The sequence below is a fragment of the Oncorhynchus mykiss genome, chromosome 22, assembly GCF_057628025.1.
Source record: "Oncorhynchus mykiss isolate SJ-2025 chromosome 22, ASM5762802v1, whole genome shotgun sequence".
Lineage (NCBI taxonomy): Eukaryota > Metazoa > Chordata > Actinopteri > Salmoniformes > Salmonidae > Oncorhynchus > Oncorhynchus mykiss.
Genome location: NC_143043.1, coordinates 30674835 through 30815604, shown reverse-complemented (window position 1 = coordinate 30815604; position 140770 = coordinate 30674835). Strand labels below are relative to the sequence as shown.

The 140770-nt window shown below is 42.8% G+C and overlaps 2 protein-coding genes across 2 annotated transcripts; both read left to right on the top strand.

The window, feature by feature from the left end:
- The first annotated feature begins 60744 nt into the window (after positions 1-60744).
- On the top strand, positions 60745-119717 carry LOC110501623 (follistatin-related protein 1). Its single transcript, XM_021579317.3, has 11 exons — positions 60745-61144; positions 61266-61322; positions 90235-90336; positions 99535-99664; positions 103030-103062; positions 103326-103456; positions 111800-111918; positions 113862-113974; positions 116945-117055; positions 117212-117306; positions 118169-119717. Exons 1-11 carry the CDS (start codon positions 61142-61144, stop codon positions 118208-118210), a joined length of 936 nt encoding a protein of 311 aa, XP_021434992.2. The 5' UTR covers positions 60745-61141; the 3' UTR covers positions 118211-119717.
- Positions 119718-120866: 1149 nt separating this feature from the next.
- Positions 120867-139972, top strand: LOC110501622 (leucine-rich repeat-containing protein 58). The gene is made up of 4 exons (XM_021579316.3): positions 120867-121479; positions 136150-136278; positions 137171-137448; positions 137603-139972. The coding sequence occupies exons 1-4, from the start codon at positions 120893-120895 to the stop codon at positions 137794-137796; spliced, it is 1188 nt and encodes a 395-aa protein (XP_021434991.2). The 5' UTR covers positions 120867-120892; the 3' UTR covers positions 137797-139972.
- Positions 139973-140770: the final 798 nt, after the last annotated feature.

The following is a 140770-nucleotide window of genomic DNA, read 5'->3' as shown; positions in this document are numbered from 1 at the left end:
AGGAATGACCATTTCTTTCAATTTCTGGTTATTTTGTTAGTGTATGACATATGCAAATACCCTGTGTGTGGACACCTGTTCGTCGAACATCTCATTCCAAAATCATGGGCATTAATATAGAGTTGGTCCCCCCTTTGCTGTTATAACAACCTCCAATCTTTTGGGAAGGCTTTCCACTAGATGTTGGAACATTGCTGCGGGGCCATTCAGCAGAAAGATGATGACTTGCAACTCGACTTTGACTTTAACACCAATGACTTGACTTGGACTTGAGCCTTATGACTCGACCTGACTTGATACCCTCCCCAAGCCCAAATATTTAAAAAGATGCTATTAAAAAAAGTGTGCAGCACATCAACTCTTCATTTAATGGATTACAGTTTGAATCGGACAGCAGCCAATAAAATTGTGCCAGCTGAGAAAAAGTTGTGGGTGGCAGTGCAGAGGAACATCGGCGGGTGAATTCAGAAGGAGCACTTGGAAAGATGATACCCCAAATTATTATTTTCGGATATAAAGACAACGCTGTATAAACAAAAAATGGATTGCAACTTGCAAAACATGCGGGAAGAAAATTAGACGGAGGCGCAACAATTTTCAACTTTGTTCGACATTTGAAGCTGCACAAAGAATGGTAGGTCGTGGCTAATAAGGCGGAAGGTATGTATTTTATTACTTTACTAGTGTATCATGTAGGCTAGCGTAACGTTAAATCAATGAGCCTCCACAGAGTCATCATTGCACCCAAGATCGTGATCATTAATCCCAAGATTGAGCTACAACTGGATAGGCAGTTGGTAGCCTAAATCCTGCCTGATGTTCCTAAAACAAGTTTGGCCGATTGTGTACAAGCCTACATCACCCGATTGCACCCCACTATCGATGTATTTCCATGGAAATATAACGTTTATTTGGAAAGTAATATATATATATAGATATTTTTAAAAGCATTCATGATTTGCGTAAATGTAATATACTAACTATTACTCTTGTTAAAAATATGAAATGGAATTACATTTGGTGAATAGCACGCATAGCACATTCATCTCCTGCACATCTATCACTCCAGTGTTTTATTGGTATATTGTATTTACTTCGCCACCATGGCCTATTTATTGCCTTACCTCCCCTATCTTACCTCATTTGCACACACTGTATATAGATAGACCTTCTCTACTGTATTATTGACTGTATGTTTGTTTATTCCATGTGTAACTCTGTGTTGTTGTATGTGTCGAACTGCTTTGCTTTATCCTAGCCAGGTCGCAGTTGTAAATGAGAACTTGTTCTCAACTGGCCTACCTGGTTAAATAAAGATGAAATAAAAATATATATAATAAAGTTACACCAGCTCTGTCAGGGGGGATGGGCCAAAATTCACCCAACTTGTGGGAAGCTTGTGGGAGGCTACCCAAAATGTTTTACCCAAGTTAAACAATTTAAAGGCAATGTTACCAAATGCTAATTGAGTGTATGTAAACTTCTGACCCACTGGGAATGTGATGAAATAAATAAAAGCTGACATAAATCACTCTATCTACTATTATTCTGACATTTCACATTCTTAAAATAAAGTGGTGATCCTAACTAACCTAAAACAGGGATTTTTAAATGTCAGGAATTGTGAAAAACTGAGTTTAAATGTATTTGGCTAAGGTGTATGTAAACTTCAACTGTATGATTCAGATAGTGAGAGACAGCCATGCAAAAGAGTGGGAGGCTTGAGTGTGGGTGTCAAACTGATACAGGATGTGTTTGGTCTTGAAAAGAGCGAGAGGTATCGAAAGAGGAAATACCACAGGCTGTAACTGTGAGGTGTTATTTTGAACATACACTCATAAATTCCATTATATTTATTAATGGAGAGTTCAGAGAGTTCAGCTCATGCTGGTAAGATCTGTTCATCTCCTGCTGTTATGTGGATTGGGTCTGATACTGTTTGTAATTTTGGAAAGTCTTCTTTGGGAAAGGCTGCTACAGCTCTCTATGTCCTTCCTTTCTAGCATTGACCACTGTAAAGGTCATTATTTTGATTTCCTTGATACAACCCCCGAAGTCGATCTAAGTTGCATGATAAATAAAATTGCAGTCAGGGACTGCGTTTTTTGCATGGGTTAGGTCTCAATTTTCCACATCCGCCGATGTCTGCCTTTCGCAAATGCGGTGTAAGGTGGTGGGGCTACAGTTGTGTGTGTCAGACCAATGGCGTCATTTATAACCTTTGCGTAAATTATGCTTACTACATTTCTGAATAGTCTGCGCAAATACAGAACTATAGAGATTTATAAATTTAGCACACGTCATACATACACGTTTCCCGTTATAAATCAGACCTGTTGTAAAACTCCAGGCTACAAAAAACAAAATGCAATCACAGTACTTGTAGATCAACTTTAATATTGCAGATAGATTGTCGGTTCTATCAATATAAATGTCCACAAAATTTCCAATCCCCCTAATTTTTTCTCCCTTTTCTCTATACATCCTACCTTACTGTACCTACCATCTCAACCCTTCTTGCAGCCTGATCTCATAGGCTAGACATAACATAGTAAACGTAAAACCGAGATCCTCAAATTAGTATGATATGCCCCATCTGTTTTGAGCCCCACCTGTTCAGCTAAAAAAATGTATAAAATAAAAAAATATTGCCTGTTTGGCATGTTATTTGGGCATTAATACGTGTCACATATCAGTTTGCAAACAATGTCAAAAAAAGAAGAAGATTGAGTTAATGAACAAACATGGTCTCTTTTTTGCTTTCTTGAGTAAGGCATCTCCAAAATGTTGTTTCAGCCTAGTTCAGTGCCTTCTGTGGTGGAGGTGCAGCCAGTGGAAAATACAGAGTGTAGGCATGGGTAATCTTCTCTAGTTGTGCGGTGATTGGCTCAGTGTTCTGTCACTCACGGGGACACTTCGTCACCGCAGAATCTACAGCGAGAGCTAGGCAGAAATGCCCATTCAAGAAGGCTCAAGGTCAAGGCCTCAGATAAAATGCCATCAAATCACGTTATATTAACAATAGTTTTGATGGGACTGATCATGTCAACATCATACTTTCAAAATCTTAGCTAGCAAGCTAGACAAGCAGTCATCGTCATGAATCACATTGACAATCTAATCACATTGACAATCTATTGGTAAATCCTTTTCAAATCTTGTCATATGAAGAGAGATTATAGGTAAAACGTATCGGTACTCATCTGCAATTGGAGATAAACATTGCACAACAATGAGTGGTTTGGATATCACAAATTCAACAATGAGTGGTTTGGAAGGAATCGGTGGCTAACTGCAAGCGTTGCAAAGCTATTACTATTTTGCTTCCCCTGCCTGCTATTTGGTGGAGTGGGTGTGTGGTCCAAGTCTGGGTTTAAGGGTCTCTTCTCAAAACTTAAAATGATAGTCACACGCAACATCATGGGCCAGAAAAGGTTGAGTACATTGGCCATGCTGTCAACCCAGCATGACTTCTGCCATGCTCAAAACAACTGGAAACTCAGAACTGGGAAATCTCAGACTTCAGTGAGTTCAAGACAACTGGGAAAAAAACGAGCTCCGAACCCAGAGAAAGCACCATGAACCCAGAGAATGCCAGACTTTGATGATAAAGTTTCTAGTCAAAATTTGCCCGCAAGAACGACCGCCACGCCACCTTCCTGTTAAAGTGAGCAGAGTACAACAATGGTGAGTCCAAAAATGTCTTGTATGCTGCTGCATAAATTATGTGATATTCCACGGAGATATGTATACTGTATCTAAGAAAGTTATAATAAGTGTATGTTGTGTAGTAAGCTGTTAGTAGCCCATGTGCCTCACCTTAATAACTTGGTCCCTTTCCCCCTCATAACTTAGCCTACTGTTCTGACTTGGTGGTGCACATGTTTTAGATAAATAACATCATTGAATATTTTAAGAGCTTTCATTGTCTGCTTAAATGGACCCTTTATTTATCCTACATTTCTGACTTGGTGTACAGGGAGAATTCCAGTAAGAACAGCCCATGTTCGGAATTCTGTCGCTGTACATTTCAAAAGTGCTGAACAAATAGTTATATTGTTTACGTCCATTTTAGCTCGCTAATTAATTAACATCTTAATCAAAATTTCAGGTTGCCTCCTGTCCTCTCATCGTTCCCTTATGCCATAGTTTGTACATCTCAATTGTCAGTAGAAACCACATTTGTTTAAGTAAGTCAGCCATTTTAACTTTGTTTTTTTTAAAGGCAGTAAATGAGGCTGAATAAACTGTTTAGCTGCCAGAGAAGGCTCCACTGAGGTGTATCAGTGGTAAGGATTCACTCCATGGTGCTGAAAAGAAAGCTCTTATTTTGGGACAGCTTTATGTAGGCCCTAACAGTTTGTGGGCACCGCTTGTCACCGTTATTGTGCAATTAACGTATTGTTCAGTGTTGTGCTGTGTAGTGGCTTTGTTGGCATGCATCTAAAAAAAAAAATTTGAGTTTGCCCACCAAGATTTCTTTCACATATTTGATGCATTTGAACCAATCAGTGACAAGGTACGGGTGGTATACAGAAAATAGCCCTATTTGGTAAAATACCAAGTCCATATTATGGCAAGAACAGCTCAAATAAGCGAGGAGAAATGACAGTCCATCACTATCTTAAGACATGAAAGTCTGTCAATCTGGAACTTTGAAAGTTTCTATAAGTGCAGCCGCAGAACCCATCAAGTGCTATGATGAAACTGTCTCTCATGAGGATCGCCACAGGAGCGGTAGACCCAGAGTTACCTCTGCCGCAGAGGATAAGTTAATTCGAGTTACTAGTCTAAGAAATTGCAGCTCAAATAAATGCTTCACCTAGTTCAAGTAACAGACATCAACTGTTCAGAGGAGACTACGTGAAACTGGCGTTCATGGTCGAATTACTGCAAAGAAACCACAACTAAGGACACCAATAAGAAGAGACTTGCTTGGGCCAAAAAACTGTAGAAATGGACATTAGACCGGTGGAAATCTGTCCTTTGGTCTGATGAGTCCAAATTTGAGGTTTTTGGTTCCAACCGCCGTGTCTTTGTGAGACGCAGAGTAGGTGATCTCCGCATGTGTGGTTCCCACCGTGAAGCATGGAGGAGGAGGTGTGATGTTGTGGGGATGCTTTGCTGGTGAAACAGTCAGTGATTTATTTAGAATTCAAAGCACCTTTAACCAGCATGGCTACCACAGAATTCTGCAACGATATGCCATCCCATCTGGTTTGCGCTAAGTGGGACTAACATTTGTTTTTCAACAGGGCAATGACCCAACACACCTCCAGGCTGTTAAATGGCTATTTGACCAAGAAGTAGAGTGATGTAGTGCTGCATTAGATGACCTGGCCTCCACAATCACCTGACCTCAAGCCAATTGAGATGGTTTGGGATGAATTGGACCGCAGTGTGAAGGAATAGCAGATATTCTCATATATATAGCAGTGCATTCAGAAAGTATTCAGAACCCTTGACTTTTTCCACATTTTGTTAATTTACAGCCTTTTTCTAAAATGGCTTAAATAGTTTCCTCCCCATTAATCTACACAAAGCTGAAATAGTTTTTTTTTAGAAAATTTAGCAAATGTATAAAATAAATCAAACTGAAATATCATGTTTACATAAGTATTCAGAACCTTTACTCAGTTATTTTTTGAAGCACTTTTGGCAGCGTTTACAGCCTCGCGTCTTCTTGGGTATGACACTACAAGCTTGGCACACATCTATTTGTGGAGTTACTCCCTTTATTTTCTGCAGATCCTCTCAAGCTCTGTCAGGTTGGATGGGGAGCGTTGCTGCACAGCTATTTTCAGGAATCGTCAGAGATGTTCAATCGGGTTCAAGTCCGGGCTCTGGCTGGGCCACTCAAAGCCACTCCTGCTTTGTCTTGGTTGTGTTCTTAGGGACGTTGTGCTGTTGGAAGGTGAACCTTCGTCCCAGTCTGAGGTCCTGAGCACTCATCAAGGATCCCTCTGTACTTTGCTCCGTTCATCTTTCCCTCAATCCTGACGAGTCTCCCAGTCCCTGCCACTGAAAAACATCCCCACAGCATGATTCTGTCCCTTACCATGCTTCACCGTAGGGATGGTGCCAGGTTTCCTGGAATGCTTGGCATTCAGGCCAATGATTTCAATCTTGGTTTCATCAGACCAGAGAATCCTGTTTCTCATAGTCTGAGAGTCTTTAGGTGCCTTTTGGCAAACTCCAAGTGGGCTGTCATGTGCCTTTTACTGAGGAGTGGCTTCTGTCTGGCCAATTTACCATAAGGCCTGATTGGTGGAGTGCTGTAGGGATGTTTGCCATTCTGCAAGGTTCTTGCAGAGGAACTGTAGAGGTTTGTAAGAGTGACCATCGGGTTCTTGGTCACCTCCCTGATGTAGGCCCTTCTCCTCCCATTGCTCAGTTTGGCCAGGCAGCCAGCTCTAGGAAGAGTCTTGGTAGTCTTGGCCACTGTGTTATTTGGGGACATTCAATGCTGCAGACATTTTTTTGGTTCCCTTCCCTAGATCTGTGCCTCGACACAATCCTGTCTCGGATCTCTAAGGACAATTAATTTGACTTCATGGCTTGGTTTTTGCTCTAACATGCACTGTAAACTGTGGGACCTAATATTTACAGGTGTGTGCCTTTCAAAATGATGTCCAATCAATTGAATTTAGCAGAGGTGGACTCCAATCAAGTTGTAGAAACATCTAAATTATGATCAATGGAAAAAGGATGCACCTGAGCTCAATTTCGAGTCATGTAACAAAGGGTCTGAAATCTTATGTACTCTGTTTTGTTTTTGTAATATATTAGCAAAAATGTCAACCTGTTTTTGCTTTGTCATTATGGCTTATTGTGTGCAGATTGCTACGGATTTTTTTTATTTCATCCATTTTAGAATAAGGCTGTAATGTAACAAAATGTGGAAAAAGTCAAGGGGTCTGAATACTTTCCGAAGGCACTGTACACACATATTTATATATATATATATATATATATATATATATATATATATATATATATATATATATATCATGTATTGTGTTCAGAGGAAATACCACAGTGTTAATGGTGTGACTCTGAGGTGCTATTTTGGAACATGCACTCATCAATTCCATTCCATTACTTAATCAAGAGTAAAGATAGTTCAGCTCATGCTGATAAGATCTGTTTGTCTCCTGCTCTTTATGTAATGTGGAATGGGTCAGATACTGTTTGTAATTTGGGAAAGTCGACTTTGGTAAAGGCTGCGACAGCTCTATATGTAAACTTCATATTATTTTAATTTCCATGATACATAAAAATATGGTCACTCTTCATCTCCATCCCTGTCTTTCTCCCTGTATCTTTTCCTCTTTCACTTGCTATCTCGCGTTGGGTACTTTTCAGGTGCTGCCCTGGATTGGAAACAGAGATAGACATTAAATACATTTTGTAGAAAGGCCTTGAGTTCAGGTCAGAGGAAGTAACTGCCACTTCCTTCGCTGGCCATGGCAGAACACTGACATTCCTGTCGTTCAGGAAATCACGCACAGAACAAGCAGTATGGCTGGTGGCATTGTCATGCTGGATGGTCATGTCAGGATGAGCCTGCAGGAAGAGTACCACATGACGTAGGAGTATGTCTTCAGATCAAATAAAATACAATTTATTTATATAGCCCTTCGTACATCAGCTGATATCTCAAAGTGCTGTACAGAAACCCAGCCTAAAACCCCAAACAGCAAGCAATGCAGGTGTAGAAGCACGGTGGCTAGGAAAAACTCCCTAGATAGGCCAAAACCTAGGAAGAAACCTAGAGAGGAACCAGGCTATGTGGGGTGGCCAGTCCTCTTCTGGCTGTGCCGGGTGGAGATTATAACAGAACATGGCCAAGATGTTCAAATGTTCATAAATGACCAGCATGGTCGAATAATAATAAGGCAGAACAGTTGAAAATACAGTCTTCCCTGTAACGCACAGTGTTGAGATTGCCCGCAATGACAACAAGCTTAGTCCGATGATGCTGTGACACCCGGCCCCAGACCATGACAGACCCTCCACCTCAAATCGATTTCGTTCCAGAGTACAGGCCTCAGTGTAACACTCATTCCTTCGACAATAGACGCGAATCCGACCATCACCCCTGGTGAAACAAATCCGTGACTCATCAGTGAAGAGCACTTATTGCCAGTCCTGTCTGTTCCAGTGACGGTGGGTTTGTGCCCATAGGCAACGTTGTTGCCGGTGATGTCTGGTGAAGACCTGCCTTACACTGGCCTACAAGCCCTCAGACCAGCCTCTCTCAGCCTATTGCGGATAGTCTGAGCACTGATGTAGGGATTGTGCTTTCCTGGTGTAACTCGGGCAGTTGTTGTTGCTATCCTGTACCTGTCTCGAAGGTATGATTTTAAGATGTACCAATCCTGTGCAGGTGTTGTTACACGTGGTCTGCCACTGCGAGGACGGTCATCTGTCCGTCCTGCCTCCCTGTAGCGCTGTCTTAGGCGTGTCACAGTACGGACATTGCAATTTATTGCCCTGGCCACATCTGCAGCCCTCATGCCTCCTTGCAGCATGCCTAAGCCATGTTCACGCAGATGAGCAGGGACCCTGGGCATATTTTTTTGTGTGTTTTTCAGAGTCAGTAGAAAGGCCTCTTTAGTGTCCTAAGTTTTCATAACTGTGATCTTAATTGCCTACCGTCTGTAAGCTGTTTGTGTCTTAACGACAATTCCACAGTTGCATGTTCATTCATTGTTTATGGTTCATTGAACAAGCATGGGAAACAGTGTTTAAACCCTTTACAATAAATATCTGTGAAGTTATTTGGATTTTTACGAATTAATTGAAAGACAGGGTCCTGAAAAAGGGACGTTTCTTTTTTTGCTGAGTGTACATTATTCTACAGTACACTGCAATATTCTATAGTATTTACGAAACATGCTCAAGGGATATTACAATTTGTAGTATAATATTCTACTGTATACTACGGTCTACTACAGAATTATATTTGAAGTACTTTAGCATTTTGTCATGCAGGTGGGGTAGAAAGAAAGGTAGGATGGAGAAAGATATGAGGGGGAGCGAGAGGGGGAGACAAATATAAGCATGGAGGTGTGACAATGCCACAAGGGAGGTAATAGGCACATACACACATGTGCCTATTCACATACACACCTTTCTATAAGTCTATAAATGATTTGCACATTATTTGCACTGGCAATCACTGGCAATCATGACTCCTGAAAAAAATACAATCAGATGGTGCCGGAAAAGGCAGACATTAAACCGATTGAGTTTTTTTGTTTGTATATTTGCGTTGTTTGTAACTTATTTTTAGACTTATTTTGTACATAATGTTGCCGCTACAATTTCTTATGACCGAAAATAACTTCTGGACATCAAGACTGCGACTACTCACTATGGACTGGCAGAATCCTTTTTTCCCCTTTAACAAGCCTGACAAGGCTGACGTGAACGATACACTGCTTTCTAGGGAACAGGCCCAGATCCCTGTGATTTGCGTGAAGAGGAGGTGTAGAAAAAGGGTCCGGAGGTAGGGGCTGCCTTCTGAGAATTCCTAATCGATCAAATAAACCCCCACATCCTTCCATACATAAGGGAACATTTTGACATTTGCCATATGGTTAGTGAGAAAGTCCACATTGCAAATGTACAGTCCCTTACTAGACGTCCGAAAACGTTTGTAAAATTCGCAGAAGGCGTCGGGCCGTGCGGCAGGGCCGGATCTTCCAGGAAGTCATCAAAGGAACTCTCTCGGACATTCGGTTTCCGTTTGATAAAATAATCAAATTTTGGTCATTTTTCCGCTGTCCCGGTAAATCCCGCAAGAGGGCGAATGGAATCATATTGCAAATGTACAAAACATCACGAATCACGACGTGGCCTTATCTCCTAAACTGAAAATATTTCGAAGCCGAAACTTGGTGAGCATAGGTTTGGCATAATGGGCAGTTGGCCCCGAAAAAGATGGTGTCTAGGCCTCAACGGTTTTTGAGTTATGGCCATTTTTCTGGGATTAAAGGTCCAAAATGAAAATAGAGCAATAATTTAGAGCAAACATCAAACAGTGTTCTATGACTTCTCTCCCCATAGGAATACATTGCCTGCACCCTTAAATTCAACCTGAAGCCTATGTGGGTTATGAATGTCTTATGAACCTGTCTTCGATGACAGTCCATCAGGCCACTATGAGGTCTTACATACCACCACAGTCAGAGCCTGGCACTAAGACAGGATTGAATGAGTTGTATTCTGCCATAAGCAAACAAGAAAACGCTCACCCAGAGGCAGTGCTCCTAGTAGCCGGGGACATTAATGCAGGGAAACTTAAATCCATTTCCATCAGCATGTTAAAACCTCTTAAGGCTCCCCTGCATTTTTTCAACATTTTGTTAAAAATCGCGCAACATTTCAACGTCCTGCTACTCATGCCAGGAATATAGTATATGCATATGTTAGTATGTGTGGATAGACAACACTCTGAAGTTTCTAAAACTGGTTAAATCATGTCTGTGACTATAACAGAACGTGAACAGCAAGCGAAATCCCAAGAAAAACCTGGTCACAAAAAAAAGTATTCATCCGCCAGTCTCCGAATTGTCTATGGCAAGAGAAAATAGATGGCGATCAGTTGACAGTTCCTACAGCTTCCACACGATGTCGCCAGTACTGTCATTTTCATGGGATTTAATCCTTGGTGGAATGAGAAATAGACCCTTCCTCTCATCCAGTATACAGGAAGAGGCTTATGGGGGAGAGACAATGGACGATGATTTCAAGAGTAGCTGCTATTGAATACAGATCGCCCCGTGATCAATTTGATCGATTATTAACGTTTACAAATACCTAAAGTTGGGTTACAAAAGTAGTTTGAAGTGTTTTGTCAAAATTTATAGGCAACTTTTTTAATTTTAAAAAATGAAGTTGCGTTTTGGAATGGTGCTTTTCCATGGATCAGACGGGCTATATAAATGGACATTTTGGGTATACATGGACGGATTTAATCGGAAAAAATACCCAATTGTGATGTTTATGGGACATATAGGAGTGCCAACAAAGAATCTCGTCAAATGTAATGAATGTTTTATATTTTATTTCTGTGTTTTGTGTAGCGCCGGCTACGCTAATTCTTTTGTTTACTTCCCCTTCAGGTATTTCGGGGTGTTGCATGCTATCAGATAATAGCTTCTCATGCTTTCGCCGAAAAGCATTTTAAAAATCTGACATGTTGGCTAGATTCACAACGAGTGTAGCTTTAATTCAGTACCCTGCATGTGTGTTTTAATGAAAGTTTGAGTTGTATCGAGTACTATTAGCATTTGGCATTGCGCACTTCCATTTCCTGTTGACTAGGTGGGACGCTAGCGTCTCACATGGCTCTAAGAGGATGTGCAACCAGAAGAAAACAACTCTGGACCACATTTACTCCACACACAGAGACGCATACAAAGCTCTCCCTTGACCTCCATTTGGCAAATCTGACCATACTTCCATACTCCTGATTCCCGATTACATGCAAAAATTAAAGCAGGAAGCACCAGTGACTAGATCAATAAAAAAGTGTTCAGATGAAACGAATGCTAAGCTACAGGACTGTTTTGCTAGCACAGACTGGAATATGTTCCGGAAGTCCTCCGATGGCAATGAGGAGTATGCCACATTAGTCATGGGCTTCATCAATAAGTGCATTGATGGCGTTGTCCCAACAGTGACCGTATGTACATACCCCAACCAGAAGCCATAGATTACAGGCAACATCCGCACTAAAATAAAGGCTAGAGCTGCCACTTTCAAGGAGCGGGACTCGGAAGCTTATAAGAAATCCCGCTATGCCCTCCGATGAACCATCAAACAGGCAAAGCATCAATACAGGATTAAGATTGAATCGTACTACACCAGCTCTGATACTCATTGGATGTGGCAGAGCTTGCAACCCATTACAGACTACAAAGGGAAGCACAGCCGAGAGCTGCCAAGTGACATGAGCCTACCAGATGAGCTGAACTACTTCTATATTCGCTTCGAGGAAAATTACACTGAAACATGCATGAGAGCACCAGCTGTTCTGGAAGACTGTGTGATCACAATCTGCAGCCGATGTGAATAAGACCTTTAAACAGGTCAACATTCACAAGGCCGCAGGGCCAGACGGATTACCAGGACGTGTACTGCGAGCATGCACTGACCAACTGGCAAGTGTCTTCACTGATATTTTCAACCTCTTCCTGTCCAGGTCTGTAATACCAACATGTTTTAAGCAGACTACCATAGTGCCTGTGCCCAAGAACACTAAGGTAACCTGCCCAAATGACTACAGACCCGTTGCACTCACGTCTGTAGCCATGAAGTGCTTCGAAAGGCTGATCATGGCTCACATCAACACCATTATCCCAGAAACCCTAGACCCACTCCAATTTGCATACCGCCCTAACAGATCCACAGATGATGCAATCTCCATTGCACTCCACACTCCCCGTTCCCACCTGGACAAAAGGAACACCTATGTGAGAATGCTATTCATTGACTACAGCTCAGCATTTAACACCATAGTGCCTTCAAAGCTTGTCAATAAGCTAAGGACCCTGGGACTGAACACCTCCCTCTGCAACTGGATCCTGGACTTCCTGATGAGCCGCCTCCAGGTGGTAAGGGTAGGTAACAACACATCCGCCATGCTGATCCTCAACACAGGGAACCATCAGGGGTGCGATGACCCAACAGTGGTATGCTGATCACTGACAACGACGAGACAGCCTATAGGGAGGAGGTCAGAGACCTGTCCATGTGCTGCCAGGACAACAACCTCTCCCTCAACGTGATCAAGACAAAGGAGACGATTGTGGACTACAGGAAAAAGAGGACAGAGCATGCCTCCATTCTCATCGACGGAATTGCAGTGGAGCAGGTTGAGAGCTTCAAGTTCCTTGGCATCCACATCACCAACAAACTAACATGGTCCAAGCACACCATGACAGTCGTGAAGAGGGCACGACAAAACCTATTCCCCCTCAGGAGACTGAAAAGATTTGGCATGGGTCCTCAGATCCTCAAAAGGTTCTACAGCTGCACTATCGAGAGCATATCTGCCTGGTATGGCAACTGCTCGGCCTCCCACTACAAGGCACTACAGAGGGTAGTGCGAACAGCCCAGTACATCACTGGGGCCAAGCTACCTTCCATCCAGGACTGCGTTGTCAGAGGAAGGCCCTAAAAATTGTCAAAGACTCCAGCCACCCTAGTCATAGACTTTTTTCTCTGCTACCACATGGCAAGCGATGCCGGAGCGCCGAGTCTACATCCAAGAGGCTTCTAAACAGCTTCTACCCCCAAGCCTTAACTTCTTAAGGTATAGGGGGCAGCATTTTCAGTTTTGGATAAATAGCGTGCCCAATTTCAACTTCCTGCTACTCATGCCAAGAATATAAGATATGCATATTATTATTAGATTTGGATGGAAGACACTCTGAAGTTTCTAAAACTGTTTGAATCATGTCTGTGAGTATAACAGAACTTATGTAGCAGGCAAAACCCCGAGGACTAACCGTTCATATTTTTGTTTTAGGTCTCTGTCTGTTCACTGAGTTCTCATTGGCAAACAATATTTCTTAGGAACTTGTCTTCAGTTCCTACCGCTACCACTGGATGTCACCAGTCTTTGGAATTTGGTTGAGGTTATTCATTTGTGCAATGAAGAAGTAGGGCCAACTAGGACCTGCGTAACACTGTTGAGAGTTGCGCAAGACTTGAAAAGTAGCTTGGTTTGTTGTGTTCCTGTATTGAATCCAGATAGACCCGTCTTCAATTTGATTGATTATTAATGTTTAAAAATACCTAAAGTTGTATTACAAAAGTAGTTTTGGCAAAGTTTATAGGCAACTTTTGAAATATTTTGTAGTGATGTTGCGCATTTTGGAAGCTGTTTTTTTTCTGGTTCAAATGGGCCAAATAAATTGACATTTTGTATATATATGGACAGAATTAATCGAACAAAAGGACCAATTGTGATGTTTATGGGATATATTGGAGTGCCAACAAAAGAAGCTCGTCAAAGGTAAAGCATGTTTTATATTTTATTTCTGCGTTTTGTGTAGCGCTTGCAGGGTTGAAATATGCTACCCTCTTTGTTTACTGCTGTGCTATCATCAGATAATAGCTTCTTATGCTATCGCCGAAAAACCTTTTTCAAATCTGACATGTTGGCTGGATTCACAACGAGTGTAGCTTTAATTGAGTATCTTACATGTGTGACTTAATGGAAGTTTGATTTTTATATCAATTTATTTGAATTTGCCGCTCTGCATTTTCCCTGGTTTTTGGCCAAGTGGGACGCAAGCATCCCCTATACCATAAGAAGTTAAGACTCCTGAACATCTAGTCAAATGGCTACCCAGACTATTCACATTGCACCCCTCACCTCTCCACACCACTCTCTGTTGTCATCTATGCATAGTAATTTCAATTAACTCTACCTACATGTACATACTACCTCAACTAACCGGTGCCCCCACACATTGACTCTATACAGGCATTATTGTATTATTAATTTTTACTGCTCCTCTTTAATTACTTGTTACTTTTATCTCTTGTTCTTATCCATATTTTTTGAAACTACACTGTTGGTAAGTGGCTCATAAGTAAGCATTTCACTGTAATACCTGTTGTATTCGGCGTGTGTGACTAGTAACATTTGATTTGATTTGAGGAGTGTTAATTCACCTGTTTCCATACATGTTTCACTTCAAAACATGTATCTTACAAAGGAGTAGTTTAATCTATCTGTTTAACTATTTATTTGTACATGGAATTGTATTTGTTGTTGTTTTACTCCTTTATTTCTATTCCTTACAGGAAAATGCCACGGGCACTATCTGATGTGTGGAGACATTTCACTGCAGCTAATGTAGGAGGAAAAGCTGTGTATATTTACAACTAATGCGCCGAATCATATGTGAAGAATGCAACAAAGATGCAGAATCATCTGGCCAAGTGCATAAAGTTCCCTCAGCACTCTGAACAAGCAACCTCAGACAAAAGTCCCTCTACTTCTATTCAAGGTGAAAATGATGAATCAGACACCTTATCGATAGCAACAGCACATGGTCCTCCTGGTATCAGAAGTTTTTTGAACTCAATGGAGGAGAAATGCTGATGAATGTCTTGCTCGAGCTGTGTATGCAAGTGGTTCAACTCTGATGCTCACAGACAATGTGTATTGCAGAGATTTCTGAATGTTCTTCACCCCGCATACACCCCTCTAACCAGACATGCTTTATCTATTAATTTGCTGGATGCAGAGTTCAACAGAGTTCAAGTGAAGGGCAAGCAAATCAGAGAAAGCAGACTGTATTGCAATCATCTCTGATGGGTGGTCGAATGTTTGTGGGTAAGGAATTATTTAACGACATCATCTCCACCCCTCAACCAGTATTCTACAAGAGCACAGACACAAGGGACAACACACACACTGGTCTTTACGTTGCAGATGAGCTGAATGCAGTCATCAATGAACTTGGACCACAAAAGGTATTTGCACTGGTGATAGACAATGCTGCAAACATGAAGGCTGCTTGATCTAAAGCTGGCTGTGCTGCTCATGCATTGAATCTGCTCCTCAAGGACATCATGGCACTGAAAATAATGTATACACTCTACAAGAGAGCCAAGGAAATTGTTAGTTATGTAAAGGTTCATCAAGATATAGCAGCAATCTACCTCTCCAAGCAAAGTGAGAAGAAAAGAGCACCACATTGAAGCTGCCCAGCAACACCCACTGGGGTGGTGTTGTCATCATGTTTGACAGTCTCCTGGAGGGGAAGGAGTCTCTCGAATAAATGGCCATATCAGAGTCTGCCAATATGGACAGCCCCATTAAGAAGATCCTCCTGGATGATGTAATTTGGGAGAGAGTTTTTATTTTTTATTTTATTTCACCTTTATTTAACCAGGTAGGCTAGTTGAGAACAAGTTCTCATTTGCAACTGCGACCTGGCCAAGATAAGGCATAGCAGTGTGAACAGACAACACAGAGTTACACATGGAGTAAACAATTAACAAGTCAATAACACAGTAGAAAAAAGGGGAGTCTATATATACATTGTGTGCAAAAGGCATGAGAAGGTAGGCAAATAATTACAATTATGCAGATTAACACTGGAGTGATAAATGATCAGATGGTTATGTACAGGTAGAGATATTGGTGTGCAAAAGAGCAGAAAAATAAATAAATAAAAACAGTATGGGGATGAGGTAGGTGAAAATGGGTGGGCTATTTACCAATAGACTATGTACAGCTGCAGCGATCGGTTAGCTGCTCAGATAGCAGATGTTTGAAGTTGGTGAGGGAGATAAAAGTCTCCAACTTCAGCGATTTTTGCAATTCGTTCCAGTCACAGGCAGCAGAGAAGTGGAACGAAAGGCGGCCAAATGAGGTGTTGGCTTTAGGGATGATCAGTGAGATACACCTGCTGGAGCGCGTGCTACGGATGGGTGTTGCCATCGTAACCAGTGAACTGAGATAAGGCGGAGCTTTACCTAGCATGGACTTGTAGATGACCTGGAGCCAGTGGGTCTGGCGACGAATATGTAGCGAGGGCCAGCCGACTAGAGCATACAAGTCGCAGTGGTGGGTGGTATAAGGTGCTTTAGTGACAAAACGGATGGCACTGTGATAAACTGCATCCAGTTTGCTGAGTAGAGTGTTGGAAGCAATTTTGTAGATGACATCGCCGAAGTCGAGGATCGGTAGGATAGTCAGTTTTACTAGGGTAAGTTTGGCGGCGTGAGTGAAGGAGGCTTTGTTGCGGAATAGAAAGCCGACTCTTGATTTGATTTTCGATTGGAGATGTTTGATATGGGTCTGGAAGGAGAGTTTAGAGTCTAGCCAGACACCTAGGTACTTATAGATGTCCACATATTCAAGGTCGGAACCATCCAGGGTGGTGATGCTGGTCAGGCGTGCGGGTGCAGGCAGCGAACGGTTGAAAAGCATGCATTTGGTTTTACTAGCGTTTAAGAGCAGTTGGAGGCCACGGAAGGAGTGCTGTATGGCATTGAAGCTCGTTTGGAGGTTAGATAGCACAGTGTCCAAGGACGGGCCGGAAGTATATAGAATGGTGTCGTCTGCGTAGAGGTGGATCAGGGAATCGCCCGCAGCATGAGAAACATCATTGATATATACAGAGAAAAGAGTCGGCCCGAGAATTGAACCCTGTGGCACCCCCATAGAGACTGCCAGAGGACCGGACAGCATGCCAGAGGACCGGACAGCATGCCCTCCGATTTGACACACTGAACTCTGTCTGCAAAGTAATTGGTGAACCAGGCAAGGCAGTCATCCGAAAAACCGAGGCTACTGAGTCTGCCGATAAGAATACGGTGATTGACAGAGTCGAAAGCCTTGGCAAGGTCTATGAAGACGGCTGCACAGTACTGTCTTTTATCGATGGCGGTTATGATATCGTTTAGTACCTTGAGCGTGGCTGAGGTACACCCGTGACCGGCTCGGAAACTAGATTGCACAGCGGAGAAGGTACGGTGGGATTCAAGATGGTCAGTGACCTGTTTGTTGACTTGGCTTTCGAAGACCTTAGATAGGCAGGGCAGGATGGATATAGGTCTGTAACAGTTTGGGTCCAGGGTGTCGCCCCCTTTGAAGAGGGGGATGACTGCGGCAGCTTTCCAATCCTTGGGGATCTCAGACGATATGAAAGAGAGGTTGAACAGGCTGGTAATAGGGGTTGCGACAATGGCGGCGGATAGTTTCAGGAATAGAGGGTCCAGATTGTCAAGCCCAGCTGATTTGTACGGGTCCAGGTTTTGCAGCTCTTTCAGAACATCTGCTATCTGGATTTGGGTAAAGGAGAACCTGGAGAGGCTTGGGCGAGTAGCTGCGGGGGGGGGGGGAGCTGTTGGCCGAGGTTGGAGTAGCCAGGCGGAAGGCATGGCCAGCCGTTGAGAAATGCTCATTGAAGTTTTCGATAATCATGGATTTATCGGTGGTGACCGTGTTACCTAGCCTCAGTGCAGTGGGCAGCTGGGAGGAGGTGCTCTTGTTCTCCATGGACTTCACAGTGTCCCAGAACTTTTTGGAGTTGGAGCTACAGGATGCAAACTTCTGCCTGAAGAAGTTGGCTTTAGCTTTCCTGACTGACTGTATGTATTGGTTCCTGACTTCCCTGAACAGTTGCATATCGCGGGGACTATTCGATGTTAGTGCAGTCCGCCACAGGATGTTTTTGTGCTGGTCGAGGGCAGTCAGGTCTGGAGTGAACCAGGGGCTATATCTGTTCTTAGTTCTGCAGTTTTTGAACGGAGCATGCTTATCTAAAATGGTGAGGAAGTTACTTTTAAAGAAAGACCAGGCATCCTCAACTGACGGGATGAGGTCAATGTCCTTCCAGGATACCCGGGCCAGGTCGATTAGAAAGGCCTGCTCACAGAAGTGTTTTAGGGAGCGTTTGACAGTGATGAGGGGTGGTCGTTTGACTGCGGCTCCGTAGCGGATACAGGCAATGAGGCAGTGATCGCTGAGATCCTGGTTGTAGACAGCGGAAGTGTATTTGGAGGGCCAGTTGGTCAGGATGACGTCAATGAGGGTGCCCTTGTTTACAGAGTTAGGGTTGTACCTGGTGGGTTCCTTGATGATTTGAGTGAGATTGAGGGCATCTAGCTTAGATTGTAGGACTGCCGGGGTGTTAAGCATATCCCAGTTTAGGTCACCTAACAGAACAAACTCTGAAGCTAGATGGGGGGCGATCAATTCACAAATGGTGTCCAGGGCACAGCTGGGAGCTGAGGGGGGTCGGTAGCAGGCGGCAACAGTGAGAGACTTATTTCTGGAGAGAGTAATTTTCAAAATTAGTAGTTTGAACTGTTTGGGTATGGACCTGGAAAGTATGACATTACTTTGCAGGCTATCGCTGCAGTAGACTGCAACTCCTCCCCCTTTGGCAGTTCTATCTTGACGGAAGATGTTATAGTTGGGTATGGAAATCTCAGAATTTTTGGTGGCCTTCCTGAGCCAGGATTCAGACACGGCAAGGACATCAGGGTTAGCAGAGTGTGCTAGAGCAGTGAGTAAGACACACTTAGGGAGGAGGCTTCTGATGTTGACATGCATGAAACCAAGGCTTTTTCGATCACAGAAGTCAACAAATGAGGGTGCCTGGGGACATGCAGGGCCTGGGTTTACCTCCACATCACCCGCGGAACAGAGAAGGAGTAGTATGAGGGTGCGGCTGAAGGCTATCAAAACTGGTCGCCTAGGGCGTTGGGGACAGAGAATAAGAGGAGCAGGTTTCTGGGCATGGTAGAATATATTCAGGGCATAATGCGCAAACAGGGGTATGGTGGGGTGCGGGTACAGCGGAGGTAAGCCCAGGCACTGGGTGATGATGAGAGAGGTTGTATCTCTGGACATGCTGGTTGTAATGGGTGAGGTCACCGCATGTGTGGGGGGTGGGACAAAGGAGGTATCAGGGGTATAAAGAGTGGAACTAGGGGCTCCATTGTAAACTAAAACAATGATAACTAACCTACACAACAGTATACAAGGCATATTGACATTTGAGAGAGACATACAGCGAGGCATACAGTAATCACAGGTGTTGAATTGGGAGAGCTAGCTAAAACAGTAGGTGAGACAACAACAGCTAATCAGCTAGCACAACAACAGCAGGTAGAATGGCGATTGATTAGGCAGAGAGGGTCGGATTAACTACACACAGAGCCTAAGTGCGGCTGGGGCCGACAGATAAAACATAAACAAGCAGAATGGATTACCGTGATTAATGGACAGTCCAGCATGCATCAGCTATGTAGCCAAGTGATCAGTGTCCAAGGGGCAGCGGTGGATGGGGCAGGGAAGCTGGACTGGCGAGTGTTATCCAGGTTAGAAAACTAACAATGACTAAATAGCTTGTAGCCAGTTAGCTGGTTAGCTTCTGGAGGTTCTTGAGTGTGTTCTAAAAATGTAAAGATAATAGCGGTTCCGTATCACATTGGGTGAGGCAGGTTACCGGAAGGTATAAACAAATTAAAAATCGAAAAGGGATAGAAAGTAAATATGGGTTCAGTGAGTGTTTGGGACGCGGCGATTCAGACGGTTAGCAGGCCTGTGCTAACAAGCTAACAGTTAGTAGACGGTGCTAAACACGGTAGCAGTTAGCGGACCGGGCTAAACAAGCTAGCAGTTAGCAGGCCGAATTTGCAAGCAAGGAGATAGCAAGGGCTAGAGAGTTAGCCTTTGGGGACGTCGCGATGGGGGGAGTCTGTTTATTCCTCTTCATGCGGTGACATCGATGGACCGGTCGTGGGTCTGGATATTGTAGCCCAGGAGCTCAAAATGTTCCGTTTGCGATGGGAATCCGGGGATGAAAAATAAAAATAAAATAATAAATAGGTCCGTTATGCTCTGGTTAGAGTCGCGTTGTTCGAACTGGCGAGAGCTTTCCGAGCTAAAGGTTAGCTGATGACCGGTTAGCTGAAGACCGCTAGCAATGTTTTGCTGAAGCTGGTAGTTAGTTGGCTAGTTGGCTAGCTTCAGTTGAGGGGTTCCAGATCCGAAGTAAATATAAATACTTTAGGAAAAATAGCTACGTTGGGTGAGGCGGGTTGCAGGAGAGTATTTAGAAGAAGTTGAGGTTCAGCAAAAGGTTTTAAAGATATGTGAAGAAAGAAAAAAAAAAAAAACGAAAACAAGCGATATATACAAGGGACACGACACGACAACACGTCCTACTGCTACGCCATCTTGGATCTTGAGTGATAAGAGTGGTAAGCAGCCTGAAACTACTGAAACCTATAGCACTGCTGCTCCAAGCAGAGGAAACTGCAGTTCTGAAATGCATCAAAAAGCGTGAAGACTTCTGCCTGAAGCCCATACACGCCACAGCGTACATGTTGAACCCAAAGTATGCTACAAAGAGCATCCTGTCTGATGCAGAGATCAACAATGCCTATTGTGTAATCATTACCGTGTTTCGCCACCTTGGCCTGGATGAGAGCAAGGTTCTTGGCAGTCTGGTGAAGGACACTTCCAAGCAAGGGCTTTGGGATGGAGATGCAATATGGCAGTCGTGCCAACATATCTCATCAGCCATCTGGTGGAAGGGACTTGTTGGATCTGAGGCTCTTTCCCCTGTTGCCTCCATCATCCTCCAAATCCCACCAACATCAGCCGCCTCAGAGCGCAACTGGTCCTTGTTTGGGAATACACACATTAAAGGACGCAACAGGCTGACCAATACAAGGGTTGAACAATTGGTGGCCATCCGGGCAAATTTGAGGATTTTTGAGCCTGACAATGAGCCATCCTCAAAAAGGTTGGAAAGTGACAATGAAGACGAGGGATCAGAGTCTGATGTTCAAGAGGTGGACATTGAGGAAGTCCAGGGAGAAGACATGGAAGCCTGAGAGGAAGACAAACAAAGCTTTAGTTTCAAGATTATCATTTTACAGATGTACTGTATGTTGAAAACGTTTTTGGGAGATGTGATGGATCATTGGGAATCATTCAATATTCCCTTTCTTTTGTTGTTCAGTGAAATCATCCCACGAGAAGAGTCAACTCATTTAATGAAAGTTCAATTTGTAACAATAAAAAAAAACATTTGCAATTATGTCTACTTATGATAAGGTTAATGTTTCTGTCTCCATATGATATGGTAAATGTATCCAATGCAAAAAACATCTACATTTTAAATGGTATTAATATTAATTAGCATATATTTTCATTAATTCCCATATATTCCTGTTAATTCCCACGGAACGTTTCCACCTCTGAATATTCCCCAAAATGTGCAACCCTAGACATGACTCCAACAGGGTCACCAGGAAGGATAAGCCAAAGAAGTTGGAAGTCCCACCCAGTGACTACACTAAAATGGTGGAAGCCCTCAATGGTGCTGCCCATGCTAAATACACTTTTGGCCACTAGAGGGGTCTATCATTCTCTATGGTGTGTCTACTGTGTGCGTGTGTCTGTGTGGGGGGGGGTGTCTAATGGAATTATTTGGATTGGGAGGGGGGGGGTGTCTAATGGAATTATTTGGATTGGGAAGCGTTCAGCTTTGACATGCAGGGAATAAAGTTAATTAGCAAAGCGTCAGTCTTTTCTCCCCTAGAGGAAATGTCGCCTGGGTGTACCGTTGCCAAGTTGTGTCTCCATGGTGATGTGGTGTAGGTCTGTGGTGTAGGTCTGTCTGTCTCTCTTATTGTAATTATCTTTCTCTCATTCTGATTCTCTTTTTGACATTCTTTTTGGATGTGCTTAATGTGCTGCCAAGGATATTATGGTGTTGGGATAGGTGTGTGATTGTGCATGCATGCATGCGTGATTGAGCCAGCTTTGTAGATATCAGGCCTCTGATGTATGTCTTACAGTAATACATGACCTTGATTATGGTCACTATAATCATGCTCTCCCTAACTCTCTCTATCCCCCTCTCTCTCTCATGTTAAATGAATGAATGTGTGCTACAGTCACAGACTCCTTTGGCATGTACACCAGCACACACACCTAGAGAAGAGAGAGGAGAATTCCAGCTACATTAAACACATAGTAGAGCCGGATGGCAAGCAAACCTGGTTTTGCCTGGCCCAGCGTGTCCTCCCTCTGTATGGAGTGCTGGAGTACGGGTTAAATGCTGAAGATACATTTTGGTTGAATTAATTCAGTTGTGCAACTGATTAGGCATCCCCTTTCCCACACACACATACTCATTTACAAATAGGACTCCATAATACTTTAAAGTTCTGTGATCACTGAGAACATAGATATGAGTACACACACAAACACACACAAACACAAACAAAGCATGCAGTGAGACCCAGTTGGTAAACGCTACACACATCTGACAGATGTTGGTGTGAGCCTGTGGTGCAGACCCAGACTGACTGCTCTGCTCAGTTTCTTTATCTCTGAATCTGCCTCTCACTCCTCTAATGGAGACCTGCAAAGAAAAAAGAGATTAAACAAAACATTGATCATAGAGAACAACACGGCAATTACATAAAATGATATAAGTTGTATTGATATGTGTGTGTATGGCGATAGGATGTTGAGTGTGTGTCAGCCTGACGGAACCACATCTTTTGAACAAACTGTATATAATGATGGGTTAAGAATTAACATACCAGACCAGAGAGACGTTGAGCTGCAGCTTTGCGTTTAAAGTGGTTTGAACTCTGAATCTCAACACGAGGTAGAGATGATAAACTCACCCCCTACAAACTCACCTCCTGAACAATCACTGGTACAATCACTGGTACGGCTGATTAGCTGTCCTAAGTATCTAGAAAAGGGAATTGAAGTGGGACCATTCTACTACTCTGCTCAAATCATTGTATTACGCTACTCTCATCACACTACTGGGAACCATCGACACGGCTGGCTAGCATATCTTCAAAGAGGCAGCTTCAAGAGCGAATGGAAGGAAAGTCAACTCTGTAGTTCTGTTCAGGACTACACGACAAGTCACCGGATACCAGACAACTACAGAGAAGAACAACTGTAGAAGACTTGTTGGAACCATTTTGGGACAATTAGAGCCTTACAAGCTTGCCGCAAAAAGGCCAAACCCACTTTCCACTGAGAAAAACCAAGGCATTTCACGTAAATACATTCATGATTTCCTACTTCAAGTGGGCGGCGATTCATGTGCAAAGTATAAGAGTACTATAAGTGAGAGTAGTTTCTACATGTGCCAGTGTTAATTGTCTCTGTCCCTCTCTCTCTATCTCCATGTCTTTTGTAACATGCAGCCGTATTGTTGTCAGTCCGCTAGGGACTGTGTATGTTTATCCTGTGTTACCATTTAATTAGCAAGTAAATAAATAATTAAACTAATTTGTGTCATACTGAATCATAAGTAAGGCTTGGGTTTTTGCAGATGCAAGTAGGTTATGACTGTTCAGAATCATGATATGATACGAGGTTATGAAAAATAAATTGACTGTTTATAGATGTGATAAGTAAAGACCTTTAGAGTTTAATTCGGGAGATGGTAACTCTTTAAAGAACCGCTCTCGTGGTGCCCCAGATCCCAATGAGTTAATTGTTACATGATTAATTTAATCGGGTAACAATTAAACATATTTAGGTAATTAGATAAATCTTCAGATTAATGTTAAAGTCAAATCACGACATATTGGTGCCCTATGCAAGGCATCTAAAACATAATTAGGCCTTAATGCTGAATTAGTCCTCTACATGAATGGTGGAGCAAATTACATTATACCCAGAAAGAGCAATAGGCAGGATTGTCGTTGAGTGTGTGTGTGTGTTTCCTTTCAACCAGATAGCAGGGAGAAATTGACTCTGTTGTTGAATACCTGACAAAAGGGCAGAGTGTGTAGGTCAGCTGATTTAAAGAAATTTAAAGAAATTTGAGAAGATATATTTGTTTGGCCGAAGCAAAGTATTACCTCTCTCTTGCGCGCTTCAGGAGCGTGAATAGACACGGCGAGTATATATTTATGTTACCGTGTATTCCTGTAACATTATAGCAAGAAAGACTGATTGGGTTGAACGTGAGACCTTGTTAGTAAACCACCGTTCCCCAATTGAAGAGGACCGTTTTGTGCTTGAAGCGAACATTCTTGTACAGGAACAACTTGCTTTGCATTAGCTAAGCTAGCAAACCGAGAGAAGCCGCCTTTGCTCGAATCCCATATGATTTGTATTTGTATTTATTATGGATCCCAATTAGCTGCTGCCAAAGCAAAAATAAGGCAGTTTATACAATTTTAAAACATTACAATACATTCACAGATATCGCAACACACTGTGTGCCTTCAGGCCCCTACTCCACCACTACGAACATATCTACAGTACTAAATCCATGTGTATGTATAGTGCGTATGTTATAGTGTGGGTGTGCGTGTGTATGCATGTGTCTCTGCCAATGTTTGTGTCTAATCTAATTTTACTGCTTGTGTCAGTTACTTGATGTGCAATAGAGTTCCATTTAGTCATGGCTTTATGTAAAAGAAACATCCCTTTTTCGGGACCCTGTCTTTTAAAGATAATTCGTAAAAATCCAAATAACTTCAACAGATCTTCATTGTAAAGGGTTTAAACACTGTTTCCCATGCTTCAATTAACCGTAAACAATTAACCTCTAGCGTCGAGCAATCCGGTATCCGGGAGCGTAATCAAATGACAAACAAAGCGACAAACAAACGGAGGTATTTGGATATAAAAATAATCTTTATGGAACAAAAGGAACATTTGTTGTGTAACTGGGAGTCTCGTGAGTGAAAACATCCAAAGATCATCAAAGGTAAACGATTCATTTGATTGCTTTTTTGATTTTCGTGACCTAGCTACTTAATGCTTAGTGTACATAATGTTTTGTTATGCTGTCGATAAACTTACACAAACGCTTGGATTGCTTTCGCTGTATAGCATAATTTCAAAATCTGAGACGACAGGTGGATTAACAAAAGGCTAAACTGTGTTTTGCAATACTGCACTTGTGATTTCATGAATATGAATATTTTTTAGTAAAATTATTTGACTGTGGCGCTATGCTATTCAACGGTTGCTGATGACAATTATCCCGCTTAAAACCTCTTGGGGCTAGGGGGCAGAATTTTCACTTTTGGATAAATAGCGTGCCCAATTTCAACTTCCTGCTACTCATGCCAAGAATATAAGATATGCATATTATTCCTAGATTTGGATAGAAAACACTCTGAAGTTTCTAAAACTGTCTGTGAGTATAACAGAACTTATGTAGCAGGCAAAACAGAGAGAGGCAAAAAAAGACAATTCTGAACAGTTAGTCCTCGGGGAAGCGGTAGGATGATGGTCGGATTTGCGTTTATCATCGAAGGAATGAGTGTTACACCGAGGCCTGTACTCTGGAGCGGGATCGATTTGGAGGTGGAGGGTCCGTCATGGTCTGGGGTGGTGTGTCACAGCATCATTGGACTGAGTTTGTTGTCATTGCAGGCAATCTCAATGCTGTGCGTTACAGGGAAAACATCCTCCTCCCTCATGTGGTACCCTTCCTGCAGGCTCATCCTGACATGACCCTCCAGCATGACAATGCCACCGGCCATTCTGCTCGTTCTGTGCTGCAAGACAGGAATGTCAGTGTTCTGCCATGGTCAGCGAAGAGCCCGGATCTCAATCCCATTGAGCACGTCTGGGAACTGTTGGATCGGAGGGTGAGGGCTAAGGCCATTCCCTCCAGAAATGTCCGGCAACTTGCAGGAGCCTTGGTAGAAGAGTGGGGTAACATCTCACAGAAAGAAATGGCAAATCTGGTGCAGTCCATGAGGAGGAGATGCACTGCAGTACTTAATGCAGCTGGTGGCCACACCAGATACTGACTGTTACTTGTGATTTTGACCCCCCTTTTGTTCAGAGACACATTATTCAATATCTGTTAGTCACATGTCTGTAGAACTTGTTCAGTTTATGTCTCAATTATTGAATCTTGTTATGGTCATACAAATATTTACACATGTTAAGTTTGCTGAATATAAACGCAGTTGACAGTGAGAGAGTTTAGTACTGTGTGCCTCCCATAGTCTTTTCTGGACTTGGGGACTGTGAAGAGACCTCTTGTGGCATGTCTTATGGAGTATGCATGTGTATCCAAGCTGTGTGCCAGTAGTTGAGACAGGCAGTTCGGTGCATTCAACCTCTCATAAATAAAGTAGTGATGAAGTCAATCTCTCCACTTTCAGCCAGTAGAGATTGACATGCATATTATTATAATTAGCTCACTGTGTACATCCAAGGTCCAGCCGTGCTGCCCTGTTCTTAGCCAATTGCAAGTCCTTTCTTGTGGCACCTGACCACACGACTGAACAGTAGTCAAGGTGCGACAAAACTAGGGCCCGTAGGATAACATGATCAAGGTTACAGGCACTGGTTACAGTTAGAAGTATTTTCCTGAGTGGGCAGAATGATGATAGCCAGTCAATATTTAAATCACCAAGAAAATATACTTCTCTGTTAGTATCACATACATTATCAAGCATTTCACACACATTATCCAGATACTTAGCACTTGGTGGTCTATAGCAGCTTCCCACAAGAATGGACTTTAGGTGAGGCAGATAAACCTGTAGCCATATTACTTCAACAGTATTTAACATTAGATCGTCTCTAAGCTTTACAGGAATGTGGTTCTGAATATAGACCGCAACACCGCCTCCGTTGGCATTTTTGTATTTTTGGTAGATGCTATAACCATGTATTGCTACCACTGTATTTTTTTATTTACCTTTATTTAACTAGGCAAGTCAGTTCAAGAACAAATTCTTATTTTCAATGACAGCCTAGGAACAGTGGGTTTACCTGCCTGTTCAGGGGCATCACGACAGATTTGTACCTTGTCTGCTTGGGGATTTGAACTTCCGGTTACAGGTCCAATGCTTTAACCACTAGGCTACCCTGCTGCCCCATATCATCAAAGGTGTTATCTAAGTGAGTTTCAGAGATTTCAGAATATGAGTGTCATCTGTTACTAGCAAGTTATTGACTTCATGGACCTTGTTTTTTAGGCTCCATATGTTAATATGGGCTATTTTTAGCACTTTTCTGGGTTGCTTGAATGTTTTTAATGCTTTACCGGGAAGCGTATTAGAGGTAGACTTACTCGTGTTATTTACATTGGAGCTGATAATGCAGGGTGAGCGGCTTAAAGTGGTCTTCCTACTATTGCACACCGCCTCAGTGCTAACAGTGCAACTCTGGTTTATAGGCTCATGATTACTGCTTACAATAGCTGTAGGATAAACAGATCTATTCAGTGCAATTAGGGGTACATAAATTAAAGTACTTACATTGTGTTTGCCAATGTCCCTAAGCTCATGTACATCTGATGCAGCATTATGACGACTCATTGTCACAATGGTAGGGATTAACTGAGCTGGTCTTGGATCATTTACCAGTCATTGTTTCAACGCAGCCTTGAAGTGTGTTGAGAGAGTCCAGAAGCCAAGATGATTTGGATGGACTCCGTCATTCCTGTAGAGTATCTTCTGTTTCCAGAAGGTGTCAAAGTTATCAATAAAAGTGAATCCAGCAGAGCTAGAGTAGTCTTTTAGCCAGATGTGTAATGCCAGCAGTCTGTTCAATCTTTCACACCCGCGGCCCTGGACCTGAAATTATTGGCCGTTTTTTTGGAGTCTTTTAATGCTAAATGCTTCTTTAAAATTAATTTTCAAATGTTCCGAGCTAGCCCTCCTGATGTCATTGACCCCACATGGACTAAGACAGTGTTAGTTCCCGGTATCTGGGTAGCACAGGGTTTTTGCCTTGGGGACCGAGATGTTTCTCACCATAGAGCTGCCTATGATGACAGCTAGTGATGATGAATGGGCCGGTCTTTCAGGCAGCCTCACAGTCTGGTTAGGCTGGGAGCTCCAAGGATCTGGACCCTAGGTAGAAGCCACCGGAGAGGGAGACAGAGACGAGGAGGAAGACACAGGTACCTCCAGATACGATTTTGATTGGGAAGCCACCACGGACGAAGGCGCCGGAACCTCTAGATCCAAGGCGGCAAAGCTGTTTCTGATCTTTGTCAGATCTGGGCTCAACATCTCCTTGGAGACTCCATTGCCAGAGGATGCCTTCTTCGACTTCCATGGCGAGTGACGTACTTCCATGGCTGTTTGCTTGGGTCGTGATCAGCTCCGTTCTCCAGGGAAGGAGACCCCTTCGGGGATGGAACCCTGCCTAGCACCGGCCAATCGGCTGTGGAGAGCAGGCATGGTGGCGACACTTCCACCAGACCAGAGCGCCGTCCGGCTACAGGGGTGGAAGAAAATTAAAAAGTAGGTGGGTGTGTGTTCCCCAGTAGCTTATGTAGGTTTGCTACTTGCTTGCTAAGAGTAGCTACTTCGCTCCTGTACTCCCCCGCAAGCAAACAGTTGCTATATTGAAAGTCAACGTGGTCCACATTGTTCCAGAACAAATCAAAATAAATGCAGCTCCTGCAACATTGGAAACGTTCAATAGTGGCCTCCAATTGAGACCGCTGAGCCAGCTAGGCTAGCTGGTCTTTCGCGTCTCTCCCCTTATATTTGGAATCTGGCAGGATCCCGGGACAGATGGCAGCGCTCACAGCAATTTAGCCCAATAGAGCCGCAGGATTCAAAATAAAATAAAAGTACATGAAAACACTGTCAGCTTTTAAACCAAGGTCTTTAGTTTGGGTTTCAAAGTTCAACAGATTTCAGTTTCGGCGTTCGACAGCGTTCAACAACAACAAACATACATTGCGCTCTAATGCCGTCGAAATCGCTACAGAATGTTTCAACTTTCAGGGTAAGTGACCCCTTGTGGTGAAGAATCACCCCTGAAATGTTTTTGAAAAACATCATGTCCAATGTGAGGGCAAAACGTCTTCTCACATCTGTAACAACTGGTTACACTTCTAATATCCAACCAAAATCATCTGATTGGATATCTTTAATCATTCGATTTAACAAGGAAGTTAAATTGCCTAACAAACATCTTTACCAGGTTGATAATTCAGATAAGGACCAAATTAATTTGTTCCAACCAATGAGACATTTTAAACTTTTCCATGCAGCGACGCTTTCAGATTATTTGAAGTTTATTTCCCAGATAGCCTACACAGGTATGATTAATCATTAACATTGCTAAATCAGTTAATAAACTTGCTTTTGCAAGTTCATTGAAGTCCAACTCCAACATTACTGATCCAGGATTGATGATTCATTAATGCCTATACATTTATTCAAATCTTTTTTCAGCTCCCAATGAGTCAAAACCCAAAATTAAATAATAAATATAATAATGAGCAAGCTATCAGAGGGGGTGGCCATCATTCCCCCGCTAATAAGTGAACCCTCACCGACAGACAGATTGATCGTTGACCTCAGCAGCGATATAAACCTAAACTATGCCAAAGGGCTGAGAATGTTAGATCACAATGCCATAAGCAAAAAAACTGCAGAAACGGTGAAAAACACCCTCCAAAATAAAACATCAGGCCCAGGCATTGTAAAGGTTCTCTTAAGTTTAGCCCAGAAGTACGGCAGCCAGCAAAGATTGGTCCAGTAGCACAGTGCCCAGCTGAAGCACGATCAAGAAATGGAAACGGAGGAAATCTCATCACTGAATCTCTCGCTCCGCACTCAAGACCTCTGCCTGCAAACCATGACAGATAAGGATGAGGCCAAACAGAGCAAGTGCCACACTCATGTGTCTAAAATAAGTACTCTAAGCTCCCAAGTAGACTTTGTTATGCAGCAGAAAACCACCCTTAGGTACCATCTGGAGGAACTCCAGAAAAGTCACAAGCTACAGCGTGACTACCCAACAAAGCAACCAAGCTCGCAACCGTAGCTCGGTACACAAATGAGTGAAGATGACAGAAGGTTTCAGACGTTGCCTCTCTCTGTGTCCCTCGGTCTTTTCCTCTTGGCCATTCAGGACAGAGTTATATCTTCTTTGTATACATCAATGATGTTGCTCTTGCTGCTGGTGATTCTCTGGTACACCTCTACACAGACGACACCATTCTGTATACTTCTGGCCCCTCTTTGGACACTGTGTTAACTAACCTCCAGACGAGCTTCAATGCCATACAACTCTCCTTCCGTGGCCTCCAACTGCTCTTAAACGCAGGGAAAACTAAATATATGCTCTTCAACCGATCCCTGCCCGCACCTGCTCGCCCATCCAGCATCACTATTCTGGACGGCTCTGACTTAGAATACGTGGACAACTACAAATACCTAGGTGTCTGGTTAGACTGTAAACTCTCCTTCCAGACTCACATTAAGCATCTCCAATCCAAAATTAAATCTAGAATTGGCTTCTTATATCGCAACAAAGCATACTTCACTCATACTGCCAAACATACCCTCGTAAAACTGACCATCCTACCGATCCTCGACTTCGGTGATGTCATCTATAAAATAGCCTCCAACATCTACTCAACAAACTGGATGCAGTCTATCACAGTGCCATCCGTTTTAGTCACCAAAGCCCCATACACTACCCACCATTGCGACCTGTACGCTCTCGTTGGTTGGCCCTCGCTTCATACTCGTCGCCAAACCCACTGGCTACAGGTTATCTACAAGTCTCTGCTAGGTAAAGCCTCGCCTTATCTCAGCTCACTGGTCACCATAGCAGCACCCACTCGTAGCACGCGCTCCATCAGGTGTATCTCACGGGTCACCCCCAAAGCCAATTCCTCTTTTGGTCGTCTTTCCTTCCAGTTCTCTGCTGCCAATGACTGGAACGAACTGCAAAAATCTCTGAAGCTGGAGACTCATATCTCCCTCACTAGCTTTAAGCACCAGCTGTCAGAGCAGCTCACAGATCACTGCACCTGTACATAGCCCATCTGTAAACAGCCCATCTATCTACCTACCTCATCCCCATACAGTATTTATTTATTTATCTTGACCCTTTGCACCCCAGTATCTCTACTTGAACATTCATCTTCTGCACATCTACCATTCCAGTGTTTAAATTGCTATATTGTAATTACTTCGCCACCATGGCCTATTTATTGCCTTAACTCCCTTATCTTACCTTATTTGCACTCACTGTACATATACTTTTTGTTTTCTTTTGTTCTACTGTATTATGTACTGCTGTATGTTTTGTTTATTCCACGTGTAACTCTGTGTTGTTGTACGTGCCGAATTGCTATGCTTTATCTTGGCCAGGTCGCAGTTGCAAATGAGAACATGTTCTCAACTAGCCTACCTGGTTAAATAAAGGTGAAAGAAAATGTAAAAAAAATAATATGGCCTCTCCTCGCCGCCAAAGCTTGGCTTCTCCTCTTTGTATTTTGGCCCAAAATTCCCCACAGGATGAAGCCAACCTTCTCCGCACACTTGGCACAGAACGCCTTGACAAAATGATCAAGAACTTCCGGACATTTGACCCCATTCCAGGGAAGACAAACGACACTGAGACGTTCTTAGCAGACATCGAGGACACCTTGGATGGCTACCTGAACGCTACGGGTACTGACAGGCTTTACCTGTTGAAGCGAACGTCGAATAGACACGTGACAAGGTTCATCCATCTACAACAGCAACACATGCAAAACGACTACGCAAAACTCGCCACGGCTTTGAAAATGGAATTCAGTCGTTCTGCAACTCGCAAACACAACAGCTCGCTGGCTAACACTGTCAAACAAGTACAGAATGAACACCCACAAGCATACTTTTATAGGCTTCGTTTAGCTTACTTTGGCCTACTCACTGAAACAGGAATGGAATTACCATTCAAACAAATGTTTCTGGCGAACGTGTATCCCAACTTCATTATCTACTTGGGCCCTACAGCCCACATTGGTTTGTCAATCTCAGAACTCAGAGAGCTTGCGTGCACAGCTTCTGAGGCATCAAGAGTGAGCCACGCAAAGAGCCCTGACATCTCGGTTTTCAATACTTAACAGGACCCACTCCAGTTAGAGGGAGCATAATCAGGGATAGTAGCGGTGAGAGATGATGCTCAACAGCCGCATCTACCACAAAACCACGATACAAATAACCACCGCGGTCAAAATAACTATAAAGAACGTTGCCGGCAAAAACAACTACCGCTACAATCAATCTGATCGCTACGTTCCTGCACCCAACCCACACAAAGGGTCAGGGCACTAGAGAGACAAAGGGTTCAATGACGACCAAAGCATAGACCGATGCTCTCTAGAAGTTCTGCTAAGAGAAGTACAAAAGCGCCATAAATTTGACAAAGAGGAAAAATATGATTTTCCATGACTAGGCGTGGATTTTCCGGAGAACAAGTCTGCCGAACGTAAACATTCAAATTACCCCCGCTCTCACTCAAAACCCTATGCTGGTCTGCTCGATCAAGAAACAAGCCCACAGGCTTCGACTATAGACTCAGATACAAATGTTGCGACGCTGAAGGTAAACCACATCACAATAGCCAATTCCACTCAAACTCCAATAAGTTGATCTGTTTTCACCATGAACACAAATGACGCATCACATTATTGCGAACAACCACTCCACTTTGTGGGGAATATGACCACAAAACGTAACTCTGAAAGTCGCTACCTGGAAACAATCCTGGAGGACTGCTTAAACCGTGATGCGCTAATTGATTCAGGCTCGACAATATCGCTCATCTCTCAAACATTGTTCAATGATCTCTAAAGGGCTGTGAACCCAGCTTAACATTGGATAAAAACAGAACGATGCAACACTAAACTGAGATTTCACTCAGACTACCTCGCCTCTCACATTGAGACTCATGCTGAAACTACACCTCCAAAACGTATTGCTTGTTCACCCTGTGTATGGTTACGAGCCTCAAAACTTCATACCCGCTACTCTGAGCAGACTTGATGGATCGTTTGGTCCCACTGATGGATTGGATAAACAACCCATTTTTGTCACAAGTAACCGTGCTGTCTCCACCGACCACACTGTCTTCTCCTAACGCTGGCTGCAACAAAGTCATCCACAAGGCGTATCTGTCGACAGGACCCCTTGGGACAAATACTTTTCGATACCTCTTCGTGCAGAATCTGACTCAAGCAGATATTACGATATCTCGGCACATACAATCAACAAACATGGTAGATTATTATTTTCATGATTTTGAGTCCACAGTCTCTGTGAGTGAGCAACTTCCTCCTCCTTGGAGTCATGCAATACTGTAGCTAAGATTAACTTATCTTGTCCTTCAGACACTTCCACTAGCACCGCGGCCGTATCAGGAAACAAAGCATCAACGTTCAGAGTGGACTCTGCCTCTGATGATACATTTTCCGCTTTGAGGGGGACTGAAACACCTTGAAATGGAACTAACGGAGTCAGTCCCACCACTGACCCGGTGACTCCAACTGGTGAAACACTGTGCGATATCGCCGAAACATATCCTTGTCTCAGTTTGCAAGTACAGGAACGGTTGCCACACGCGCACGCTGTGGTGTATGGCAGGCCACAACAGCCACTGAGCGTTTTGAAGCACGTACAGCTTTAGATTTGTTTGAAAGGTTACAACCAATCTACTAACAACACGGCTGCTGATAACTCGTACAAAGGGCACAATCTTTTAGTTTGTGCCTTGGACACAAACATCAACCGCGCTGGGAGGGGGGTCCTGAGACAAAAAGGGGGGGAATCCTAGCCGAGACCCATGACAGCCTCGTCGAGGCCAGTGCGGGGGTCAAGGCTACGTGCAACACTGTATGAGGCCGCCCGATCAGGAAACAAATACATTTGTAAACCTCCCCACGAAAACAGAGAGGAGCAGACAAGCCCCTCGATGGGGATAACCTTAGAATACACCTTGAGGTGTCCCACACTGGTCGTAAAAGACGTCCAGTGGACTTTCCACCTACCCCCCCAGAAATAGTAACAATAATTATTTATTGCCATGTGTAGTCTCAACTACACTGCAACTAGTAAAATGCTCTAATCACGTGTTCCAGTAGGATAACATTTCGGCATAAATTGGTAGGGTAGCTGGTCCCCTTGGGTAACAGTACCAATGCCAGCAACTGTCAGTCCAGCGACAGTCAGCAAGAAGGTTAGAGACCTAACAAGTCAAATTGCCCTTGATAACAGCGACAGAGGAGATGGTAGTCACTCAGATTGCAACAAGTGGAAGGGAATCGCCAAAACACTCTTCTGATGGTTAAATCACATGCCGCTAATAAATTGAACCCTCCATTAAGTTTTTAGAAGTCATGAACCATGATCTCACCGCATACGACTGGTTCAGTGGTTATAGAGTACTTCTGTCGTGAGGTTAGCTTCTCCGTGGATAACATAGCTATGAAATAGACTTCTTCATACCTATTGCCACTACAATGGTGTAAGACACATTGACTTGTAGTAAAACCACTACAGGTTCCCTTGGCATATGGCTTGTGGTCGGCACCCATTCTTACTGACACACGGTCATTGACATGGAAATTATCTGATGATGTCAGACTCATTCTTCCCAGGTTGCAGCCTACCAGGATACTTGATTTTCTTGCCCTTGGCATGTACGCTTGTGCAAGCATAAACACACGTGCACAATGGAACCTTTAATGAGGATTTGTACTAGGATCAGAGCAAAATACAAAGGGTCAGAGCAAAATACCAGTCTTGGTAAAGTTGAAAATAGACCCAGAAGCCCCTTTGACTCTACAGCTACATGAATCAGCCGTTTCTAACAAGAGGTCCATAGGTCATCCCTGTAGACTGTTCGAAGCTCGTGCCTTACAGCTGTAGACTCATCATATAGTTATCAACTTAGGCCCTTAGCAACACACCGCTACAACCACCAGTTAGTACCACAACGCCGCTAATTTGGGGAAGAAATGTAATGATGTATTGCATGAGTGTTGTCCGTTATTAACGTCAGTCTAAGTTACTGCATAGATCCACCAGCCTGGACAACCGGACGACGGGTCTGGATCGACAATGCACAACCATGTCCATTCTTGTGGGGGTCTGCAGCTTGCAGAAATCCTACCAGGTTTAACCATCATGTCATGATGATTCACAAACCAGGACACCCTGTGGTCATTCATGTGGTGGGTTGCAACTTGCAGACTCCTTCCAAGATTGAACCCACCAGAGGGGGATTGTCGTGAGGGTCCTGTGAGGATCCAAATAAGTCAGATCAGATTTGCAATGAATGACTTCAACCAGACCCCCTCTCACCTGTGTGTTATTTTGTCATGTCATGAAAGAGTTAATTGTTACCAGATGAATTTAATCGGGTAACAATTTAACGTATTTAGGTAATTAGATAAATAACAGTCTTCAGATTAATGTTAAAGTCAAGTCACAACAATGATCTAAATTGATATTCTTTCATGATGAAACCATCTCTCTTTCCATATTTGTGCAAATCTTTCTAAAACAGAAAATAGATACAATTCAATGGCTATCAATCAACAAAGAGGTAAGAATATGTAGGCTAAGATGTGTTGAAAGCTTTGGTGCAGAAGACTGAGCTGCTCACGTGTGTGTCTGTGTCTGCCGATATACAGGCAAGGAGCCATTCAAAGATATGTAAATTGGTATTGGTGTGCAGATCACATTTACCTCTTTCCTCATCAATGAATATGCCATAGGCCTCTACATTATGGACAATATATGTGTATGAAAACCATTATCAGCAGTTTTTTATATATATCGACCGGCTGGGATGTTCTTGTCCCATTTTGCTCTAGCGACTGTTTTCCCTCCTTAGTTTCACTCCGGTGTTTTGCAGACAGTGCTCATATTAAATTCACAGTGACACTCCAAGGGTCGTCTCCAGGCATAAGAACCATAAGCGGGCACTTAGGGCCCCCGGCTGCTTAATAATAATAATAATATATTTTAAGGAACTCAGTCAGAGTCTCAACTTACTGTTGAGTGTTAGAATAGCGCTACGCGAGTGGCGCAGCGGTCTAAGACACTGCATTGCAGTGGGGAGCAAAAGGGGAGAATAAAAAAATTGTGGGGAGAAAAAAAGAAAGAATAGTAGATTGGTACTAAAATAATTTTTAGATTGGTACTGTTAGTTAGCCTAGTCAGTTATCTAAACTTGTAGTAATCATGGCCGAATACTGGCCCAGGGGCCCTGACTTCCAGGGGGCCCCCATTGATTTTGTTAGTCACTCTCAATCAGACACAGTGTCATAAAAATTGCATAAGTCATAGCCAAATGTGTAGAATTGCAGTAAATGGGCTTTAAAATGGCAAAAATGTCTCTCTGTCCAATGGCAGAATGAGTAGAATCGCATGTAATTTGTTATAAAATTGCACATTTCTCTCTCTACCCCATTGCAAAATGTGTAGAACTGCAGAAAACATATTTTAAAACTGCATGCTCAAAATACACATACTGTATGCAAAAAAAATGAGTGAGCCTTTTCCTGGTTGTGCTGTTACTTTATATCCTCTAGTGTGCATGCATGTGTGCAATTCAATGTTGCTCAGATCAAGGCACGTCTATGGTCCTGTCAGACACTGATGGTTGTTTGTGAATATTTGAGATGTTTTCCTAGGGAACCACTGGCTCAACAACAGGAAAGAGGAAAGTAATACCGCTGCTGCTCTCTTCTACAATCTGAACACTGCATGAGGAGCTCTCAGGAATAATAAAAGCGGTAAAAGCATCTGCAAAAGGAACTAAATATAAATGCAAATGTACATCTTAACAATTGCAAAGTATGCTGAGTATTATTCTAATGAGCTCCACCCCGAAACAATACCCAGTGTGCAGTTCATTTTGGCATGTTCATTTTCAAATATTCATTTACGTTTTGATAATTTATCAGACACACTTATCCAGAGTGACTTGCTCAACTAAGGAAGTTAAATAACATATCACACTCAATTAAATACATTACAAAATACACTTTTGTCATTTATTTTGATACATTGATCTTTATGGTATTTTGTATCTGTATTTTGTCATTGTGGTTTGTCATTTTTGCCCATCCCTGCCTGATGTGCAGTTTTCAATCAATATAAGAACAGATTGCTTGACATTGACAGCTTGGAGATAAACAGTATTCCAAATGTTCACATATATCAAGCCAAGCAGAGAGTGTCTTTATGTAGCACGAACCTCAAAGAGAGAATACACACAGATCTGAAAACGTATCTTGCTCCTGTTAGCATGTATTTTCATGCTTGAATAGAATGTGGTGTAATTTTTTTTACAATATCTTTGTTTTCTTCCATTAGTTAACACACATAACACATACAGTATATAAACATAATATCATATTTTCACATTGGAGACATGTTTCTTATTTCTCTCCAGTATTGTCACGGTCGTCGTAGTGAGGAGACCAAAGTGTAGCGTGATGTGAATACATCTTTTTAATGAAAGACGAAAAACACGAAGTACACTAAACAAACAAACAAAATAACAAGACGACCATGACCGCTATAAAAACTGAGTGCAAACATGCAACATCACATAGACAATAACCCACCAAATACCCAAAGAGGATGGCTGCCTAAATATGGTTCCCAATCAGAGACAACGATAAACAGCTGCCTCTAATTGAGAACCAATCTAGGCAACCATAGACATACATAAACACCTAGATGGTAAACAACCCCATAAACCTACAAAATCCCTAGACAATGAGAAAACACATACATCACCCATGTCACACCCTGACCTAAACAAAATATATAAAGAAAACAAAGAATACTCAGGTCATGGCGTGACAGTACCCTCCCACAAAGGTGCGGACTCCGGCCGCAAAAACCTAACCTAAAGGGGAGGGTCCGGGTGGGCCTCTTTCACGGCGGCGGCTCGGGTGCGGGACGTGGACCCCGCTCTACCTCAGTCTTGGCCCACTTACGTGGCGCCTCAGGAGCGGGGACCCTCGCAGCGGGCTCCGGACTGAAGATCATCGTAGAGAGCGCCACTCGACGGAAAGGCGCCTCTGGATTGAGGAGCGACTCTGGCAGCTCCGGACAGGAGGGAGACTCTGGCGACTCCGGCATCGCCGGCGTGACAGGCGGCTCTGGCAGCTCCTGGCTGATGACTCTGGCAGCTCCTGGCTGACTGATGGCTCTGGCAGCTCCTGGCTGGCTGACGGCTCTGGCAGCTCCTGGCTGACAGACGGCTCTGGCAGGTCCTGGCTGACAGACGGCTCTGGCAGGTCCTGGCTGACAGACGGCTCTGGCGGATCCTGGCTGACAGACGGCTCTGGCGGCTCCTGGCTGGCTGACGGCTCTGGCGGCTCCTGGCTGGCTGACGGCTCTGGCGGCTCCTGGCTGGCTGACGGCTCTGGCAGGTCCTGGCTGACAGACGGCTCTGGTGGATCCTGGCTGACAGACGGCTCTGGCGGCTTCTGGCTGGCTGACGGCTCTGGCGGCTCCTGGCTGGCTGACGGCTCTGGCGGCTCCTGGCTGGCTGACGGCTCTGGCGGCTCCTGGCTGGCTGACGGCTCTGGCGGCTCCTGGCTGGCTGACGGCTCTGGCAGCTCCTGGCTGACGGCTCTGGCAGCTCCTAGCTGACGGCTCTGGCAGCTCCTGGCTGGCTGATGGCTTTGGCAGCTCCTGGCTGAATGGCGGCTCTGGCGGCTCCTGGCTGACTGGCTGCTCCTGGCTGACTGCCAGCTCTGGCAGCTCCTGGCTGGCTGACGGCTCTGGCAGCTCCTGGCTGACGGCTCTGGCAGCTCCTGGCTGGCTGACGGCTCTGGCAGCTCCTGGCTGACGGCTCTGGCAGCTCCTGGCTGGCTGACGGCTCTGGCAGCTCCTGGCTGGCTTTCGGCTCTGGCAGCTCCTGGCTGGCTGACAGCTCTGGCAGGTCCTGGCTGACAGACAGCTCTGGCGGCTCCTGGCTGGCTGACGGCTCTGGCGGCTCCTAGCTGTATGGCAGCTCTGGCGGCTCCTGGCTGACTGGCGGCTCCTGGCTGACTGGCAGCTCCTGGCTGACTGGCAGCTCTGGCAGCTCCTGGCTGACTGCCGGCTCTGGCAGCTCCTGGCTGGCTGACGGCTCTGGCAGCTCCTGGCTGACTGACGGCTCTGGCAGCTCCTGGCTGGCTGGCGGCTCCTGGCTGGCTGACGGCTCTGGCGGCTCCTGGCTGTATGGTGGCTCTGGCGGCTCCTGGCTGACTGGCGGCTCCTGGCTGACTGGCAGCTCTGGCAGCTCCTGGCTGACTGGCGGCTCTGGCAGCTCCTGGCTGGCTGACGGCTCTGGCAGATCCTGGCTGACTGACGGCTCTGGACAGGCTGGCGGCTCAGGACAGACGGGAGACTCTGGCAGCTCAGGACAGACGGGAGACTCTGACAGCTCAGGACAGACGGGAGACGCTGACAGCTCAGGACAGACGGGAGACTCTAGCAGCTCAGGACAGACGGGAGACTCTAGCAGCGCTGGGCAGGAGGAAGGCTCTGGCAGAGCTGGACATGCTTGAGCAAGTGTAGGGATGAGACGGAGAGACGGCCTGGTGCGGGGGGCTGCCACCGGAGGGCTGGTGCGTGGAGGTGGCACTGGATAGACCGGACCGTGCAGGCGCAGTGGAGCTCTTGAGCACCGAGCCTGCCCAACCTTACCTGGTTGAATGCCCCCGGTAGGAGCTGGAATGTACCGCACCGGGCTATGCACACGCACAGGGGAGACTGTGTCCTCCACCGCATAACAAGGTGCCTGCCCGGTCCCTCTCTCTCTCCGGTAAGCACAGGAAGATGGCGCAGGTCTCCTACCTGGCTTTGCCATACCCCCCGAAGTTTACATACACTAAGTTGACTGTGCCTTTAAACAGCTTGGAAAATTCCAGAAAATTATGTCATTGCTTTAGAAGCTTCTGATAGGCTAATTGACATCATTTGAGTCAATTGGAGGTGTACCTGTGGATGTATTTCAAGGCCTAACTTCAAATGCAGTGTCTCTTCGTTTGACATCATGGGAAAATCAAAAGAAATCAGCCAAGACCTCAGAAAAAAAATTGTAGACCTCCACAAGTCTGGTTCATCATTGGGAGCAATTTCTAAACGTCTGAAGGTACCACGTTCATCTGTACAAACAATAGTACGCAAGTATATATACCATGGGACCATGCAGCCATCATACCACTCAGGAAGGAGATGCGTTCTGTCTCCTAGAGATGAACGTACTTTGGTGCGAAAAGTGCAAATCAATCCCAGAACAACAGCAAAAGACCTTGTGAAGATGCTGGAGGAAACGGGTACAAAAGTATCTATATCCACAGTAAAAAGAGTCCTATATTGACATAACCTGAAAGGTTGCTCAGCAAGGAAGAAGCCACTGCTCCAAAACCACCATAAAACAGCCAGACTACGGTTTGTAACTGCACATGGGGACATGGGGACATACCTTTTGGAGAAATGTCCTCTGGTCTGATGAAACAAAAATAGAACTGTTTGGCCATAATGACCATTGTTATGTTTGGAGGGAAAAGGGGGAGGCTTGTAACCGGAATAACACCATCCCAACCATGAAGCACAGGGGTGGCAACATCATGCGCTTCACAAAATAGATGGCATCATGACGATGGAAAATTATGTGGATATATTGAAGCAACATCTCAAGACATCCGTCAGGAAGTTAAAGCTTGGTCACAAATGGGTCTTCCAAATGGACAATGACCCCAAACATACTTCCAAAGTTGTGGCAAAATTACTTAAGGGCAACAAGGTAAAGGTATTGGACTGGCCATCACAAAGCCCTGACCTTAATCCAATAGAAATTTGTGGGCAGAACCTAAAAGCGTGTGCGAGCAAGGAGGCCTACAAACCTGACTCAGTTACACCAGCTCTGTCAGGAGGAATGGACCAAAGTTCACCCAACTTATTGTGGGAAGCTTGTGGAAGGCTACCAGAAACATTTGACCCAAGTTAAACAATTTAAAGGCAATGCTACCAAATACTAATTGAGTGTATGTAAACTTCTGACCCACTAGGAATGTGATGAATGAAATAAAATCTGAAATAAATTGTTCTCTCTACTATTATTCTGACATTTCACATTCTTAAAATAAAGTGGTGATCCTAACTGACTTAAGTCAGGGAATTTTTACTCTGATTAAATGTCAGGAATTGTGAAAAACTGAGTTTAAATGTAGTTGACTAAAGTGTATGTAAACGTCCAACTACAACTGAATGTAGCATCACCCTTTTTCAGGAGAACGTTCCTGCAGTGTTTGACATTTTAAACTTGTGTATTTGAGGTTTAAAAAGGCTTCTGAAATGTGCAATTTCCACTTAGAAATTTCAGACTTCATTTTCCCTAATGAAAAATGTTTCAAGCCCTAAAAAAAATCTCCATTCATTAAAATCTAGATAGTAATTTACATTTCCTGTTGCTGCAGGATTATTTTCCTGCTGTAGCAAACTGTCTTAAATTAAGATCCTACATCTGTATATTTAATCAGATATCCTCTGCTGCCACTGTCAACCTGGCAGGTTATATCTGCCAGACTGTCACCCACTCTGATAGAGCAGATCGGAAATGTGTTGATGATGATTCTGTATCATAGCCTTATAGAGATATGGTCTTCCTACACAGACCTCACAAGAGAAAAGCAGACACCCTTTAAAACAAGCTCTCTTTGTTACGGTTTTCTTCCGATGAAAGAGAGGCGGACCAAAATGCAGCGTGGTTATTTTGATTCATTGATTCATTTAATAAAGAAACTACACATGAACAAACTAACAAAACAAGAAACGTGAAAACCTAAACAGCCTTATGTGGTGCAAAACAAACACAGAGACAGGAACAATCACCCACGAAACACTCAAAGAATATGGCTGCCTAAATATGGTTCCCAATCAGAGACAACGATAAACACCTGCCTCTGAATGAGAACCACTTCAGGCAACCATAGACTTTCCTAGATAACCCCACTATACCACATTCCCAATACCTACAAAAAAAACAAGACAAAACACACCACATAATTAACCCATGTCGATATAAACGATATCTTAACCGCCATCGATAAGAAACATTACTGTGCAGCCATATTCATTGATCTGGCCTAGGCTTTCGACTCTGTCAATCACCACATCCTCATTGGCAGACTCGACAGCCTTGGTTTCTCAAATGATTGCCTCGCCTGGTTCACCAACTACTTCTCTGATAGAGTTCAGTGTGTCAAATCGGAGGGTCTGCTGTCCGGACCTCTGGCATGGGGGTGCCACAGGGTTCAATTCTTGGACCGACTCTCTTCTCTGTATACATCAATGAGGTCGCTCTTGCTGCTGGTGAGTCTCTGATCCACCTCTACGCAGACGACACCATTCTGTATACTTCTGGCCCTTCTTTGGACACTGTGTTAACAACCCTCCAGGCAAGCTTCAATGCCATACAACTCTCCTTCCGTGGCCTCCAATTGCTCTTAAATACAAGTAAAACTAAATGCATGCTCTTCAACCGATCGCTACCTGCACCTACCCGCCTGTCCAACATCACTACTCTGGACGGCTCTGACTTAGAATACGTGGACAACTACAAATACTTAGGTGTCTGGTTAGACTGTAAACTCTCCTTCCAGACTCACATCAAACATCTCCAATCCAAAGTTAAATCTAGAATTGGCTTCCTATTTCGCAACAAAGTATCCTTCACTCATGCTGCCAAACATACCCTTGTAAAACTGACCATCCTACCAATCCTTGACTTTGGCGATGTCATTTACAAAATAGCCTCCAATACCCTACTCAACAAATTGGATGCAGTCTATCACAGTGCAATCCGTTTTGTCACCAAAGCCCCATATACTACCCACCATTGCGACCTGTACGCTCTCGTTGGCTGGCCCTCGCTTCATACTCGTCGCCAAACCCACTGTCTCCATGTCATCTACAAGACCCTGCTTGGTAAAGTCCCCCCTTATCTCAGCTCGCTGGTCACCATAGCATCTCCCACCTGCAGCACACGCTCCAGCAGGTATATCTCTCTAGTCACCCCCAAAACCAATTCTTTCTTTGGCCGCCTCTCCTTCCAGTTCTCTGCTGCCAATGACTGGAACGAACTACAAAAATCTCTGAAACTGGAAACACTTATCTCCCTCACTAGCTTTAAGCACCAACTGTCAGAGTAGCTCACAGATTACTGCACCTGTACATAGCCCACCTATAATTTAGCCCAAACAACTACCTCTTTCCCTACTGTATTTAATTGATTTATTTATTTTGCTCCTTTGCACCCCATTATTTTTATTTCTACTTTGCACATTCTTCCATTGCAAATCTACCATTCCAGTGTTTTACTTGCTATATTGTATTTACTTTTCCACCATGGCCTTTTTTTTGCCTTTACCTCCCTTCTCACCTCATTTGCTCACATCGTATATAGACTTGTTTATACTGTATTATTGACTGTATGTTTGTTTTACTCCATGTGTAACTGTGTCGTTGTATCTGTCGAACTGCTTTGCTTTATCTTGGCCAGGTCGCAGTTGTAAATGAGAACTTGTTCTCAACTTGCCTACCTGGTTAAATAAAGGTGAAATAAAAATACAAAATAAATAAATAAATGTCACACCCTGGCCTGAACAAAATAATAAAGAAAACACAAAATACTAAGACCAGGGCATGACACTCTTCCTCTGTCTCCCCACCTTTCTCTCTTCTCTCACAAACACACATACACACTCTCACTTTTGCTCTCTCTATCTTTCTTTCTTAATTTCTCAATGGAATAAAAACATACAAACAGGCATGCTTGTTTAACATTTCTGTCCCTGGGTGTTAGGTGAGTGGTGCAGGTACTGTTTAAACAATGATGAAGGGGAAGGAGATAACTTCTGCCCATCTGTCCTGCTCCTCTACCCCAGGTCCCTCACCTCATACTGGGTAGAGAGAGGACCCCATCCCCTTATGGTGAATACAAATGTAGGTTCCTTTTTCTGTGTGTGTGTGTGTGTGTGTGTGTGTGTGTGTGTGTGTGTGTGTGTGTGTGTGTGTGTGTGTGTGTGTGTGTGTTCGTGTGTGTGTGTGTTCGTGTTTGTGTGTGTGTGTACGGCCGGCTCAAGTCTTTTGGAGGCTCTAAGTGAGATTTGGTTGGGGGGCCCCCTATCTCGTGGCAAAACATTCTATTGCACAGCAACATTTTTCAGTGTTGCATTTCCAGTGCTGATTTAGGAGTTAAATTCACCCTGTAAGAATAAAACGAACACTCAGTGGTGTAAAATAAACAGTCCCATCAAACAGTCCCATCAAAACCACGCCCATCATTATCATGTTTCCCAGCTCTACTGAAGGTGAATTTTTTAGAATTGTTTTTAAAATCTGTGTTTTTGCATGTACATTTGCCATGGTGCTGGAATGTTGCATGATAACTTTGACCTTTTCTTATGTTTGCTGTGGACTGTTTGCTGATCATTTAATTTTTGCATGAAGACATTATGATTTGCAGTGGAATTGAAAGACTGACCTTTTAAAGGGTATTTATTCCTTACATTTGTTTTAGACAATTTGAGTATTCTATCACGTTTGTATTTTTGCATGCTTCTGTTGTTGGGATACACCCATGCAGATGACGACCTCTGAATTTACTTCCTGGGCTTCCCACTGGATTATCGACTCTGATGAACTAGACCCTGCCTGAATCTGAACTGTGGGTGCTGCCTGCATGTTTCCCACAGGATACATTGCATTCGCGAAGTATTGCAGGTTACAGTCTTATTCTAAAATATATTTAAAGTTTTTTTTTACCCACATCAATCTAAACACAATAACCCATAATGACAAAGCAAAAACAAGTTTTAAACATTTTTGTAAATTTATTCAGACCCTTTACTCAGTACTTTACTCACTTATTATCCTTCTCACTTATTATGGCGTAGCTGTCGGACGTGTGTTTTGTCTTGTCCCGTAATGTCCCGTGTAAATATAGTTTTCCTCATTTTTTCCGTATATATTTATATGTTTTTTAATCTCACTTTCCATCTATGGACTGAATATACTCTCCTGCATCCCGCCTCACCCAATGTGGTACGGATCTGCTATTTTTATACTTTACAACCGGATCCCCCCTCAGAAGCTAGCCTGCTAACTAGCTACTAGCTAGTAGTCAGTTAGCCACTGCTAGCGGCCTTCACCGTTAACTCGGACACCAGCCAGCCTCAGCTCGGTGAATACCTGCCAGTCTACACAGCGTGATATCAACCCAGAGCATATCGGACTGCTGTTTCTCTATCACATCTCCGGATTTCTACAGCAAGCTCTGAACCTTTACACCGGAGCATTACAGCTAGCTGCAATTCTAGTGGCTACTCCTGGCTAACATCTCTGGCCTGAAGCAAGCACCAGTTAGCCTTGAGCTAGCCTCGAGCTAGGCCTATCTCCTGGCTAGCCGAAGAGGTCCACCAGCTAATTTCTTGGGCTACAATACCTCTTTTGCAAATTGGCCTGGACCCTTTATTGCCGATTCGGAGCCCCGCCGATCCATCACGACTGGTCTGCCGACGTAATTGTCCGAGGTGGTTTCAACAGGCTTTTCCATTGCGAAGTCGCCGAAGACCCATCTGCTAGCCCCGGCCCGGTCCAAGTAAATACACCTCTGCTGTCTTCAACCAGGATATAAGTGATCACTGCCTCATAGCCTGCGTCCGTAATGGGTCCGCAGTCAAATGATCACTGTCAAACGCTCCCTAAAACACTTCAGCGAGCAGGCTTTTCTAATCAATCTGGCCCGCGTATCCTGGAAGGATATCCTGTCAGTAGAGGATGCTTGGTTGCTCTTTAAAGATGCTTTCCTCACCATCTTAAATAAGCATGTAGAACTAAGAACAGGTATAGCCCTTGGTTCACCCCAGACTTGACTGCCCTTGACCAGCCCAAAAACATAATGTGGCGTTCTGCATTAGCATCGTATAGCCCCCCCGATATGCAACTTTTCAGGGAAGTTAGGAACCAATATACAAAGTCAGTTAGGAAAGCTAAGGCAAATTTTTTCAAACTGAAATTAGCATCCTGTAGCACTAATTCCAAAAAGTTTTGGGACACTACAAAGTCCATGGAGAATAAGAGCACCTCCTCCCAGTTGCCCACTGCACTGAGGCTAGGAAACACTGCCACCACCGATAAATCTACGATAATCAATCATTTCAATAAGCATTTTTCTATGGCTGGCCATGATTTCCACCTGGCTACCCCTACCCCTGCCAACAGCTCTGCACCCCCTGCAGCAACTTTCACAAGCCCCCTGCCGCTTCTCCTTCACCCAAATCCAGATGCTGATGTTCTGAAAAAGCTGCAAAATCTGGATCCCTGCAAATCAGCTGGGCTAGACAATCTGTACCCTCTCTTTCTAAAATTGTCAGCTAAAATTGTTGCAACCCCCTCTCTTTCATATCGTCTGAGATCCCCAAAGATTGGAAGGCTGCTTCGGTCATCCCCCTCTTCAAAGGGGGAGACACTCTAGACCCAAACTGTTATAGACATATCCATCCTGCCCTGCCTTTCTAAAATCTTTCAACGACAAGTTAACAAACAGATCACCGACCATTTTGAATCCGACCGTACTTTCTCCACTGTGCAATCTGGTTTCTGAGCTGGTCACCTCAGCCATGCTCAAGGTCCTAAACGATATCACAACCGCCATCGATAAAAGACAGTACTGTGCAGCCGTCTTCATCGACCTGGCCAAGGTTTTCGACTCTGTCATCCACCGCATTCTTATCGGCAGACTCAATAGCTTTGGTTTCTCAAATGACTGCCTCGCCTGGTTCACCAACTCGCCTGGTTCACCAAGATAGAGTTCAGTGTGTCAAATCTGAGGGTCTGTTGTCCGGACCTCTGGCAGTCTCTATGGGGGTGCCACAGGGTTAAATTCTTGTCCGACTCTTTTCTCTGTATATATCAATGATATCGCTCTTGCTGCTGGTGATTCTCTGATCCGCCTCTACGCAGACAACACCATTCTGCATACACCTGGCCCTTCTTTGGACAACAAACCTCCAAACAAGCTTCAATGCCGTACAACACTCCTTCCGTGGCCTCCAACTGCTTTTAAAGGCTAGTAAAACTAAATGCATGCTCTTCAACCGATTGCTGCCCGCACCTGCCCGCCTGACTAGCATCACTATGCTGGACGGTTCTGTTTTGGAATACGTGGACAACTACAAATACCTAAGTGTCTGGTTAGACTGTAAACTCTCCTTCCAGACTCACATTAAGCATCTATTTCGCAACAAAGCCTCCTTCACTCATGCTGCCAAACATACCCTCGTAAAACTGACTATCCTACCGATCCTTGACTTCGACGATGTCGTTTACAAAATAGCCTCCAACAGTCTACTCAGCAAATTGGATGCAGTCTATCACAGTGCCATTTGTTTGTCACCAAAGCCCCATATACTACCCACCACTGTGAACTGTATGCTCTCTTTGGCTGGCCCTCGCTACCTATTCGTCGCCAAACCCACTGGCTCCAGGTCATCTATAAGTCTCTGCTAGGTAAAGCCATGCCTTATCTCAGCTCACTGGTCACCTTTGCAACACCGCCCTGTAGCAGGTATGTTTCACTGGTCATCCCCAAAGCCAACATTTCCTTTGGCCGCTGCAACTGCTGGAACGATCCAGAATTCGGAGAGCCTGAAGTGCAACAGCATTGTGTATCTGAAGGTGACTCACATCAAATCAAATCAATCAAATCAAATCAAATTTTATTTGTCACATACACATGGTTAGCAGATGTTAGTGCGAGTGTAGCGAAATGCTTGTGCTTCTAGTTCCGACAATGCAGTAATAACAAGTAATCTAACTAACAATTCCAAAACTACTGTCTTGTACACAGTGTAAGGGGATAAAGAATATGTACATAAGGATATATGAATGAGTGATGGTACAGAGCAGCATAGGCAAGATACAGTAGATGGTATCGAGTACAGTATGTACAAATGAGATGAGTATGTAAACAAAGTGGCATAGTATAGTATAAAGTGGCTAGTGATACATGTATTACATAAGGATACCGTCGATGATATAGAGTACAGTATATACGTATGCATATGAGATGAATAATGTAGGGTAAGTAACATTTATATAAGGTAGCATTGTTTAAAGTGGCTAGTGATATATTTACGTCATTTCCCATCAATTCCCATTATTAAAGTGGCTGGAGTTGAGTCAGTGTCAGTGTTAGTGGTGGCTGTTTAACAGTCTGATGGCCTTGAGATAGAAGCTGTTTTTCAGTCTCTCGGTCCCAGCTTTGATGCACCTGTACTGACCTCGCCTTCTGGATGATAGCGGGGTGAACAGGCAGTGGCTCGGGTGGTTGATGTCCTTGATGATCTTTATGGCCTTCCTGTGACATCGGGTGGTGTAGGTGTCCTGGAGGGCAGGTAGTTTGCCCCCGGTGATGCGTTGTGCAGACCTCACTACCCTCTGGAGAGCCTTACGGTTGAGGGCAGTGCAGTTGCCATACCAGGCGGTGATACAGCCCGCCAGGATGCTCTCGATTGTGCATCTGTAGAAGTTTGTGAGTGCTTTTGGTGACAAGCCGAATTTCTTCAGCCTCCTGAGGTTGAAGAGGCGCTGCTGCGCCTTCTTCACGATGCTGTCTGTGTGAGTGGACCAATTCAGTTTGTCTGTGATGTGTATGCCGAGGAACTTAAAACTTGCTACCCTCTCCACTACTGTTCCATCGATGTGGATAGGGGGGTGTTCCCCCATCACACACTGGTCCAGTAGGCTGTAGACTGTGACCTGGGAAAATCGTATGTAACCTGGTCTGATTTGTTTGTATGGTGGAGGTCCACATGAGGCCGGCTGTGGGTCCATGTGGACTACTTACTCGGTAGCAAGTTAGGGACGCACAAAGAGTTATGTGGAGTGTTTTGTTTAGCATTGTTTGCACAGTTAACCTTTTCAACATTTGTGATCATTTTTAGTCCAGCTGTAGTTTTCAAACATGGCCAAGCTATAGAGAGAACGTTTTCTGAGTGTACTTTTGGAGTGCTGTGCGGAACGAGGCACTGACTCTATATTCTCTTGTGTTTAGATCGCTAATCCGGCTCTGTGAAATTGGACTCGACTGTGGCACCATCTGGTGGAGTAAAACTGTCTTTTGAAAGTTACTATTTTTCTTGTGGAATTGTTTTTCTAAATGTTCTATATTTTTTTCTGTAGACAGTGTTTTTAAGGGCACATACATTTTTTTGAATAAAAGTTATAATTGTGTACTCTACTTCAGCCTCTGCCTCCTTCTAGGTAATTGTTACACTGCCCCATCCCAAACCAATAACCTGTTATTTTATAGTTATTCCATTGAGAATAACTATATAAAAAAAGATACATCTCTCAGATATAACACAAACTTCCTTTTGATAAAACATTTTAGTATCTGTTTTCCATGTATGAATCTCTTATTCAATGCGTTTCTTTGGGCTAATAGCTGTCACTTTACTCCCTCTCTGTCGCTCAAGTTCGTCAGGCTGCTCATTATTACGCACACCCCTCATCATTGTTACGCGCATCAGCGCCTCATCAGACTCACCTGGACTCAATCACCTGCCTGATTACCTTCCCTATAAATGTCACTCCCTTTGGTTCTTTCGCTAGGTGTTATTGACTCAGTTTGTGTTCCATGTCTGTACGCTACCCGTGTTTTGTTCTATGTTCATTTATTTATTCTACACATTTTGCCATGATTTACACCATCTTCATATAATATCTGAGTGAGAATGACTAACAAAATCAATGTTGGCCCCTTGGAGATCAGGGCCCCTGGGCACGTGCCATATGTGCCCGGTCGGTATTCGGCCATGATTAATTTAAGTTTAGATAGCTGGCTAGACTAACTACTACTCTAAAAATGTACATGGCTAATTGTCAGCTAATTGAGTGACTGACATAACAAGGGAAAAACTGATGATGCACAACAACATTTCTAAATTGCACCTGGTATGTTCTACTATTCTTACTCTCAATAGTAAGTATAAAAAAAAATGTTACCCGACCGCTTATGTTGCTTATGCCTGGAGACGGCCATGTGTGAATGTGTGTGCATATTTACTTTTCTCTTCCCCACTGTAGCTGGAGGGAGGTCCTCACCTTGTGGCAGGCTCAGTGGAGTGGAGCATTAATTAATTGCTGAACTGCATGCTGGATCTGTTCCGCTTGCCTACATTTTACAGTTGTTCCTTTTCAAGCTGCTCATTAAAATTGTATCTCACCACCAGCCCCTGGTGAGTAAAAGGCTTAAAGTAAGGGAAAATCAATGTTGTGACGAAAAGCCAGCCATCTCTCAGTCATTAGACCTATCCAACAAAACAAGCCTTGTTGTGTACTAGCTAGCAGGGTACATTGTTGATTCATTTCACAGTTGCATTTTCCAATGGTTTGTCACTGTTTGTGTATCCCTCTTGGATACCAAGACATTCTAAGCCGTTATGTGCTGTATGTCTACATCTGATTTTAGTCTCACATCCATTTGGAGGGAAAAGCTCTCCCTTGTTTTGGTTTCATATCCCTGCATGCCAGTGAAAGGTCACTCTCTGAGTACAGGAGATGGGGGGGGGAATGAAAAACAAATACACACATCCCGTTGGGGGAAGTGTGATTTAGTAACGGTGAAAAATGGAAATGGTACAATGAAAAGGTGAAAATGCTTGGATTTTGTCTGATAATACGGTGCTTGTCGTGATGAAGATGTGCAAGAGGGGCTTCTTTGCACTTCAATGAGCAAGCCACGCTTCAAGAATGAAAATCACTCAAAATACATGTGTAGATCCATGGGGGTGGGCACTGTGTGGTCTTTGCATCTATTTAAACAGGTATAGCTATCCATAGAGCGATAGGATCATCTAAAATGTCAAACATACACTGGAAAGATTCATCTTTCATCGAATTGAAATTCAGATTTTAAGGGTGTGCAATCTTTTGTTGCTAAGCCAGGCAGAGAAGACCATCCTTATCACTATTTAACCCAATGAGTACCGTTAGTAGCAGGTGCGATTTGGACCTCTAACTCCCTTCAAACATTGACTTCTGGGTTGTACCATTGGATTTGTCTATTTCATCTGCAGCCGTAGATACCATACATTAGTCTGTGTGATTAACGGGGGCTAAGCTAGAGCGGTCTTTGTGAGACAAAGACGGATCCCAAAAGGTATTTTTACAAAAATGTGACAGACCACCTAGATTCGGTCTGTAGCAAAATTTGAAATTGTGTTTTTTTTTTACATTGGATAAAAGCAGAGACACAGAGCTACAAAATGGTATATCACTTTTGAGAAAATGGCCTTTGAATGTTTTGGTACCTACTTAGGTGAGAATTGTCTGTCATTTGAATGATTAGAATATTCCTCCCTGAAACATATAATTGTATGGAATTTATTAGAATGTATAAAATCATAATCAATAAATGTGTAGTCCTAGTCAGAATTAGGGTAAAACAATATGTCTTCATGGTATTTTAAACACAGACTGTCTGAGCTTGGTGCCGACCTGACTAGAGATTTGGGAGAGAACGTGGAGTACGTCTCAAGGACAAGGTCACTATCTCTGTCGGCTGGGTAGTGAGACAGACAGTGTGTGCGTTGCAGGACATGTGTGTGCTTCTGTTTGTGTGCATGTGTGTGTGGGTATGTGTGTATGTGCGTCTGTTTGTGTGTGTGTGTGTGTATGGCTGTGTGAATGTGTGGGCGTGAGAAGTCAGTATAAAATGAATTGTTTTGTATTCTTGATTTTAGAATGTTCCATGAATAAACCTTTTTGTCTATTTAGCTGGGCCTCCGTCTGTTTTATTCGACCAGGATCTTACAAATTCTGGTTGGCAGACAGAGTAATATAAATTCAATTGGGTGATGTACCTGGAGAACATAATTCTCTTATCACTACTGAAGAGTTCTTCTTTGTCTACACCCATTCAGCATCGTTCACACACTCTTAAGCTTTAGCCCCATCCATCTCTTTTTGTTGTTCCAAACGTTCTGCCCTAACAACTGCAGTCAAGCACCAAAGCTAACTGGCTAACGTTGGCTACCTTGCTAGCTACTACCAGACACAAATGAGAGAACAGCTCACTGACCATCTTACTCGCCCTAGCAGAGCTGGTTAGGCTGTTTTATGTTTTCCAGAGTGTTGGTGACTGCAACTGTGCTGCTGGCAACAATTTACACTTTTTTTGGCAAAGTTTACAGATTGGTGACTGCAACTGTGCTGCTGGCAACAATTTACACTTTTTTGGCAAAGTTTACAGATTAAAGTTGACACTTGACATATTCAATGGGTGTTGAGTGCTCGTAAATTCGTCAGTTATTCTGCGCTCTGGCACACACAGATTAAAGTGTTCTGAAATTGGAGTAGATAGCCAGAGCGAATTTACCAGCTACGTCTATCAACAGTTGTCGCAGTGACATTCTATTGAAATGGATACTACCATAGTGGAGTCTTTTGTTAAGACATGTAGCTAGCTAGCTAAACAATTAACCATAATCCCAACTCATGACATTACTACCCTGCATGAATCTGCAGGTAGCTAACCAACCTGGTTCAATGTTAGCTAGCTAACATTAGGCTATAACTAGCAAAGCAAATGGCTCTATGATACGAATAATAAGATTGTTATTAAGGCACGTGAAAGTTCACATGTTCCAGAAGGCATTTCTGCCCAAAAACACATTTTTATTAAAATTGCTCTCCTGTGAAGTAGTGACCCGCGACTTACGCCTAGTTTCCTTAAACGAGTCACAAATGTCTGTAGAGTCTGAATAGTTTGAGCTATTTATGAAAAGCTGAGATTCTCACGAATATGTACATGTTTTGCTCTATGATGCCCACAAGCGTCGTTAAAACGTAAGGAGTTCTTCTACATAGATCATAGGAAATCCTATGATACTGTAATAAGCTCACATAGTTTCTGTCACAAACTCCATACAGTTGTCACTGACTAGTTTGATATTAATTTCCCAGTGAGCAAACCATTTCTGTACTTCCAGCATTCATATAAATTCATTTTTAACATTTGTCAATAAAACTCATGAATGCAACTATTTATGTCAAGTTGTGTGTTCTACTTTTAGCCCTGGTTGTCCTGAAAAGAAAATGGGGAAACACTTTATTGGGAACCTAAATATAAGGGCTTGACATGCAGATTAATGAAAGTCAGATAAATGAATAGCCAATTATTGCTGGGGTTTCAGGACTGATAGGGTTAATTAGTTTAAGGGTGTAGGACACATTGAGGCTTAGTTATCTTGGAATATTTGAAAAACATGTGGGCTAACTAGCTAGCTCACAACTCTAACTAGCTAATGTTAGCTAGCTAACTTGAATAGCTAATTCTGTGAGACACAATAATAGCTAGCTAGCTACATCCAAATCAAATAACATTTTGTCACGTGATTGATACAACAGACTTTACTGTGAAATGCTTACTTATGAGCACTTACCCAACAATGCAGAGTTAAAAACTAAAAATAAAAAAGGAAAGTGTAACACAAAATAACAATAACGAGACTACATATACTGAACAAAAATATAAATGCAACAATTTAAACAGAGTTACGGTTCATGTATGGAAATCAGTCCATTGAAATACATTCATTAGGCCCTAATCTTTGGATTTCACATGACTGGGCAGGTGCACAGTCATGGGGGAGCCTGGGAGGGCACCCATGGGAGACTGGCCCACCCACTGGTGAGCAAAGCCCAGCCAAACATAATTAGTTTTCCCCACAAAAGGGCTTTATTACACACAGAAATACTCTTCAGCTTAAAACTTCTTATGGATAGGTGGGATTGTAGCGTCCCACCTGGCCAACATCCGGTGAAATTGCAGAGCGCCAAATTCAAATTAAATTACTATAAATATTCAACTTTCATGAAATCACAAGTGCAATACCTCAAAATAAAGCTTAACTTGTTGTAAATCCAGCCAAGGTGTCAGATTTCAAAAAGGCTTTACGGCGAAAGCAAACCATGCGATTATCTGAGGACAGCGTCCAGCACACAAATGCATAACAAATCATTTTCAACCAGAGAGTTGCGACACGAAAGTCAGAAATAGCAATATATTATATGCCTTACCTTTGAAGATCTTCTTCTGTTGGCACTCCAAAATGTCCCAGTTACATTACAAATGGTCCTTTTGTTCGATAATGTTCTTCTTATTCTTATTCTTATTATTCTTATTCTTATTTTTTTAATGTTATACCCATAAATACTCAGTTTAGCTGGCGCGCTTCTGTCAATAATCCACTTGTTTTCCCTCCGTCAAAATGCATACAAAATGAATCCCAAACGTTACCAATAAACTTATCCAAACAAGTCAATCAACGTTTATAATCAAACATTAGGTACCCTAATATGTAAATAAAAAAATAACATTTAAGATGACGAATCGTTATTGTCTTTACCAGAGATAAACAAAAAGAATGCGCTCTCGGCCATGCGCTTGGAAACACTACAGCCAAAATTGGAGCCCTTAGAAAAACAACTTCTTCTCCCTCATTTATCCAAAAACCATCCTGAAACCCTTTCTAAAGACTGTTCACATCTAGTGGAAGCCCTAGGAACTGCAATTGAGGACAATTTCGCCCTATTATAAAAGTGCCAGCCATTGAAATCAGTGGTATGCTGAATTATCTTTTTTTATGGTTTGTCCTCGGAGTTTCGCGTGCCATTTCAGTTCTGTAATACTCACAGACATTATTGTAACAGTTTTAGAAACTTTAGAGTGTTTTCTACCAATTATGTGCATATCCTAGCTTCTGGGCCTGAGTAGCAGGCAGTTTACTATGCGTCAATATGTGTGTGTGTGTGTGTGTGTGTGTGTGTGTGTGTGTGTTTTGTGTGTGTGAGCATATGTATTGTGTATGTTGGAGTGTCAGTGTAGTATGTGTGAGTGTGTGTGTTTTGTGTGTGTGAGCATATGTATTGTGTGTGTTGGAGTGTCAGTGTAGTATGTGTGAGTGTGTGTGTTTTGTGTGTGTGAGCATATGTATTGTGTGTGTTGGAGTGTCAGTGTAGTATGTGTGAGTGTGTGGGTTTTGTGTGTGTGAGCATATGTATTGTGTGTGTTGGAGTGTCAGTGTAGTATGTGTGAGTGTGTGTGTTTTGTATGTGTGAGCATATGTATCGTGTGTGTTGGAGTGTCAGTGTAGTATGTGTGAGTGTGTGGGTAGTATCCAGTGAGTGTGCATTGAAATGGTGCAAGTAAAAAAGGGGTCAATGCAAATAACCAGGGTAGACATTTGATTAACTTTTCAGCAGTCTTATGGTTTGTGGGTAGAAGCTGTTCAAGCGCCTTTTGGGTCCAGAGTTGGCGCCTTGTCGTGCAGTAGCAGAGAGAACAGTCTATGATGTGGGTGGCTGGAGTCTTTTAACATTTTTAGGGCCTTCCTCTGACCCCATTTGGTATAGAGGCCCTAGGTGGCAGGGAGCTTTGCCCCAGTGATGTACTGGACCATGCACACTACTTTCTGTCGCATCTTACGGTCGGTCGCATGCCATGCAATTGCCATACCAAGCAATTGCCATACCAAGGGGTTATGCAGCCAGTCAAGATGCTCTCAAAGGTGTAGCTGTAGAACTTTTTGAGGATCTGAGGGCCAATGCAAAATGTTTCAAGCTCCTGAAACACCAATGCCAGCTTTCTCTTTCATGTTGTCTAAACGGTCTATGATTTTGTCATGATACAATACGTGCTTTCAGTTTTTGTTGTCCTAGGCTAATGGCTAAAATTAACATTAGACTACTACATCTAGCCTACATCTAGTCCAACAACAACATTGACGAATACGCTGATTTGGTGAGCGAGTTCATTAGAAAGTGCATCAGCGATGTTATACCCACAGCAATGATTAAAACATTCCCAAAATAGAAACCGTGGATTGATGGCAGCATTAGTGTGAAACTGAAAGCTGCAAACTGCTGCTTTTAACCAGGGCAAGGTGACCGGAAACATGACCGAATACAAACAGTGTAGCTATTCCCTCAGCAAGGCAATCAAACAAGCTAAGCTGTAACGGGATTCTTCTGTTGAAGGAGAGGCGGACCAAAACGCAGCGTGGTTATTGTGATACACCTTTAATAAAGATGAAAATAGAACAATATACAAAAAACAAGAAACCGAAAAAAACCGAAAACAGCCCTATCTGGTGTAACAAACACAAAGACAGGAAGAATCACCCACAAACCCCAACACCAATTAGCCTACCTAAATATGGTTCCCAATCAGAGACAATGACTAACACCTGCCTCTGATTGAGAACCATGTCAGGCCAAACACAGAAACAGACAAACTAGACACTCAACATAGAATGCCCACTCAGATCACACCCTGACCAAACAAAACATAGAAACATACAAAGCAAACTATGGTCAGGGTGTGACATAAGCGTCAGTATAGAGACAAAGTAGTCGCTATTCAAAGGCTCAGACACAAGAGGTATGTGGCATATTTTAGAGTCAATCCCGGATTACAAAAAGAAAACCAACCCCATCGCGGACCAGGATGTCTTGCTCCCAGACAGACTAAATAACTTTTTTGCCCGCTTTGAGGACAATACAGTGCCACTGACACAGCCCACAACCAAAAGCTGCGGACTCTCCTTCACTGCAGCAGATGTCAGTAAAACATTTAAACGTGTTAACCCTCGCAAGGCTGCAGGCCCAGACGGCATCCTCAGCCGCGTCCTCAGAGCATGCGCAGACCAGCTGGCTGGTGTGTTTAGGGACATATTCTTTTTAAAATGTTATTATTGATGTTGTTAATGTTGTTATTATTTCGTGGTATCCAATTGTTAGTAGCATGCGCAGACCATGCATATCTTGTCTCATCGCTGCAACTCCCAAACGGGCTCGGGAGAGACGAAGGTTGAAAGTCATGCGCCCTCCGATACACAACCCAACCAAGCCGCACTGCTTCTTAACACAGCGCGTATCCAACCCGGGAGCCAGCCACACCAATGTGTCGGAGGAAACACCGTGCACCTGGCAACCTTGGTTGGCGCGCACTGCGCCTGGCCTGCCACGGGAGTCGCTGGTGCGCGATGAGACAAGGATATCCCTACCGGCCAAGCCCTCCCTAACCCGGACGACGCTAGGCCAATTGCGCGTCGCCCCACGGACCTCCCGGTCGCGGCCGGTTACGACAGCGCTGCAGTACAGCGCCCTTAACCTCTGTGCCATCCGGGAGGCCGTTTACGGACATATTCAATCAATCTTTATCCCAGTCTGCTGTTCCCACATGCTTCAAGAGGGCCACCATTGTTCCTGTTCCCAAGAAAGCTAAGGTAACTGAGATAAACGACTACGTAGCACTCACTTCTGTCATCATGAAGTGCTTTGAGAGACAAGTCAAAGACCATATCACCTCCACCCTACCTGACACCCTAGACCCACTCCAATTTGCTTACCGCCCCAATAGGTCCACAGACAACGCAATCGCAACCACACTGCACACTGCCCTAACTAATCTGGACAAGAGGAATACCTATGTGAGAATGCTGTTCATCGACTACAGCTCAGCATTTAACACCATTGTACCCTCCAAACTTGTCATCAAGCTCAAAACTCTGGGTCTCGACCCCGCCCTGTGCAACTGGGTACTGGACTTCCTGACAGGCCGTCCCCAGGTGGTGAGGGTAGGTAACAACATCTCCACCCCGCTGATCCTCAACACTGGGGCCCCACAAGGGTGCGTTCTGAGTCCTCTCCTGTACTCCCTGTTCACCCACGACTGTGTGGCCATGCACGCCTCCAACTCAATCATCAGGACGACACTACAGTGGTAGGCTTGATTACCAACAACGACAAGACGGCCTACAGGCAGGAGGTGAGGGCCCTCGGAGTGTGGTGTCAGGAAAATAACCTCACACTCAACGTCAACAAAACAAATGATTGTGGACTTCAGGAAACAGCAGAGGGAGCACCCCCCTATCCACATCGACGAGACAGTAGTGGAGAGGGTAGTAAGTTTTAAGTTCCTCGGCGTACACATCACGGTCAAGTATTTCGCTACACTCGCATTAACATCTGCTAACCATGTGTATGTGACAAATTAAATTTTATTTGATTTGATCTTGAACGTCCATACTTTCAGGCCAGGGGCACAATGCATGAATTTATGGTTGGATCCGAATCACTGTTCTAATCATTGGCCAGTACGGAGAATTACTTAAAAGGAAAGGGACAAATAATCGAAGTGAAATGTGTCCCATGAACATTGTGCTGATATTTTTCAACAAATGCCTGTGCAGGGAAGTCTAATGTATTATCCTTATTTTCCAGACAATAAAGCTTGATGGCAGACATATTTTTCCTGAAGTATACTACATGTGGAGCCCTCTTGTGTTGTAAGGGCTGTCTATCCCTCTCTCAATGATCAATATGCTGTATAAAAACGTTGACTCCAAAGAGGAATTTCACATTTACTGAAATATCATATTTACACTACCAGTCAAAGGTTTGGACACACCTACTCAGTCAAGAGTTTTTCTTTATTTTTTACTATTTTCAACATTGTAGAATAATAGTGAAGGCATGAAAACAATGAAATAACACATATGGAATCATGTAGTAACCAAAAAAGTGTTAAACAAGTCAAACTATATTTTATAGTTTAGATTCTTCAAAGTATTCACCCGTTGTCTTGATATGTCCTTCTATATATACCTTAGTTTAGTGAACTGACTGTATGTCACTCTGGATAAGATTGTCTGCTAAATAACCATGTCATATCAGGTAAAACGTTTCTGTAACTGTTCCTGAGCATGTTGTTGTAGTTAAAGATACACTGGTCTTCAAGGTATATTGTATTTGTTAGGAGATACCTTTTGCTGTATCTTTGCCCATCTCTGGTTGGTGCCAAGTACGTTACTGTAATATTCAGTAAATTGCTACCAGTTTCCTGTGACTGTAATATCAGAGCAATGATACAGCACAATACTGTAAAATGTACCTACTATACTGTGAGAAAGTAAATGCTACTGTCATTTAAATAATGGCATTTCACTGTACGTACATGTGATTGGTGCAAGCAGGTTGGCTGCTAGTTATTTGTATGTTGCAGTACTACAAATACTGTATTTGGTGTTTATTTAATGTAGGAAATATAGTCACAATAAAGGCACACCTCTAAATATATTAATGAGCCAGCGATTATTTCCCAGCCCACAACATTTGACCGTAATTTATAGAACACTGCACTAAATAAACAGAAAAACAGTAATACAGTACTTTATTGTTAAATTGTATGGTAATAAAATTACAGCAATTGCTAACAGTGAGTATGTAATTATATATTACATTATACCAATGAATATTTGGGGTTTTATATCACTTGCAGTTGTAGAGGCCTTAACAAAGGCTTCTCAACTGGCAGTGGCTAGAGGGCAAAACAGTTCAAAAGGTTCAAAACATGGCTGAACACTCAACCATTAAAAGTTTGAGGCTAGCTGCCACTCTGATCAGTCCCCTAAACACATTCAATTGTTTGGGAACTACTTCCACATTTCAGTTACCGATGCAACAAATATAACCTCTTACAAGGCAAGCCTCAAAATATATAAATGAGACAGAAACAACACTACCATGTACCCATTAGTGTTCAAAAGTTTTTTGGCACTCCAAAAAAACAGTATGTTACTGTATTCTGTGGGGTTGGTATGGAATTACAGTGAAGTACTGGCAGCACAGTAGCTAGTAAATTACTTTAGATTTACAGGAAAATGTTTTTAGATTCCAAAAATGCAGTATGTTATTGCATTACAGTAAATTACTGGCTGCACAGTAGTCAGTAAGTTACTTTAGTTTTACAGGACAAGGTTTTTAGATTCCAAACTTACGGTATGGTACTATTTTCTTTGGGGTGCAGCATTCTAACTAACGGATGCAACAAATAGTGCCTCTTACACTGCATGCCTCAAAATGTGTTAATGAGCTACAGATTTGTTCCTCGCCCACAACATTTCCCACAATGCAACCTAATTCATAGTATGCTGCCATAAATATACATCAAAACAGGCAATACAATGTTTTATTTTAAATTTACATGGTAAAATTACAGAAATTGCAATTTTACAGCATTGTAGAGGAATTGTAGTGGAATACCATTTAGCCCTGATAATGCACTCCTCTTCACAGTACTGTACTGTAATATAGAATTATAATAGCAAAGGTAAGTGTTTTGCTGTAAATGTACAGCAATGTGTTTCAGTGGGGGTACAGTAAGCCATGAGACCATAACCTGCTTTGGTGCGCTCTGCCAGCGGTTGTTTGTCAAGTATGCTGAGCTGTATCACGCAAACCCTGCTAAAAAATAACATTACTCCAATTTGTATAATGATTATATAGATTTACGTCTATTAATTGAGTAGCATTTAGATAACTGCTCAGTAACAACTAGATATCAGCCGAAATAAGACAGGGGAAATAAAAATCATGAAAAATACATCTTAATCTGCTTGTGATCTGGTTATAAGAAGTCCCGACCATATTTCAACCAATAAAATACGTCTTCATCACGTTGTATGTCCACTGGGTACAACCATTTTGCAAGTAGGACATTTCTGAGTTTCGTAGTTCCGACTAGCACGTGAACGCTCCATAACGTTCCTGCGCTCCGGAGATTTTCATTGGTCACGCCATATCGGGGGCAAGACTCGAGACCAGGAATTCCTCAGCGCTCCTCAAATTTCCTGAAATCACAGACCTCTCGCTCGCCTCGGTTACCGATACATTCTGCGCCCACCTCCTCCTCGCAACAGACGTCTGAACAGAGCCGCTTTTCAAAATGGTAATTTTCTAATATTGCTCTTTATTTATTTGACTATTTTACTTGACATTAACCAATAACATGCGTTTTTCAACTTTCGTATATTTTCATATTTTTCTCTTCCTTGCCTCTGTCTTCCCAGATGTTGCAAAGTGTCCCCTTCCTCCTATTGCTGGCCATAGCGCTCTGTCAAACCGAGGTAAGTTGGACTTCAGATTGTTTTGTTAAATGGTAATCAATGCAAAGCCAAACAACATATTATGATTGACATAGGTTACTTCTATATTAAACGTGAAAGGCTCTGCTCTCTTTACTGGCTTTATGGTTTTTTGGTGCTTTTAGGCAGGACCTGATTATTGCAGGGGCTTACAGGGGCTGAAGCCCCAGGGACTAAACCAGTAAGGGGGCCCTTGAAGCAGAGAAAACATTTTCACAGTTAAATTACGTGTTTAATATTAGGCTCATCAAAAAATATCTAAGCCCCTATAAAATATCTAAGCCCCAGGGACTATGATTTTTTAATGCAGCCCTGCTTTTCGTGGCACAGCTGGAGCACTTACAATGTAGACTAGTCTAGTTATATTTGTGACAAACATTGGACCTAATAATTAAAAGCCTGGTTTTCTTTTCAAGGGAGAAACGATTAACATGGCATTATCCAAGGGACATTGCACACTAGACTTCATTATGGAGACAATTAGAAAATTGCATTTTAATTGGAAGATCTTCTTCCAAATCTGTTTGTAGATTATGATGGCCACACAGCATATTATTTTATCATCATGGTTTGTAGGACTATCCTAAAACAGCACAGACATTTATCTTTGATAATTTAGTTTAGCTATGTTCACAGATGTGAATGTGTCCTCTATATCTCTGATGGAAATAGGGCAAGGATTGGTATTTTTGACAGTGTTTTGGACCACACAGATGGAACAGAAAAAAAAAAACACACACACACACACACACACACACACACACACACACACACACACACACACACACACACACACACACACACACACACATACACATACACATACACACACACACGAAGACACACACACACGCACACTCAAACACACACACACACACACACACACACACACACACAAACACACACTATCCTGTGAATTTCCTCTTTCAGTGTTTGTTAAGTTGATGAAGTGATATTGTTGCAAGCAAACGAGGATACTCTTTATTATCTTTGGCTCCATGGGTATCAAACAGAGTTAACTCTTTACACTCGTGGGAATTGGCCTAAATGGATAGGGCTACATTTAAATGTATTTTGCAGAAGAAATATGGAAATGCATAACAATGGTAGCAATTACACTGAACAAAAATATAAACGCAACATGCAACAATTTCAAATATTTTACTGAGTTACAGTTCATATAAGGGAATCAGTCAATTGAAATACATTCATTAGACCCTAATCTATTGATTTCACATGACTGGGAATACAGATATGCGTCGGTTTGTCAAAGATACCTTAAAAAAAAACGATAGGGGGCATCGATCAGCTGGATGTGGAGGTCCTGGGCTGGCGTGGTTACATGTGGTCTACGATTGTGAGGCCGGTTGGACGTACTTCCAAATTCTCTAAAACAACATTGGAGGTGGCTTATGGTAGAGAAATTAACATTCAATTCTCTGGCAACAGCTTTGGTGGACAGTCCTGGAGTCTGCATGCCAAATGCACGCTCCTCAAAACATCTGTGGCATTATGTTGTGTGACAATACTGCACATTTTAGAGTGGCCCAGCACTCAAGGTGCACCTGTGTAATGATCATGCTGTTTAATCAGCTTCTTGATGTGCCACACCTGTCAGGTGGATGGATTATCTTTTCAAAGGAGAAATGCTTACTAACAGGGATATTCTATATTCCATAGAATATGAGAGAAATATGCTTTTTGTGCATATGAAACATTTCTGGGATCTTTTATTTCAGCTCATGAAACATGGGACCAACAATTTACACGTTGTGTTTATATTTTTATTCAGTGTAAAGGGGAACAGTTTGGAGAAAAGTTATGTGCATTTACATTGACTATACATTCAGTAACATGATACGAATATTCACAAGGCAATTTGGAGAAGCAGATGGTAATTTTGGTGCGCATAGAGTGGAGTCATGAGTGCATTCAGATGCGTGGTCCGTGGCAAATTTTCTTCATAATACAGGACAAGCGAGGGTATGACACCATGTCGTCTTGTAACTGGACATCCAGCATAGTGATCATAAACGTTGACACGGTATATTACATGAGTTTGATGATATGGAAATGTGCGGTGCACTTTTGGACTCACGGGTGTTTGACTTGCTTGTATGACATCAAAGCGGTATTTATTATAATCCTCAATGTCTCATCTTTCAAAATATATCTAGTCCTCGTCATTTACAGCAATTCCCTAACTCAGAAAACAAAAAAGTTGCGCAATTATCGGGAGGGATGGTGCAACTTCTTGTCACGTGAGGGGCTCAAGTTCAGAATGTCTATCAGTCAAAACTCATGCAGACCTGTGAAGCGGACACCCTTAGCATGTTACTATACAGCCACCTCATTCCAATTTAGGCACTTATCAGTGTCCAAATCTGCAACTTTCAACCGTATATGGGTATGCGTGTAGAGGGTTAATAGACAGCTGAGCTAACTATACAGGGATCAGGAAGACTTTTTGCTGTGCTGGGGTTGTGTTTGGGTGGTCAGTGTGTGTGTGTGTGTGTGTCTCTCTGTGTGTGTGTGTGTGTGTGTGTGTGTGTGTCACTCACCCGGGTGGGTCTCACACACTGTGGTGCTAAGTAATGCCTGAGTAAACACTGAACCTAAAGTGGTTGGAGGTGAGGTCTCTTGAAACCACACAGTTAGAATTGTCACACACACATACACACATGTTGTCTATTTTCAATTACTTCTCAATAAATTCAAAATATGTTTATTTATGTAAAAAATAACAACACACACTTGTGGGCTTCGGGGTTAGATTGTGGAAAACACTTTGGAATTTCCAAATATGTTCAGGAATTACTGTGGAATTCCAAGGATTTTCAGGAATTATGCTACTTTGGAATTACTTTGCTTTTCAGGATTACCCTCATTTCTAGATTAAGATTATAGGTCAAGGTTTGGGAGAGGTTAGCTTTTGGGTTGAGGTTTAGCATGGTTGTAGTTCTGTCTCTAGACTTGCGGGAGATTGCAGGGTGAACTAAGTCAGCCTCTACTCATTGGCATTACATGTCCAGACAGTCATCACTATCAGTACCAGCGCTACTACCTCCAGGCCCTCTGCTGACCTCCGAGTGCTGCCCCTGTCATTGCCTGCTGAAAAAAGGCCCTTTGTGTGGGTCTTTATTGGATCTGTGACCTCTCTCATTGGTGACATCTGGCACTGAGAAGACTGAGTACAGGCCAGAGTTTGTGGAATGTGGCTGTGGAATATGTGGGAGAGGCATTATAAAGACATATATAATTTAAGGGTAATTACCCTGCTAATATACAGCCTATTGACAGACCCAGTAGGAATGTTAAAGTGGCCTGCTAGTACACTGTCTTAAGGCGGTCTTGGGGATTGTTTAGTTATACAATGTGTTGGTATACAGTTTAAAGTTTACTACAGACCAATTTATGCTTGATCCGAAAATGTGATCGGAGGCTCTGTATAGAGGGTGTGACACAATTGAAGCGCCTCCGGGGGCATGCAGAGGCCAAATTGAGCTCTGTACCCGCATTGCCTTGCGCCTCCCAAATGTTTTAACAATGCAGAGGGCTCCGCATAGCTCCGCATTGACATGATTGGTTGTTGGTACGTGGGGGCGGTTTGTATAAACACATTCATTTCCTTGACAACTTCCTTCACAACAGCTCTCCTCAACAGCTATACGCTGCTCCGTGAAGCGCAATTAGTATGAATGCAGATGTCAGATTGACCATGCAGTGCCTTTAAGGCAGACTAAAATGTTGCACTGCATGGCGGTCTTCAGTGATTATTTCAAGTCTCAATCCCTGTTGTTTAGTTAGTTTAGCTGCGGATACTGTACCTCAGGTTTATGTGTTTTGTGTGTGCGAGTGTGAGTGTGTGTGTGTGTGTGTGTTGCTGTTTGATGGCTCTTTATATTGCTGACATATGAATGCTAAGATATTAAAATGTGAAAGCTGGCTCCAGATTTATTATGAAGGAGAGAATGCCTGGGTACTTCCTGAGGCAAGAAACGGCTGTGTTTGCATATAGTACGGCTGGGCTCACGGCTATTCTCTCTGGCTGTGTAAAGACTGAGGAGAAAGATGCATCTGGTGAATATGATGTGGACGTTTCCCACACACACACACACTGTGAGAGTGAGATGCGAAGGCTGTGTGTGGGGGGGGCACACACACACTGTGAGAGTGAGATGCGAAGGCTGTGTGTGGGGGGGCACACACACACACACTGTGAGAGTGAGATGCGAAGGCTGTGTGTGTGGGGGGGCACACACACACTGTGAGAGTGAGATGCGAAGGCTGTGGGGGGGGGGGCACACACACACACTGTGAGAGTGAGATGCGAAGGCTGTGTGTGGTGGGGGGCACACACACACACTGTGAGAGTGAGATGCGAAGGCTGTGTGTGGGGGGGGCACACACACACACACTGTGAGAGTGAGATGCGAAGGCTGTGTGTGGGGGGGGCACACACACACACTGTGAGAGTGAGATGCGAAGGCCGTGTGTGGGGGGGGCACACACACACACTGTGAGAGTGAGATGTGAAGGCTGTGTGTGGGGGGGGCACACACACACACTGTGAGAGTGAGATGCGAAGGCTGTGTGTGGGGGGGGCACACACACACACTGTGAGAATGAGATGTGAAGGCTGTGTGTGGGGGGGGCACACACACACACTGTGAGAGTGAGATGCGAAGGCTGTGTGTGGGGGGGCACACACACACACACTGTGAGAGTGAGATGCGAAGGCTGTGTGTGTGGGGGGGCACACACACACACTGTGAGAGTGCGATGTGAAGGCTGTGTGTGGTGGGGGGCACACACACACACTGTGAGAGTGGGCACACACACACACTGTGAGAGTGAGATGCGAAGGCTGTGTGGGGGGGGGCACACACACACACTGTGAGAGTGAGATGCGAAGGCTGTGTGTGGGGGGGCACACACACACACTGTGAGAGTGAGATGCGAAGGCTGTGTGTGGGGGGGGGGGGCACACACACACACTGTGAGAGTGAGATGCGAAGGCTGTGTGTGGGGGGGGCACACACACACACTGTGAGAGTGAGATGCGAAGGCCGTGTGTGGGGGGGGCACACACACACACTGTGAGAGTGAGATGTGAAGGCCGTGTGTGGGGGGGGCACACACACACACTGTGAGAGTGAGATGTGAAGAAGGCTGTGTGTGGGGGGGGCACACACACACACTGTGAGAGTGAGATGCGAAGGCTGTGTGTGGGGGGGGCACACACACACACTGTGAGAGTGAGATGCGAAGGCTGTGTGTGGTGGGGGGCACACACACACACTGTGAGAGTGAGATGCGAAGGCTGTGTGTGGGGGGGGGGCACACACACTGTGAGAGTGAGATGCGAAGGCTGTGTGTGGGGGGGCACACACACACACTGTGAGAGTGAGATGCGAAGGCTGTGTGTAGGGGGGGGCACACACACACACTGTGAGAGTGAGATGCGAAGGCTGTGTGTGGGGGGGGCACACACACACACGCTCACACTTTTCTGTTCTCCAGGCATCCTGTGTTATTGCATTACCCATGGTGGCCGGTGTAATAACACAGTAGATCATTCAGTTATTAGAAACACGGCTGGATCTGGCTTTGGAAATACAGGAAAGAAACTGACCAATGGCCCTCAATGCCACACACAGTATACAACCTCTCTACTCACACACAGTGGATATACTACCTCTCTACTCACACACCGTGGATATACTACCTCCCTATACACACACAGTGGATAGACAACCTCTCTACTCACACACAGTGGATATACTACCTCCCTATACCCACACAGTGGATATACTACCTCCCTATACACATACATTGTGGATATACTACATCCCTATACCCACACAGTGGATATACTACCTCCCTATACACACACCGTGGATAGAAGACCTCTCTACTCACACACAGTGGATAGACAACCTCTCTACTCACACACAGTGGATAGACAACCTCTCTATACACACACAGTGGATAGACAACCTCTCTATACACACACAGTGGATAGACTACCTCTCTACTCACACACAGTGGATAGACAACCTCTCTACTCACACACAATGCATATACAACCTCTCTACTCACACACAGTGGATAGACAACCTCTCTACTCACACACAGTGGATATACAACCTCTCTACTCACACACAGTGGATATACTACCTCCCTATATACACACAATGGATATAGTACCTCTCTATACACACACAGTGGATAGACAACCTCTCTATACACACACAGTGGATAGACAACCTCTCTATACACACACAGTGGATAGACTACCTCTCTACTCACACACAGTGGATAGACAACCTCTGTACTCACACACAATAGATATACAACCTCTCTACTCACACACAGTGGATATACTACCTCCCTATACACACACAGTGGATAGACAACCTCTCTATACACACACAGTGGATAGACAACCTATCTACACACACACAGTGGATAGACAACCTATCTACTCACACACAGTGGATAGACAACCTCTCTATACACACACAGTGGATAGACAACCTCTGTACTCACACACAATGGATAGACAACCTCTGTATTCACACACAGTGGATAGACAACCTCTGTACTCACACACAGTCGATATACAGTGCATTCGGAAAGTATTCAGACCCCTTGACTTTTTCCACATTACAGGCTTTATCTAAAATGTATGAAATAAAAGTTTTCCTCATCAATCTACACACAATAACCCATTATGACAAAGCGAAAACAAGTGTTTAGAAATGTTTGCAAATGTATTTCTAAAAATAACAAACAGATATAACTTATTTACATACGTATTCAGACCCTTTGCTATAAGACTCGAAATTGAGCTCAAGTGCATCCTGTTTCCATTGATCATCCTTGAGATGTTTCTACAACTTGATTGGATTTACCTGTGGTAAATTCAATTGATTGGACATGATTTGGAAAGGCACACATGTCCATATAAGGTCTCACAGTTGACAGTGCTGTCAGAGCAAAAACCAAGCCATGAGGTCAAAGGAATTGTCCGTAGAGCTCAGAGACCGGATTGTGTTGAGGCACAGATCTGGGGAAGGATACTATAATACATTCTGCAGCATTGAATGTCCCCAAGAACATAGTGGCCTCCATCATTCTTAAATGGAAAGAAGTTTAGAACCACCAAGACTCTTCCTAGAGCTGGCCGACCGGCCAAACTGAGCAATCGGGGGAGAATGGCCTTGGTCAGGTAGGTGACCAAGAACCTGATGTACACTGACAGAGCTCGATTTCAGATTTCCTCTGTGGAGAAGGACACCCATCTTTGCAGCACTCCACCAATCAGGCCTTTATGGCAGAGTGGCCAGACGGAAGCCACTCCTCAGTAAAAGGCACATTTGCCAAAAGGCACCTAAGGACTCTCAGAGCATGAGAAAAAAGGTTCTCTGGTCTGATGAAACCAAGATTGAAATCTTTGGCCTTAATGCCAAGCGTCACGTCTGGAATAAACCTGGCACCATCCCTGTGGTGAAGCATGGTGGTGGTAGCATCAGACTGGGGCGAAGATTCACCTTCCAACAGGACAACGACCCTAAGCACACAGACAAGACAATGCAGGTGTGGCTTTGGGACAAGTTTCTGGATGTCCTTGAGTGGCCCAGCCAGAGCCCGGACTTGAACCTGATCGAACATCTCTGTAGAGACCTGAAAACAGTTGTGCAACAATGCTTCCCACCCAACCTGACAGAGCTTGAAAGGATCTGCAGAGAAGAATGGAAGAAACTCCCCAAATACTGGTGCGCCAAGCTTGTAGCGATATACCCAAAAATACTCGAAGCTGCCAAAGGTGCTCCAACAACTGAGGAAATGGTCTGAATAATTATGTAAATGTGATATTTCAGTATTTTTCTTTTTTTTACATTTGCAAACATTTCAAACAGTTTTTGCTTTGTCATTATGGGGTATTGTGTGTAGATTGATGAGGGGAAAAACAATTTAATCCATTTTTAGAATAAGGCTGTAACGCAACAAAGTGGAAAAATAAATGGTTCTGTATAATGCCAAATAAGGGCTATTTGACTGGTAACCACAGTGAATCCCTTTTTTCAGCAAACTTAGCATGTGTAAATATTTGTATGAACATAACAAGATTCAACAACTGAGACATAAACTGAACAAGTTCCACAGACATGTGACTAACATAAATTGAATAATGTGTCCCTGAACAAATGGGGGGTCAAAATCAAAAGTAACAGTCAGTATCTGGTGTGGCCACCAGCTGCATTAAGTACTGCAGTGCATCTCCTCCTCATGGACTGCACCAGATTTTCCATTTCTTTCTGTGAGATGTTACCACACTCTTCCACCAAGGCACCTGCAAGTTCCCGGACATTTCTGAATGGCCCTAGCTCTCACCCTTCAATTCAGCAGGTCCCAGACGTGCTCAATGGGATTGAGATCCGGGCTCTTCGCTGGCCATGGCAGAACACTGACATTCCTGTCTTGCAGGAAATCACACACAGAACGAGCAGTATTGCTGGGGGCATTGTCATGCTGGAGTGTCATGTCAGGATGAGCCTGCAGGAAGGGTACTACATGAGGGAGGAGGATATTTTCCCTGTAACGCACAGCGTTTAGATTGCCTGCAATGACAACAAGCTCAGTCCGATGATGCTGTGACACACCTCCCCAGACCATGATGGGCCCTCCAGCTCCAAATAGATCCTGCTCTCGAGTACAGGCCTCGGTGTAACGCTCATTCCTTCGACAATAAACGCGAAATCGACCATCACCCCTGGTGAGACAAAGCCGCGACTCGTCAGCGAAGAGCACTTTTTGGCAATCCTGTCTGGTCCAGCGACGGTTGGTTTGTGCCCATAGGCAACGTTTTTGCCAGTGATGACTGGTGAGGACCTAATTGCCTACCATTTGACCGTTCCACAGGTGCATGTTCATTAATTGTTTATGGTTCATTGAACAAGCATGGGAAACAGTATTTAAACCCTTTACAATGAAGAGCTGTGAAGTTATTTGGATTTTTATGAATTATCTTTGAAAGACAGGGCCTGAAAAAGGGACGTTTCTTTATTTGCTGAGTTTAAATAGCACCAATAAGGGTTCCGCCATGGTTACAACCCCTTTTGGGTTCTTTAGCAAGAAAAGTTATTTATAGAACCATTCTCAATATCAAAGGTTCTTTATAGATCCTTTTGAAGATCCCACATTTTTTTGGGCTGGTTATCCATATTAGGTTGTTAAAATTCCATAGGTATTGTTATGGCAATGTACAAGTTCAATCAGGTGTGCTAAATCTTGAACTGCTGGAGAACCCCGAGGAGAGAATTGAGAACCATTGATATTGTCAACCATTCTCAATTAACACAAGGCCATACATGAGTATTACCTAAGACACCATCACTATATATTGTCATATATAGCATGCAATCACATAACATAACAGATTAGATAAACTGGAATGACACTCGCAATCACGGTTGCACAAAAATATTTTTTAGCTTTGTGCTAAACACGGCCCAAATTATTCCAAGGAGCAGCCGTCCCTATATTTTAATTATCACTAAAAGAGCAAAGAACCCTTTTGTGAACTGCAAAGAACCATTGAAGGGCTCAAATTCCCAAAGAACCCTTGAGGAATCCTCTTTTCTTAGTGTGTACTCTCAAAGTTGAAGGACATGATGTAGGACATAGGATCAAAATGTTAGAATACTGATGGTTTGCAATTCGTTTTTCACTTGATCTACTGTATAAACAAATACATGTTCTTGTGTGTATTGGTCATAGAATCACTTAACTAATGTTAGCGACTAGCAATGTGCAAAACCACATTTAGCAGGCTACTTTATAGTCGAAGTAGAGGAACTGCCTCCCAAGCTGTAATATCCTTACTAGAGCTGACAGTGACAGGGTCGCTGCCTCCATGTCACCATGCTGTGTAGCTGTTGATGACTGTTCTCTCATTGGAAGGTGCTGCCTGGGCTATAAATACCATGCCAAGGAGGAGTGAACAGAGCTGGAACATGGGGTACAGTACAGCCTGTCCTCTGTCATTTTTACTCAGGAATGCTCTAATTGTTCTAGTTCTACATTCACACACACACCCACACACACACAAACACACGCAGGAAGGCATGCACGCAAAGACACACACATGGAGAGAGAGAGAGAGCTGCACTTCCTAACCTCCTGCCAAATCAAATGTATTGGTCACATACACATGTTTAGCAGATGTTATTGCGGGTGTAGCGAAATGCTTGTGCTTCAAGCTCTGACAGTGCAGTAATATCTAAAAAGTAATATCTAACAGTTTCACAACATATACCCAAAATACACGTAAATCTAAGTAAGGAATGGATTAAGAATATACAGTGGGGCAAAAAAGTATTTAGTCAGCCACCAATTGTGCAAGTTCTCCCACTTAAAAGATGAGAGAGGCCTGTAATTTTCATCATAGGTACACTTCAACTATGACAGACAAAATGAGAAAAAAAATCACATTGTAGGATTTTTAATGAATTTATTTGCAAATTATGGTGGAAAATAAGTATTTGGTCACCTACAAACAAGCAAGATTTCTGGCTCTCACAGACCTGTAACTTATTCTTTAAGAGGCTTCTCTGTCCTCCACTCGTTACCTGTATTAATGGCACCTGTTTGAACTTGTTATCAGTATAAAAGACACCTGTCCACAACCTCAAACAGTCACACTCCAAACTCCACTATGGCCAAGACCAAAGAGCTGTCAAAGGACACCAGAAACAAAATTGTAGACCTGTACCAGGCTGGGAAGACTGAATCTGCAATAGGTAAGCAGCTTGGTTTGAATAAATCAACCGTGGGAGCAATTATTAGGAAATGGAAGACATACAAGACCACTGATAATCTCCCTCGATCTGGGGCTCCACGCAAGATCTCACCCCGTGGGGTCAAAATTATCACAAGAACGGTGAGCAAAAATCCCAGAACCACACGGGGGGACCTAGTGAATGACCTGCAGAGAGCTGGGACCATAGTAACAAAGCCTACCATCAGTAACACACTACGCCGCCAGGGACTCAAATCCTGCAGTGCCAGACGTGTCCCCCTGCTTAAGCCAGTACATGTCCAGGCCTGTCTGAAGTTTGCTAGAGAGCATTCGGATGATCCAGAAGAAGATTGGGAGAATGTCATATGGTCAGATGAAACCAAAATATTACTTTTTGGTAAAAACTCAACTCGTCGTGTTTGGAGGACAAAGAATGCTGAGTTGCATCCAAAGAACACCATACCTACTGTGAAACATGGGGGTGGAAACATCATGCTTTGGGGCTGTTTTTCTGCAAAGGGACCAGGACGACTGATCCGTGTAAAGGAAAGAATGATGGGGCCATGTATCGTGAGATTTTGAGTGAAAACCTCCTTCCATCAGCAAGGGCATTGAAGATGAAACGTGGCTGGGTCTTTCAGCATGACAATGATCCCAAACACACCGCCCGGGCAACGAAGGAGTGGCTTCGTAAGAAGCATTTCAAGGTCCTGGAGTGGCCTAGCCAGTCTCCAGATCTCAACCCCATAGAAAATCTTTGGAGGGAGTTGAAAGTCCGTGATGCCCAGCAACAGCCCCAAAACATCACTGCTCTAAAGGAGATCTGCATGGAGGAATGGGCCAAAATACCAGCAACAGTGTGTGAAAACCTTGTGAAGACTTACAGAAAACGTTTGACCTCTGTCATTGCCAACAAAGGGTATATAACAAAGTATTGAGATAAACTTTTGTTATTGACCAAATACTTATTTTCCACCATAATTTGCAAATAAATAAATAAAAAATCCTACAATGTGATTTTCTGGATTTCTTTTCTCATTTTGTCTGTCATAGTTGAAGTGTACCTATGATGAAAATTACAGGCCTCTCTCATCGTTTTAAGTGGAAGAACTTGCACAATTGGTGGCTGACTAAATACTTTTTTGCCCAACTGTATACATATGTCAGAGCGGCATTGGGCTAAGATACAGTGGCATAGTATAGAGTACAGTATATTCAGTTGAAGTCGAAAGTTTACATACACCTTAGCCAAATTCATTTAAACTCAGTTTTTCACAATTCCTGAAATGTAATACTAAAATTCCCTGTCTTAGGTCAGTTAGGATCACCACTTTATTTTAAGCATGTGAAATGTCAGAATAATAGTAGAGAATGATTTATTTCAGCTTTTGTTTCTTTCATCACATTCCCAGTGGTTCAGAAGTTTACATACACTCAATTAGTATTTGGTGTCATTTGGAAGTATGCTTGGAGTCATTGTCCATTTGGAAGACCCATTTGCGACCAAGCTTTAACTTCCTGACTGATGTCTTGAGATGTTTCTTCAATATATCCACATAATTTTCCTGCCTCATTATACCATCTATTTTGTGAAGTGCACCAGTCCCTCTTGCAGCAAAGCACCCCCACAACATGATGCTGCCACCCCCGTGCTTCACGGTTGGGATGGTGTTCTTCAGCTTGCAAGCCTCCCCCTTTTTCCTCCAAACAAAACGATGGTCATTATGGCCAAACAGTTCTAATTTTGTTTCATCAGACCAGAGGACATTTCTCCAAAAAGTACGATCTTTGTCCCCATGTGCAGTTACAAACCGTAGTCTGGCTTTTATATGGTGGTTTTGGAGCAGGGGCTTCTTTCTTGCTTAGTGGTCGATGTAGGACTTGTTTTACTCTGGATATAGATAATTTTGTACCTGTTTCCTCCAGCATCTTCACACGGTCTTTTGCTGTTGTTCTGGGATTGATTTGCACTTCTCCTACCAAAGTACATTCATCTCTAGGAGACAGAACGCATCTTCTTCCTGAGCGGTATGACAGCTGCGTGGTCTCATGGTGTTTATACTTGCATACTACTGTTTGTAAAGATGATCGTGGTACCTTCAGGCATTTTGAAATTGCACCCAAGGATGAACCAGACTTGTGGAGGTCTACAATTTTTGTTGATAGAATTTCAGGAGCCAATTTGCTTTGTTTAAATCCCCAGGTACAGTAAATGCAGCCTCAGGATATGTGATTTCCAATTTGCAAAAAGTCCAGTGAAGATCTTTGAGGGCCGTTGTGGTATTGGCTTGAGGGGGGATATAGACCACTGTGGCTATTATTAACAAATGTAGGCTGTTACGGTATGTTATCCAGAGCATAGTTACCTGCAACTGTGCTGTCAGATTGTCCGTTTGTAAATTCAGAGCTTTTCACGTTCAGAGCCCACGTTGGACGCTCTGGCCAATAAGTAAGGTTGTTTCCCGAAAGCTCTGACCTCACAACCACAGTCAATGAACCAAGCTAACTGGCTAACATTGGCTAGCTACATCCAGACACATAATGAGTGAACACCCCACTCTGACCATTTTAGTCACCCTAGCAGAGCTGGTTAAGCAGTTTTCATGTTATCCAGAGCATTGGTGACTGTAACAGTGCCCTGCAGTGCCTAGTTCCACTCCGATTCCCCAGGCGCTCTCTTTTGATGACTTCTGTAACCGTAATAGCCTTGGTTGCATGCATGTTAACATTAGAAGCCTCCTCCCTACGTGTGTTTTATTCACTGCTTTAGCACACTCTGCCAACCCAGATGTTCTAGCCGTGTCTGAATCCTGGCTCTGAAATGTTCATCCCTAACTACAACATTTTCAGACAAGATAGAACGGCCAAAGGGGGTGGTGTTGCAATCTACTGCAAAGATAGCCTGCAGAGTTCTGTCCTACTATCCAGGTCTGTACCCAAACAATTTGAACTTCTGCTTTTAAAAATCCACCTCTCTAAAAACACGTCTCTCACCGTTGCCGCCTGCTATAGACCACCCTCTGCCCCCAGCTGTGCTCTGGACACCATATGTGAACTGATTGCCCCCCATCTATCTTCAGAGCTCATGCTGCTAGGCGACCTAAACTGGAACATGCTTAAAACCTCTTAGAACTACCCATCCCGGATCCGGGAGAATTGTCATCAACTACACTAATTAGCATAGCGCAACGGTCAAAAAATATTACTAGAAAATATTGATATTCATGAAATCACAAGTTAAATATAGTGAAACACAGTTTAGCCTTTTGTTAAATAAGCATGCCCCATTCAAGAAATTTAGAACCAGGAACAGATATAGCCCTTGGTTCTCTCTTTCGTGTCATCTGAGATTTTCAAAGATTGGAAAGCAGCTGCGGTCATCCACCTCTTCAAGGTTGGGGACACTCTTGAGCCAAACTGCTACAGACCTATATCTATCCTACCCTGCCTTTCTAAGTTCCTCAAAAGCCAAGTCAACAAACAGATTACCGACCATTTCGAATCCCACCATACCTTCTCCGCTATGCAATCTGCTTTCAGAGCTGGTCATGGGTGCACCTCAGCCACGCTCAAGGTCCTAAACGATATCTTAACCTCCATCGATAAGAAACAGTACTGTGCAGCCGTATTCATTGACCTGGCCAATACTTTCGACTCTGTCAATCACCACATCTTCATCGGCAGACTCGACAGCCTTGGTTTCTCAAATGATTTCCTCGCCTGGTTCACCAACTACTTCTCTGATAGAGTTCAGTGTGTCAAATCGGAGGGTCTGTTGTCCGGGCCTCTGGCAGTCTCTATGGGTGTGCCACAGGGTTCAATTCTTGGACCGACTCTCTTCTCGGTATACATTAATGACGTTGCTCTTGCTGCTGGTGAGTCTCTGATCCACCTCTACGCAGACGACACTATTCTGTATACATCTGGCCCTTCTTTGGACACTGTGTTAAAAACCCTCCAGGCGAGCTTCAATGCCATACAACTCTCCTTCCGTGGCCTCCAATTGCTTTTGAATACAAGTAAAACTAAATGCAAGCCCTTCAATTGATCAATGCCTGCACCTGCCCGCCTGTCCAACATCACTACTCTGGATGGCTCTGACTTAGAATATGTGGACAACTACAAATACCTAGGTGTCTGGTTAGACTGTAAACTCTCCTTCCAGACTCACATCAAACATCTCCAATCCAAAGTTAAATCTAGAATTGGCTTCCTATGTCGCAACAAAGCATCCTTCACTCATGCTGCCAATCATACCCTTGTAAAACTGACCATCCTACCAATCCTCGACTTCGGCGATGTCATTTACAAAATAACCTCCAATACCCTACTCAATAAATTGGATACAGTCTATCACAGTGCCATCCGTTTTGTCACCAAAGCCCCATATACTACCCACCACTGTGACCTGTACGTTCTCGTTGGCTGGCCCTCGCTTCATACTCGTCGCCAAACCCACTGGCTCCAGCTCATCTACAAGACCCTGCTTGGTAAAGTCCCCCCTTATCTCAGCTCGCTGGTCCCCATAGCAGCACCCACCTGTAGCACACGCTCCAGCAGGTATATCTCTCTGGTCACCCCCAAAACCAATTCTTCCTTTTGCCGCCTCTCCTTCCAGTTCTCTGCTGCCAATGACTGGAACGAACTACAAAAATCTCTGAAACTGGAAACACTTATCTCCCTCACTAGCTTTAAGCACCAGCTGTCAGTGCAGCTGACAGATTACTGCACCTGTACATAGGTGCATAGTTAAATAAAGGTGAAATAGGCCTCCCGGGTGGCGCAGTGGTTAAGGGCGCTGTACTGCAGCGCCAGCTGTGCCATCAGAGTCCCTGGGTTCGCGCCCAGGCTCTGTTGTAACCGGCCGCGACCGGGAGGTCCGTGGGGCGACGCACAATTGGCCTAGTGTCGCCCGGGTTAGGGAGGGCTTGGTCGGTAGGGGTGTCCTTGTCTCATCACGCACCAGCGACTCCTGTGGCAGTGTGCGCTAACCAAGGTGGCCAGGTGCACGGTGTTTCCTCCGGCGCATTGGTGCGGCTGGCTTCCGGGTTGGATGCGTGCTGTGTTAAGAAGCAGTGCGGCTTAGTTGGGTTGTGTATCGGAGGACGCATGACTTCGTCTCTCCCGAGCCCGTACGGGAGTTGTAGCGATGAGACAAGATAGTAGCTACTACAACAATTGGATACCACGAAATTGGGAAGAAAAAGGGGTTAAAAAAATACAAAATAATAATAATTAATAAAGGTGAAATAAATAAGTACAAATAAATATTAAACTGGTGTTGAGCGTTCATGTCTTTTGTTAAGACATGTAGCTAGCTAGCTAAACAATGGACCATGATCACAACTCTTGACGTTACTACCCTTTGATGTTACTACCCTACCTGAATCTGCAGGTAGGTTCTATGGCTATAACTAGTCAAGCAAATGTGTCTGAGATACGAAGAATAAGATCATACACAACGTTACCTAGTGACCCAGCCAGCTAACGTTAGCTAGCTAACAGTACACTTGAAATTAAGCAACGTTCTGTCAAAATTAGAAATGTGTAACATCTGAAACTAAACAAACTAGGCTCGTAATTTAACAATTGTATTTGTATTTACAGATGGAATACAAGTTTGATATTAAGGCACATGAACTTCACATGTTCGAGAAGGCATTTCTGCCAAGAAACACATTTTGATAAAAATAAATGTTTTATGTTCAAATAGCTCTCCTGTGAAGTCATGACTTGGAACATATGCCTAGTTTCCTGAATCGGGTCACGTTAGCACATCGTTACAACACTGTACATAGACATAATATGACATTTGAAATGTCTCTATTCCTTTGAAACTTTTGTTAGTGTAATGTTTACAGTTCATTTTTTTATTGTTTATTTCTCTTTCATTTGATATCTATTTCACTTGCTTTGGCAATGTAAACGTATGTTTCCCATGCCAATAAAGCCCTTTGAATTGAATTGAGAGAGACAGAGTGTGTGCCAGTGTTTTATGGCCATGTTGTGTGATCTCCTCACTCTTGTCTAGTCATGAAAGGAATCCTCATTAACCAGCTGTACTGCTCTCTTATCCTCATCAGAGACACAGAAACACACGCACACGCGGTACAAAGACGTCATGCCTCACTGCCTCCTATGGTTGCTTTATAACACCATCCTCTCTCTCTCTCTCTAGCCTCTCTTTTCTGTAGCTAGCTCCATCTCGTGTGTGTGTGTCGTGGGATAGGACCAGGCACAAAGATAGCACTTGGCAGCATGCCCAAACATCGGGCCCAAATTGGCGGGCAATTAATACCAAGCAGAGCCCTGGGAGACACACACAGCCTAATTTCAGTGCAGCTTCAAAATGAAATGGTTTATGACACAATACTTCAATGTAGAAAATGAACATGGACCTATCCGACTCGGCGAAACACTTGAATTGACACAGTGTATTGAACTTTGATGATAACCGTGGTCTCCAACATGCATCTGAACATTCCAGTCCCCAAAATGGCTGTCCATTCTACATATTCCAACCTATACTGTAGAGGTCTGCAAACAGGCCCACTTCCTTTGCCAAACACACTTTCAGCCATTAGCCCTGACTGTGGCCCCATGGAGGGAGTAGTGTCTGGGGCAGGGAAACTACCAATTCCTCTGGTCTGGGCCTGGGTCTGAGCCCTCCCACCCAGACAGACTGGAGGGCTGCCAAGAACAGGCAGTGAGAGAAGTGGGGTGGAGAGAGGGGGAGAGAGAGAGGGATTGAGAAGGGAGGATAAGGGAGAGAGGGGCAAGGTGGGGAGCTGGTAAGGAGAGAAAGGATAATTTCCAACAAAAATAAGAGATTTTCACATAAAGAGGGAGACAGGAAAGAAGGAAAGGTGAGGGTATGGATAATAAAAGTTCGACACAAAATCAGCACAAGAGAGATGGACAGAGAAAGAAAGAGAAGCCTCCTCCTTGGATTTAGCAATGGAAATGGAGGCAACAGGACAGAGGTGTCATTGTCCTGACTGTGCCATATGCCCACTGGGTTAGGTTGGGCAGTGGTGGCACTCTGATTTTGTTTTTCTGCTCAATTTCATGGCATCCAATTGGTAATTACAGTCTTGTCTCATCGCTGCAACTCCCGTACGGACTCGGGAGAGGTGAAGGTCGAGAGCTTTGCGTCCTCCGAAACACAACCCAACCAAGCCACACTGCTTCTTGACACAATGCCCACTTAACCCGGAAGCCAGCCGCACCAATGTGTCGGAGGAAACAACATACAGCTGGCAACTGTGTCAGCATGCACTGCGCCTGGTCTGCCACAGGAGTCGCTGGTGCGAGATGGGACAAGGACATCCCTGCCGGCCAAACCCGGACGACGATGGGCCAATTGGTGGCACTCTGTTTTAGGGACTTTATTTTCTTGGTGACATTGTAACAGCAAGCAGATGTGCCTATAAGCTCAGGCCATGACAACTTCCTGACTAACAGCTTTCATTATTTTTTTTCTTTCACTCTTTCTTCTCAGTATTTCGTTTGCTATTTCTTTTTCTCTATTCCTTCCTACAGCTCTCTCTCCCTGCTTTCATCTCTCTCGCATTCTCTCTCCCTCCCTCTTTCTCTCTAACCCCCCATCTTTCTCTCTCTCGCTCTCTCACCCTACCTCTCTCACCGTTTCTCTCTTTCACCCTTGCTCTGTTTATCTCTCTCAACCTATTTCTTTCCCTCTTTCCCCCTTCTCACCCTCTCTCTCCATTTGTCTTTGTTTTCTGTTCCTTTTTGACACGATCTTGAATCTCATGGACTTAAGGGATATGGAATGTGCAGCTTTATAATGACATCACACATGATTCCATTCCAGATACGTGCATAAGAAAACAACATCTCCAAGAAACAAATACAGATCAATACACAATGGTATTTTCTCTCGCTCCATTTGGCCAGAGAACCAGACACAAACACTGGTCTGTGGCCATGTCCGAAGTCTGTCTCGCCTACTACTTCCTAAAATGACATACTATGTACTAATCGTACTGCATACTATTTAGAATGTATTGTTTAGTAAAAACGAATGCAGTAAGCAACAAAATTTCAACATACTGTCTCATACATACTGAGATGTGTAGTCAATTGTGCAATTGCGTTGATTCCTGGCATTCTGTTTTTTAAAAAGATAATCAGATAATCAGCTGTTGTAAAACATGTGGGTCTGGAAAGACAATTCCCTTCCTCAAAAATGTCCAGTGAATTCTACTAGCTGAAAAGCCTAAATGAGTATGACATCCTGGTATTTAAAGCGTATTGTAAAGAAGACGCTAAGAGTCGAGAAGCAGGTGGCACGTTTAATAAACCAACAAACATGGACCAAAACAACATCGGAGTGGCGTCTTAACCTAGACACAGACACAATACTGAATGGGGAGAGAACCTAAGGGTGTGCCAGATATAGGGAAGTTAATAAGTGAGGTAATGGAGTCCAGGTGTGCCTCATGATGACGTGCAGGTGCGCGTAATGATGGATGCCAGTACCGATGGAGATCGACTACCAGAGGGGAGGAGCGGGAGTAGATGTGACACATACTGAAAATATATGCATTTCATTTCAAATCTTTTATTTCAGATACCCAAAATGCCTGCTATTTAGAACGCAAGTACAAGTATTCAGACACGGCCAATGTGTATGGAACAAAGACTACCAGAGAGCCTGTGTGTATGGATGTCATTTCTCTCTGTAACTGTTTCCTATATTACCCTGTTTCCTCATCACAGCTACATACTGGTCACTCCTCTCTCACTCCAATATAAATGCATGGAATAGGAACCAGGCGTTTCATCTCAGAAGAGGATGAGAAATCCCTGTCATGCTGTAGTGTGGTGTCTAATGCACTGCAAGTCATTTCAGTTCACTACTGGTCGCTCAGCAGGGGTTCCCTCCATAACTCCTTTAAATTGAACGCAGTGGAGTAAAGGTATGATGAAAGCCTGATTAGTTGGAACTTAGGCTCAAAAGTGTGAAGATCCATATGCAGTCTTTGTAGGATACAGGTCTGTTTCAGGATAATTAAAAGTACATTTAGAAATTAAGGAGCTGTCATTGAAAAAAAAAATATTCCTCCAAATGATTATAAAACGCTCTAATTAAAACTGCTGTAAAGTATTTCTTCCTCTGGGCTATCCTCCAATGTGTCCCTTAGCTGAGCAGAGAGCTCCTCTCCTCTCCTCTCTTCTCTCTGGCCTGGTTTGGACTGGGTCAGAGTTGTGTGCATAGGCTAGGACAACCCTGGGGAGGCTGGGAGTTGTGTAGAGAAGCAGGGAGGGGAGGGATATAGGAAACGGGGACGGAGGAGGGAGTTTGGGGGAACGTCCCTCTTACCCAGATATTTATGAGATTTTGGCTCCGGAGAAACCCCAATAGACATTGACAGAGGCACAGTTGAGCACCCAACCAATCTCTACTTGTTCTCTCTTCCCCTCTTGGTCTGACTCTTTTCCTCCCTCCCTTCCTCTTTCTCCCTCTCTCTTCAGATTATTTTGCCACGCTCCCTTTTATTCATATTCTTACCCTCTCTTGTTCCCTACAGTATGTACAGTACCTTTCCTTCATGCTCTTTTGTCCCTCGTTCTCCTTTCCACCCCCCTCCCCCCTGTTGGAGTTTAATAAGAAACATGTGTCTGAGAGCTATGAATGTTTCATTGGGAGGGGTGTATAGGCATGATGTCATCCATGGTGAGCTGCAGAGAGTCTGTGAGCCATTATGTTTAAACTCCCCTTACACATTTCTGTAATGGGGTGTATGTGTATAGGCATTGGTTTGTTAATTCAAATTATAAACTGGGTGGTTCGAGCACTAAATGCTGATTGGTTGACAGCCGTGGTATATCAGACCGTATACCATGGGTATGACAAAACATTTATTTTTAATGCTCTAATTACGATGGTAACCAGTTCATAATAGCAATAAGGCACCTTGGGGGTTTGTGGTATATGGCCAATGTACAGTACCACGACTATCTGCTGTATCCAGGCACTCCGCATTGCATTGTTCGTAAGAACAGCCTTTAGCCGTGGTATATTGGCCATATATACCACACCCCGTCATGCCTTATTGCTTAAGCATAGCATTGATTAACACTAATCTCACTGGCCTTTTACTGTTGTTGCGGTTAGCAATACTGTTGTTTTAAAGGTAGTTACAGATTCTGTTGCAGGGGAAAAGAGAGAGAGCAGAGAAGGAGTCGGGGGATGGGTTTTATCCTTGCTTTAAACTGGCTATCAATGTTCTGTATGCTAATGCATGCAGTGGTGCATCCTGGGAAGGGACTAATTGAGGTGGGAAAGTGACCCCACAACAGGAAGCATCAATCCAACTGCTGACTCAGTGGATCATTACACACAAATGTGCACACGTGGACGCACACGTCCAACGAGAAAGTAAACCAGTCGCAGAAGTAATCCCATTTTGTGAAATTAAACCCCCACTGTGAAGTGTGGGTGTACACTGGTTTCTTCTAACTATGTCACCTCCCATTCCATATGCGGTGCTTTTATGGTGCTATGTTATATCATACTTCCTGCTCTAATGATCTGTGTTTGCAGGCTCGCAGGCCGCCAGGGTTTCCGTTAGCCGGCAATTGCTGGCTTTTAGAGAAAAACATTTTTAAGCCGATAAATAAAACTGTTGCCGGCCAAACAAAAAAAAAAAAGAAAATCCCAATGCAAAATGATGCTTTTTATTCATTGATGTAAATACCAGTCGATGTAAATACATTTGACCATTATGCTTATCGATCTATAGGTCAATTTGCATAATATATTGGAATAAAACTGGCCTGTGTGTATTTTTGTTAGTCATCATGTATCATTTATCCAACACAACTATCACATGTGCACAGCATACAGAGCCTATTTTGAGCTGGATTTCTCCTGCAGCTCCTCAGCTTGTTGCTGCTGGAATAAAACATGTGCTTTTGTAAGCCCATTCGTTGGCAACATTTCTGAATGCAATTGTGTTAGAAAACTGTTTTCGTGCACGGTTAAAAAAAGCTAGTCTTACTATTGTTATTTCTCAACTGGTAATTGAAGCCTGGCTCATTCACCATTCAAGTGCATGCAACAGACTATCAGCGCTTCACCCACCACTTTACAATGTGAGCTTGAAGCCAAATGCATTTTGAATGCATACTTAATTGTTTGAAAACTGAATGGTTGTTTTTTTCATATTATTTTTAAATAGCTTACTGTGAGGAACTCTAATTATAATATATTCTAATTCGCTATGGATGTTAAAAAAAATAATATTCCGAGCAGTTTGCCAGGTCTTCTATGCGTGCTCAGGAGCGCGCTCCCTCAACTTTATCAGGACAGAGAAATCAGACACATGCTCAGGAGCGTGCTCCCTCAACATTATCAGAGCAACCAGACAGAGTCTCATTGCTCACACTGAGCACTCCAAATATAAGACAATGAACATTTATTTATTAAATAAACCAAAACTTGTTTCTCACAAGTGTAGTAGGTTGTGAACTCTGCAAAAAAAGAAGAAAATCCACAACTGGAATGAGAAGAGTAAATGTTAATGTTCAATATTAATTCATACATGCATTAACATTACTACAGAGATGACCTCTTCACACATCAACACTATTCATGGGTTGCACGTTTCATCAATTAACATTATTATGAAGACTGATGCCCCACAAAGGGTGGCTCCTTTGAAGAATCTCAAATATAAAATATATTTAGATTTGTTTAACATTTTTTGGGTTACTACATGATTCCATATGTGTTATTTCATAGTTTTGATGTCTTCACTATTATTCTACAATGTAGAAAATAGTAAACCTAAAGAAAAACTCTGGAATGAGTAGGTGTTTCCAAACTTTGACTGGTACTGTATGTATATTACTTTTTATGTTTTATATGGGCATACGGGGCCTTCAGAAAGTATTCATACCCCTCAACGTATTCCACATTTTATTACATGACAACCTGAATTCAAAATGTATTCAATATTTTTTTTCTCACACATCTACACACAATAACCCATAGTGACAAAGTGAAAACATGTTTTTAGACATTTCTGCAAATGTATTGAAAATGAAATACAGCTAAATTAATTTACATACGTTTTCACGCCCCTGAGTCCTTACATGTTAGAATGGGCTTTGGCAGTGAATACAGCTGTGAGTCTTTCTGGATAAGTCTCTAAGAGCTTTCCACACCTGGATTGTACAATATTTGCATAATATTATTTAAAAAATTCTTCAAGATCTGTCAAGTTGGTTGTTGATCATTGCTAGACAGCCATTTTCAAGTCTTGCCATAGAGTTTCAGTATAAGTCAAAACTGTAACTAGGCCACTCAGGAACATTCAATGTTGTCTTGGTAAGTAACTCCAGTGTTTATTTAGCCTTGTGTTTTAGGTTATTGCCCTGCTGAAAGGTGAATTTGTCTCCCGGTGTCTATTGAAAAGCCGACTGTACCAGGTTTTCCTCTAGGATTTTACCTGTGCTTAGCTCTATTCTGTTTATTTTTATTCTAAAAAAACTCCCTAGTCTTTGCCAATGACAAGCATGGGGTGGCAGGTAGCCTAGTGGTTAGAGTGTTGGACTAGTAACTGAAAGGTTGCAAGATCGAATCCCTGTGTTGACAAGGTAAAAATCTGTCATTCTGCCACTGAACAAGACAGTTAACCCACTGTTCCTAGACTGGGACTATTGAACATAAGAATATATTCTTAACTGACTTGCCTAGTTAAATTTAAAAAATACCCATAACATGATGCAGCCACCACCATGCTTGAGTGGTACTCTGTGACATATTGGATTTGCCCCAAACGTAACTCTTTGTGTTCAGGACATAAAGTAAAGTTCAGACCTCTCACCCATCCCCACTTTTTCTTCCAGTTTCTGACTCTTTTTCTACAGCTCAATTCCTATCATTTCTCCCTCTCTGTCCTCTCCTTCTCCCATCAGTCTTTTTCTTCCTATGAAGAGTGGCACTCAGTGATGTGTTGTGCTGGATTTGTCCTAAACATAACACTTTGTATTCTGTATTCAAGACATAAAGTACATTTCTTTGCCACATTTTTTATAGTTTTACTTTGGTGTTAATTGCAAACAGGATGCATGTTTGGAATATTCTTATTCTGTACAGTCGTCATTTTTTTCACTGTCAATTAGATTAGTATTGTGAAGTAACTACAATGTTGTTGATCCATCCTCAGTTTTTGCCTATCACAGGCATTATATTTTTAAGTCACCATTGGCCTCATGGTGAAATCCCTGAGAGGTTTTCTTCCTCTCCGGCAACTTAGTTAGTAAGGATGCCTGTATCTTTGTAGTGACTGGGTGTATTGGTACACCATGCAAGGTGTAATTAATAACTTCACCATGTTCAAAGGAATATTCAATGGCTGATTTTGTTTTATTTTTACCCATCCACCAATGGGTGCCCTTCTTTGTGAGGCATTGGAAAACCTCCATGGTCTTCGTGGTTGAAACTTTGTCCGATCCCGGGCAGTGTCACAATCGATCATGACCGAGAGTCCCATAAGGCGGCACACAATTGGCCCAGCACCGTCCGGGTTAGGGGAGGGTTTGGCTGTGGGGGCTTTACTTGGCTCATCGCGCTCTAGCGACTCCTTGTGGCGGGCCGGATGCCTGCAGGCTGATACGGTCGTCAGTTGAACAGTGTTTCATCCGACACATTGGTGCGGCTGGCTTCCGGGTTAAGCGGGCGGGTGTTCAAAAGAGCGGTTTGGTGTTTCGAGGAATTCTTGACCCAACCTTCGCCTCTCCTGAGCCCGTTGGGGAGTTGCAGCAATGAGAAAAGATCGTAATTGGATATCACGAAATTGGGCAGAAAGATATATTTAAAAATCCACTGCTCGACTGAGGGACCGTGTCAATATTTATGTGTAAATAAATGTACATGTTGGGTACAAAGATGAGGTAGTCATTCAAAAATCAGGATAAATAGGTGTGAGTTATTATTTGACTTGTTAAGCAAATATTTAGTCCTGATTTGTTTTAGGCTTGCCATAACAAATGGGTTGAATACTTACTGACTCCAGACATTTCAGCTTTTCATTTCTAATAAAAATGTATTACATGGCTTATAGAGTGACGGAGAATGGTAGAGAAGAGCTGTGATGTCTGAATACACTTCCCTCACCTGGAGCTAGAGAGAGATATGAAGGAAGGGACTAGTGAGATTGTAGTGCCTCAAAATGTTTAAAGGCTGATCAATATACATTCATAAGCAAATCATTAATCACACTCAGACAGCTCTGATTTCCGATTGGCTCAGTTGGGGTTTATTATTGGCCAATCATTAATCACCCAGACAGCTCTTGGCTGCTATTGGCTCAGATTGGACAGATTGTTTTTTTCGTTATCAGTTCAAATAAACAAAGGCCATTACTTAACTCAATATTTTAAGAGCCTCAGTGTGTGTGTGTGCATGCATGCATGTGTATGCTAGTTGTGTATATGAATGTATATCTTTCTGGTATGACTGTAATCCTAGGTGATGCTTGACCTTCTCCCTGTCAATAGGACAGTAAGACATGCGTCTCTCTGAGCCTCACATCCCCTGTCACCATAGAAACTCCCCATTCAGAGCTGGTGGAACAAAAACTGCTCTCTCTTAGCTAAAATGAAAGGTGGTCCTGCAGGCGATATTTGGAGAGGTGTAGCTGGAGCTAGACTAAACCAAGCAACATCAGCACATCCATTACTCGGCTAGGGTTATCAGAGAAAGAGACTGCAGGTTTCAACAGACTCCTCTCTCTGGTCTCTGGCCATCTGTAGCTAACTGTCTGAATGGACCACTACTCCACCAACCCTCATGGAGGCATTTGAAGAAGTATTATAGTATGACCTCAGCTGTGGTTTGTGTGGAAGGGGGATGTGTGAGTGTGTTTAACTTTTACACCAAACAGGGTTGTGTGTGTGTATATGCCTTCCACCAAATGAACAGACTGGTCGTCTCTCAGGTAAAGGTCAGTAGTTAGTACATTACAATAGGCTGTTTAGCCCCCTCCTCTCTCTCTCAGGTAAGGGTCAGTAGTTAGTACATTACAATAGGCTGTTTAGCCCCCTCCTCTCTCTCTCAGGTAAGGGTCAGTAGTTAGTACATTACAATAGGCTGTTTAGCCCCCTCGTCTCTCTCTCAGGTAAGGGTCAGTAGTTGGTACACTACAACAAGCTGTATTGCCCCCTTCTCTCTCTCTCAGGTAAGGGTCAGTAGTTAGTACATTACAATAGGCTGTTTAGCCCCCTCGTCTCTCTCTCGGGTAAGGGTCAGTAGTTAGTACATTACAATAGGCTGTTTAGTCCCCTCCTCTATCTCTCAGGTAAGGGTCAGTAGTTAGTACATTACAATAGGCTGTTTAGCCCCCTCCTCTCTCTCTCAGGTAAGGGTCAGTAGTTGGTACACTACAACAAGCTGTATTGCCCCCATATGACCTCCATGTTAGCCTGTCATTAGCTTCCTAAAGGCTGATTGGAGAGATGGCAGGTCACAGGAGCCTTCAGGGATTTCTCCCACATTCCATGACTCACCCACACGCACGCGCTAACACAGCACACAGGGGAGGGAGGAGAGCGAAGAACAGGGGACCCGAGTAGGGGGTGGGGTAAGAATTACATAGACCATGGGAACGGGCCCAAAGGAAAACACAGCTCAGACTCCAGATGTGGATACACCCTGTTTTAAACACACACACACTCACACACACACAGTGAAAATGGGGAGGGAGGGGGTAGTAGGGAGGGCTGTAAGGCTACTCCCAGAGCTGTGCTTGGCAGCTGGTGATTGGCTGGCCTGTTGCTCATAATGAACTGGACTTGGCAAGTATACTGCCCTTGTTTCAGGAGAGACAAAGGCACAGAAATAGAGAAACAACGGAAAGAAAGAGCAATAGAAACATTTACAAGTATAAAGAGAATGAACAAAACCAAAGACTGTTAGTGTGTGTTCTGTATGAGGTCATATCTTCTCCACAGAATACATATACAGTTAGTATTTTCCTACTATTCACACACACACACAGCTCTTCTATCCTTGTGGTCCCTAACCCCAAACCCTAACCGTAACCCAAACCTAACCACTAACCCCTTACCCTTATGTTATTTCTAACCCTAATTGTAAACTTAAGCCTAACGCATCAGCTTAAAATTGCCTTTGTCCTCATGGGGATGTGGGAAATGTCCCCACAAGGGAGACATTTTCCATGTTTAACTATCTTTGTGGGGACTTTTGGAGAATTTCGGTCCCCACAGCGATGCCATCATGAATCAGTACACTACACTCAAGTTCCCGAGTTGCGCAGTGGTCTTAGGCACTGCATCTCAGTGCTAGAGGCATCACTACAGACACCCTGGTTCAAATCCAGGCTGTATCACAACCAGCTGTGATTGGGAGTCCCATAGGGTGGCAAACAATTGGTCCAGGTTTGTAGGCTGTCATTGTAGGCTGTCATTGTAAATAAGAATTTGTTCTTAACTGACTTATTACTAATATAAGAATTGTCCCTATCGCTACATTGTGTTGGCTAAGGCTTTTACTACAGGCCACTTCCTGTTTACACTATGTCGTTTCTTGAGGTGAGCATGACGTAGTTGACATGGTAACTAACAGCTGCCACAAACAGGAATTAATGTGAGAGACCTTCACTCAGGTAGAGATAGAGAGAACCTGTCTGTGCTCTGTTGGAAGGGAACTGCTTTGGCCCCATTTAAGGACAATTACGTGTTGTCATGGCAATGAGATAGCCATCGTGTCTTCTGGGAGTTTGTAACAATAATTGTGCCCCTCTAGTAAGGCAGTTATCAGCATGCATGTTTGTACATTTGTTTGCCCCTATTAGGCCAGTAATACCACATATCAGTTCAATTAGTACAGTATTCTCACTAACAGGTGCAACAAATATAGCCCCTTACAAGGCATGGCTCTAAATATGTTAAGGAGCCAGCGATTCTTTCCCTTCCAACAACATTTTACCATAATGCACCATAATTCACAGTATGTTGCTGTGAATATACAGCAGTGTAGTGGAATGCCGTTGAGCCCCCATAATGTGTTGCTCTTTACAGTACTGTACGTTAATATATAATTACAGTAGATAGCTGTACATTTTTTGCTGTAAATTCACAAGCAATTTGTTACAGTGTGTGTGTGTGCGTGTTTTTGTGCGTGTTTGTGTGCGTGTGTGTGTGTGTGTGTGTGTTTGCTGAATGTTTGGTTGTGGTTCCTGAAGGGTTCTGAGTTATGCTGTATCTTTCATGTGATTGCGTCAGCGAAACTGATAGTATCCTGATAGGGAGTGTGATAGGAGCCCACTGAAACTCACCCTACATGTGAAACCACTCATTCTATTCTGAAGAACACTGGCTCTTCTGAGAATGGGGCAACAGTGACGCCTTGTGTCTGAGACATGTAAATGCTGTATTTTTTCCTGTGTGTGTGTTTGTGGGGGTGTGTGCGTGCATATACAACAAAATACAACTGCAAATGCCCCTAAAGACCAATGTATCAAAATTAAATATAATATACTTTTGCAAAGTATTGTACTTAATTACTATACATGTATTTTGTAGAACAGCAACAACATTCTCATTAACGGTTTCAGAAACTTCTTACTTTCTATGACTGTGATATGTTGTTATTTATATACCTTAGTTGAATGAGTTTTCACTCTGGATAAGAGCATCTGCTAAATTACCAAAATGTATATGTGAAAATTAACAACTACAAAGCACACTGGGTATTGTCATTGGCCTTGTTTTGGGGTGGAGATCATTCGAGTAATACACGGCATTCTTTGAAATTATACATTTTTACAAATATATTTATATTTAGTTAGCTATAAAGAAATAGGATACAAATTACAGCTTTCCAATGTATCTTCTTACAAAATACATTGGAATGTAAGTTCAGCCCAGTGCAATACAACATACAGAATACTCAGAAGTAATTATAATACCTATTTAAAATACATGTAACAGAAGTACTACCCATCTGTGTGTGTTTGTGCTGACAGTGTGCTCATGTGCCAAAGCTGTGTGTTTGTTTTCAGCACTAACAATGTGTGTTTTCTCTTTCCTCAGGAGGTGCAGAGTAAGAGTAAAGTGTGTGCCAATGTGTTTTGTGGAGCAGGAAGAGAGTGTGTCGTCACTGAGAAGGGAGAGCCCAGCTGCTTGTGTATAGAGGTGAGGCGTGTGTGTGTGTGAGTGTGTGTGTGTTCATTATCAGGACCACAAGTCACCAGAATGTCCCGACAAGGTCGGAAACCAAGAAAATGTTTGAAAAGTCAGGACCTTTTTCATGTGACTCACATCAACAGTGGCACTCAGCTAAAAAATGTTTTTAAAGGGTTAGATCAGCTTTAATATTGCAGATAGATTGTGGCTTCTATCAGTGTAATTGTCTGCATATTTTCCAATCCCCCATATATTATTTTAAATATAAACAGTAGCAGTCAAAAGTTTGGACACACCTACTCAGTTAAGGGTTTTTCTTTATTTTACTATTTTCTACATTGCATAATAATAGTGAAGACATCAAAACTATGAAATAACACATATGGAATCATGTAGTAACCAAAAAAGTGTTACCCTTTTGTGTGTAGGGGGCAGTATTTTGGTTTTTGGCTAAAAAAACGTACCCATTTGAAACGGCCTATTTCTCAGTCCCAGAAACTAGAATATGCATATAATTGTCGGATTAGGATAGGAAACACTCTAAAGTTTCCAAAGCTGTAACAATATTGTCTGTGAGTATAGCAGAACTGATATTGCAGGTGAAAGCCTGAGGAAAATCCAATCAGGAAGTGCCTCTTATTTTGAAACCTCTCTGTTCCTCAGCATGCCTATCCTCCATTTAAAGGGATATCAACCGGATTTCTTTTTCTATGGCTTCCCTAAGGTGTCGACAGTCTTTAGACATAGTTTCAGGCTTTTATTTTTAAAAATGGGCGTGAAGGATCACATTGCGTAAGTGGATAGGCGGGGGCTCTCAGAGTGAGTTTTGCGCAACTGAGTAAAGCGGCCATTGTTTCTCCCGCTGTTATTGAAAAAGCTACACACTCAGTTGATATATTATCGAATATATTATCGAAACTTTTACAGATGCACAATTGGGAGCATCCTGTCAGGATCTATCACTGCCTGGTACGGCAACTGCACCACCCACAACCGCAGGGGTCTTCAGAGGGTGGTGCGGTCTGCACAACGCATCACCGGGGGCAAACTACCTGCCACTCCTTTGTTGTCTCCACAGAGGAACTCTAGAGCCCTGTCTGAGTCTTGGTGGTTCCAAACTGTTTTTGGGGACCATCAATGCTGAAGAAATGTTTTGGTACGCTTCCCCAGATCTGTACCTCGACACAATCCTGTATCAGAGCTCCACGGACAATTTCTTCGACCTCATGGCTTGGTTTTTGCGCTGACATGCACTGTCAACTGTGGAACCTTATATATAGTTGAAGTCGGAAGTTTACATACACTTGGGAGTCATTAAAACTTGTTTTTCAATCACTGTCTTGTTCACAAACTATAGTTTTGGCAAGTTTGTTAGGATCTCTACTTTGTGCATGACTCAAGTAATTTTTCCAACAATTGTTTACAGACAGATTATTTCACTTACAATTCACTGTATCACAATTTCAGTTAGTCAGAAGTTTACATACACTAAGTTGACTGTGCCTTTAAACAGCTTGGCAAATTCCATAAAATCATGTCATGGCTTTAGAAGCTTCTTTTAGGGTAATTGACATCATTTGAGTCAATTGGAGGTGTACCTGTGGATGTATTTCAAGGCCTACCTTCAAACTCAGTGCCTCTTTGCTTGACATCATGGAAAAATCAAAAGAAATCAGCCAAGACCTCAGAAAATAAATTGTAGACCTCCACAAATCTGGTTCATCCTTGGGAGCAATTTCCAAATGCCTGAAGGTACCATGTTCATCTGTACAAACAATAGTGCACAAGTATAAACACCATGTGACCACGCAGCCGTCATACCACTCCAGAAGGAGACACGTTCTGTCTCCTAGAGATGAACGTTCTTTGGTGCGAAAAGTGCAAATCAAGCCCAGAACAACAGCAAAGGATATTGTGAAGATGCTGGAGGTACAAAAGTATCTATATCCACAGTAAAAATAATCCTATATCGACATAACCTGAAAGGCCGCTCAGCAAGGAAGAAGCCACTGCTCCAAAATCGCCATAAAAAAGCAAGACTACAGTTTGCAACTGCACATGGGGAAAATATTGTACTTTTTAGAGAAATGTCCTCTGGTCTGATGAAACAAAAATTGTTTGGCCATAATGACCGTCATTATGTTTGGAGGAAAGAGGGGGAGGGAGGCTTGCAAGCCGAAGAACACCTTTGCTGCAGGGACTGGTGCACTTCACAAAATCATGAGGTTGGAAAATTATGTGGATATATTGAAGCAAAATCTCAAGACATCAGTCAGGCAGTTACAAAATGGGTCTTCCAAATGGACAATGGCCCCAAGCATACTTCCAAAGTTGTGGCAGAATGGATTTCTGTTGGAAAGTTCATTGGCTCGTCTCTCCATCTGCTTCCAAGAAGTCTCTCGTGGTTAGAATGGATACGTCAGAGTCCCATTCAGAAATGTTCTTATAGAATAGTTGTTTCGGCAGTTGTTGGTCTTCGTATTCCAGGTCAACATAATTCCTAGCTGCAGACTAGTAATTAGTATCGAAGATTTGCTCTTATTCTGTCGGTATCGATAGTCTCAGAGTTTAACCATTTCCCGCCGTGTAGCCAATGCTCCACGTGGTTTGGTTAGGAATTCAACAACCATTACAACCTTAGCTTATACTGAGGTTTTGTGGTCTCTACTCAAACCTCTCGCCCCCTCGATGGTCGAGGTACACATGCTCAAGAGTATTTCTCCAGGTGGGGGTTTTGTTCGGAACATTAGAAAAGGGCTGTCCCATGAGCCAGATCATGTCTGTTCTCACGGGGCGGGCCAGTGACTAAGTTAAACTTTGAAGGGAATACAATTCTGTCACATTAATGGTTCAACATCACCTTACATAATTTCACAAATAGTTTCATCTTTACTCATTCATTTTATACAATAATTAGACTCAAACCTTATGAGTTATGGTTATGTGGCTGTATTGCTTTCATGAGGTCACAAAATTAAACAAAACGGACTGGGTCGTAGCTGGCTACTCCACCGACTGTTTACACATTCTCCAAAACATGGATATTGTTCAGTTTTCAAGTTCTGTGATGTAAAATAAGTGAATTTGTTCTACTGTGAAACCCTCTCTCTATACTGCATGTATTCCACTATCGTAACCCCCCCCAACATTCTGCTGAAAAGATAGCGCGGGATATTCAAAAATATTTTTGGGAAATATTTAACTTTCACACATTGACAAGTCCAATACAGCAAATGAAAGATAAACATCTTGTTAATCTACACATCGTGTCCGATTTTTAAAATGTTTTACAACATATATTTATGTTAGATCACCACCAAATCCAAAAGAACACACAGCCATTTTTCCCAGCCAAAGATAGTCACAAAAGCAGAATTTGAGATAAAATTAATCACTAACCTTTGATAATCTTCATCCGATGACACTCATATGACATCATGTTACACAATACATTTATGTTTTGTTCGATAATATGCATATTTATATCCACAAATCTCGGATTACATTGACGCCATGTTCAGAAATGCCTCCAAAATATCCGGAGTAATTACAGAGAGCAAAGATACATGTTTTACCTATAATTAAAGATACACTGGTTCTTAATGCAACCGCTGTGTCAGATTTTTAAAAAACGTTACGAAAAAAGCATACCATGCAATAATCTAAAACGGCGCTAAGACGTAACAATATTTCTCCGCGAATAAACTGGTCAAACTAAGTAGAGAATCAATCTTCAGGATGTTATTTTCATATATATCCAATAACGTTCCAACCGGAGCATTCATTTTTGTCTACAGAGTCATGGAACGCAGGCGATATCAACAGTAATTTACGCAACCAGGAACTGGCATTCTGACAGTCCACTGACTCATTCCCCTCCCGTCATACATTACACTAGAGGCTTCATTCCACGTTCTACTGACTGTTGACATCTAGTGGAAGGCGTAGGAAGTGCGAACAGATCCAAATCTTCTTTGGATGTGGATAGGCGATGACTTGAAATTCGAGCAGCTCTAGAACTTCCATTTCCTGTTTGGAAGTTTGCCTGCCCTATGAGTTCTGTTATACTCAGACATAATTCAAACAGTTTTAGAAACTTCAGAGTGTTTTCTATCCAATAGTAATAATAATATGCATATATTAGCATCTAGGACAGAGTAGGATGCAGTTCACTATGGGCGCGCAATTCATCCAAAGTGAAAATGCTGCCCCCTATCCCTAACAGGTTTTAATTAAATGTCTTATAATGGCCTAGTCAAAGGCCGGACCTAAATCCAATTTACAATCTGTGGTATGACTTAAATCAAATCAAAATTATTTATATAGCCCTTCTTACATCAGCTGATATCTCAAAATGCTGTACAGAAACCTGGCCTAAAACCCCAAACAGCAAGCAATGCAGGTGTAGAAGCACGTGGCTAGGAAAAACTCTCTAGAAAGGCCAAAATCTAGGAAGAAACCTAGAGAGGAACCAGGCTATGAGGGGTGGCCAGTCCTCTTCTGGCTGTGCCAGGTGGAGATTATAACAGAACATGGCCAAGATGTTCAAAGGTTCATAAATGACCCGCATGGTCAAATAATAATAATCACAGTAGTTGTCGAAGGTGCATCAAGTCAGCACCTCAACTGAGTAAATGTCAGTTGGCTTTTCATAACCGATCATTAAGAGTATCTCTACCGCTCCTGCTGTCTCTAGAGAGTTGAAAACAGCAGGTCTGGGACAGGTAGCACATCCGGTTAACAGGTCAGGGTTCCATAGCCGCAGTCAGAACCGTTGAAACTGGAGCAGGAGCACGGTCAGGTGGACTGGGGACAGCAAGGAGTCATCATGCCAGGTAGTCCTGAGGCATCTTCCTAGAGCTCAGGTCCTCCAAGAGAGAGAAAGAGAGAATTAGAGAGAGCATACTTAAATTCACACAGGACACCGGATAAGACAGGAGAGGTACTCCAGATATAACAGACTGACCCTAGCCCCCTGAACATAAACTACTGCAGCATAAATATTAGAGACTGAGACCGGAGGGGTCAGGAGACACTGTGACCCCATCCGATGATACCCCCGGACAGGGCCAAACAGGCAGGATATAACCCCACCCACTTTGCCAAAGCACAGCCCCCACACAACTAGAGGGATATCTTCAACCACCAACTTACCATCCTGAGACAAGGCCAAGTATAGCCCACAAAGATCTCCGCCACGGCACAACCCAAGGGGGGGGCGCCAACCCAGACAGGAAGTTCACGTCAGTGACTCAACCCACTCAAGTGACGCACCCCTCCTAGGGACGGTATTAAGAGCCCTAGTAAGCCAGTGACTCAGCCCCTGTAATAGGGTTAGAGGCAGAGAATCCCAGTGGAAAGAGGGGAACCGGACATGCAGAGACAGCAAGGGCGGGTCGTTGCTCTAGTATTTTTCCGTTCACCTTCACACTCCTGGGCCAGACTACACTCAATCATATGACCCACTGAAGAGATGAGTCTTCAGTAAAGACTTAAAGGTTGAGACCGAGTCTGCGTCTCGCACATGGGTAGGCAGACCATTCCATAAAAATTGAGCTCTATAGGAGAAAGCCCTGCCTCCAGCTGTTTGCTTAGAAATTCTAGGGACAATTAGGAGGCCTGCATCTTGTGACCGTAGCGTATGAGTAGGTATGTACGGCAGGACCAAATCAGAGAGATAGGTAGCAGTAAGCCCATGTAATGCTTTGTAGGTTAGCAGTAAAACCTTGAAATCAGCCCTTGCCTTAACAGGAAGCCAGTGTAGGGAGGTGTATGATCAAATTTTGGGGTTCTAGTCAGGATTCTAGCAGCCGTATTTAGCACTAACTGAAGTTTATTTAGTGCTTTATCCGGGTATCCGGAAAGTAGAGCATTGCAGTAGTCTAACCTAGAAGTAACAAAAGCATGGATTCATTTTTCTGCATCATTTTTGGACAGAGAGTTTCTGATTTTTGCAATTTTATGTAGATGGAAAAAGCTATCCTTGAAACAGTCTTGATATGTTCGTCAGAAGAGAGATCAAGGTCCAGAGTAACGCCGAGGTCCTTCACAATTTAATTTGAGTTGACTGTACAACCATCAAGGTTAATTGTCAGATTCAACAGAAGATCTCTTTGTTTCTTGGGACCTAGAACAAGCATCTCTGTTTTGTCCGAGTTTAAAAGTAGAAAGTTTGCAGCCATCCACTTCCTTATGTCTGTCTGAAACACAGGCTTCTAGCGAGGGAAATTTTGGGGATTCACCATGTTTCATTGAAATGTACAGCTGTGTGTCATCCGCATAGCAGTGAAAGTTAACATTATATTTTCGAATGACATCCCCAAGAGGTAAAATATATATGGAAAGCAATAGTGGTCCTAAAACGGAACCTTGAGGAACACAGAAATTTACAGTTGATTTGTCAGAGGACAAACCATTCATCGAGACAAACTGATATCTTTCCGACAGATAAGATCTAAACCAGGCCAGAACTTGTCTGTGTAGACCAATTTAGGTTTCCAATCTCTCCAAAAGAATGTGGTGATCGATGGTATCAAAAGCAGCACTAAGGTCTAGGAGCAAGAGGACAGATGCAGAGCCTCGGTCTGACGCCATTAAAAGGTAATTTACCACCTTCACAAGTGCAGTCTCAGTGCTATGATGGGGTCTAAAACCAGACTGAAGCATTTCGTATATATTGTTTGTCTTCAGGAAGGCAGTGAGTTGCTGTGCGACAGCTTTTTCTAACATTTTTGAGAGGAATGGAAGATTCGATTTAGGCCGATAGTTTTTATATTTTCTTGGTCAAGGTTTGGCTTTTTCAAGAGAGGCTTTATTACTGCCACTTTTAGGGAGTTTGGTACACATCCGGTGGATAGAGAGCAGTTTATTATGTTCAACATAGGAGGGCCAAGCACAGGAAGTAGCTCTTTCAGTAGTTTAGTTGGAATAGGGTCCAGTATGCAGCTTGAAGGTTTAGAGAGCTTTGCGACAGTATCAAAAATAAATTTTGGATTGTTCTTATTTTCCTCAATTAAGTTGGAATAATAGGATGATCGAGCAGCAGTAAGGGCTCTTCGATACTCCACGGTACTGTCTTTCCAAGCTAGTCGGAAGACTTCCAGTTTGGTGTGGCGCCATTTCCGTTCCAATTTTCTGGAAGCTTGCTTCAGAGCTCGGGTATTTCCTGTAAACCAGGGAGCTAGTTTCTTATGATAAATGTTTTTAGTTTTTAGCGGTGCAACTGCATCTAGGCTATTGGACAAAGTTCAATTGAGTTCCTCAGTTAGGTGGTTAACTGATTTTTGAATTTATAGCACAACTTTTGATGCTCCTTGGTTGGGGTCTGAGTAGATTATTTGTTGTGATTGCAAACGTAATAAATTAGTGGTCCGATAGTCCAGGATTATGAGGAAAAACATTAAGAGCCACAAAATATATTCCATGGGACAAAACTAGGTCCAGAGTATGACTGTGACAGATTGCTGTACACTGTACACTTAAAGATTGCTGTACACCAGCGGAACCCATCCAACTTGAAGGAGCTGGGGCAGTTTTGCCTTGAAAAATGGGCAAAAATCCAAGTGGCTAGATGTGCCAAGTTTATTCAAGTGTTTTGTTTGTTTCACAATAAAAAATATTTTGCATCTTCAAAGTGGTAGGCATGTTGTGTAAATCAAATTATACAACCCTCCCCCCAAATCTATTTTAATTCCAGGTTATAATGCAACATAATAGGAAAAATGCCAAGGGTGATGAATACTTTTGCAAGCCACTATACAATGTGTAATTTATTGATGGTTCCTAACTAGCCCCATAGGCAGGGATGGGCAAAATACCATAAAGATCAATGTATTGAAATAAACTACAAAATACTATGACTGTGATATGTTGAGCAAGTCACTCTGGATAAGAGTGTCTGCTAAATCACCAAAATGTAAATGTATATGTGAAAATGAACACACCAAAATGAACTGCAACGCACGCTGGATATTATTATTGGCCCTGTTTCAGGGCATAGATTATTAGAATAATACTCTGCATGCTTTGCAATTGTTCATTTTTACATTTACATTTTAGTCATTTAGCAGATGCTCTTATCCAGAGCGACGTATAATTACTGCATTCATCTTAATATAGGTAGGTGAGACAACATATCACAATCATATCAAGTACATTTTCCCTCAAAGTATTTATCAACATTTTTACAAAAACATTTATATTTATTTCATTTAGCACACCCTCTTACCACACCATAGTGCTATCAGACTTCTGATTTTCTGTTTTGGCATCTGCGCTCCAGCCAATTGCTCGCAGAGACAGTGCGGCTAGGCTAGTCTACATGATGAGATTATGGATAAGAGTGAGAATGTTTTATTTGTCAAAACTGCAGTCAAGCATCGATCATCATGTCACCAGATTAAGACCCTCAACATTTATTGGAAAGGAGCATCAAGATCATCACCTTGCACTTTCACCACCCTGTGAAGTTCATCATAACTTCGTTATTTTGTAGCCTAATTTAAACTGCATTGTTTCCTGAGTCGTAGTGGGATTCCAAGTTTACTTTGATAAAATGGTTATTATATAAATATTTACACATAAAGGCGTTTCCATTGCCATTTCTCACATAATACATTTTACAGACACGAAAAGATCCCACCATGTCGAACCAACAAATGATCTGTCTGCATTGATAAAATTGTTCCTTAAACTTCCAGTTTTCATCACAGCTGTCATGATTTTTTTTATATGGTATAACTTTACTCGCATAAAAACTGTGGATAGAAACATGGTTAGTGTGACCGTTAAAGGGGCAATCAGCAGTTGCTTTATACTTTTTTTGACTTATAAAGGAATGAAATGTACCTATTGATTCTTGAAGAATACAACTTATGCCTCATAAGCTTATTTCAATTGCCATACCTAATCGAAACCCAAAATATAAGTTTGTTTTACTCCAATGATTGTAACCAAAGTAAATGTAAACAAACACTATATAGCCTCAAACATGGTTAAAACGATAATTTTTATATCATGGATGCTCAGTCCTTGCATCCATAGCTCTGTCTATGAATTGTTAGTAGTACACCAGACCCAACACTCAGCTTTTTACGGAACAAGGGCGGGGAAAGTACTTTGTTATTGTTTCTATTGCTGATTGCTGCTTTAAGAGAGTCAAGATGATATATTTATGTAGCTATAACATCTCTCCCTCTCCTTTTCCAGAGCTGTAAGCCCCACAAGCGTTCAGTGTGTGGCAGTAACAGTAAGACGTACCGCAACCACTGTGAGCTCCACCGAGATGCCTGTCTCACCGGCCTCAAGATCCAGGTGGCTCATGATGGACACTGCCAGGGTGTGGAAAACACACACACACACACACACACACACACACACACACACACACACACACACACACACACACACACACACACACACACACACACTTTCTTGTTTACTTTGTGTGTGTATAGCAGACCTGGGCATAAAATAGTTGTCTTTTGTTGTTTATTTGAAAATACCAACTTTTCAAATACTCAAGGTAGACGAATATAGAGAATACAGTAAAGGAAACTATTGGCGACTACACTGAACAAAAATATAAAAGCAACATGTAAAGTGTTGGCCCCATGTTTCATGAGCTGAAATAAAAGATCCCAGGAATTTTCCATACACACAAAAAAGCTTGTTTCTCAAATGTTGTGAACGAATCTGTTCACTGTTAGTGAGCATTTCACCTTTGCCAAGATAATCCATCCACCTGACAGATGTGGCATATGAGGAAGTTGATTAAACAGCATGATCATTACACAGGTTCACATTGTGCTGAGGACAATAAAAGGCCACTCTAAAATGTGAAGTTTTGTCATACAAGGCCACAGATGTCTCAAGTTTTTAGGGAGCGTGCAATTGGCATACTGACTGCAGGAATGTTCACCAGTGCTGTTGCCAGATAATTGAATGTTAATTTCTCTGCCATAAGCCGCCTCAATGTCGTTTTAGAGAATTTGGCAGTACGTCCAACTAGCCTCACAACTGCAGACCACATGTAACCACGCCAGCCCAGGACCTCCACATCTGGCTTCTTCACCTCGTCTGATACCATACACCCAGACAGCTGACAACCGAATAATTTCTGCACAAACTGCTAGAAACTGTCTCAGGGAAGCTCATCTGCGTGCTTGTCGTCCTCACCAGGGTCTAGACCTGACTGCAGTTGTAACCCACTTCAGCGGGCAAATGATCACCTTGCTTATATCAAAGTTGTGAACAAAGTGCCCCATGATGGCAGTGGGGTTATGATATAGGAAGGCATAAGCTACAGACAATTTGAATGCACAGAGATACCGGGATGAGATCCTGAGGCCGATTGTCGTGCCATTCATCCGCCGCCATCACCTCATGTTTCAGCATGATAATGCACGGCTCCATGTCGCAAGGATCTGTACACAATTCCTGGAGGCTGAAAATGTCCCAGTTCTTCCATGGCCTGGATGCTCACCAGACATGTCACCCATTGAGCATGTTTGGGATGCTCTGGATCAACGTGTACAACGGTATGTTCCAGTTCCCGCTAATATCCAGCAACTTCGCACAGCCATTGAAGAGGAGTGGGACAACATTCCACAGGCCAAAATCAACAGTCTGATCAACTCTATGCAAAGGAGATATGACTGGTTTTCTGATCCATTCCCCTAACTTTTTTAAAGGTGTCTGCTACTAACAGATTCATATCTGTATTTTTTACCTTTATTTATTTATTTATTTATTTAACTAGGCAAGTCAGTTAAGAACAAATTCTTATTTTCAATGATGCCGGTTCAGGGGCAGAACGACCTTGTCAGCTCGGGGGTTTGAACTTGCAACCTTCCAGTTACTAGTCCAGCAACTTCACACAGCCATTGAAGAGGAGTGGGACAACATTCCACAGGCCAAAATCAACAGTCTGATCAACTCTATGCAAAGGAGATATGACTGGTTTTCTGATCCATTCCCCTAACTTTTTTAAAGGTGTCTGCTACTAACAGATTCATATCTGTATTTTTTACCTTTATTTATTTAACTAGGCAAGTCAGTTAGGAACAAATTCTTATTTTCAATGATGGCCTAGGTACAGTGGGTCTGTTCAGGGGCAGAACGACAGATTTGTACCTTGTCAGCTCAGGGGTTTGAACTTGCAACCTTCCAGTTACTAGTCCAACGCTCTAACCACTAGGCTACCCTGCCGCCCCATCATGATATTCCCAATCATGTGAAATCCATAGATTAGGGCCTAATTCATTTATTTTAATTGACTGATTTCCTTATATGAACAGTAACTAAGGAAAACGTTGAAATTCTTGCATACTGTGTTTATATTTTTGTTCCTTTAAAATTCAAATACAGGTCTCAGAGAAACTAATACTATTTGAATTTATTTTGAATACCTCTCAGAAAAACAAATCATATTTGAAGCTATTTGAATATATGCAAGTTATTTGAAACCCAAAAATATATTTATTTGATGGCTGCCAAGTATTTCATGGGCCTTATGAAATACTGCATGTATGGTATTTTGTTAATAATTTAAAATAATAATGATAAAATATTTGCTTCGGATCTCACTTGGTGAAGTCCATAGGACCAAAAAATGGATGAATGCAACAGCCTCTGTCCTTAACAAATACAGTCATGGGTGGTAACTCTACAATTTACTAGAAAAGCACTCTCTAAAATAATGGAATAAGGCTTTACACTAAGCAGTGTGTTAATGTAACACTATTCCAGTGTTTATGTGGGTCCACAGACTCAACACTGTCAGTGTTAATAATTGTTTTTAAATTACACTGGATAATTTGCTGTGCAGTATATTGTCACAACGTATTTATACTTATCTGTACACAATATCATTGGTTGATTGGTTTGACTTTATTATCCACACCTGGGACCTGTTCAGGAGAATGGACATTTACAGAATGTTCAGATAGAAGTGTATTGTGTAGATCAAATGTGACTGTCAGATAGATTGGAATAGTATAGGACATAATGTGTGCTTTATTCATCACATTTCTATCTGCAACATGCTGTTCCAGATACAGGCCTGCCATTAGTTGAAGGCAGCAAATCAAATAGTTTCTGAATTATAGTCACTTCTTAAGATCTGTATTCAAATATGTTTTTAATGTAGTCGCTTTCTGAGATCTGTATTCAAATATATGTCTTTTTTTTAAGTAGTTGCTTTTCAGATCTGTATTCAAATAGTTGTAGTCACCTCCAACGTAGCTATTTGTTACTTTCCAACAAGCATATTTAAAACTATAGTTATCCCAGGTCTGGTGTATAGCACACGACTGAACTCTATTTCTATCTGATGCCAAATACTCTGGTTGGCATGACTGTCAGTCTATGTGCGAACTGACAGGCGACACATATGGTCCCATACTCATCTTTAATTTACCTGACTGATTATCTCCTAGTGTTGAACTTTGAACCTGTACACCCAATGACCTCTTCGTGTCTGTCTGTTGGCCTGGACATTGATCAGGTTGATGATAAATCGGTTACTCCTCTGTTGTTGTATGAGTGTCACAAAGAGGCCATCATGTCACAGTGTCCTTGGGCATTAATGGTTATTGTGGCAATGTGACAATGACATGGTGAAAAACACTAGATAGGGAGAAACGCTAGATACTGTAAAGCACAATGAATTACAGTTGCTCTCTCTCCCTTTGTCATCTGCAGAGAAGAAAGCAGAGCAAGCAGCTGCCAGCCCAGGTGAGTGATTGTGACACAGTGAATCTGTGCCAGGTGTTCGGGGTTAGGACAGTACATTTGACCTCATACTGAGCGGGGAGGTACTGGTGTGCTCTGGGCAGAACAGGGATTATGTGGATTCTCTTGATCATCCTAGAGAGTGTCAGAAAGGCAAGTGTACCTGATAGATTGTGTGTCACATTCTCTCTCTCTCTCTCTCGCTCTCCGTCTCTGTCTCGCTCAATCACACCCACTGTCTCTCTCTCTGTCATTCCTCTCTCCAGTGGTGTGTTACGTAGCAGACCGTAATGAGTTGAGGCATCGTGTGATCCAGTGGCTGCAGACTGAGGTGGTCCCAGACGGCTGGTTTGTCAAGGGCTCCAACTTTACCGACATCCTGCTCAAATACTTCAAGGTGTGTGTGTCTGTGTGTGTGTTCCAGTTGTGATATTGGTTATATGAAGTCCAAAACTATGGACCACATGTAAAAATGTAAGCAGTTTTTACCTCTCACATACAGTGCATTCAGAAAGTACCCCTTGACTTTTCCCACGTTTTGTTACGTTACATTCAGAAATTGATTAAATAAAAAACAATTTCCTCATCAATCTACACACAATACCCCATATATAAATGTAAAAAAAAAACAGAAATACCTAATTTACATAAGTATTCAGACCCATTGCCATGAGACTCGAATATGAGCTCAGGTGAGTCCTGTTTCCATTGATCATCCTTGAGATGTTTTTACAACTTGATTGGAGTCCACCTGTGGTAAATGAAATTGATTGAACATGATTTGGAAATGCACACCTGCCTATATACGGTTCCACAGTTTGACAGTGCATGTCAGAGCAAAAACCAAGCCATGAGGTCGAAGGAATTGTCCATAGAGCACTGAGACAGGATTGTGGTAAGGCACAGATCTGGGGAAGGGTACCAAAACATTTCTGCTGCATTGAATGTCCCCAAGAACACAGTTGCCTCCATCATTCTTAAATGGAAGAAATTTGGAACAACCGAGACTCTTCCTAGAGCTGGCCGCCCGGCCAAACTGGGCAATCGGGGGAGTAGGGCCTTAGTCAGGGAGGTAACCAAGAACTCGATGGTCACTCTGACAGAGCTCCAGAGTTCCTCTGTGGAGATGGGAGAACCCTCCAGAAGGACAACCATCTCTGCAGCACTCCACCAATCAGGCCTTTATGGTAGAGTAACCAGACGGAAGCCATTCCTTAGTAAAAGGCACCTAAAGGACTCTCAGACCATGAGAAACGAGATTATCTGGTCTGATGAAACCAAGGTTGAATCCTTTCGCCTGAATGCCAAGCTTCACGTCAGGAGGAAACCTGGCACCATCCCTACGGTGAAGCATGGTGGTGGCAGCATCATGCTGTGGGGATATTTTTCAGCGACAGGGACTGAGAGTTGTTTGGAGGACTTTTGGGCCCAGAAGTCTGTTTTAGCATGGACAACGCCAATGAAGACTTTTTTTTAGTAGTCAACTTGATGGGACTTCCTATGGGTTAAGGAAGGATCACATAGGAGGAATTAGCCAATTAATTATACTCATGAGTAAACATTCCATAACTCTACGTGGCAGTAAATCACCAACCTTGGCTTTATACCTGTTCAAACAACACACTCCAGGTGGCAGTATGCACCCTTACAGTTTGTTTACCAACCAGAAGTAGTAGAATAAGAATATGGAGATGGCCTCAATGGCGCTGTCCGTGCTCTCACAGACGCCATAATAGGACAGATTCAACGTTGCAATCTCTATATAACTCTGTGATTTATTCCCCCACTGGTTACAGTTTCTTCCACACACATGAAAACATGAGAGAGATTCATTTGAAATCAAAATACCATTATTCTCGTGACTCTTCCAATCTCCTCTATGTGCCTTGTGTCTGAGAGTTTCATTAACTCAAAGTGCTGTACAGAAACCCAGCCTAAAACCCCAAACAGCAAGCAATGCAGGTGTAGAAGCACGGTGGCTAGGAAAAACTCCCTAGAAAGGCCAAAACCTAGGAAGAAACCTAGAGAGGAACCAGGCTATGTGGGGTGGCCAGTCCTCTTCTGGCTGTGCCGGGTGGAGATTATAACAGAACATGGCCAAGATGTTCAAATGTTCATAAATGACCAGCATGGTCAAATAATGATAATCACAGTAGTTGTCGAGGGTGCAGCAAGTCAGCACCTCAGGAGTAAATGTCAGTTGGATTTTCATAGCCGATCATTAAGAGTATCTCTACCACTCCTGCTGTCTCTAGAGAGTTGAAAACAGCATGTCTGGGACAGGTAGCACGTCCGGTGAACAGGTCAGGATTCCATAGCCGCAGGCAGAACAGTTGAAACTGGAGCAGAAGCACGGTCAGGTGGACTGGGGACAGCAAAGAGTCCTCATGCCAGGTAGTCCTGAGGCATGGTCCTAGGGCTCAGGTCCTCCGAGAGAGAGAAAGAAAGAAAGAGAGAATTAGAGAGAGCATACTTAAATTCACACAGGACACCGATAAGACAGGAGAAGTACTCCAGATATAACAAACTGACCCTAGCCCCCCAACACAAACTACTGAAGCATAAATTATGGAGGCTGAGACAGGAGGGGTCAGGAGACACTGTGGCCCCATCCGATGATACCCCCAGACAGGGCCAAACAGGCAGGATATAACCCCACCCACTTTGCCAAAGCACAGCCCCCACACCACTAGAGGGATATCTTCAACCACCAACTTACCATCCTGAGACAAGTCAGAGTATATCCCACAAAGATCTCCGCCACGGCACAACCCAAGGTGGAGTGCCAACCCGGACAGGAAGATCACATCAGTGACTCAACCCACTCAAGTGACACACCCCTCCCAGGGACGGCATGGAAGAAGACCAGTAAGCCAGTGACTCAGCCCCTGTAATAGGGTTAGAGGCAGAGAATCCCAGTGGAGAGAGTGGAACCAGCCATGCAGAGACAGCAAGGGCGGTTCGTTGCTCCAGAGCCTTTCCGTTCACCTTCAAGCTCCTGGGCCAGACTACACTCAATCATATGACTGAAAAGACTTAAAGGTTGAGACCGAGTCTGCGTCTCTCACATGGGTAGGCAGACCATTCCATAAAAATGGAACTCTATAGGAGAAAGCCCTGCCTCCAGCTGTTTGCTTAGAAATTCTAGGGACAATTAGGAGGCCTGCGTCTTATGGCCGTAGCGTATGAGTAGGTATGTACGGCAGGACCAAATCAGAGAGATAGGTAGCAGTAAGCCCATGTAATGCTTTGTAGGTTAGCAGTAAAACATTGAAATCAGCCCTTGCCTTAACAGGAAGCCAGTGTAGGGAGGCTAGCACTGGAGTAGTATGATCAATTGTTTTGGTTCTAGTCAGGATTCTAGCAGCCGTATTTAGCACTAACTGAAGTTTATTTAGTGCTTTATAACCCAACCTAACTTAGAAGTAACAAAAGCATGGATACATTTTTCTGAATAATTTTTAGACAGAAAGTTTCAGATTTTTGCAATGTAACGTAGATTGAAAAAAGCTGTCCTTGAAACAGTCTTGATATGTTCGTCAAAAGAGAGATCAGGGTAACGCCAAGGTCCTTCACAGTTTTATTTGAGTCGACTGTACAAACATTAAGATTAATTGTCAGATTCAACAGAAGATCTCTTTGTTTCTTGGGACCTAGAACAAGCATCTAGGTTTTGTCCGAGTTTAAAAGTAGAAAGCTTGCAGCCATCCACTGCATTATGTCTGACACACAGACTTCTAGCGAGGGCAATTTTGGGGCTTCACCATGTTTCATTGAAATTTACAGCTGTGTGTCATCCGCATAGCAGTGAAAGTTAACATTATGTTTTTGAATGACATCCCCAAGAGGTAAAATATATATGGAAAACAATAGTGGTCCTAAAACGAATCTTGAGGAGCACCGAAATTTACAGTTGATTTGTCAGAGGACAAACCATTCACAGAGACAAACTGATATCTTTCCGACAGATAAGATCTAAACCAGGCCAGAACTTGTCTGTGTAGACCAATTTGGGTTTCCAATATCTCCAAAAGAATGTGATGATCGATGGTATCAAAAGCAGCACTAAGGTCTAGGAGCACGAGGACAGATGCAGAGCCTCGGTCTGATGCCATTAAAAAGTAATTTACCACTTTCACAAGTGCAGTCTCAGTGCTATGATGGGGTCTAAAACCAGACTGAAGCATTTCGTATATATTGTTTGTCTTCAGGAAGGCAGTGAGTTGCTGCGCAACAGCCTTTTCTAAAAATTTGAGAGGAATGGAAGATTCGATATAGGCAGATAGTTTTTTTTATATTTTCTGGGTCAAGGTTTGGCTTTTTCAAGAGAGGCTTTATTACTGCCACTTTTAGTGAGTTTGGTACACATCCAGTGGATAGAGAGCTGTTTATTATGTTCAACATAGGAGGGCCAAATACAGGAAGCAGCTCTTTCAGTAGTTTAGTTGGAATAGAGTCCAGTATGCAGCTTGAAGGTTTAGAGGCCATGATTATTTTCATCATTGTGTCAAGAGATATAGTACTAAAACACTTGAGTGTCTCTCTTGATCCTAGTTCCTGGCAGAGTTGTGCAGACGCAGGTCCGTAATTTGCTTTCTAATAATCATGATCTTTTCCTCAAAGAAGTTCATGAATTTATTACTACTGAAGGGAAAGACATCCTCACTTGGGGAATGCTGCTTTTGAGTTAGCTTTGCGACAGTATCAAAAATACATTTTGGATTGTTCTTATTTTCTTCAATTAAATTGGAAAAATAGGATGATCGAGCAGCAGTGAGGACTCTTCGATACTGCACAGTACTGTCTTTCCAAGCTAGTCGGAAGACTTCCAGTTTGGTGTGGCGCCATTTCTGTTCCAATTTTCTGGAACCTTGCTTCAGAGCTCGGGTATTTTCTGTATACCAGGGAGCTAGTTTCTTATGAGAAATGTTTTTAGTTTTTAGGGGTGCAACTGCATCTAGGGTATTGCGCAAGGTTCAATTGAGTTCCTCAGTTAGGTGGTTAACTGATTTTTGTCCACTGACGTCCTAGGGTAAGCAGAGGGAGTCTGGAAGGGCATCAAGGAATCGTTGTGTTGTCTGTGAATTTATAGCACGACTTTTGATGCTCCTTGGTTGGGGTCTGAGCAGATTATTTGTTGCAATTGCAAACGTAATAAAATGGTGGTCCGATAGTCCAGGATTATGAGGAAAAACATTAAGATCCGCAACATTTATTCCATGGGACAAAACTCGGTTCAGAGTATGACTGTGGCAGTGAGTCGGTCCAGAGACATCTTGGACAAAACCCACTTAGTCGATGATGGCTTTGAAACCCTTTTGGAGTGGGTCTATGGACTTTTCCATGTGAATATTAAAGTCACCAAAAATTACAATATTATCTGCTATGACTACAAGGTCCGATAGGAATTCAGGGAACTCAATGAGGAACGCTGTATATGGCCCAGGAGGCCTGTAAACAGTAGCTATTAAAAAGTGATTGAGTAGGCTGCATTGATTTCATGACTAGAAGCTCAAAAGACGACACCTCTGCCTTTGTGGGATGCACGGGGGATATGGTCACTAGTGTAACCAGGAGGTGAGGCCTCATTTAACACAGTAAATTCATCAGGCTTAAGCCATGTTTCAGTCAGGCCAATCACATCAAGATTATGATCAGTGATTAGTTCATTGACTATAACTGCCTTTGAAGTGAGGGATCTAACTTTAAGTAGTCCTATTTTGAGATGTGAGGTATCACGATCTCTTTCAATAATGGCAGGAATGGAGGAGGTCTTTATCCTAGTGGGATTGCTTAGGCGAACACCGCCATGTTTAGTTTTTCCCAACCTAGGTCGAGGCACAGACACAATCTCAATGGGGATAGCTGAGCTGACTACACTGACTGTGCTAGTGGCAGACTCCACTAAGCTGGCAGGCTGGCTAACAGCCTGCTGCCTGGCCTGCACTCTATTTCATTGTGGAGCTAGAGGAGTTAGAGCCCTGTCTATGTTGGTAGATAAAATGAGAGCACCCCTCCAGCTAGGATGGAGTCCGTCACTCCTCAGCAGGTCAGGCTTGGTCCCAGAAAGAGGGCCAATTATCTACTAATTCTATCTTTTGGGAGGGGTAGAAAACAGTTTTCAACCAGAGTTGTGAGACTCTGCTGTAGAGCTCATCACTCCCCCTAACTGGGAGGGGGCCAGAGACAATTACTCGATGCCGACACATCTTTCTAGCTGATTTACACGCTGAAGCTATTTTGCACTTGGTGACCTCTGACTGTTTCATCCTAACATTGTTGGTGCCGACGTGGATAACAATATCTCTATGCTCTCTACACTCGCCAGTTTTAGCTTTAGCCAGCACCATCTTCAGATTAGCCTTAATGTCGGTAGCCCTGCCCCCTGGTAAACAGTGTATGATCGCTGGATGATTCGTTTTAAGTCTAATACTGCGGGTAATGGGGTCGCCAATGACTAGGGTTTTCAATTTGTCAGAGCTAATGGTGGGAAGCTTCGGCGTCTCTGACCCCGTAACGGGAGGAGTAGAGACAAGAGAAGGCTCGGCCTCAGACTCCGACTCGCTGCTTAATGGGGAAAACAGGTTGAAAGTTTCTGTCGGCTGAATGAGCGACACCGATTGAGCATTCCTACAGCATTTCCCTCCAGAAGCCATGAGAAAGTTGTCCGGCTGCGGGGACCGTGCGAGGGGATTTATACTAACGTTACTATCTGTACTTACTGGTGGCACAGACGCTGTTTCATCCTTTCCTACACTGAAATTACCCTTGCCTAACGATTGCATCTGAAGCTGGGCTATCAGCACAGCTACCCTGCCGTAAGGCGATCGTTCTCCTGTATATTATGAGTACAGCGACTGCAATTAGAAGGCATCATGTTAATGTTACTACTTAGCTTCGGCTGTTGGAGGTCCTGACGAACCACGTCCAGATAAAGCGTCCGGAGTGAAAACGCTGAATGAAAAAAAGTTGAGTGAGGGAAAAACTAAAAATATAAACAGTAATTAAAAAGTAAAAACCGTAAAGTTGTCAGGTAGCAAAGTAAGGTTGGCAACAAAATGCACAGCCACACGTAAAATGGAGACTTTAGTATAGTCCCACATACCACCACATCTACGCACTAAAGTGTGGTGTCAGGAAAATAACCTCACACTCAACGTCAACAAAACTAAGGAGATGATTGTGGACTTCAGGAAACAGCAGAGGGAACACCCCCCTATCCACATTGATGGGACAGTAGTGGAGAGGGTAGTAAGTTTTAAGTTCCTCGGCGTACACATCACAGACAAACTGAATTGGTCCACCCACACAGACAGCATCGTGAAGAAGGCGCAGCAGCGCCTCTTCAACCTCAGGAGGCTGAAGAAATGTGGCTTGTCACCAAAAGCACTCACAAACTTCTACAGATGCACAATCGAGAGCATCCTGTCGGGCTGTATCACCGCCTGGTACGGCAACTGCTCCGCCCACAACCGTAAGGCTCTCCAGAGGGTAGTGAGGTCTGCACAACGCATCACCGGGGGCAAACTACCTGCCCTCCAGGACACCTACACCACCCGATGTCACAGGAAGGCCATAAAGATCATCAAGGACAACAACCACCCGAGCCACTGCCTGTTCACCCCGCTATCATCCACAAGGCGAGGTCAGTACAGGTGCATCAAAGCTGGGACCGAGAGACTGAAAAACAGCTTCTATTTCAAGGCCATCAGACTGTTAAACACCCACCACTAACATTGAGTGGCTGCTGCCACACACTGACTCAACTCCAGCCACTTTAATATTGGGAATTGATGTAAAATATATCACTAGCCACTTTAAACAATTCTACTTAATATAATGTTTACATACCCTACATTATTCATCTCATATGTATACGTAGATACTGTACTCTATATCATCTACTGCATCTTTATGTAATACATGTATCACTAGCCACTTTAAACTATGCCACTTTGTTTACATACTCATCTCATATGTATATACTGTACTCGATACCATCTACTGCATCTTGCCTATGCCACTCTGTACCATCACTCATTCATATATCTTTATGTACATATTCTTTATCCCTTTACTCTTGTGTGTATAAGGTAGTAGTTTTGGAATTGTTAGTTAGATTACTCGTTGGTTATTACTGCATTGTCGGAACTAGAAGCACAAGCATTTCGCTACACTCGCATTAACATCTGCTAACCATGTGTATGTGACAAATAAATTTGATTTGATTTAAAAATATAATGGAGACTTTAAGTTTCCCTCCACCCAATATAGAGGTTCACCCTGGGGGACCCCCGTGGGGAAAGGGATTAAAGACCATATCTATTTCCAAGGCAACAGGTCCCTGCATCCAAACCCCTCAATCCCCTTATCTGGCAGGGCCATCGCACCCCTCCCCCCTCTCTTTCTGGAGACTGTCTCACTTTCTCTCCCTATTCACCATGTCTGTCTGTCAATCTCTCTCTTTATAGAATAGAACTCTATAGCTGTTATAGAGTTCCATTTCCATTTGTCCCCCCTCTCTCTGGATTAGCAGACTAGAAGCAGGTGTTTTATCAGTTAAATGGAGATATTGTTAGAGTGATTGATAGAGAAACTCTTCTCTCCTCCTACTAACTCTGCGTGTGTGTGTGTGTGTGTGTGTGTGTGTGTGTGTGTGTGTGTGTGTGTGTGTGTGTGTGTGTGTGTGTGTGTGTGTGTGTGTGTGTGTGTGTGTGTGTGTGCGTGTGTGCGTACACAGAACTACGACAATGGTGACTCCACGCTGGACTCCTCAGAGCTCCTCAAGTTCATCCAACATAATGACTCCAACGTGGACATGCAGTCATACGCAGACCAGGAGAGCAACAAGCTGCTCAGGTCAGTGTGCGTGTGTGAGTGAGTGTGTGCTTGTGTGCTATTTCATCTTTAAAAAGATTATCTATTTCTGGTGTAGTGTTTATGAATACCTCTACAGTATCTATATCTTATCCTCAGCTGTACAGTAGAGGGCTTCTGAGGAGCTGGTGCTATATTATGCCCTACTTTCCCTCTCTCTGAGCCTTAAACCCTGTGTGACCCAGTCTAAACTGCACCGGGGGCCTCCTGTGGCTATTACCCTCACAGACATCTGTTCTGTGCATTATCAGAGCCTGGGTTTCCACTTCGCTGCTCACTGGAGCAGTGCTGCAATGCTTCTTCAGGTTTGGAGAAAATAAACTGATTAAATAAGCCGCTTGTATTGCCCACACATGAGTAGGCCCCTGAGTAATTCCTGGCCATGTGACTTGACTAGGGAAAACTCTTGGCCTTGCAAATGAAGGATGGATACAGTGTAAAAGCAAATGTATTTGTTTCAACTAATTATTGTTAAGTAACTGGTGTCACTGGTGTCACATCCTTTTAGTTTACTCAACTTTTTTGGTCCAAATGCTACCTGGAAGAAAAAAAAATTGTTGGCCCAAACTTTAGCTCCAACTTGAGAAAACGTAGGCAAAATCCAGTCAATTTAAAATTATGTGTTTTTTCAAGTTGTCTCATATGTTCATTCAACTATAAATTATTATTTTTCTAACTAAAAAAGTTTGTGCAACTGGTTACACACACTAACAATGCTTTTAACTTACATATTTGACATTCGTGATTACATTGTGCATTGATACAGTCATTATTATTCAACATGTCTTCACCTGGGATTTGAATTCGCAACCTCTTGGTTCATGGCATTCTGATCTTCCTGCTATGTCTCCACGTCTGGGTCATTTATAAGTTAATCTGATTATTCTCTCATCATTGATTTGATTTACTTATTTCAGCAATTGTAGTTTTTTCTGTGTAGTTGTCTGTTGTTGGCGCATATTATTCTGTTTTAATGTTAGTCCTGAATCACTATGATAAATAAAATAGTTTTTGTTGAGTGTACTTTTAACAAAGCTGAGATTTACTTTGAAGTGCAAAGTGTAGCAATACAGGTAAAATCAGTCTTCGACACAGACATGGTGGCCTACCAGGAAGACTGGAATGCTGTGAAACCAAGAGGTTGTGAATTCAAATCTCAGGTGAGGACATGTTGAATCGTAATTACTGTATAAGAGAATGTGCACAATGTTAATGTGTGGTAAATATTGTATGTTAAAAGCATTGTGTGTGTGACCAGTTGCACAGCCTTTTTTAGTTAAGATGCCCAAATAATAATTTATAGTTGAATGAACATAAATTATGAGACCATTTCTGAGCAAACACATCATTTTGTAACGGCTGTTTGAAGAAGAGGACCGAGGTGGTATGTGTTCATGATCTTTAATGAAACTGAACACTAGAACAAAAAAGAACAAAGTGGCACAAACTAAACAGTTCTGTCTGGTGCAGACACACAAAACAGAAAATAACTACCTACAAAACCCATGTGAGCAAGAGCTACCTAAGTATGGTTCCCAATCAGAGACAACGATAGACAGCTGTCCCTGATTGAGAACCATACCCGGCCAAAAACAAAGAAATACAAAAACATAGAAAAAAGAACATAGAATGCCCACCCTAGTCACAGGGTGGAGCTAAATTTGAGGCAACTTTTTGAGATGGTTCAGGTAACACTTGGACTCAACATTTGAGTAAACAAAAAAAAAAAGTTGTGGAACCAGTTACTTAATAAGTTGAAACAACAGATTTGTTTACAGTGTAGGAAGATTCTCTATGCAAAATCAACCACTAACTTTTTTATCAGTCAGAAGCTATGCCCAATAACCATCTCAACAGCTATACATAACTATGAGTACAGGCAGTGGATGTGAACTTGTGTGTGCGTTTCTTTGTCCTGTTCCCAGAAGCCTGTGTGTGGACGCCCTGATCGAGCTGTCAGATGAGAACGCTGACTGGAAGCTTAGCTTCGATGAGTTCCTCAACTGCCTGAAGCCCGGCTTCAACCCACCCGAGAAGAGTGAGCTCACAGACACATGACCTTTGACCCCATTACTCTATGATGACAACATTGCACACTACTGCTGACATCACACGTTTTTTTTCTCAGTTCATTACACAAATACCTCTATATCAACCTCTCCAATACATGCAGTAAATTGCAGTATGCATTTAAAGTGCATGGGATTTACATTATGTTAATCAAAATAGCAAACTTATTCACCACAACCACAAGCATATCTACTGTAACTCACCCTAACATACTTGAAATTCATTGAAGCAAAAACAGCTAAATATGATTTATTTACAGACAAGATAATTTTTCCTCAGTCTGTTGTACTGTACTAAGTTGAGCAGAGGCTGTGCAACCTGTTATAACACCCTGTCCCGCAGGGACAATCACATATTATTTTTCATAATTTTCATAAATATTTTAGCTAGCTAGCTATAGCTACTAGAAAGGAAGCTAGCATAACCCATAATAGCGACCTGCACACTGTTCACCAAAAGTAATGTAAATGTTTTTATTATTCATCCAATCATTAACATATTTGGTGGTGTTGGGCCTCCCTGACACTTTGTCAGTCATTTGAGGAATGAGAAAGAATAGCTCAGTTTGAAATGAATTTGGATGTCTATGAAGGAAACATTAATTTTGGCTTACAATTACTGTATATATTTCCTTTTTTCTACGTATAAATTGTACATTATTTTGTGTGTAGGATGGACCTAAGAAAGTTTGAAAGACGTATATTTAATTTAACATGTACAGTGCATTTGGAAAGTATTCAGATCCCTTGACTTATTCCACATTTTGTTATGTAACAGCCTTAAACATTTGATTTTAAAAAATCACATCAATCTACACACAATATTCCTTAATGACATTTTGGAAAATTGATAAAAATTATATAACAGGAATACCTTATTTATGTAAGTATTTAGAGCCTTTGCTATAAGACTTGAAATTGAGCTCAGGTGCATCCTGTTTCCATTGATCATCCTTGAGATGTTTCTAGAACTTGATTGGACTCCACCTGTGATAAATTAAATTGATTGGACATGATTTGGAAAGGCACACACCTGTCTATGTAAGGTTCCACAGTTGACAGTGCATGTCAGAGCAAAAACCAAGCCATGAGGTTGAAGGAATTGTCCGTAGAGCTCCGAGACAGGCGTCGGTCAAGGCACAGATCTGGGGAAGGGTACCAAAACATTTCTGCAGCATTGAAGGTCCCCAACAACACAGTGGCCTCCATCATTCTTAAATTGAAGAAGTTTGGAACCACCAATACTCTTTCTAGAGCTGGCCTCCTGGCCAAAATGAGCATTCAGGGGAATGAGCATTCAGAAGGGCCTTGGTCAGGGAGGTGACCAAGAACTCGATGGTCACTCTGACAGAGCTCCAGAGTTCCTCTGTGGAGATGGGAGAACCTTCCAGAAGGACAACCATCTCTGCAGCACTCCACCAATCAGGCCTTTATGGTAGAGTGGCCAGACGCATGCCATTCTTCAGTAAAAGGCACACAACAGTCCGCATGGAACAGTCCGCTTGGAAAAAGGTGCCTAAAGACTCTCAGACCATGAGAAACAATATTCTCTGGTCTGATGAAACCAAGATTGAACTCTTTGGCCTGAATGCCAAGTGTTATGTCTGGAGGACACCTGGCACCATCCCTACGGTGAAGCATGGTGGTGGCAGCATCATACCTTGGGGATGTTTTTCAGGGACAGGGACAGGGATACTAGTCAGGATCGAGGGGAAAGAAGAACGGAGCAAAGTACAGAGATCCTTGATGAAACCTGCTCCAGAGCGCTCAGGACCTCAGACTGGGGCGAAGGTTCACCTTCCAACAGGACAACAACCCTGAGCACACAAGACAACGCAGGAGTGGCTTCGGGACAAGTCTCTGAATGTTCTTGAGTGGCCCAGCCAGAGCCCGGACTTGAACCCGATCAAACCTCTCTGGAGAGACCTGAAAATAGCTGTGCAGCGACGCTCTCCATCCAACCTGACCGCTTGAGAGGATTTGCAGAGAAGGATGGAAGAAACTCCCCGAATACAGCTATGCCAAGCTTGTAGCGTCATACCCAAGAAGCCTCGAGGCTGTAATCGCTGCCAAATGTGCTTCAACACTGAGTAAAAGGTGTCTGAATACTTATGTAAATCTGATATTTCCGTTTTTATCTTTAATACATTTGCAAAAAAATTCTAAACTCTTTTTGCTTTGTCATTATGGGGTATTTTGAGTAGATTGATGAGGGGGAAAAACTATTTTATCCATTTTAGAATAAGGCTGTAACGTAACATAATATGGAAAAAGTTAAGGGGTCTGAATACTTTCCAAATCCTCTGTATGTGTCATGCCCTGACCTTAGTTATCTTAGTTTTCTTTATTTTTGGTTAGGTCAGAGTGTGACGAGGGTGATTTGTTAGTTTTTGCATTGTCTAGGGTTTTTTGTATGTCTAGGGTTTTTTGTAAGTCTAGGTGTTTATGTCTATGGTTGCCTAGATTGGTTCTCAATCAGAGGCAGCTGTTTATCGTTGTCTCTGATTGGGGACCATATTTAGGTAGCCATAATCCTTGGGTATTTTGTGGGTTCTTGGTCTATGTTTAGTTGCCTGTCTGCACTATGCATATTAGCGTCACGGTTCGTTTTGATAGTTTGTTCAGTGTCCTTTCTGTAATTAAAAAGGATGTATGCTTACCATGGTGCGCCTTGGTCTCCTCCATACCACGACCGTGACAGTATGCTATTTCAAATGGCCCAGTACAGTGTTTTAACAGAGGGCATCAGGGCTCTGTTGCTCTCTTTCTGCTGTGGACTATGTATAAACTCATCACTACTCAACTGCATTGCCATGGTCCTATTTAGACAGAATAAATTGATTTAACTTAAAAACACAATTGTATCTCTTTGTTAGAGAGGCACCATATCTGCTGTACTCTATCTATTTTTAATCTGAATTCTATGTGCCCCTCTGCAGAGTGTGCCCTGGAGGATGAGACCTATGAAGATGGGGCCGAGACACAGGTGGAGTGTAACCGCTGTGTGTGTGCCTGTGGCAACTGGGTCTGCACTGCCATGACCTGCACTGGTGAGGAAAGACACACCAGCACACCTGTATAGACACACTGACTCCTCTACAAATCATCTGAACCACATATAGCACAACAGATAAGGACTCAACACCTGTTCTTCTCTCTCTCCAATTGTTCCTGTAATTCTTTCATCCTTTGCATCTCTTTCTCAGACAAGACAGCGGTTGTCAAGGAGACCGGGGAGGCGGGGCAGGAGATGACCGAGGAGGAATGGAGTCTCCGTGTGACCGAGCTTAACAAGCACCAGGTCAGCCTGTCACCAAAGGAAACAGTTGGTCAAAGTTCAACGGACAGACCAGGCCGCTCTCCAATCCCCCCAGACAGATGGGTAGCTCTGGAATTTGTCTAGACAGAGTTATCAACTAGCTCCAATATTATTGAAAGTTTAGAACAAATGAGTTTATTACACCCGTTTCACCCCTTGAAAGATGTGTACTACAGCCCATGAGTAACTATTCGGCATATCTCACAACATTAAGGGTGGTTTGAACAGTCATGACTATGCAAATAGTGTACCTAGACCAGGGCTCTCCAAACCTGTTCTTGGAGAGCTACCCTCCAGTAGGTTTTTGCTCCATTTCCAGTTGTAACTCGTCTAATTTAGCTTATCAACCAGTTAATTATTAGAATCAGGTGCGCTAGATTAGGGTTGGAACCCTGACCTAGACCATCAGGAGTGGGAGATATGCTTTGTCATGCCAATACAGCATGTTTAGTTGTCCTGAGAAAGAAACAGTGGTAGAGTTGTTCTTTATTGATGACTAACCTTGTACAGATCATGCGACCCATTATCGGCTGCCAAGGCAGCAACTACTTTTCCTGGGGTCCAGCAACATTAAGACAGTTACATAATTTTAAAAACATTACAGTACATTTAACAATAGATTTCACAGCACATTAAGTGTGTGCCCTCAGGCCACTACTCTACTACCAAATATCTACAACACTGGGTAGAGGAATTTAGGGTATTGAGTCTGTTACTATCTAATCAGAGCTACATGGCATACAGTATATTGCTCTTCTCATGACAATGTATAACATTCTCCTATCACACCATCTCTCTCTCTCCCTCTACCCCCCCCCCCCCCCCCCCCCCTTTTTAAACACAGGAAACAGTGGAGAAGATGAAGGTCAGCACAAAGGAGGCCTAAGAAGCCCAAAGAAGAAGGGCTTGAGAGAGAGTGCGAGAGAGTCACTCTTCCTCTATACTTGATGTACCTTGAGGCCCTGTGCTGTTGCTGAATTTACTCATATGTTAATTATTATAGCTTTTTTACTGTCTTTCTGTTGATGTTTGTTAGATGCAAGGGCAGTCTAGAGTATTATTTTAGGAGTTCCTTGTGTTAAGTACTGTCTTTATTTGTGATTGTATTACTGCACCCTGCACTAGGAATGGGGCCATTTTTTACTGTTACAGTTTTCTTCTTCTTCCTATGTATACAATATAGAGACAGTATGGCTCTTGTTAGTAAAATAGCAAGCAGTAATTGTTTGGAATGAGAAAGATGAGAGATGTTAGGAGTGAGCTGTTGGGACAACTTTCTTCATCAAGGAAACAAAATCATCTTGAAAGTCCTTCAAGATGTGTTAGAAGTGTAGAGCAAGACGATGACAGTGTCCTATTGTAGGGGAAGGTAGTGGGATGTCATACACTTGACTTTAAGCTTGTTTGCTTACAGAACTGCCATGATACTACTTGACCAATGCACTTCCCCCTCTGTGACTAGCAGCATAGTTTCAGGCCTTAGTGAATCATCCCGTTTAGTTAGTATGCCCTGCTTTTTGACAAATACACTTGCTCCTATGTACAATTTGTTATATGCTTGAGTTGGAGATCATGTGGTCACAATGGCTCCTGTGCTGTATTCAATCAGTGCTCTCTGGTGCTTGTTTCAGAAACATCGAAGCAATAGTCATCTAGATGTGAATCCCCAAGTAGAATATAGAATGAAAGCACCAAGCACAAAGCTGAACTGAGTACAGCAGGGAGAGAACTGAAACCAAAGCCTGATGATGACTATGATGATGAAATGATGTACGAACCCCTCCAGGTAAAGCATTACTCTGGACCCAGCAACAACACTATACCTGTGCTTATCAAAGATCAGTTATAAGGATTAGCCTTGCTGTCAGCTAACATAACTTAGATGCATCTCTAACTTAGAGGGAATGCATCTGTCAGATAATGTGTGTGTGTGTGATGAGGGAGTGTTTTTTGAGAGTGTGAGCTACTAGTGTGTGGCGGTGAGTGTCATATTTGTTTTATGTTTTATTTGTCAAAATCCCACTCATCCTGAGAATTATTTGTGGTTAAATCAGTGCCTTTAACACCCAAACATAGGCCTGCAGACACACACTGTCGAGGTCTTGTGTCCAACAAGCTTTAAACCACAAGTGCAATGGGCAAGACTATAATTGGCAGAATTTTTATAGTAACCTTAGAGCTATGTGGTTTAGTCCTTGTTAAATGTTTGTGTAAAAGTTCCATAACTAGTTTGGTTAATAACTTTTTATTCTAAAAGGAATGCAGAGTGTATAAGGAGTATATATGCCAATACAAGACAACCCATACAGTACTACAAATGTCTCAACCTGTGTGTTTATCTTTTATGTTCAAACTGTAATAAATACAAATCTTAAGACACAAAAAATAGAAAATAATCACATTTTTGCATCAGAGCTGTCTATCTGAGAAATGTTGCTGGTGTGGTTTTCTACAGAAAATCTAGCCTACATTCCATTTGTATTGGTCAAAGAGGCAGTGTTCCAATGCCATCTGGTCCATATTGTGGCTGTAATATGATAATCCTTTTTAAAAGTCACTTAACATTGCAAACAGTGTGCATTTTTAAAATTCTGCTAGGAGGCATTGTGGTTTAAGTAGGATATAGGTGAATTGATGTTGCTTTTTAAACCTACATCAGGTTATACACGTGTGTATATAATTCTATACTCTTGCATGATGTTTTACATAATGTAGGCTACTAGTGGATGAATGGATAATATCCAGGGGTTCATCACCACCTTCAACTTTCTCCCAGGTTTAGTTTATTATTGACCCATTAGAAATTGAAGCACGACAACCATGTTTTAACAGCAAACGGGAGACAATAAACGTTGTGATGATACTCTATCAGATCAGATCCAACTGATATAAATGCACGTAGGCCAATAAACGGCTTCAACAGTTAGGGCGGAGCTACTGGAACAAGCCAACCCCGAAACATGTACTACAAATACTCACTGCTGAATAGTTGCTTTGTCTGTACCAGCCAGGTTCTGGCAATTTACAGTGATCTCTCTATATTCCACACAATAATCTTGCCAAATGTAAATGACCGACCAATATTATTTTCCTTAAAATACAGTGTGTCGTGTTGCAACCTGGTCTCAGAGCATTTCGTCAACTGCAACGTTGCATGAACAACATGAGCATGAGTGAGTGAGCAAGAATAGTGGACTCGACGTTTCCCCTTCAAAATAAAGGTCTCAATTGAAACTGATGCGAACTGATAAAAGCGCTAATATTTGTGTGAACTCTACAGTGGTGTTCTATGGGTCTCTCCGAGTAGACTGATACGCCAGTTCAAGGGTGCACAATCCATAGGTTTGGCTGTAGAGTGCAATATAGTATCCCCAATGCAATTATAAGGTCTAATACATCCACAGTTTGTATTTTTGTAAAATTAACTAACACTTGTCTTTTAACATTACAACCTTGTTTGACATGATCTAGTGCAAATGTGGCGTGCTTCCACTTTTTTCCTCCGTTTGCATCAGTTTCAACGGCGACTTTTACTTTGAAGGCAATTCCACTACTGTCGCTCACGGTAATGTTGTTCATGACACCCACATGCAACTCGGGCCATTGGCATTGGACTCCTCTCTTTATTTGGAGAACCACAAAGAGTGCAATCACCAGTGTGTCCACAATATTGAAGAGTAGCCTACGCTGCGAAATGGATTTGCATGAAGGAGCCGCACACGGACATGGTGAGGGTGTTTTAGACTTGTCGCGTCTGAATTTGAACACTTTGAGCTTGGTCGAAATCAGCGAGGAGCGAAAGATGGGCACCAAGCAGTTGTATCTAAGCTTCAACCGACTGCCCTCGCTTCCCGGATCGGTTTGCATGTTCTCCAACCTCGAATTTCTTGACATTAGCAACAACGGACTATCGGTAATCTGTGAAGGCATTTCTTGGTTAACGAAGCTCAGAACACTAATAGCCAAGAACAACCGTCTGGACGAATTCTCGCTTCCCAAGGAGTTCGGGTCTTTGCCGTTGGAGGTGTTGAATCTAAGTGGCAATAGGTTTGAGGAGATGCCAGCGCAGTTCCTAAAGTTGCAGCGGCTACAATCACTTTCCCTGGGGGGAAACAGACTCCAAAGTATTCCTGCAGAAATTGAGAATTTAACCAGGTATGTAGAGTACATAACGATGCCCGCGGCCTCACCAGCTGCTACCACAGTAACTAGCTTGTTGCAGTCACCAGTAATTACATCAAACTTTCATATAATTTGCAACAAACGGTATGTCACAATGACCAGTTTAGGCGAACTGTAGTCAGTTTCCTGGGCGAACAGCGAGTTCAGCCAATAGCGTTTAACTGCAGCCTGAAATTCTGGGTGTTCCAGCATGTGGGCATTCCAATTGGAACGTCCCTTCCATCCCATCCCATTGGTTCCTGGATGTTGCCACACACATACCTACTTGTTAACAGAATTAAGGAAGTTTCCTTTAAAATTATTCATAAATATTGTCCTGCCAACCACTATATGAAGAAGTTTAAGGAAAACATCAACTCAAATTGCTCCTTTTGTAATGACCACCCAGAAACAGTGTTGCATCTTTTTTGGCATTGTATGCATGCAAGAAAACTGTGGCAAGACATCAGTAGGTTTATAATTGAACACATTTATTTAGATTTTACACTATTGTGGAGAGATGTATTGTTTGGATTCTTTACATACAATAGAAATAAGCGGAAACATTTTTATGTAATTCATTTCATTATTCTTTTGGCCAAATTTCATATACACAAATGTAAATTTGCAAACAGAAAACCACATTTTCGTACCCTGCAAAAATAAATTGAACTGTATTTTAAGACGGTTAAATGCTCTACTAACAAAAAAGCAATTTGTAAATATATGAATGTCCCTTAAGGTCCTTGCGTAATTGTAATGTGATATTGTACCCCCTAGCTCGATTGTCAATTGTTTGTAATCTATGTATGCTTGTGTTCCCTCATGTGCTTTATGTATTGGTTTGTTGTTAATAAAAATATATATATATATTTATATATATATATAAATAAAACATCAGGCCGTTTCCGTCTACCGGAATTCAGCCTACTTTGCCAGCATCTTACCAGAATGGGCCCAGAAGTGGCCCGATGCAAATCGAAATAAATGTATACAAAATTACCCAATTTAGTCATTTTAAATATTACTATTATACATTGTATACATACAAATTATACTCATCCAACACAAAATGTTTTTGACCGTGTCAGCGTGCATGCCCCTGGCTACAACTAGATGGGACAAGGACATCCCGGCACGGGTCTTGAATCAGCTTCTGTAGCAATGCAGTTTGCACTGCGATGCAGTGTCTTAGACCGCTGCGCCACTTGGGAGGCTACATCCATAATGCTTTTAAATCGTATCAAAAGACTACACTGGACTCTTTAAAGAATTTCAAACAATGAGAAAATATGTACAAATAAATAATGAAATGTTAATTCCATAAAGCAGCCAGTGTAATCTTCTGCCAGAGAGTAGCCCTAACCGTCCCGAGCCCCAAGTAATACATTTGGGCCAGATAACTCGAGCTCAATCCCCGCATCCTAGCCATAAGTAATACTGCTAAAGGCGGCCCAGACTCAGGCCACATGACGTTGGCCGAGTCTGGCTTTCAGTCGAGTGTCCCGACTCTCAGCCGGAGTCAGCCCAGATCCACTGTGCTAGCTGGGTCTACCGGTCACCCCCTCCTCCCGCTAGAATAGCAGGCGGGATGCTGGGGAAACACCATGTGTTGGCTAGCTTGCGAGTTAGGATGCTAGCTAGCAAACATTTCTTCACCCGTCTCCAACCTGCTGTGTACCAGACTAGCTGGCTAAGCTAGCAGACTGTGTCTTTAGTTCCCGCCTGCCGAACACCTGCTCTCGCCATCGTTAACAGAACTGCAGGAAAACAGTGCCTGACAGGCAGGGAAGAAGGACACTGTCTACCGGTGTGAGACTAGCTAGCTACCATTGTCACACCTGCCCCTTCTTCTGTGGGTTTTATCGGTGGCTGGCATCCAACGTTATTGTGTGTTAATGCCTTCTATTGTACTGGAGTACACCTACTGTACTGGAATCCTGCCTGTCCTAGCTTAAATTGACCAATAGAAGCATAAAGAGATGCAGGAATGCCCCGACTTGCAGGCCGCAATTGCACCCTTCTCAGTTCAGCGGGTACAGGATAGTTCAACTGCCAATGCTGCTGGGGGTTAGGGTTGTAAAGGCTGAACTGATGCCCTTACATCAGTGACTTGTCAGAGGCAGAGATGAGGGAGCAAGCTATACAACTACAACCACTGTGATTATTATTATTTGACCCTGTTGGTTGTCTATGAATGTTTGTACATCTTGGCCATGTTCTGTTTTAATCTCCAGCCGGCACAGCCTGAAGAGGACCAGCCACAGCTCAGAGCCTGGTTCCTCTCTAGGTTTCTTCCTAGGTTCCTGCCTTTCTAGGGAGTTTTTCCTAGCCACCGTGCTTCTACTTCTGCATTGCTTGCTGTTTGGGGTTTTAGGCTGGGTTTCTGTATAGCACTTTGTGACATCGGCTGATTGTAAAATGGGCTTTATAAATACATTTGATTGATACTATGCTGTCTTGTAGCCCACTATCATGGTAGCTTGCCTTTACAAACATAATGCACTTATTTGATTGCCAGGACAATGGTTAAATGGATTTCAACAGATCCTCACTCCCTGAGCCTAAACTAAAGTGGACTTTATATCGAAACCTAACCTGTATGTTTTTCAGAAAATGTATACCTTCACAACATCCAGCTAATCAGGCCTTTAGCAACCCTGACTGGTGTGTGAGATATCAAGAATCTTATATGTTCTTGGCCAGGGGCATGACAGACTGCCATTGCCACACTCACAAAGTTATTCAGAGCAGGAAATTTGTGGTTCATATGGTGGGGTACACACACTTTACAGTATACATGTAAACAACCTTTGGGATGACTAACTACTATTCATAAATGACACACACAAACACTCACTTGCACATGGTCAAGACACACACGTAAGCATACACACTTGTACATAGTCATCACACACACACGAGCACGTAGAGAAATTCAAGCCTCGTGGTCAATATGTGAAGGATGCCAAGTTTGTATAAAGTGCAGGGGCAGTGTGTTCCAATGGTACTAAAAAACAAGGTCATCTGGAATAATTGTTTATTACTCTCCTTATATCATGTTTACACTGTGTCAGTGGTAGGTTAATATCAGCGAGAACAGTTTAGAATCCTCCTCAGGGGAGGTTCCTCAGTGAATTTCAAAAATAGTGAAACAAAGTTATTATTTTTAGATAAAACTGTACTAAATATATTCCTCCTTTGGGTACATTGACTTCAAGACAATCTAGGAGGCTCAAAGTTCTCACCCCCTTGAATAGACTTACACAGTAATTATGACTATAGGTCGACCGATTAATTGGAATGGCCGATTAATTAGGGCCGATTTCAAGATTCATAACAATCGGAAATCGCTATTTTTGGGCGCCGATTTATAATTTATTTATTTTTTTCCTTTATTTAATCTTTATTTAACTTCTTGGCAAGTCAGTTAAGAACACATTCTTATTTTCAATGACGGCCTCGTTCAGGGGCAGAACGACAGATTTTCACCTTGTCAGCTCGGGGGATCCAATCTTGCAACTTTACAGTTAACTAGTCCAACGCAATAACGACCTGCCTCTCTCTCGTTGCACTCCACAAGGAGACTGTTACGCAAATGCAGTAAGCCAAGGTAAGTTGCTAGCTAGCATTAACTAGCATTAACTTATCTTATAAAAACAATCAATAATAATGACTAGTTAACTACACATGGTTGATATTACTAGATATTATCTAGCGTGTCCTGCATTGCATATAATCTGACTAAGCATACAAGTATCTAAGTATCTGACTGAGCGGTGGTAGGCAGAAGCAGGCGCGTAAACATTCATTCAAACAGCACTCTCTTGCGTTTTGCCAGCAGCTCTTCGTTGTGCGTCAAGCATTGCACTGTTTATGACTTCGAGCCGATCAACTCCCGAGATGAGGCTGGTGTAACCGAAGTGAAATGGCTGGCTAGTTAGCGCATGCTACTCGCTCTGAGCCTTGAGGTGGTTGTTTCCCTTTCTCTGCATGGGTAACGCTGCTTCGATGTGGTGGCTGTTGTGTTGCTGGTTCGAGCCCAGGGAGGAGCGAGGAGAGGGACGGAAACTATACTGTTACACTGGCAATACTAAAGTGACTATAAGAACATCCAATAGTCAACGGTTAATTAAATACAAATGGTATAGAGGGAAATAGTCCTATAATTTCTATAACTACAACCTAAAACTTCTTACCTGGGAATATTGAAAACTCATGTTAAAAGAAACCACCAGCTTTCATATGTTCTCATGTTCTGAGCAAGGAACTGAAACGTTAGCTTTCTTACATGGCACATATTTTACATGGAACATATTGCACTTTTACTTTCTTCTCCAACACTTTGTTTTTGCATTATTTAAACCAAATTGAACATGTTTCATTATTTACTTGAGGCAAAATTTATTTTATTGATGTATTATATTAAGTTAAAATAAGGGTTCATTCAGTATTGTTGTAATTGTCATTATTACAAATACATAAAAAAAACACACAAAAAACGTCAGATTAATCGGTATCGGCTTTTTTGGTCCTCCAATAATCGGTATCGGTATAAGCGTTGAAAAATCATAATCGGTCGACCTCTAATTATGACAGGTTGGTGGACGTCCTCCGGAAGTTATCAGAGTTCTTTCAGCATGAACTGACATGTTGTCCACTCAATCCAAGGATCAGATAATGAATCTAGTACTGAAAGCATAAGCTACAGCTAGCTGGCAATGCATTGCATAACATGTGGTGAGTAGTTGACTCAAAGGGAGAGAAAGACAATAGTTGAACAAATAAATGTTTGTTTTTTTTTTTGGTGGAGGGGGGGATTTTTACTTTCACTTAGCTAGTTTAGCCTACTCAAACAACCGGCTCAAACTGAAAAAAATGCAATTTTAGCTAGCTGGCACTGGCTATCCAACACTGGAACTCTTCCAAGTCAATGTAAGACTTTGGTTTTATTGACACAATAGTTCTAATAGCTATATTGACTATGGGGTGACAACGATGTAGGCTATGTGTAGCGGTTAGTGTTCATGAAATGAAGGTTTGCCTGGTCACAGACCACTGATGTGTTGTGCACCGAAGTCCACAACAGAAGGGAAAAGGTGTGAGACTGAGAGCATGTAGATTCAGTTGAAGTCGGACGCTTACATACACCTTAGCCAAATACATTTAAACGCAGTTTTTCACAATTCCTGATATTTAATCATAGTAAAAAATCCCTGTCTTAGGTCAGTTTAGGATCACCACTTTATTTTAGGAATGTGAAATGTCAGAATAATAGTAGAGAGAATCATTTATTTCAGCTTTTATTTCTTTCATCACATGCCCAGTGGGTCAGAAGTTTACATACACCCAATTAGTATTTGGTAGCATTGCCTTTAAATTGTTTAACTTGGGTCAAAAGTTGGGTGAATTTTGGCCCATTCCTCCTGACAGAGGTGGTGTAACTGAGTCAGGTTTGTAGGCCTCCTTGCTCGCACATGCTTTTTCAGTTCTGTCCAAAATAAGGGCTTTGTGATGGCCACTCCAATACCTTGACCTTGCTGTCCTTAAGCCATTTTGACTCACCACTTTGGAAGTATGCTTGGGGTCATTGTCCATTTGGAAGACCCATTTGTGATCAAGCTTTAACTTAGTGATGTCTTGATGTTGCTTCAATATATCCACATAATTTTCCAACCTCATGATGCCATCTATTTTGTGAAGTGCACCAGTCCCTCCTGCAGCAAAGCACCCCCACAACATGATGCTGCCACCCCCTTTCTTCACGGTTGGGATGGTGTTCTTTGGCTTGCAAGCCTCCCCCTTTTTTCTCCAAACATAACAATGGTCACTGGCCAAACAGTTCTATTTTTTGTTTCATCAGACCAGAGGACATTTCTCCAAAAAGGGCGATCTGTGTCCCCATGTGCAGTTGCAAACCGTAGTCTGGCTTTTTTATGGAGGTTTTGGAGCAGTGGCTTCTTCCTTGCTGAGCGGCCTTTCAGGTTATGTCGATATAGGACTTGTTTTACTGTGGATATAGATACTTTTGTACCCGTTTCCTCCAGCATCTTCACAAGGTCCTTTGCTGTTCTGGGATTGATTTGCACTTTTCGCACCAAAGTACGTTCATCTCTAGGAGACAGAACGCCTCCTTCCTGAGCGGTATGACGGCTGCGTGGTCCTGTGGTGTTTACTTGCGTACTATTGTTTGTACAGATGAACGTTGTACCTTCAGGCATTTGGAAATTGCTCCCAAGGATGAACCAGACTTGTGGAGGTCTACAATTTTTTTCTGGGGTCTTGGCTAATTTCTTTTGCTTTTCCCATGATGTCAAGCAACGAGACACTGAGTTTGAAGGTAGGCCTTGAAATACATCCACAGGTACACCTCCAATTGACTCAAATTATGTCAATTGGCCTATCAGAAGCTTCTAAATCCATGACATAATTTTCTGGAATTTTCCAAGCTGTTTAAAGGCACAGTCAACTTAGTGTATGTAAACTTCTGACCCACTGGAATTGTGATACAGTGAAATACTCTGTCTGTAAACAATTATTGGAAAAAATACTTGACATGCACAAAGTAGTTGTCCTAACCCACTTGCCAAAATATAGTTTGTTAACAAGAAATTTGTGGAGTGGTTGAAAAACGAGTTTTAATGACTCCAACCTAAGTGTGTGTAAACTTCCAACTTCAACTGTATTTGCAAGAAGGAATTATTTATATATACACAGCAAGCAACGTGATCATGCTGTTTTTATGTGGCTGCTATGAAAGCAAACTGTGTTTGCGTGCGGTCAGGGGTGTATTCATTCCTCTGTGTTCAAAAACTTTCCTTAAACGGAAACAAATGCAACGAAACGGGGATTAACATACCTGAATTGGTATGTAGAAACTCTTAATTTGCAACTGCACTAATGATTAAACCCTAGAGGCAGGCTCCCGAAGGGCGCAGTGGTCTAAGGCACTGGTCTCAGTGCTATAGGCATCACTACAGACACCCTGGTTCGAATCCAGGATTTATCTCAACAGGCCGTGATTGGGAGTCCCATTGGGCTGCGCACATTTGGCCCAGCATCGTCCGGGTTTGGCCAGTGTAGGCTGTCATTTTTAAATAAGAATTTGTTGAACTGACTTGCCTAGTTAAATAAGGGTTATATTTTTATATTTTTTGCGGGGGTCAGCTAGATGCAGGCAAGTGTGTGCAAGGCAGTATTGAATGTATCAGTGTCTGTCACCTTGATTACAAAAAAATTGCTTGACTTGTGCACCTACATTATAAACTTTCATTCATAGGCTAAATTGTAGCAACCTCATGATGGGTACAGGGGAAATTTGAGTTGTGTCGTAACCTAAACTATTCAATGTTACATTGAGCTGGGTGAAATGGAATATGAATGACAGTCAGCCAACATGCTGTAATAGAAATACCTTAATGTCATGATCCATCATCTTAAACGGCACCGACCGCCACTGATCTGACTATATAGTTACTATCATAAAAGAGAGAACTCATAAAGTCACAGAGATCAGTGAGTGCAACCGAGATGTGGGTCATGCGGTTAAACAGTAGCCCATTTATATACCAAAGATAAGTGTGTAAATACTTTTGACTTCATCTGGAACAGACCCACATTGGCTTTAATAGTTGTTGTTCCACCCATTCTGTGCCATTTGAGGTGAGTAACTTGATTGGGGGGGGGGGGGGGGGGGGGGGGTGTTTGATTTCACCTAATTTTAACATTCTCTCATATGCGAAATTGAAGTAACAGGGTTGATGATTTAATCTTCAATCAGCTATAAAACCCCTTGTGACAGGGAAGCTTGTTGTGTGCAACAGCAGGGGACATTTTTAATGCAAGCTTCATTTGAATTATTATTATTTTTAGTAATTGTTAACATTTCTATGGGTAACAGGGTTGATGTTATACTCGTTTTCCACCACAAAACAGCAAAAAAAAAGTAGAACCAGCTCACCCGCTTTTGACAATTAATGTTCAATGTTTCTTTAAAAAATGTTTTTTAAATCCTAGTTGAACCATATTAAAGTGAGATGTTTTGTTTTTCTCACATGAAATAAATGTTCTTCAGAAATGACTTTTGGGAAATTCCACGTTAAGTGACACAGACTCAGGTTTTTCACTTTAAAACCTATTTCAAACAAAAACCAATGATTACAAAGTTGAACAGACCATATAACTATGTACAATGACTACTTTTAACAATTTCCACAAACATTTTATAGAAAAGCATACTAACAGAATTATGGTTTGTGTTTGTTCTGACATTCTGTTACCAAAATTTGCATCTGCACTGTTCTTCAACAAACTGACTAGGGATTATTATTATTATTATAACTAGGGATCCTCTAGGCTTTTGCCTGTGTTTAGCTCCCATTCTATTTCTTTTTTTAAAATCGTAAACTTCCCAGTCCTTAACTATTACAAGCATACCCATAACATGATGCCACTATTCTTGAAAATATGGAGAGTGGTACTCAGTAATGTGTTTGGGGCAAATCCAACACAACACTTTGTATTCAGGACAAAAAGGTAATTGCTTTGCTACATTCTTTGCAGTATTACTTTAGTGCCCTGTTGCAAACATGATGCATGATTTGGAATATTTGTATTCTGTACGGGCTTCTTTTTCCTCTGTCAATTAGGTTAGTATTGTGGAGTAACTACAATGTTGTTAAAAACCTCTTAAGGATTGGACCCTTTTTTTTTTCAATTTTCAAATTAAAATTTTGACCTTCAAAGTACACAGTTCATTTTTAGAATGTTGTGTGTTCTGAATTTGCACGTGCAAGCCAAGCGCCACCACTACTATCAGTAGCACTGTCAAAGCTGTACAAAAAGTCAGCAATCACCAGCCACTAACGATGTGTTTACAATATCGCGTTGGTAATTGGTAACAAAGTACCTCTTTGAAAGTGATGCAGAAGGTTACAATTGGTGGAATCATGCCATATTTAGACTGGAATGTGAAGCAATGAAGTTGGCTATCAGTCTAATCGGTGACACCCACAGCTGAAGAGTTTACACAAATATTAGCGTTGTAGCTCTTATCGCGGAATGTGACTGTGTGAAATCACCTCCCCCAGTCAGCCTATTGTGTTTATTGACATTCATATTGTACTGTACAGCTTTACCTAAAGGATTGGGGATCAATGAAATAGGGTAATAGTCTACTCAATACCCAATATATTTTTTTCCTAATGTTCTCCTCAGTTATCAGACTCCAAAACATTCACACAGTATTGTTTTTCCCCGGGAATAGTGTTCAATACATATAGGCTGACGATAAATGTGTCTCAATTCAGTTGTTTCAGAGTCTCACAATAAGAGCTACGATGCTAATGTTCTCTGAGTGTCACTGAGTAGACCGATACCCCATGTCATTGAGCCACAATCCATAGGTAAGGCTGTACAGTAAAATAATTATGCCCCCAATGCAATTCTAAGGTATAAGACATCCAGTGTGATTTCAACAGATTTTTTGTCAAATTAACAAATTGTCTTTATATAACATTCCAACCTCGTTTAGCAGGATCTATTCAATTATGGCATAATTATATTATTTGTATTCATTTGCGTCACTGTCAATGACATTTTATTTTGAAGGCTAACTGCAAAGTCCACTAACAGAAATGGAATAATGTGTCCCTGAACAAAGGGGAGGTCAAAATCTAAAATAACTGGTGTGGCCACCAGCTGCATTAAGTACTGCAGTGCATCTCCTCCTCATGGACTGCATCAGATTTGCCAGTTCTTGCTCTGAGCTGTTTAAAAAAATTCATTGTAACCTTTATTTAACTAGGCAAGTCAGTTAAGAACAAATTCTTAATTTCAATGATGGCCTAGGAACAGTGGGTTAACTGCCTTGTTCAGGGGCAGAACAACATTTAACCTGTTACCCCACTTTTCCACCAAGGCACCTGCAAGTTCCTGGACATTCCTGGGGGGAAGAGCCCTAGCCCTCGCCCTCCGATCCAAAATGTCCCAGACATGCTCAATGGGATTGAGATCCGGGCTCTTCGCTGTCCATGGCAGAACACTGACATTCCTGTCTTGCAGGAAATCGCGCACAGAATGAGCAGTATTGTCATGCTGGAGGGTCATGTCAGGATGAGCCTGCAGGAAGGGTACCACATGAGGGAGGAGGATGTCTTCCCTCTACGCACAGTGTTGAGATTGCCTGCAATGACAACAAGTTCAGTTCGAAGATTGTGACACACCTCCCTATACCATGACGGACCCTCCAGCTCCAGAGTACAGGCCTCGGTGTAGCGCTCATTCCTTCGATGATAAACGCGAATCCGACCATCACCCCTGGTGAGACAAAACCACGACTCGTCAGTGAAGAGCACTTTTTGCAAGTCCTGTCTGGCGACGGTGGGTTTGTGCCGGTGATGTCTGGTGAGGACCTGCCTTACAACAGGCCTACAAGCCCTCTCTCAGCCTATTGAGGACAGTTTGAGCACTGATTGAGGGATTGTGCATTCCTGGTATGACTCGGGCAGTTGTTGTTGCCATCTTGTACCTGTCCCGTAGGTGTGATGTTTGGATGTACCGATCCTGTACAGGTGTTACACGTGGTCTGCCACTGCGAGGATGATCAGCTGTCCGTCCTGTCTCCCTGTAGCACTGTCTTCGGCGTCTCACAGTACGGACATTGCAATTTATTGGCCACATCTGCAGTCCTCATTCCTCATTGCATAATGCCGAAGGCACGTTTACGCAGGGACCCTGGGCATATTTTTGTTGTGTGTTTTTCAGAGTCAGTAGAAAGGCATCTTTCGTGTCCTAAGTTTTCATAACTGTGACCTTAGTTGCCTACCGTCTGTAATCTGTTAGTGTCTTAAGGACTGTTCCACAGGTGCATGTTCATTCATTGTTTATGGTCCATTGAACCATAAAGCATGGGAAACAGTGTTTAAACCCTTTACAATGAAGATCTGTGAAGTTATTTGGATTTTTACGAATTATTTTTGAAAGACAGACAGATTATTGTTTTGCTATGTTTTTGGGGAAGAACATTTGTTTGCATCCATGAGCTAGTGAGCTTTTTTTATGTCCAGAACTCTTGCTGCACGAGACAACTTTACCGGCATCATAGCATACGTATCGATGAATTGTTGTGCATATGAAATTCGAGTGATAGTGTAATAACTATGTAAAAAATAAATAATGAGGGAGTTAAATTATGTGACGTGCAGTCATATTCAGGTCCTGATTGGTCAACAAGCTTATTTGACACGTCAAATAGTGTTATTTGACTTATATCTTTGTTGACACGTGGAGACCTAAACGGCGTTCCATAGAAATCCTGGTTGAGAATGAAACGACTGAACAAATAAACAACTTAACAGCAAGTAAGTGAAAGAAATAGGCGTGTGTGTGTGATTTTTATTTAACTAGGCAATTCAGTTAAGAACAAATTCTTATTTAAAATGGCGGACCAACCCCGACCAAACCCGGACGACGCTGGGCCAATTAGACTCCCAATCACGGCCGGATGTGATACAGCCTGGATTCAAACCAGAGACTGTAGTGACGCCTCTTGCACTGAGATGTAGTGCCTTAGACCGCTGTGTGTGTGTGTGTGTGTGTGTGTGTGTTAACTATTTGACTGTACTAGAATGCTTAAGAACGCAAAAATGTTCAATATCGGTATCGGGTTTTTTGGCAAGGAAAATATTGAATATCGGTATCGGCCAAAAATGGCATATCGGTGGATCACTATATATAACACATTTAGATCTGATAAAATAAAAATTTGTTTTTTATTAATTTTTTTGTTCCATCATCTTTGAAATGCAAGTGAAAGACCGTAAAATAATTTTGCAGTTTAGGCGCAATTTATATTTTGGCCACTAGATGATCCAGTGAAGCATTGTAGTACTGGACAATATTTTGTATCAAATCTGCCCAAATGTGCCAAATTGATACATTTTCAAGTACATAACTATAGAGAACATACAAGAAGTATATGGTAATACAACATTTAAGTTTACACACTCCCAGGAATGTAATGCATGATGGATCATTAGCTTATACACTAACTTTCACACATCTACATGGCCGGGCGAGGTGGGTGTGGAGCCAGAGATCGCAGGGGTTCAAACTGTAGAACCCAGTTCCCACATTTGAATATAAACGTTTATTTTATCAAACACAACTATGCTACATTTTATCTCTGGGACCCTCAGGATGACAAATCAGAGCAGGTTTACTGAATGTAAGTACATTATTTACTTTCAGAGGTGAATGTATCAAACCAGTTGCCGTGATTTTAAATGTTTTTGTTGTGTATTCTCCTCAAACAATAGCATGTTATTTTTTCATTGTAATAGCTACTGTAAATTATACAGTTAACAATGAGCTAGCTAGTTTATATGGGATTAGCAACAATAGTGCAGTTGATTAACAATAATTTAACATTTCTGCCCATATAAGACATGTTTATGTCCTGGAAAGTTTGCTGTTACTTACATCATGCTAATCACATTAGCACAAGTTAGCTCAACCGTCCCAATAACGCAAAGCCAGAGTAAAATTCAAAGATAGGGTTACTTTCAGTCACTCACTGTGTCTTGTAAACATACTAACCAACACAAACTACATGTAAAGAGAGCCTCTCACCGACAACTTCAGAGCAGCTGAACATATACACTGTCTCAGATCTACAGTCATGAATGATTGAGGTTGTATGGGACTAGGCCTCTGTGTGTGTTAGTGGTGTAACTGTAGAGTGAGTTGTTGAGATGGCCCTGAATGGCTTCTTTAGACCCTCGGGACAGAGGGGCTGGCTCAGGGCTCAGGCCCCAAGGACACATAATGGCCTCTCCCAGTCTCTGCTGTGTCATCAGTTCCACAGGCAGACCAGACCATGGGGCAGATGGGCTGACTGCTCACTTTTAGTGTCAGGCCATTACATCTCCCTTTCACTCCCTGTCTCTCTGTCCCTGCTGCTCACTCTGTTCTTCTCTCTATTTCCCCAGTGTTCCTCTGTCTTTTCAGTTTTTCATCTGTTCAGAGGGATTGGAATAAAGCAGAATGCTTGTGTATGTGTACATTTCCATTGGCGATTTGTGGGAATTGGACAATAGTAATCTTTTTCTCTCTGCCTCAGTCATCGGTTTTGTAAAGTGAACAAAAATATAAAGGCAACATGTAAGGTGTTGGTCCAATGTTTCATGATCTGAAATAAAAGATCACGAGTAACCACGTCAGCCGAGGACCTCCACATCCGGCTTCTTCACCTGCGAGATCGTCCGAGACCAGCCACCCGGACAGCCGATGAAACTGGGTTTGCACAACCAAAGAATTTCTGCACAAACTGTCAGAAACCATTTCCGAGAAGCTCATCTGCATGCTCTTCGTCCTCGCCAGGATCTTGACCTAACTGCAGTTTGGCGTCGTAACCAACTTCAGTGGGAAAATGCTCACCTTCGATGGCCACTAGCACGCTGGAGAAGTGTGCTCTTCACAGATGAATCCCGGTTTTAACTGTCCCGGGTAGATGGCAAACGGGTGCCGTGTGGGCGACCGGGTGCCGTCAATGTTTTGTACAGAGTGCCCCATGGTGGGGTTATGGTATGGGCAGGCATAAGCTGCAGACAATGAACACAATTGCATTTTATCGATGGCAATTTGAATGCACAGAGATACCGTGACGATCGTGAGGCCCATTTTCATACCATTGATCTGCCGCCGTCACCTCATGCTTCAGCATGATAATGCACGGCCCGGTGTTGCAAGGATCTGTACACAATTCCTGGAACCCAAAAAATTCCCAGTTCTCCCATGACTTCCATACTCCCCAGACATGTCACACATTGAGCATGTTTGGGATGCTCTGGATCAACGTGTACAACAGTGAGTTCCAGTTCCTGACAAATATATATATATATATATATATATCAACTTTGCACAGCCATTGAAGAGGAGTGGGACAACATTCCACGGGCCACAATCAACAGCCTGGTCAATGATATGTGTCGTGCTGCATGTGGAAAATGGTGGTCACACCAGATACTGACTGGTTTTCTGATCCACGCCCCAACAGTGTATATGACTACCCCACATTGTCTGCTGCTTAGAACTGTGTATTTAGCCGACACTGCATTTGATTTCTCCAAACCTAAACGCCAGTCTTCACTAGATCTAAACTTCTGTCTGAATAAAAAGAATTGGGACTCTCTAGCGATGCCTCTCTACCTCTGCTGTCCCTTGAACAAAGTCAGAGTAAACACACACACACACAGGCAGGTAGGCTAAAAAGCTATCGAAATTCCAGCACCTCTTTGTGCATAGTGTGTCCTCTTTGAAACAGTTTGTTTAGCAGTTCCACTGCTCCAGTCCATTCCTCATAGTCACATCTACACACACCTGTTTAACTCTTTTTTTACTATGGACCCGGCTGCTCAATCTTTGATGCCTTGCGCTCACTCTGGTAATGCATTGCTGTCACATACAGCATCAATATCAACATGTGGGAACCCCATTGTGGTACTGATGTGTCGACATGGCTAGTCATGTGTCCACTTGGAACTGTCAAGATATAGTATGGTGTTTTTAAAGTCCTAAACCCCTTCAGGCATGCTTTACTTGTTACCGTAATGTTAATTACCACTCGATATGATGCTAAACATATTAAACCTCTCTCTCTGTCAGTCTTGAGATGCTGTATTTGGGTGGTAACCTGATCACCTCTATTCCTCCTGAGCTGGCCAACCTGCCCTACCTCAGCTATCTGGTCCTGTGTGACAACCGCATACAAGGTGTACCCCCGCAGCTCACCAGGTATCCACAACACAACCATAACACAGCCTCAACCCCATCTAGAGCATACTGCCACAGCTCACGAGGTATCCACAACACAACCATAACACAGCCTCAACCCCATCTAGAGCATACTGCCACAGCTCACGAGGTATCCACAACACAACCATAACACAGCATCAACCCCATCTAGAGCATACTGCCACAGCTCACGAGGTATCCATAACACAGCCTCAACCCCATCTAGAGCATACTGCCACAGCTCACGAGGTATCCACAACACAACCATAACACAACCTCAACCCCATCTAGAGCATACTGCCACAGCTCACGAGGTATCCATAACACAGCCTCAACCCCATCTAGAGCATACTGCCACAGCTCACGAGGTATCCACAACACAACCATAACACAGCCTCAACCCCATCTAGAGCATACTGCCACAGCTCACGAGGTATCCACAACACAACCATAACACAGCCTCAACCCCATCTAGAGCATACTGCCACAGCTCACGAGGTATCCATAACACAGCATCAACCCCATCTAGAGCATACTGCCACAGCTCACGAGGTATCCATAACACAGCATCAACCCCATCTAGAGCATACTGCCACAGCTCACGAGGTATCCACAACACAACCATAATATAACCACATGAAACTGCAAGTAAGCATTTCATTAGGCAATGTATACCTTACATACTAATACTATTAAACTTAATACAACTACAACTCAATAATAATAATAATACTGCTAAGACGGTCATAACCCACCAGCACCACAGCTCAACTGGTTACTACAATACATCCATAGTGGACTACTACAACTTAACCTAACCACGGTCTAGATTTCTGTTCATAATACTCAAAACGATAACCATGACCTTGTCAATCTCTCTCTCCCCCCTCAGGCTCCACTCCCTGCGCTCCCTGAGTCTCCATAACAACCTGCTGACCTACCTGCCCCGGGAGATCCTCAGCCTGGTGCGCCTGCAGGAGCTCAGTCTTCGTGGCAACCCCCTAGTCGTGCGCTTTGTCAAGGAGATGACCTACGACCCCCCATCACTGCTGGAGCTGGCGGGTCGTACCATCAAGAGCCGGAACGTTCCATACTCGTCCTGCGACATGCCCTCTCACCTGTTGCACTACCTAGACCTGGCCAGCAAGTGTCCCAATCCTAAGTGTGCCGGTATGTCTACTACACATTAATTTCTCAATGGACTGTGTGTCTGTATTTCTGTCCCTGTCTTTTTTTGCTTGTCTGTATACAGTTGATTATGTATACGTATGTGTCAATTTATTTAAGTGTGCTTATTCTGTCTGTTTCTCCGCTCTCTCACCAGGCGTGTACTTTGACTCGTGCGTGCGCCACATCAAGTTTGTGGACTTCTGTGGGAAGTACCGGCTGCCCCTCATGCACTACCTGTGCTCCCCAGAGTGCACTTCACCCTGCAGCTCCAACCCCCAGAGCGACGCCGAGTCAGAGGATGAGATCAGCGTGCCCGCCTACCGCCTGCAGAGGGTGCTGCTGGGATAGCAGGAAGTGGAAGGGCCTCCAGTCCTAACCATATCAATAGCCTCAGAACCCGTCTTTCTCTCTGTGACTGGACGGTACTGTAGGGATGAAATCTGACCCCTCTGGTCTCGTGTGTGTTTGATGCAAGACGCTAGATGCACAAGCACAAAGACATACCCTCACACACAAACACACTCACATGTGAGAGATATCCGGTTGTCAATGTGGACCTAAACCAGGACAAATGTCTTTAGTTGGGTATGTCCCCTGGAACCCATTGACTCAGTCACTTTAGCCATCTAAAACTGGGGGACAAATGATGGGAGGGATCTTACCTCTATTTCTCAGTAACACTACAGATCACTGATGCCTTCAGACTTTGAGCAGTGCCTTTAACAGATGAAGCATTTCACTCCATTCCTGATGGTTTCATGGGTAAACATAGGAGGGCAGTAGAAACCATAACTTTGCCAACTCGCTATGTGAGCTATTGAAAGGTGTTTCATGATTTTAGAACACTATCACACCATTCCTTAGAGTCAGGTTATGAACAATTTAAGATTTCTAATTGCCTGAAAACAGGAAGTGTGTGCCCCGGTTCTTTGTAAAAGCTTTGTTTTTCTCTCACACACAGGAAGTCGATCTAGGCCAGGCAGAGTGTGAATAGACTCCTGAAAGGAGAAAATCAAACGTATCTGACAAGATGCAATGAACGTTTGTATTTCCAGCTCTTGGTTTTCTCTAAATTTGACAAATATGTATTAACACTTTGTATGTGGGAACATTTAGACAACTTCTCCAGAAGGTACATGTTTAAGGTAACCGGAAGAATAATACAGTAGCTGGCCTTTCAATAATGCTGGTCTATTGTTACAGTATCATGTAGAAGTGCTTTTGAATGTATGTGTATATACCTTATTGAAGAGGGAAGGAATTCTAGAAAGAAAACAAAGTGAGAAAAGAACAAAACAAACATTTTTCTTGTACCCTGAAATATGTAACAATTCACTTTTTTTAATTTTCTATTTATGATCCATTAAAACTTTACTTGACACCTAGTGTCATAACATGTTATGAAACATTCATAACAGCTGACATAACCTGTCGTAACACTGTCATGACACATATTTAGACCTCTTGTGACATATTGCATTATTTTATTGCTGGTTATGACCCCTACATAAAACCTACCACAAAAGGCAAAACATCCATTACACCATAACCTACATCAACTGTATTTTTATGTTTATATAACATTTTCTGAAATGTACCCTATTAAATTATCATTGTAATTGTGCACACATTGATGTCAGACATGCAGCTACCACAATGTTCTGTTGCTGATGACTGGGATCAGATTTCAGGAGCAGGACTGATGACTAACATAGGCCTATCATGTACATGCCCTTATCTGGCATATATGATACTGATGGTCATAATGCTTCTTGACAGTGTCGAAGTGTATTTTCTTAGTCCAAGTAAAGTGACATAGGATGGTCATAGTGCTTCTTGACAGTGTTGAAGTATATTTTCTTAGTCCAAGTAAAGTGACATAGGATGGTCATAGTGCTTCTTGACAGTGTCGAAGTGTATTTTCTTAGTCCAAGTAAAGTGACATAGGATGGTCATAGTGCTTCTTGACAGTGTCGAAGTGTATTTTCTTAGTCCAAGTAAAGTGACATAGGATGGTCATAGTGCTTCTTGACAGTCATAAAGTGTATTTTTTTATGATAGGGGGAAAACATGAATCTTTTAAATTCTTTGTTGAAATTGATTCTAACGAAATCACACTTTTTTTTTTTTGACCTTATGTAGGTGTCATAACCAGCCATAAAATAACGCAATATATGTCACAATAGGTGTAAATATATGGGCCATGACAGTGTTATGTCAGCTACTATGACATAGTTATGACGTTAGGCGTCGTAGTGTTACCTATGATCTTAACCACAATGTTGGGAAATTGATGCAATTGTGCAGTTTTTGTAACGTACTGCATTTATACAAATCCAACGTTCTACTGTCAATGACACACTAATACAGTGCTTTCATTGAATATGACTTACTGAATATAATATAGTACTCATACAGGTCGACGATCTGTACTAAAGTATGTGCACTTTTCCCCTATAATATAGACTGTACACAGTATATAATAACATCCCTAATAAAGTTTAATTTGAGTGTCTAAAAAAAATGTGTGTGGGATATCTGTGAAACTTGTTATCCTCGATCGTGCAACATTAGCTGACTGCACTACCATTTCCTATCTGTCTAGTTAGCTCCGAGTTCATAGTCCACATCTCATATCTGCTGAAGCTATGATGACATCTTAGCTTCTGTCATCATTGTTTGCTATGTAGACTGTTCTATGAGGAAGAATCAGTGGGCCTGTCACCAAACAGTGTCCATTTGTTTGTTTGCCTGCCTGTTGTGAAAATGACTACAATGCATTTCCACTGTATCTTTCTCCAGGACTTAACTGCCAAACAGTTGACAGTTGGAACTATGCTAGATTGCTAGGCCGTCTGTGAGTGTGCTTGTGCATGAGCGTGACTGACTGTTTTGTTTTGAGTCATTGGTAGCTTGAATGAGTTGCGTTCAGGACCGGTCTGTTTCATTTGCATATGAACGTGATTGCATTACTGAGGCAAATGCAGAGGGACCTCTTCTTTAACCCAGCACTAAGAGATGCCAGGGGAATGCCATTCTGCCTCTCAATCAACAGATCCCTTTATTTACCCTGCCAAGACCTAGTGATGTAAACATCCCCTACTCTCTCAGCCTCTCCTCTTTCATTCTCTTTCTCTCCTCTGAGCAGGCTGACTGGTTCTTTGATGGCTTTGAGGGACAGATGTTTTGTGTCATCTGTTTGCCCACGTTTTAAACAGTCTCTTAAGAGAGCTCAAAGTTCTGTCTCTGTCTGTCTGGCTCACTAACAGACAGGCTCTGTCCAGCCCTCCTCATTCAGGCCTGGGGTGGCTTACGTCAGACA

Bases quoted from the DNA above. Each gene is read 5' to 3' on its own strand.
- LOC110501622 (XM_021579316.3), top strand. From the start codon at position 120,893: ATGTTGTTCATGACACCCACATGCAACTCGGGCCATTGGCATTGGACT. The intron at 121,480-136,149 runs GTATGTAGAGTA...TCTCTCTGTCAG, and splicing joins GAAATTGAGAATTTAACCAG to TCTTGAGATGCTGTATTTGG. The intron at 137,449-137,602 runs GTATGTCTACTA...CTCTCTCACCAG, and splicing joins TCCCAATCCTAAGTGTGCCG to GCGTGTACTTTGACTCGTGC.
- LOC110501623 (XM_021579317.3), top strand. The intron at 61,323-90,234 runs GTAAGTTGGACT...CTCTTTCCTCAG, and splicing joins TAGCGCTCTGTCAAACCGAG to GAGGTGCAGAGTAAGAGTAA. The intron at 117,056-117,211 runs GTGAGGAAAGAC...TCTCTTTCTCAG, and splicing joins CACTGCCATGACCTGCACTG to ACAAGACAGCGGTTGTCAAG.